This window comes from Eublepharis macularius, chromosome 1 (assembly GCF_028583425.1).
Source record: "Eublepharis macularius isolate TG4126 chromosome 1, MPM_Emac_v1.0, whole genome shotgun sequence".
Lineage (NCBI taxonomy): Eukaryota > Metazoa > Chordata > Lepidosauria > Squamata > Eublepharidae > Eublepharis > Eublepharis macularius.
This window is the reverse complement of record NC_072790.1, coordinates 239,419,211-239,562,403: the sequence shown is the minus strand read 5'-3', so window position 1 is coordinate 239,562,403 and position 143,193 is coordinate 239,419,211. Positions and strand designations below refer to the sequence as shown.

Sequence of the window (143,193 nt, the reverse complement as noted above, 5' to 3'; positions counted from 1 at the left end):
CCATTTCAGCATTAACTAGTAGTGTATATTTCCCTCCAGTGACTCTCGTTTCCGCTCTGCTGGCAACATGATTTAAATTTCCCCTGCTACAATAGTGCGATTGTCGCAATGGGTACAAATGAGTTCTCTGCTAGCAATGGTTCTGCCTACGGCAAAACAGGTATTTGTACCTATTAATAGGTACTGATGTCTGAACTGGCTGGGCTCAGGGCATGGTATGAAAACAGAGCAGAAAAAAATTCCCTTCTGCCTTTGAGCTGCTCTGAAATTGAGTCAGCAGGCCTGAAATGAACGCCAGGTGCTGTCCCCTCTTGAGAGATCCTACCACAGGAAAACCACAGTCATGTGAAGTTAGCACTGGCCGGGGTGGGATTTCCTGTTCCGGAGGATCTGGAGTGATGGGGGGGGGGGCGTGTTCACTTCACTGCACAGGTTTCAGGGACTGTCCCTCTTTCCAAGTCTCTGTCTCAGGTCGATCTCGCGACAGTTAAAATGCAACAAAATGTGAATTAATCATTAGCCTCTTCGTGGCAGGAAAAACAGTGGTCGCTCTAAAATGGACGCTGAAAATATGGGATCATCTAATAATGGAAAAGATTTCAGATCGTCTTCTCCAATCTGAAATTTATCCTAAAACAACTGGATTCATTGAGAAATGGCTCCTTTTTCTTGAGCACATTGCCAAAGAGGATAACCTACCCCAAAACTCAGTCGATCTGAAACTCTCATATCTATATAGTAAAGAGTCCAGTAGTACCTTTAAGACTAACCAACTTAGTTTTAACAAAAGCTTCAATAAAGTTGCTACAATAAAGTTGGTTAGTCTTAAAAGTGCTACTGGACTCTACTATTTTGCTACTACAGACTAACACGGCTAACTCCTCTGGATCTTATATCTATACAATTTAGCTATCTTAGCTGTAAAAGATATCTAAGTTTACTCTCTGTTGTGTGCAATGTTCAGCTGTAGAGTACATACTGACATCATTAATAGAATAGTAAAAGAGTCCAGTAGCACCTTAAAGACTAACCAACTTTATTGTAGCATAAGCTTTCGAGAATCACAGTTCTCTATGTTAGATTCATGCATCTGATGAAGAGAATTGTGATTCTCGAAAGCTTATGCTACAGTAAAGTTGGTTAGTCTTAAAGGTGCTACTGGACTCATTACTATTTTGCTACTACAGACTAACATGGCTAACTCCTGTGGATCATTAATAGAGTGGTACTGTTCATCTCTCTCTTATTTGCAACTTGCCGTGTTAGCTTAAACTTAGTATAATTGGCTCGGATAATATGACCTGTTATCTGTAATTCGTTCTCAGATATATTGTAATTCATATGAAAAATCATTATGATACATCGTAAATCTTAGAATCAACAACAAAATTTGGGAAAAAAATGCAACAAAACCTAGTAGTGCCTCAGAGATTAACAGATTGATAATGCCACAAACATGCCTGGACTAGATGCTGTGGACGGCATCTTAAATGCTAAGCAGGATCAAACTTGGTTAGTAATAGGATGGGAGACCTCCAACGAAGGGTTGCAGAGGCAAGCAATGGCAAACCACGTCTGTTAATCTTTTGCCATGAAAACCCCAACAAGGGCCGCCAAAAGTCAACTATGACTTGAGAGCAGGATTTCATTTTTTCAAGATGACACGTACAGCCAAGTACTGTGGGAATGAGGTGGTGGGATGGCCTGTCAAGATCAGGGCAGGGAGGCTCACATTTTAATACTTCCCAACATAAAAGATCCCCCCACAAGTAGAAAGCTAGCATGCAGAGCAGCAGCTAGGCTAGCACCTTTCTCCCTGACATGCTGCATCTTTCCTTGCAGGGAGTTTTACACAAGGGAGCACTAAAAATTATTTCCTTTATGTGCAGCTTCAAGTGGTATAGTCCTCCCTGTCCCTTCAAGATTCTGCCACCTCTTCCGTCTGCATGCCTGGTTCATAAAAACAGAAGAATGAGGCAGCAGAACATGGGGTGGATTCCAGCTTCAAATGCTCTTTCGCATTAAAAATAAAACTCCCTGCAAACAGAAAACCAGTGCAGCAGGGACAGACTATGCGTCACCCCCCTCACTTCACTTGTGGTGCGTTCCCCCCCCCCCTTCATTTTCAGGAAGTTTAAAAGATGGGCAAGTGTTTCGAAATGTGACCTTCCATCAGCTGTCTGAAGTGGCTCAGTCCAGTCTATCATTTTATTCTCCCACGCAGAAGAAGATAAGAGGTCTGCCAGAGTCCGTCTTCTTCAGCATCCTGTTTCACGCAGTGGGATAACCAGTCGCTCCCGAAGGCCAACAAACAGGGCATGGAGGCTGAGGCCTTCACCTGATATTGCTTCTTGACACTGGATGACTGCCTCTTTAGTCCCCATGGCTACTAGCCTTTGATGGAGCTCTTCTCCCTGAGGGCCAAACTACAAGTGACGCCTGACACTAGTTGGACACTTGTCGGCTTCCCTCAAGTTTTGGCGGGAAATGGAGGCAGCTTGGCGGAATGTTGGACAAGTGACAGTTGAAAAGTCAGTTGGGCAGCACTCGGAGAGCCAAGCTGCAAGACCAGGACGCCTACATTTCCCATCAAAACTTGAGGGAAGCTGACAAGTGTCCAAGTAGTGTCAGGCGTCACTTGTAGTTTGGCTCTGAGTCTGCGACCTTTTTACAACACTTGTGGCCATCGCTATGTCCGCTGGCAGTGAATTCCACAACTTAATTACTCTTCGAGTGAAGGGCTTCTTTTTGTCTGTCGTGAATTATGATGTGAACCAGGTGCTAGATTCACTGGTGTGAATTGCTCCCTCTGTTTTGCCTTTGAGGGACATGCTGGTGAGACCTTTACAAAATATTAGTAGGCACCTGAGTCCTTCAGGATGTAGCCCTTCCTCTGATTTAAGTTCTTAGAAGTTAATTCTCTGGATTGGAGAGGAATACATGGTGGCCGTGATATAAATATATACATATGAATGCAAAAAATCTGTTTTAGCATTTCTTCAGTTCTGTATTGGAATCTTGCTAATGCTGTTTCTTTGTAAACTTGCTTTTATTTAACCTATGGCATTGTTCACAGAAATGTCCTTGATATTGGCTGTACTAATCTCACACTGTCTAATCCGCCTTGAGTCTCGGTGAGAAAGGTGGGCTATAAATGACATAAATAAATAAAAATAAATAAAATGTCAAAGGGACAGCTTCCTTCCCAGTGCTATGAGATGGTGTCTGTTACATTTTTATCTCCCTGTTGTGTACTGGGCCGAGCAAGGCCTCTAAAGTATTTACTGTATTGATTGCAATGTACTATACTGTGTTGAGCTTAAGGTTCAGTCAAGGCTCCCAATGCCTGCATTCTCATTGGTCCTTAATCCCTGCAATATCACAGGTTACTTTTTCAAGGCAGCAGCCAATCGGTCCTCTATAATAAAGACCAATCAGTGGCCTGCCTACTTCAAACATTGTATATAGTTTATGCAAATGATGGCATTGTAAAGTATGTATTCTCATTGGATATCAGTTATTCTGGGGGTGGAGCTGCTGTATATATATATTGAGGGATTCTGTTCAATCTGTCGGAGTGTGTTGTGTTCCTGCTAAATAAAGAGCTGTTGGCTTACCTCAACTCTGAACCCACTATTTAACACTCCCCCTTCCCCCAAAGAGCTCGTGGTGGTGAACACCTTCCTTGTTTTATCCTCACACAACGGGGATCTGTGTTGACTGTCTGGTGTTAGGCAGAGACGTCATTAAGCCCTGGTTATTCATTCTCACGGGCCGTTTCCACACTACTTACTTTCATCCGGAATGCTGCAGAATGTCGCAGAAAAACGCAGAAGATAGCGTCGTCTTGTGCGAGTTTTGCGCGATGTCGTGCAAAACTCACGTGAGATGACGCTATCTTCCGTGGTTTTTTCGCGACATTCTGCGGCAATCCGGATGAAGGTAAGTAGTGTGGAAATGGCCACAGTCTTCCTCCTGCAAGACCAGAGCTCCTGATATCAACCTCACCCAGCACCAGGTTTGCCAACCTCCAGGTGGTAGCAGGAGATCCCCCAGAATTACAACAGATCTCCAAGGAACGTGTCAATTCGCCTGGAGAAAATAGCCTCTATGGCATTATACATTGCTGAGGTCCCTCCCCTCCTGAAACCCCACCCTTCCCAGGCTCCACCCTCAAAATCTCCAGGAATTTCCCAACCCTACCCAGCACCATCCTAAAGCTGCAGGACTCTCTAAACAGGAGCAGACAAGAAACCTCAAGATCATGGTGATACCATGGCTGAGCTCAGCTATAATAACAATTAATTGTATGTTGATAGACCTAATACAAGCAGTGATCTCTTGGTTATGTGTTTGCTATAAGCAATTCACAATTGCTCAGTTACTCTGACAGCCAAGCTACAAGTGGCGAATTACACTTGCCTGGCAAGTGAACAGACTCGCGTGTATTCCTCCCTGTTCACTTGCCATTCACTTGCGCTCCACTTGACCAAAGCTGTGTTTAGTTACATTGAGTGCTGAAAGCAAGAATTCCAAGTTCTGTCTCAGGGCCAAGCTACAAGTGACGAATGCCACAGGTTGGACACTTCTCAGCTTCCCTCAAGTTTTTTTTTTTAAAGAAATTTTTTATTGGATTAGAAATATTTTAATGTCCATTACAATCAATTTCCTTTAAATATTCCAATTCTAACCCCCTCCCTTTCCCCCCCTTTTGTTGACTTCCAACAGTTTTCCAACCCCTTATCTATTTTCCCCTACTCATTTCAAACTTATTTTACCTATTAAACATATACTTTCACTCTCTTCTAAGCTTATCTGTTATATCACAGTGCTGTCTCATTTCCCTTTCCATTTAACTTAACAACTAAATAATACATTTCTGGCATATATTCTTCAATAATCATTTTGGTAACCTGTGCTCTATCTTACTCGTTCTGATCTCCTCTATATCGAACAAACAATTTGTTCCTCATTATACATAACTTTAAGTACATTATAAACATTGCATACCTTCAATATAGGTCAATCAATTTAACCCATACTCCATATATTACTCTTTGCTTCATATATCTTATCTTCATACTATTTTAATTGTCTAGTTTCTCCATTATGCAACTCTGTCAGAAATAATCAATCACTTTAACTGTACTTTAAATATATACTTTAAGCATAAGTCAATCAATTTGACCCATATTCTGTATGTTACTGTATACTTTCCCCTTCTTTCTTATATTCATTCGTTTTGATTATATAAATTCTCCATTATACCATTATCTGCCAGCGATGAGATTAATCAGTTTCTATCCCTATAAATCTTATAATGACATCACTATTACTTCATACTATATATAATAGTCAAATAAAATAATTGCTTAGAAATTTTTCAATTAACTCTCCCCCCCCCCCCCCGGTATAGTCACTTCTCTCTTCTTTTGTTATATTTCAATAATTTTCAAACTGCCACAGTTCTCCTCCCACCTCCCATTTTTTCACCAAGTATTGTTTCAGCTTCTCCCAATCCGTGTTAAACTGTCCTGGATCAAGGTCTCTCAATCTTCTTGTCATTTTGTCCATCTCCGCCATGTACAGCAATTTATAAATCCAGTCCTCGATAGTTGGCACTTCTTGTACTTTCCACTTCTGCGCATACAAAAGTCTGGCCGCTGCTGTCATGTAAAATAACAATGTCCTGTATTGTGCTGGAATGTCCTCCATTCCCAAGTTCAGTAGCAGGAGTTCTGGGTTCTTATTAACTTGAAATTGTAAAATCTCACTTATTACTCTTATTATTTCCCCCCAGTACTGCCTAGCTACCTCACAAGTCCACCACATGTGATACAAAGATCCCTCATGTTTTTTACATTTCCAGCATTTATTAGACATATTCAAGTTCCCTAGCACAATTTTCTTTGGTGTCAAATACCAACGATAAATCATTTTATAGACATTCTCTTTAATATTGGTGCATGTCGTGATCTTCAACGTGTTTTTCCACAAGTATTCCCACGCCTCCATTGTTATTTCTTTATTAAAGTTTATAGCCCACTTCACCATTTGCGCTTTAACTGTCTCATCTACAGTGTACCATTTTAGCAACACCTTGTAGACCTTAGAGATTTCCTTTTTGTCTTCTTGTAAAATTACTTCCTCTAATTCTGAGTTCTCCATTCTTATCCCTCCCTTTGCACAGTCCGAGTTGTAAAGATCTCTAATCTGTCTGTATTGAAACCAGTCATAGTTTGAAGACAACTCTTCTTGCGTCTTTATTCTTAATTTTGAAAGGTCTGTTTGTGTTATTTCCTTGTATGTTGTTCATTGTCAACAGTTCTCGGGTCTATTACTTCGTAAGGAACCACCCAAGAGAGAGTTCCTTCTTGTAGGTAATTTCTGTACTTTTTCCAAATTGTGAAGAGGCTTTTGCGGATATAATGGTGCAAAAACATAGAGTCTGCTTTTACTTTTTCATACCACAAATATGCATGCCATCCAAATATTTTTTTATATCCCTCTAAGGCCAATAATTTACGATTCTTCAAAGTCATCCAGTCTTTCAACCACACCAAGCAGATTGCATCATAGTAAAGTCTTAGATTGGGCAGTTGCATTCCACCTCTCTCTTTTGCGTCCTGTAATACTTTCATTTTCACCCGAGGCTTCCTGCCTGCCCAGACAAAGTCCGATATTTTCCTCTGCCATTTTTCAAACTGTTTGGAGTCCCGGATAATTGATATTGTCTGTAACAAAAACATCACTCTTGGCAACACATTCATCTTAACTACTGCAATTCTTCCCAGCCATGACAAATTCAATCTATTCCATTTAATCAAATCTTGCTCTATTTGAGTCCACAATTTCTCATAATTATTCTTGAATAGATCTATATTTTTTGCAGTCAGTTCAATTCCCAAATATTTCACCTTGCTTGTTACTTCACAGTCTGTTATTTCCGTTAGTAACTGTTGTTTTTGTTTAGTCATGTTTTACATAGTATCTTTGATTTCTTTTTGTTTACATAAAAACCTGCCAGATCTCCAAATTCTTTAATTTTTTCTATTACCTTAGGCATGTTTTCAATTGGATCTTCCACAATTAACATTATATCATCTGCAAATGCTCTGACCTTATAGGAAAAGTCTTTTATTTTTATTCCATGGATCGCATTATCTTCTCGAATCTGTATCATCAGAATTTCCAAGACCAAAATAAACAACAGTGGAGACAACGGGCAACCTTGTCTTATACCTTTGCCAATAATCAGTTTCTTAGTCAGCTCGTCATTCACCACAATTGCTGCACTCTGGTCTCTGTAAATTTCTTTCACTGCTCTTATGAATCTTTCCCCCATTTGTAGCTGTTCCATAGTGGCAAACATAAAGTCCCAGTTCAAATTGTCAAATGCTTTTCCAGCATCCACAAAGAAGAAACCAACCTCCTTGTCATAATGCTTGTCATAATATTCAATAGCATTTATAACTGTCCTTAAATTGTCTCTGATTTTTCTATTCGGTAAAAAACCAGCTTGTTCTTCTCCAATAACTTCGGATAACCATCCCTTTACTCTTTCTGCCAAGATCTTTGCAAAGATCTTGTAGTCATTATTAAGTAAGGAAATTGGCCTGTAGTTTTTAACATTAGTCAAGTCTTGTCCTTCTTTGGGGATCAATGATATATTAGCTTCACTCCAAGTATCTGGAGTTCTTTGATCTCTCAAAACACCATTGATCACTTCTTTTAGGAATGGTGCCAGTTCATTGACCATTACCTTATAAAATTTAGCTGTAAGTCCATCAGGTCCTGGCGCCTTTCCCAGGTTTGTTGACTGTATTGCCTTTCTTATCTCCTCCTCTGTTACTTCACTATTCAGTTTGTCTCTCCAATCTTCCGAAATTGCTGGAAGCTTCATTTTCCCCAAATATGTCGCTATTGAATCTTTATTCACTTCTTTTTTGTCATACAGTTTAGCATAAAATTTGTAAAAAGCTCTACTAATAGCAGTCTGTTCCAAATGTACTTTATTGTCCTCACATATTTTATTTATTGTCTTCTTCTCCTTTCTCTTCTTCAGTTGCCATGCCAAGTACTTCCCAGGTTTGTTTGCACCTTCAAACGACTTTTGATTCATTCTCTTAAGATTCCATTCCAGTTCTTTATTATTCATTGCCATCAACTGCTCTTGAAGGATTTTAATATCCTGATAGATTTTCTTTTTCCCTGGTCTTTTCTTTAATTGTATTTCTTTGGCTTTTATTTTTTCCATAATCTCCTGTCTCTTCTCCTCTCTTTTCTTTCGAGCTCTTCCATTTAAGTCCATTAGTATACCTCTGATTACTGCTTTGTATGTATCCCATACCTTATTGGTTGGTACTTCTCGATTCATGTTATACTGTATGAAGAACTTAGTTTCCCTTCTCAACATCTCCATATTTTCTCCCTCTTGTAACAAGTCCTCATTTATTCTCCATCCTTTCCTCTTTGTTCTTTTCCCAAACTTCCACATGATTGGATTATGATCGGAGCCTACCATGGGCATTGTTTCTACATCCTTAGTCCAAAGCACTAAGTCCTTTGAGGCCCAGATCATATCAATTCATGATAGAGTGGAATGTCTTGCGGAGAAAAATGTATATTGTCTACCTGTGGGGTTCTGTATTCTCCATTCATCTTCCAAAGTTTCCTGTTGCATTAATGCGAAAAAAGTCTTTGGTAATAATCCTCTTTTCTTTTGTGCAGTTGCTGATTTTTTATCCTGCTCCAAATTTGTGACTCCATTGAAGTCTCCTGCAAGAATTATCTGGTCATAAGACAGTTCATCTAATTGCTTCCTCAAATCCTCAAAGAAGCTCTCTTTTGCTCCATTAGGTGCATAAATTCCAATCACCAACACTTTCTTTAAATTCCATGTACACTCCACTGCTAAAAATCTGGCTTCCACATCTCTAATCACTAGCTTTGGCTGTAGCTCCTCTCTTATATATAATGCCACTCCCCTTGTTTTCTTTTTTGAGGCCGCTACAAAATCATTGCCCAATTTATTCAATTTAAGATATTTTGCATCCTGTTTTCTAATATGAGTCTCTTGTAAACACACAATATCACATTTCTGTTTTAATAGCCAATGGAAAATACTTTTTCTCTTATTAGGTGAATTAAGTCCGTTTACATTCCAAGATAAAACTTTACATTCCATATTCATAGCCTTGTTGTTGGTAAGTCCTTTTCATTGTCCCTCAAAAACTTTTCCATTTCAAATTCAGATCTGATGCGCTTTTTCACTCCTCCAAACTCAAATGACAACCCTTCCGGCAATTCCGATCTGTACCTTATTTTCATGTCCTTCAAGTTTTGGACTAAAACTTTGTATTTTTTCCGGTCAAGCAACACCGATCTGGGTAGCTCCTTCATGATAATAATCGTCTTGCCATCAACCTCCAATGGGTCTTGAAATTGCTTACTCACAATCATTTCTCTCATGTTTCTGGTCGTAAATTGCACAATCACATCTCTTGGTAGTTTCCTCTGGGTCGCAAATCTTGAGTTTATACGATACACCACGTCTAGAATAGCCACAATTTCCGCCTCCTCCTTCCCCAGGTATTCAGCTAACACCTCAACAATTTGTTCTTGGGCTGTCTTTCCCTCTACCTCCAGCAAGCCACGAAACCTCAGCTGCTTCTCCATATACTTGCTCTCCGCAACAGCCATTCTTCCCCTCATCACCCTCATCTCCGTTCGTTGCGTATCTGAGAGATTCTCCACCGCCTTCTCCACTACATTGACTTTTTGTTGTGCTGCTTGCAAATCACTTTGTATTGTTTCCATTCCCTTCTTAACTTCTGCCAACTCATTTTTTACTGTCTCCTTAACCTCTTTCACCAACTCCTGTTGAACCTTTAACATTTCCAAAAATCTTTTATCCAAATTTTCTATAGCCGTTTGCCACTCTTTCTTCGACATCGTGGGGCTTGACTTGCCTCGCTCCCACGAGTCTGCTCGTTTCCTTAGCTCCGTGGCGCTTGGCTTAATGTCCTTTTAATTTAATTTAAATTTAAATGTCCCGGTTTCATGAAAAAAAAAGCGTTTAAAGTGTCCAAAATGTCGGGCGTCTTTTCTCTATGGTTTTTCTGTAGTTTTTGTAATCCAATATGGCATACTTCCTCTTCTGCTGAAGCCAGTACCCTTCCCTTTTCAAAAATGGCGATTCCCTTCTTCCTGTCTGCTGGTAAGGGCCGTCTCTCTCCAGCAGCTCTATCCCTATTACGCACTTCCTGTTTCCCAGCTCCCCTCAGCAGCTCTCTCGATGGTAGAAACTTTCTCACAGTCTGTTATCTCCTTGCAGCCACAGGTATGAAAAACAATTGTCCAATTTCTCTAATAACTTCGTTTTACTTAGTCCTTTTTCTAATCTGTTTCTTGCCGAGTCTTCCTCTACTTATAATCAATCTGTTGCAGTTTAAAAGTCCACTTTAATACTTCATTACTTTAAGTAATTCCTCCCATTTCAAGAGATAGTGATCTTTACCTTTTCAGACATCTTTCTGGGTTGTAATCACTGCTTCAATCTCAGGATCTCTTTCACCTTCTTTTCCCCCTGTTGAAGCTTGGGCATGTAGGTCTTATGCCAGCCACACTGGCTCCAGGACTGCCGCAGAGATTTAAGCCGACCTGTCTTAGGGTGGGACCTCAAGGGTCGAGAGAGAGTCCGTTGCGTAGGACCCCCCCTCGCCCGAGATCAACGCGCCCTGAGGTACTTGAGCGTTCTGTGCCTGTTCTCCGCCTGAGAACAGTTGGCCGCTGGCTTAATTGCCCCGCCGGCCGCTGAAACGGCAGCCCGGTCAGCTCTGCTCTTAGAGCTGCGTTAGACCTCCATGGATCCCAAACCGGAAGTCAGCTTCCCTCAAGTTTTGATGGGAAACATAGGCATCTTGGTCTTGCAGCTTGGCTCTCCGACTGCTGCCCAATGGACTTTTCAACTGTCACTTGTCCAACATTCCGCGACACTGCCTACATTTCCCATCAAAACTTGAGGGAAGCTGACAAGTGTCCAACCTGTGGCATTCGTCACTTGTAGTTTGGCCCTCAGAGACAACAGCACAAACTAGGGTTGTCAGGTCCCCTTATCCTCCTGGCAGGAGGCTGGAGATCTGCCACTTATCTGAGGTGCTCAACTCGCACATGCGATGAGGCTTGTAGTTGGCCTTGGAGTGCTCCTGTGCTCCACAGCGGCCCGATTTGGCCTGAATCTGGCCTGATTTGGTCCGAATCTAGTCTGATTTGGGCCCAAATGGGGCCACGGCAGCGTGTGGAAGAGCGCTGCATGTCCCGGGAGGAAACCCTGGGAGGCATGTTCCCTGACCCGCTGGCCAGGTAAGCAGGGGCAGGGAGTGGAGGGTGGAAGCAAGGGATCCCCCATCCCCAGCGGGGGACTGGCAACCCTAGCACAAGCTAGCATTGTGTGTGTGCCAGATACAGGCAGAAAGGAATACTTAAAGGTAACATACTGACAATAGCTTATTCTGTAGGGTCACAGATGTGCAATGTAACAGGAGCTGACTTTGCACTAAAGAAGGCGCCATGCACACTAAAATTTCTAACCGCAGCATAACTGTGAACCAATCATATTATAATTAATTACACTGATGTTCTGATGTCAGAGGCAACAGACCTCAGTCTACATATATAAAGACAAATATCCTGACTAAGACATCAATGCTCAGCCCAAACCTCTGGACCTAGAAACATGAAATTTGGGAAGAACATTCCTTTCATGATGTAAACACCCACTAAGAAGGGATTTTAAGAAACTTGCCCCCTAAGGGGGTAAAAAGGGGTCAAATGTGTTTTCCCAAAAGGATACAGCTTCCCTGTGTGGCTGGCAGGCTGCTGTCTGCTTGTGCCCCCGCCCACTGCCAGCTTGGCCACTCTTCCCTGATTGGCTCAGCCTTTCAAGGTCATTTGCATATGCAGGCTGATTGGGCCTCATAACATTCCACACCTCATCCCCCCCTCCGAGACAGTTGGAACACAGAGGTCATTTGCGTATGCAGCCTGATTAGTCCTCACGCCCCACATTTTAAACAGTCTGCAGTTGCTATTGGGAGTCATTGAATGGGGCCTGAGGTCAAATGCACCTCCCAGTCTTCCCCTAAAAGTTCACTAGGGTTGCCAATACCCATAAGTGTTATAACTGGATTTAGTTAAAAGTGAAGCCCAGGTATCAAGCTAGAGGGGTATAATGCCATAGAGTTCACCTTCCTAAACAGCTATTTCTCCAGGGAAACTGGTCTCTGTCACCTGGAGATCAGTTGTAATTCCAGGAGATAGAATTATAGAATCATAGAGTTGGAAGGGGCCATACAGACCTCCAACCCCCTGCCCAGTGCAGGATCAGCCTAAAGCATCTCTGACAAATATTCATCCAGCCTCTTCTTGAAAACTGTCAGTGAGGGGGAGCTCACCACCTCCCAAGGCAGCTGATTCCACTTTTGAACTACTCTGACCGTGAAAAAGTTCTTCCTAATATCCAGCCGGTACATTTCTGCATGTAATTTAAGCCCATTGTTTTGGGTCCTACCCTCTGCTGCCAACTGGAACAGCTCCCTGCCTTCCTCCAAATGACAGCCTTTCAAATACTTAAAGAGAGCAATCATGTCCCCCCTCAATTTCCCCTTCTCCAAACTAAACATTCCCAAGGCCCTCAGCCTTTCCTTGTAGGGCTCAGTCTCTAGACCCCTGATCATCCTCGTCGCTCTCCTCTGCACCCTCTCGATTTTGTCCACATCCTTTTTGAAGTGAGGCCTCCAGAACTGCACACAATACTCCAGGTGCGGCCTGACCAAGGCAGTATATAGAGGGGCTATGACCTCCTGCGATTTCGACGCTATGGCCCCTTGGATACAACCCAGGATTGACTTGGCCTTTTTTGCCACCGCACCACACTGACTGCTCATATTTAGTTTCCAGTCCACTCTTACCCCAAGATCCCTTTCACATAAACTACTGCCCAGAAGTGTATCCCCCGTCCAGTATTTGTGCTTCCCATTTTTGTGGCCCAGATGTAATACTGTGCACTTGTCTTTGTTGAATTGCATCCTATTCACAGATCTCCAGCTACTGCCTGGAGATCGGCAACACTATTGTGCCCAGGTGGAGCCATAATATGAGATTGCTTGTCATGGCTTCCAGGGCCGCTCTTTGACCCCACTGTCCCAGCAATTAAAAAAAAATTGTTCTGCTGCCTGTTTTCTTCCTACAAGTACCATGAGAAAGTGCACAGATCCACCTTCCTCTAAGGCAACTTGCTCTCGCTAACTTCTCCAAACCGGGCCATGTTGCAATGGGTTAGTTCCCTAAAACAGCTCCAATTATAGACCATCATCTCTGTTTTCGACTTAAAAAAAAAAAGCTGAGTAGCAGTGGCTCCTTATGCTGAAAAAACTCAGTATTCAAACCGATGAAGGGAAACGCATGCAAATTGGGGAGGTCTGGGTGGGGGAAAAAAAAAACGAGAAATGCGTTGGCTTGCAAGCTTGGCTGGAGGAAGTCTGCATTGGAGAAAAGGAAGTGATGCAACGGAGATGGGCTTTAGCTCTTTGGGGAAGGGAGTGGAAGGGATGTGATGGGGCAAAACGCTGGGTTAGAATCGAATGGAAGAACGAAAAAGTGGCAGCTTTTAGCCAGTTAACAGCCTGAACTGCAGTTTTTGAAGTCCTTCTGAGTAACTGGAGATGTTTTGACTTCTGCCTAAGGGAAGCAGCTTGGTGGTTTAAATTCATGCTTGCGTGCAGACGGCCCCATGTTCAGTCCCATTTCAAGCATTTTTGGCAGCAGAACTAGGGAAAGAGCTGCCAGAAACTGCCACGTGCAGTCAGAAATTAATAAAGAAGCTTCTGGGTTCAACAGAATTCTTCATCGTGCTGGATGTTAAAGGAAATTTAGAGAGGGGAGGGAAAGAAGTGGCTACCATTTGCAATACCCTTAAAAAGAAAAAGGAGATTTGATATAACACCACTACTCTGTTTTGTTTAACACCAGGCTGAAGAATGCTGTGAAACTCAAAAGCTTGCCATCATGTTTTTTTCTCCTTAGTTAGTCCTAAAAAGGTGTTACCCATCTGAGAGCCCCTTCCCTCCAGCATCTATGAAGGGGGGAAATAGAGGGAGAGTAAACTGTCTGGATCCAGTCCTGCTGAGAGTTCACTCCCTCCAACTTTTAACTACCATTAATAAGATCATGGGGTGTGTTGGGGAGAGGGGGGCACAGCCAAACTTGATGTCTGGGTCCAGCTCCAGCTAAGTGCCACCCTTTTCAGTTTCTGGCTGCAGAGCCTGCTGGAGAGATGGGAAGGCAGTTAACAGTTGGAAAACCTTGTCCTCAATTTTTCTTTTCATTGCTGAGCCATTTTGGATGAAACAGCCAGGCCAAATGGTAATAAAATTTTTGCTAAGATTGTTATTCAATTTTATTTCCTAAATGAATAAATTGGTAACCACGGGAGCCAGGGTGGCGTACTAGTTAGAGTGTTGGACTATGATCTGAGAGGTCAAGTTCGAACCCCTGCCCTGCCAGTCGCACACATAGGGTTGCCAGGTGTCCAGTTTTGGCCCAGACAGTCTGGTATTTTGGGGGACTATCTGGGGAGAAAATCTCCCAAATACCGGACACCTGGCCTGGCCCCACCCTGTCAGTTGCCCAGCCTGGCTGCCCAGCCTCCTGTGGGTGTGCAGTGTTGCTGCCGGGCCGGAAAAGTGGTCTGCCACTCCAGGTGTGTAGGCAGCCGCCTGCATCTCTGCAGTGCTGCCCAGAAGTCACGCCCAGAAATGGGACAGGGTCGGTGTGACATCACTTCCTACAGTGACATCATCATGCCGCTTGAGAGCATGCATGAGCTGTGCACATGCCAAAAAGGTAAGTTTCCCCCCTCTCCCCAGGGTCTGGTATGAGGCCAGACTCCATCTGGCAGCCCCACACACACACTCCACCTAACCTACCTTCTTTCAGATGCCGACCCATTTGTATCACGTGGGTTGTCGTCGTTTACTTTGGCAGCTAGGAAAATACAAACATCCGAAGGGGCTCATTTTTTAATACAAACATTTTTAGACTTGGTTATTTTAGTGGTGACGTTCATGATTTATGTTTCTTTCCTTTTAATTCCCTGTGCTTGTTTGGAATGGCCTTTGGCTACCCAATAAATACTTTTGTATCACACAGGGTGAGGATAAAATGGCGACGAGGAGAATGATTTGAGACGCTTTGGATTCCCATTGGGTGAGGAGAAAAGTGAGGTATAAATAAAGTAAGTAGGTAGGTAAGTCAATAAAACCATCTACTCTGTCTCTCTCAGCCTGTTCAGCCTTACAAGGTTGATGTGAGGATCACAGAATCACAGAGTTGGAAGGGGCCATACAGACCTTCTAGTCCAACCCCCCTGCCCAATGCAGGATGAGCCTAAAGCATCCCTGACAAATATTCATTCAGCCTCTTCTTGAAAACTGCCAGTGAAGGGGAGCTCCCCACCTCCCGAGGCAACTGATTCCACCTTTGAACTACTCTGACCGTGAAAAAGTTCTTCCTAATATCCAGCCAGTACCTTTCTGCATCTAATTTCAGCCCATTGCTTCGGGTCCTACCCTCTGCTGCCAACCGGAACAGCTCCTTGCCCTCCTCCAAATGACAGCCTTTCAAATATTGAAAGAGAGCAATCATATCCCCTCTCAATCTCCTGTTCACCAAACTAAACATTCCCAAGGCCCTCAGCCTTTCCTCATAGGGCTCGGTCTCTAGACCCCTGAACATCCTCGTTGTTCTCCTCTGCACCCTCTCGATTTTGTCCACATCCTTTTTGAAGTGAGGCCTCTAGAACTGCACACAATACTCCAGGTGTGGCCTGACCAAGGCAGTATCGAGAGGGACTATGACCTCCTGCAATTTCGATGCAATGGCCCATTTGATACCACCCAAGACTGAGTTTGCCTTTTTTTGCCACCGCACCACACTGACTGCTCATATTTAGTATACAGTCCACTCTTACCCCAAGATCTCTTTTGCATACACTATCCAGAAATGTATCCCCCATCTGTATTTATGCTTCATGTTTTTGTGGCCCAGATGTAATACTGTGCACTTATCTATGTTGAATTGTATCCTGTTCAGTTTGGTGTGGTGGTTAAGAGCACGGGACTCTATTCTGGAGAGCTGGGTTTGATTCCCCACTCCTCCGCTTGAAGCCAGCTGGGTGACCTTGGGTTAGTCACAGCTCTCTGGAGCTCTCTTAGCCCCATCCACCTCACAGAGTGTTTTGTTGTGGGGATAATAACGGCACACTTTGTAAACCGCTCTGAGTGGGCATTAAGTTGTCCTGAAGGGCAGTATATAAATTGAATGTTGTTGTTGTTGTTGTTATTCACAACTGCCCACTTCAGGTCTTCTTGAATTTTAACTGTATCTTCTTGGGTGTTTGCCACGCCTCCCAATTTGGTATCATCGGCAAATTTAATGAGTAACCCATTTACCCCTTCATCCAGTAACGGATAAGAATATTGAGTATTAAAAATCATTGATATAACAACACACATGCACACTACATAGGCAAACTTGAACTCTTTGGAAGAAGGACAAGATAAAAGGGATAACAGAACGCAGATGATAACCAGCCATTTTTACCCCCAATATGCCAGTCAGAGAAGATGACACTCAGGGGCTTAGTGGATCAAATGGGGTGGTGTAACAGCCCAGTCGCTTTCAACAGGCCAGGAACAGAGGAGAGCAAGGGAGCAGCACGCTAAGAGGTGGCCCGTGTCATCCTGGTGCCTGACACAGAAAATTCAAATTGCATCCCGTGGTCAAAATTCAGCAAAGTCAACAAATGTGTACCTCCAAATCTGGTACCTAAAGAAAATTCAAACTGCAACCTCAGTGGTAAAAATACACTTAGCCGAAATCAGTGCCACTCTGTGTTTTTTAAAAAAACCTGAACTTCCCACACTACTACTGGGTCTTGAACTTGTTTATCTCTAGCTCTGTTGTATCATTGCAACACAAAGCTGTACCATGTGACAGGATGCCAAAGGAAAACATTAGAAATGCCTTTTCCTTTTCACAGTGAGTAATACTTTGTTTATTAAATTGTGAGCACCTCAGTAAAGCTGCCCCATCCCAAAAGCATCGTCCCTGTGGTATTGCAACATGCGTAGCTTCCAGACTAGCTGTTTGGTCTAGAATTACTATGATGATTTTTAATAGAAATTGCAGACAATATTGTTGACAATCTGGTGCACTTCACCATTTTCTATGTTATTGTTCTGTTACTTTCAAAAGACTTGATTTATAGTGGGGGGGAAACACCCTTGAATACTGCTTTTTCCTTTGTAGCCAGCCCAAGCCTCTGCTTGTTATTTTTTAAAAATAATCTTTGCACCATCTGTATTAAAGTCAAAAAGAATAGATCCTTTTAAAAAGTGCTTGCTGCAAGTTTAAAAAAAAATAAAGCACCCTTCTAACAAATAATTTAACAACTGATACATGGATACCGTGAGGCATGAGGGAGAATGCTCAGGGGAAAAAAACAGAAACAGTAACTGGTCTGAAAACAAAGGAATAAAAAAATAAAATTGCAAGTAGATGTGGGATGGGACTTCCAAGCAGACATATACAGGATTTTGGCTCTGGGGATGGATTTTTATAGAATTTAGCACTTCATTAAATGCTACCAGGAACTCTGGTTGCAATTCTGGCAGTCGCTGAATGCGCAAGACTAATCCATGAGCGGCAAAAGGCCACATTCATGCGCACAATCCTGCATACACCTTGATTCGCACAATGAATTTGCTTGGCAAACAAACTGAAAAACTGGGGTGTAATTTGGACCATGATCCAAAGAACGGCAAGATTCAATGTGCACATTAAAGGAGTCTTTGAGATGGCGTTTTTTAATGAAAAAGGAACATCTGCTTGGAAACAAAAGCATTTTGTGATAACAGCATGAGGATCAACATTTTTTAAAAAAAGACAGAGAAGCAAAACCCCAGTGGACATATCAAAATTGCCCATTTAGGGAAGGTACAGTGGGTTCATTGGTAGAAGTCCAGGGGTCATTTTGAAGAAAAAGAGCTGCAGGAACTCATAAGCACAACTCATTAGCATATGCCACGCCCCTTGCCATCACCGGAAGTGTGTCATTGGCATAACCAGGGCTCATTTCGAGGGGGAACGCACAGGAACGCAGTTCTGGTAGTTCCCCCAAGAGGTCACATGTCAGGTGGCCCCACCCACCTGACTCTTGGCCATTTTGGGCCTGTTTCGGCCTGGATTGGGGCTGAAACGGCCCGGATTGGGCCTCTGACGGGTGGTGGATCACTCTCCCGCTCATCAGCAGCCTGATCCTGACCATTATGGGCCCCTTTGCAGCCATTTTCAGCCCCTTTTTGCCATTTTGGGCCCAATTTTGGCCCTGAACGGCCAGGATTAGGTCCAAAACAGCCAGAATAGGTGATGTCAGGGGGTATGGCATATGCAAATCAGTTATACTAATGACACACTTCCGGTGATGGCAAGAGGCGTGGCATATGTTAATGAGTTATGCTAATGAGTTCCTCCAGCTCTTTCTACGAAATGACCCCTGGTCATAACTGATTTGCATATGCCACACCCCCTGACCTCACCTATCCTGGCTGTTTTCCTGGCCATTCAGGGCCAAAATTGAGCCCAAAATGGCAAAAAGGGGCTGAAAATGGCTGAAAAGGGGCCCAAAATGGTCAGAATTGGGCCACTGCTGAGCGAGAGAGTGATCCACCACCTGTAAGAGGCCCGATCCTGGCCGTTTGGGGACCAATCCTGGCTGTTTTAGGCCCAATCCTGGCCATTTTGAGCCCAATCCAGGCCAAAAATGGCCCAAAAGCAGGTGGGCGGGGCCACCTGACGTGTGACCTCTTTGGAGAACTACCTGAATTGCGTTCCTGCACGTTCCCCCTCAAAATGAGCCCTGGGTAGAACATAAACCAGGGTGGTGTCCAGCGAGGTAAGAGTGTTGGATAAGGACTCTCCATTCATCCACAAAGCACATTGGGTGACTTGGGGCCAATCGACCACTCTCACCCTAACCTACCTCATAGGGAATAAAATGGCCTCCCTGATCTTGGAGAAAAGAAGGGATAAAAATAGACAGTAAAAGGCAGACAGCCCCAAGATTGATCCCCGAAATCCCTTGTTGAAGGATACCTCATGTTAGAGAAGTCCTGAAATCTTGCAATTGCTGCCCATCAGAGAGGGAGGGCTGACTCTCGGAAGCTCATACCTGGAACATCTTGTTGGTGCCACTGGACTCAAATCAGAGACGCTGTAAGCTAGAAGGGCCATCGGGGCTATATTGGGGTAGTTTCTCAGGCCCTTAATTTAAATCATTACAAACCTGCCTATGGTAGACAAGCTGTTTTTAAAACATCTGGTGGTATTCATGCCATACCGCTTGTTTGCTTCATATTTTCCCCTGCAGCCCACAGCACAGCCACATGGAGGCAGTCCGGCACTACTCTTGCCGTATCAGTCACACTGCGTTGTGAACTCCAGGTTCCCCAGTGCAGAGCAACAATGGTCGACCAACATCCAAGCAAGACGGCTCGCTCTACAATCTCCCCTCAAACACACAAACCCCAACTAATGCTTATTTTAGTAACTGCTGTGAGGCGACAGCAAAAGGGGACAACAGACCTTGTGCAAATCCGAGAACCTGTCCCAGACGGCTTCTATGGAGAAGCGTGTGAGCAGCAACATGTCCTGGCTACAGCAGGACTAGCAAACACTGTGGGATCAGTTCGAGGAACAGCCGCCTGACCCCCTCATCCCCTCTGCTTGCCCTTTCCCCACTCATCGATGCCAAGAATAAAGCCAGTCTATACAACTAGTTTTATTCTTGACATTGAAGATTGTACTTAGCAAGATTTTGCCTTTTCTTTTGTTGCTGATACTGCAATACTCTTTTTGGTTGTCTTTCCGTTAAGGGATTTTATGACCATTGACCCAAACAGTAAAGAGTCCAGTGGCACCTTTAAGACTAACCAACTTTATTGTAGCACAAGCTTTCGAGAACCACAGCTCTCGTCAGATGTACAATAAAGTTGGTTGTTGTGGGTTTTCCGGGCTGTATCTCTCAGTGTCACAGTATGGAAAAGTGACACTGAGAGATCTCTGTCTTTTGGTGCTACACCTTTGAAGATGCCAGCCACAGCTGCTGGTGAAACGTCAGGAACTACAATGCCAAGACCACGGCAGTACAGCCCGGAAAACCCACAACAACCATCATTCTCCGGTCGTGAAAGCCTTCGACAATACAATAAAGTTGTTAGTCTTAAAGGTGCTACTGGACTCTTTACTATTTTGCGACTACAGACTAACATGGCCAACTCCTCGGGATCTTTACCCAAATATGAGCTCTATTGAAGCAGACCTCTAACACAGAGGGCAGAATCTTTCATAATGGGAACGTTCTTTTCCTTAGACTGCAGGTCACATTGACTCTTTAGTAATAAGGGAATGTCAATAATTCTTTTGTTTTCCTTTTCTTGCAGTCAAGAATTAGCCTTGGAAAAGAGTCTCCCAGGAAGATTCTATACTCATTGCAACAAGTATGGCCCCAGACACTTGACATGTTTATTGTCCCGTCATTCAAACCCATCAGGTGCCATAAATCTCAGAGGCTGTAAATCCCAAAGAATGTATTTGTATAAACTTTGTGCTAACCTTTGATCTTTTATTCTGTAAACTATTCCGCTTTAAGGGTATAGAATAGTCTCCGATGTGATTATTCGGCATGCATGTGCCCTAATGAGGGCGTCTTCCTCTGGGTTTTATTATTAAATAAACGAATAAAGCTCATAGTTCTTTAAGGATCACTATTTGGTGTCTTGATTACTTGAGGGAGTTGGCGGTAAGGGAAATATAATTTGGAAATGGAGGGATTGAACAAAAAATCCCTAACGCTTTTCATGCCTATGCAAAGTACAGAACCCCCTTTTCCCTTCTCCAAGCTGTATCAAGGAAAGGCCCTTTCAAGGCAGAGATAAAGTACTTTACAAGGGGGGGGGGATCCCCACGCGGAAGCAGATCCAAAATCCTTTGTTACACCAAAGATGTGTATCATGTTTGGGAATTCCACAGCTGACAACTCCCCACAGAAAGACTTCCCCAAAAGTGGAAAGGTTCAAAGGCGCATCCTTAGGACGCAAAGTTGGATGCACTGGGAATAGGGTTGCCAGGTCCAGGTTGGGAAATTCCAGGAGACTTGGGAGGGGGGGGTGGAGCCTAGAAAGGGTGTGCTTTGAGGAGGGGAGGGGCCTCAGCGGGGCATAATGCCATAGAGTTCACCCTTCAGAGTAACCATTTTCTCATCTCTGTTGCCTGGAGATCAGTTCTAATTCTGGGAGATCTCCAGCTACCACCTGGAGGCTGGCAACCCTAGCTGGGCACCTATGGGAGCTTTTCCCACTTTGCTAATCCATTTCCCCAAGAATACACATCTTGCGGCTGGTGGATAGGGCAGCTGAATTCGTCCCTAGTTGGGAGTTTTGTGTCCCCGTGTTGAAGAGGAACGACCGCTGAGAAAGACAGAGTGGCTCTGGAGTTTGTTTTCTAAAAAAGGAAGCTGAGACAATTCTGGGGTTTGCCTTTCTTATACCCAGTTGCTTAGAAAAGAGGAAGAGTGACACAAAATTCAGCGGGAGGCAACCCCACGAATGAAGTTAACACACCGGACTCTAGCTTATGTGACAGGCTCCCTTCACACCTCCTTATTGTTCCTTTTGAAGAAAAAAAACACACGTGAGGGAACTTTTTTTGGCAGGCTCTCGGCCTACTGGCTTCCACCACACCAGAAAAAAAGCCAGCGCACTGTGGCCCAAAGTGGGAGGCCATTTTGATGCTGGAACAAGGTTCATGGGAGCATCGTGTCACATCACTACAGTCATGAAGTTTTATTAAAACGGCGTCAGAAAGCTATCAAGAAAATGGCACACATGCCTGACATTTCCATTCTGCTGAATATAAAAAATATCACACCTGACTGCTTCTGGCGTGTGGCAACTGTTGTTCCGTATCTACAGGAGGCCACAATTTTACCCACGTTCGGGTTCAGCTGAAATGCGCGATGATCAGTCAGGACAAGCTCGATTCAGTTTGTGTGCAGGCCAGTTTGACCACATTGGATATGGACCTGAATAGCAGTCTGAGCAAAGACTGCAGATAATTTTTGCAGGTTTTTTGCTCTAAATCAGGCAAATGGCCCTTGTTCGAGACACCCTTCCAGGGCAATTGCTTGCCAGAGAAAACTTGCACTTTTTCTCTTTCTTTGCAAAAAGAAGTTCTCAAGATGAATTCTCTGTTCTGCATCGTATTTTGCGCGTAGATGAAATTACAGAAAACACAACATTCTTGACTTCTGATACTATCTCCACAGAAGTTCTGGTGATTGCTGACAGTTAAATTTTATTGTAACAATCTTGTCTGCTCCAGTTCACTAAAGCGTAGAAAGCTGCCTTTTATCGAGGCAGGCCGTTGCTCTATCAAGGTTGGTACTGTGTACTCTGACTGGCACAGGATTTCCGGGCAGAGACCTTTCACATCACCTTCCACCAGATCCATTCAAGTGGAGATGCCGGGAATTGAACCTGGAACCTTCCACATGCTAAGCAAATGCTCTGCCACTGAGCCAGTCCCTCTCAGTTCCATATGCCTTGATTCCCAGAAGACCCTGCCTAGAAGCCATCTAGACTTGGAATACGCGGGACTCATTTTGAGGGGAACGTGCAAGAATGCAGTTCTGGCAATTCCTCAAAGAGGTCACATGACAGGTGGCCCCGCCCACCTGACTCTCAGCCATTTTGGGCCCGTTTCGGCCTGGATTGGGGCTGAAACAGCCCGGATCCGACCTCTGACGGGTGGTGGATTACTCTCCCGCTCAGCCGCAGCCCGATCCTGACCATTTTGGTCCCCTTTTCAGCCATTTTCAGTCCCTTTTTGCCATTTTGGGCCCAATTTCGGCCCTGAATGGCCAGGATTGGGTCCAAAACAGCCAGGATAGGTGATGTCAGGGGGTGTGGCATATGCAAATCAGTGATGCTAATGACACACTTCCGGTGATGGCAAGGGGTGTGGCATATGCTAATATGTTCCTCCAGCTCTTTTTCTACAAAATGACCCCTGAGAATACATCTATACTTCATCCTGGAACCATTTGTATACCTGTCATGGCTTCCCTGGGAATTGTTCTATAAAAACAGACTGACAATTCTCCCTCTAGTCCACAGCAGGCTCCACCACAGAGGACTGGCAGCCACAGATGTGCCCCACGACGTTTTTTTCTGACCATGCTTGTCTCCATTCTCAATACAATTGTTCTATCCTCTACTGATTCACGAGCAAGTCCTGGTCATAATGAAAAATAAGCGGTGTGTGTGTGTGTGTTACACTAACCATTCCAGGGCTCTGAGCATGTATGCATTCCCACCCTCAATGTCTTTCCGACTCCTGCCCTAGCTCTCCTGCCATCTTGTCAATTCTGGTTTCTCTCCTTCCCATTTTTCTCTTTGCCGCCTTACGAACCAGCTGGCCAAATCTGAGAATCTGCAGATTAGGGGTCACTCACACACACACACCCACCCACCCACACACCTCGAACACCTCCCAGAATGACAAATCCCGGGCTTTTAAAAATTTTATGGCAGGGAAATCTCACCACAGGGTGACATAGCAGAATCATTCATATCTGCTCCAGAAGTAGGGCGAAGAAAACAGATATATTGGAGATACGAGCTTCTTAAAATCATACTGCTGCCTAGAAATCTGAATGGCTGCTTGCTATGAGGCAAAATAGTAAAGAGTCCAGTAGCACCTTTAAGACTAACCAACTTTATCTTGGCATAAGCTTTCGAGAACCACAGCTCTCTTCGTCAGATGCATCTGATGAAGAGACCTGTGGTTCTCGACAGCTTATGCTACAATACAGGTGGTTCGTCTTAAAGGTGCTACTGGACTCTTTACTATTTTGCGACTACAGACTAACACGGCTAACTCGTCTGGTGCTATGGGGCATTCAGCCCCCCAAAGCTCTCCCCGAACTCTCATACTGAAGAGGGTTTTAAAAATTCCTGCTTCAAAGTCCTATTTAAAAACAAAATTCTACTGGAAAATCCCAAGGATGGAGAGATCTAATGGTACCCCCATAATTTTCCTTCGCTGGTTTCTCTGCCCTTGAAACCCATTATTGCATAACTTAATAAGCATCTCCAATGACCAAGCTTTACCCTGCCCTGTTTCACCCTGCCCCCTTCCATGTGCGTAACAGATTGGTCACAGGCAGTGTGACAAAAAGTGGCTTTTGTAGAAAATGATGTGCGCAGAATGGGCAGTAGACAGGGCCCCCTCCCATTTTAATCACCGTCAGAACAAGATTAACTAGAAGAGAAATGCACAAAACAGCAAGGTGGCAGCGATTCCCAGCTCTCGAGCAAGGAAGGGAAGAGGGCGGTGACAAGTTTGTATTTTGGGCGACGTGAGGAGGAAGACGGCCATGATCCGTGGTTGTTCTGTGGGTGGAACGTGAGCATCAAGGTACATCTGCCCTGCCATTTCTCCAACCAGTTCTAATGCGCAGGGCTAGTGGTTCTTGCCGGGGATTGGAACTGGGTGCCGCAAGGTCATGTGCTCAGCGCCTTTGAAAGGCAGTTTCTCGGTGGAATAGTAGCACACCACCTCGGGGACGCTGTCGAAAAGGCCGCCCGTCTGGTTGAGGGTATACTTGTGATCTTTCGTCTGGGCGACAATGATGTGAACGCAGCCCTGGCTTGTCCTGGGGAAGAGGAAAAGAACAAAGGTGAAGTATGCCGAGCCAGGGTCCTGGTTTGTCTAGCTTGGTGTTCTCCGGCTGGAAGGCGGTTGGGTGGGTGGAATCCGATGCTATGCAAAACCACGCTCGACTTTTAATTATGGTTAGCTTGCCAAACCAGGATTTGGCTTCCGGATGACCACTCAAATCCTCGTTTACCCTGGTTCCATCACCTTTGCCACACAGAGACTCGACGGTTAGCTCAGCCTGCTCCCTGGAGAGGTAGCGCCAGGGAATGAGCCAGAATTGCATTCTTTCTTTGTAGGTATTTCAGCAAAGAAAGTCCAGAGGCATCGTCCTGGAGAATTCCCTGGTCTGGACACGATTCTAAGACCTCTGGTACAGTCACTCTTTGGCTGGGTCTAAGATTGGGGGGGGGGGGCGTGTTTTTATTTTGAGGGCAGAGATATACAAACCCCAGTTCTGAATTCCAACTGCTTAGAATCACAGAGTTGGAAGGGATCTCCAGGGCTATCTAGTCCAACCCCCTGCACAAGGCAGGAAATCAAGAACTACTCCTCCAGGGACCTTTACTCCATGCCCAGAAGATGGCAAAATACCATCAAGATCCCTAGCCAAACTGGCCTGGGGAAAATTGCTTCCTGACCCCAAAGTGGCGATTGGCATTACCCTGGGCATGTAAGAAGGGGCCACGAGAACTAAGCACTGATGTAACCCTTCCTGCCCGCCCTCTCATGATCTGCCCAGGTTCACAGAATCAGCATGGCTGTCCAGTGGTCACCTAGCCTCTGCTTAAAAACCGCCAAAGGAGAGCCCACCACCTCCCGAGGAAGCCTGTTCCACTGAGGGACTGTGCTGTCTGGAAGTTCTTCCTATGTATTGTCGAAGGCTTTCACGGCCGGAGAACGAAGGCTGTTGTGGGTTTTCAGGGCTGTATTGCCGTGGTCTTGGCATTGTAGTTCCTGACGTTTCGCCAGCAGCTGTGGCTGGCACACTGAGAGATCTCTGTCTTTTGGTGCTACACCTCTGAAGATGCCAGCCACAGCTGCTGGTGAAACGTCAGGAACTACAATGCCAAGACCACGGCAATACAGCCCGGAAAACCCACAACAACCATAATTCTTCCTATGTTTAGCCGAAACCTCTTTTGATTTAATTTCAACACGTTGGTTTTGGTCTGACCTTCTGGGGCAATGAAAAACAACTCCATGCCATTCTTTATATGGCAGCCCTTCAAGTACTTGAAGATGGTTATCATATCACCTCTCAATCGTCTCCTCTCCAGGCTAAACATACCCAACTCCTTCAATCTTTCCTCATAGGACTTGGTCTCCAGACCCCTCACCATCTTCGTTGCCCTCCTCTGGACTCGTTCCAACTTATCTACATTCTTCTTAAGTTGCGGTGCCCAAAACTGAACACACTACTCTAGGTGAGGCCTAACCAGAGCAGAGTAGAGCGATACCATCACTTTGCCTGATCGGGACACTATACTTCTGTTGATACATCCCCAAATCACATTTACCTTTTTAAGCGACCACATCACACTGCTGACTCGTGTCCGGTGTCCCGTCCACTAAGACCCCTAGATCCTTTTTGCACTTACTACTGCCAAGACAAGTCTCCCTCTGTGCCTCTTATCTGAACGAGGACCTGTCAAAAACCAGCCAAGTGTGGCGTCATCCCGCCTTCCAGAAACCTGGCTGCAGGCTACCTACCAGCCAGCCCTTCCCCTGTACCAACTCAATGCCTCTCTTATATTTTTTTTAAAAATCCCTTCCTTTCTCTGCTCTGATTGTTTCAACGGCAGGGGCTCAGCATCCTGAGGAAGGAAGTGTGGGCCGCACCCCAGCCAGTGATCCTCCACTGGTGAGCCAGAGCTGGGTAGCAGGAATAGAAAGGCCAAAGGGTGTGGGAATGGGAGGGGGGGGGGGGAGAGGAGAATCTCCCTTTCTGACCACTCTTGTAGGTTTAGAGAAGAGAGCAGCCCCACTGAAAAGCTGCCGGGGGGGGGGGAGGGGGGCAGTACTGAACAGTGCCAGGGCTCAACCCTGCACGAGAGCCGTCCCACCCTGCTCAGGAAAGAAGCCCAGAATTCTAAGTGTACACGGATACAGCACCCTTGGTTGAGGGAGACAAAGCAAAAGCACCATGTACATGCTCAGAGGCACCTTCACTGCAAGGACCAAATGTGGCATAATGTCTCTGTGGGGCATGGTGCTAGTTTCACAGTGTCCACAAGAGGTTTAGATGCCACTAGGAGAGAATAGCACTCTGCACATGCTCAAGGGTGCTCTGTTTCTCCCTCTGCCAACCTGTTTCATAATTGATTACTGTCCTGCTTCTTGAGCTGCCCTCATCCCCAACTCCATTTTCTCTCCCCACTTCCTGCTTGTCTCACTTAAAAACCCTGACCGCAGGTCCCGTGCCATGTGCTGGCGTTTTGCTTACACTGCCTGGGGTTCAACTGGCACCACAAAAACAAACAAACAAAAAAACCCCTGCATGCTGGTACTAATTGAATTGAGGAATCAAATGTGTTTGCAAAAGATCTGCTCCTGGGTCCCCCAACATTTTCTTTAAAGAAATGCAACCATGAGGCGCAGGGGAGAGGGGCCTGCCAATCTGGCTGAGCACCACTTTCCAGACCCAAATCACCTCTCCCTAGCCCCGCCTTCCTGACCTGAACATCCCATCCTCTAGCCCCGCCTTCCTGACCCAAATCGCCTCTCCCTAGCCCCGCCTTCCTGACCCAAATCGCCTCTCCCTAGCCCCGCCTTCCTGACCTGAACATCCCATCCTCTAGCCCCGCCTTCCTGACCCAAATCACCTCTCCCTAGACCTGCCTTCCTGACCTGAACATCCCATCCTCTAGCCCCGCCTTCCTGACCCAAATCACCTCTCCCTAGACCTGCCTTCCTGACCTGAACATCCCATCCTCTAGCCCCGCCTTCCTGACCCAAATCGCCTCTCCCTAGACCTGCCTTCCTGACCTGCCCATCCCCTAGCCCTGCCTTCCTGACCCAAATCACCTCTCCCTAGCCCCGCCTTCCTGACTTGAACAGCCCACCCCTAGCCCCGCCTTCCTGACCCAAATCACCTCTCCCTAGCCCCGTCTTCCTGACCTGAACATCCCATCCTCTAGCCCCGCCTTCCTGACCCAAATTGCCTCTCCCTAGACCTGCCTTCCTGACCTGAACATCCCATCCTCTAGCCCCGCCTTCCTGACCCAAATCGCCTCTCCCTAGCCCCGCCTTCCTGACCTGCCCATCCCCTAGCCCCGCCTTCCTGACCTGAATAACCCATCCCCTAGCCCCGCCTTCCTCACCCCAATCTCCTCTTCCCTAGCCTCGCCTTCCTGTCCCATATCGCCCCTTCCCTAACACCCTGTGCAGTCTTGCTCTCCGTCATGCCCGATCGAACCGAAGCCCTTCTCGAACGTCCCCCAGCCTTCCCCACCCCCCTTACCAACACTCACTTCAGCGCAATGGAGTATTTGCTGGTGCCCGTCTCGCTGGTCCGCACCAAGTATCCTGCTTCCTTGCATGGCTGTAACCGGCTCTCAGCTTCCGCTCGTGTGATAGCACCGTGAAACCAACTGTGTGGGAAGGACAGAGCAAGCGTCTGAAGGAGGCTTTTAACGGGGAACTGCCCATCCCATCCTAGAACCATATTCTGAGGGAAGACACAGTCCTTTTACGCATTAGCCACTATTCAGAAGGCAAGAACAGCTTCCTTGGAGTAAAACCCATTCATCCAAGTGACCTGGCCCTGAACATTAGCTATCACGGCTAATAACTAGGAGATCCTGTCTTCTGAAATTTAAGGGCAGTTCTACACATGACATCTGAGAGGTCACTACGTTGAACTCTTAGGATTCACTTTTATTTATTCAGAGGGGAGGGTTCAGATTGCAGCCATGGGGGGCTTAAGCCTCCCCCACCCCGTCCTGTTTTCTCAATATGAAGCGACCCCCGAGGAATGCAGCGTCCAACCAAATGCCCCCGGGGGAACTCTAAAGGAGAGTCTAACGGAATCAACTCGGGCTTGAGATTTGCCACCAACATCTGGTTATCATCAGAGGTATTGTGCCTTTGAATATGGAGGTTCTATTTTTAGTTCGCACGCCTGAGAACTGTCGATAGACGCATTCGCCCTAAATCTGTCTAATCCCTTTATTATTTTTTTTCTCTTTCGAAAGCTACTTATCAGAGTGGCCATAGCAACATCCCATGGCAATTAATTCCATCGTTTCATTTAAGAGCTTCCCTTTGTGCGTCCTTGAACTTCCTGCCGGTGGGTTCATTCACCGAATGGCCCTGCGTTCCAGCCCTTGGAAAGAGAGCAATTCATTCTTAACGGTCTCTCTTTGCAGGCCGCATTCATAACTTTATAAACATTTTATGTCCACTTCTCTGGGACTTTTGAGTCTAGAAAAAAGACGGCTGACGGGATCGGATAGAAGTTTATAAAACTGTGCACGGGGAGGACAGAGAGGATAGAGAGAACTTTTTTTCCCTCTCCCATTTTTAATGGACAAGTTGATGGACAATAGGTACGGGACAGACAAAAGGAAATAGTTCTTTATTCAACGAGAAAGTCAACTGTGGAATTCCCTGCCAATGGTAGTAGTAATCTCCATAAGCATAGATAGCTTTAAAAGGGGGGCTACAAAGATTCATGGAGGATCAGGTCCAGCAGTAGCTACTAGCTACGGTAAGTAACCACAGCTCTACTTATGTTATGTACTCAATGTTTCATTCAAAGCAAAAGGGAAAAAGATCAACTATAGTCTACCTGGAAGATGGTACGATCCCCCCTCCTCAAATATATCTAGTTAATACTGAGCTGTATTTCTTCAGACAGCAGAAAGGGATCCACATAAAGGAGCCATGTGCACACACATAGAAACCTCATTTTTACGTACGTGCCAAGGAGAAAGATAAACTACACCCCTTCTCCCTGCTAAGCTAGTTTTCTAGGTGCAGGGACCTTTGGGGCTGCTCAGCTTTTAATCACGTGCGCCTCCAGCTATAGTCTGATGGTGCAAAGTGGGAGGAGCTACAAATGGATCCTCCTACCATTAAAAAAAATGGAAATACCAGCTGAGCGGGGAGCTCCATTTTGGATCAGGGCTGGCAGAGCGGTGGAGAAGATTTAACTCTCCTTCCTCCTGCCGTATCACTGATACTCAAAGAAGGGAACGGAGTTCTTCTGTTTTACAAGGCTCATTCGTGCATGTGTCTGATCTCAAAAATTCGTTTCAGAAAAGACCCAAAAGGCTTTAGGGATCCTATCGCCCCCCCCCAAAGTGTAAAATTAAATATATAGTAAAAATATTGTAAATTTTGTAATGCCAATTGGGGGGGGGGGTTTGCATCCATTTTGCAAAGCACAGCAGGGAAAAGCCCCTCCCACGTTAGCCTGCTTTGCTTTTTGCTAGTTTTCGATTTGCAAGGTTTTTAGAGAGCCAGCTGGTGTAGTGGTTAGTGCAAGACTAATCCTTGCCAAGGCTCTGTCTTTGTAAACTTGTATTCATTTACCCCGTGACATTGTTCATGGAAATGTCCTTGACACTGTATGGAAATGCCTGCCCTTGTCCTTGCCACTGATCGTACTGATCTCACACTCTGTAATCCGCCTTGAGTCTCACTGAGAAAGGTGGAATATAAATAAATAAATAACGAGGTTCACTTGCACATCCCTAGATACTTAGTAACATGTAGAGGCTCCTGCCACGAAAACCCCACCAGGGGTTGCTATAAGTCAGCTATGACTTGAGGGCACTCTCCACCAGCAGGTAGAAAACCAGCAGCTGTTCGTGTCTCTTTGCCAAGATCTGCAGTTCCTGCTCTCCGCCCCGGACAAAAGAAAGTGACTCACGGCTGTTTCTCCAGGGCTAGGGCAGGATCCACAAGCTCTGTGTCAGGGCCAAGCTCTGCGGCCACCGTGGGCTTCACCATCTTGGAGGGCCAGCTCCTCTGGCGGTGATGCTGTTGGCGCGGTGGGGCTTGTGCCTCTTCTTTGGACGCGGCGGGTCGTTCCGAGTTCTCAAACTGGACTGGAAGACAGAAGGAGACGGCATCAAGAGCAGGGTAACTCCTGTACCTCCAAGGGGCTCTGGAGTTGAAGGTTGGCCACAGTTTCTAAAAAGGGCTAGTTAAATTTGTAGGGGAAGGGAGGTTTTAGCCGTGGTTAGCCATGACAGATAAATGGAACCTCCACGTCTAAGGGCAGTATACCCCAAAACACAAGGGGCTGGAAACAAACAGTGTGTGTGTGGGGGGGGGGGGAAAGAGCCTTCGCACCTTGCACACAGGCTTCCTTGAAACACTGCTGGAACAAGGATGCTGGACCTTTGGATCTAGTGTGTAGGAACTTGCTGCTTCTCTGCTGATTTGAGACTCCGTTTGGCTGGGGCTGCACTGGGAGTCATCAAATATGCCAGCTGTACCCCACGGACGCATGTAAAAGAAGTATCTGCCCTCCACCAAAAGTTCATTAGAAGGGAGCAAAACCAGAGCATTGACTCATGCCGAGTTGCAACTGGCATCCTCCTTGGAGGGCAAGGCACTCTGTCCTGCCTCTGCAGCACAAATAATGGCAGAGATGGGGCGGAATCACCCACAACCCTAGAGGAAGGTGACTGGAAGAGAGCCAAACCAGAATAGTGAATCATAAAGACTAGCAACAAAGCCCGTTGTGGGGGAAAAATACAACGGTCTCTAGAAAACGGATTTGGCTACGCTCCGCAGTGTGCTGAATCGAGCCGCTGCAGAGACCAGGAGTGCTGTTGGGGGGGAGCGCAATGGGCCCTGGAGCGCTCCGGTGTTCCACAGCTGCCCGATCTGGCCCTGATTCAGGCTGGCTCGGGTGGCTGCGGGCCAGGGAGTGTGGAGCAAGAAGGGCAGTGGAGCACTCCTGCGCTCCACATCCACCCAATCCGGCCCCAATCTAGGCAGCTGTGGGCCGGGAGTGCTGCTGGGGGGGGGGGGGCGGAAAGGTGGTGGAGTGCTCCGTAGCTGCCCAATCTAGTCCTAATTCAGGGTGGATTGGGCGGCTGCGGGCCTGGGAGTGCTGGGGGGTGGTCCTGGAGTGGCCTACTGCAGCGCGCAGGAGCACACCACACCATCAGGGAGTGTGCCGTGAGGCAGTCCCCCACCTTTCCCCGTCGGCCAGGTAAGCAGGGGTGGGGGTGGAAGGTGGGAGAGGGGCAACCCTATCTGAGGTGGCCCAGAGGCCCAGTGTGGCCCTCACAAGGCCCTGCAGTGGCTACTCCACTGCACTGGTCCAGCGGCCTGCTGGGTCCTCCTCGGCAAGCCGTGTTGCCGAGGACTCACCTTTTATCTCTGCAGAGGGTCATGCAAGTGCGCCTGCGTGGGGATAAAAAACGTCGCCAGTATGGCTCGCCTTTTATATAGGATGTGGTAGGAAGCCTCTGTCCTGCTCGAATACCTTAAGTCCCCCAGAGCCCCAATTTATTTAAATATTTATTCATCATGGGGCAGGGATTGCAACTTGGAGTCTAGAATGTCAAATAATTTGGAACTTCGTTTGTTGTGGATTTTCCGGGCTGTATAGCCGTGGTCTTGGCATTGTAGTTCCTGACGTTTCGCCAGCAGCTGTGGCTGGCGTCTTCAGAGGTGCAGCACCAAAAGACAGAGATCTCTCAGTGTCACAGTGCAGAAAAGATGTTGGCAGGTAATTTATATCTACTCAGGAAGGTGGGTTTGGGCTGAGTCATCCTGTAAGAGTTTCCCAGGGTGTGGAATGCTAATGGCGGGAGGCTTCACTGTATCCTGAGGAGGATCTTTTGCATATGGATTGGTGCTTGATTTGGAACTTGTTTTGTATTTCCCCCACTCCTGCCAGGGAAGTGTCACGGCAAGGAGGAAGGAACAGATGAGCAAGGAGAGCTGTCCAACCGAGATTTTCTTATTTGCATGGTGTGATTCCCTTTGAGTCTCAGTAAGAAAGGTGGATTATAAATAACATAAATAAATAAGAAAATAAACTACTTGCACACTGAAATGAGCATGGAAGATATCAGATTCTAAGCCAAACCGAGGATGCATAGAAGGTTGCTTTGGCTTGGTTAATGGAGTTATATGCTAGGAAGAGCTGCTATACTGTCCCTCTGTCCCAGCCGGAAGTAACAGCAGACTATGCAGACCCTGTGGTTGTGTGAACCCATGGAGTGTGGGCTGCCCTCAACACAAAGGAGAACCATTCCTTGTATCATTCCAAAGTGGACAAATTCCAGTATGGGTGAAGTTGCAGGTCAACATTCAACAGGTGATGCTTTCTCCATCCCTGTTCATCCATTCTTGGAAATATTTTGGCCACCTACTGCTATTAAAGAGAAAGGAGCCCTACGAGGAAAAGATGCTGGCCAGCTTAGCCATGGGCTACAGCTTAGCCACGTCTTTGGGTGTCTAGAGCGGTACAGCACACACCAGCACCAGGGACGGCACCTGTTGTTTCTCCCGATCGCTTCCCCTATTGAATTCCTGCCTGTCACATAGTTAAAGGCACAGGAGCCCTACAAGAAAAAAGGTGGGGGGGGATGCTTGTTTCCTTATTCAACCCAGCTCTGCAAATAATTTCAAGAAAGTTCCTAGCACTCAAGTTTCTCTTCACCTGTCCTATTTATAAGAACAAACTAGCAAAACCTCCATAGTTGCCTGGAGGTGATTCTCAACTCGCCACAGGTGACCAAACAATTCAATATTTGTAATTCCGACACTCCCACCGACTATACCTGAAAGAGCTTTCACAATCTGGTCCTTCTTCCACTCCCAAGGCTGCTCGTACTCAGCTGGTGGCCGTTCATCGTTTTCTGGCAGCCGGGCTTCCGGCTTGGGGCCAGCTGCCTCCGCGGGCTCATAGGGGGTGTCGTATAGCTGTGGGGCTTTGGCCGCTTGGCGCTTGATGTTAGGATCTCCCTTGGGCCCCGGTTCTGTTGGCTCATCTAGGAGTAGGATGGCTTTGACCAGAGGATCCTTGGAGCCCCGCCTCCGGATTTCTGGAAGAGAAACAAAAAGGATGGTAAGAACATTGCACATTTGTGAGAGAGACAGTGTGGTGTAGTGGTTAGGGTGCTGGACTAGGATCCCAGAAAGCCAGGTTCGAATCTCCACTCTGCCATGGGAATCTTGTCTGGTGACTATGGGCCAGTCTCAGCCTAACCTACTTCACAGGATTGTTGTGAGAACAGAACAAAGGAGAACAACGAAAGCCACATTGGTCCCCATCGGGGGGAAAGGCAAGGTATAAATGAAATCAATCAATCAATCAATCAATCAATATCCATGTTAATGGTTTCGTTAGGAGAACAGACTGGCAGTGAAATCCTAAGCAGAGTGACTCCTGTCTAAGCCCACTAATTCCAATGGGTTCAGACTGGAGTCACTCTGCTTAGCATTTCACTGTGAGAGTGAGGAGACAAGGTTCAAACCCCCATTCTGTTATCAAAGTCAATGGGCATTTTAAAAACAGGAATAGTAAAAAATAGTATACATCTACGGATAAATACACAATACCCCTTTATTTACAAAACATGGGGGGCGGGGGGGGGGGGGAGACCAAATGTGTTTGGACAAAAAAATGGCAAAGAATGCTTAATAAACAAAGGGCAGGTCTGCTAAGCTCCAAGTGTAGGTTTGGCAAGAAATGTTGGTGGAGCCAGGACTGGATATCATGTACAGAAGCTTTATAGTTCTCCTCCTGCCATTGAGGCAATTTATTTTACAATATACAGCTTCCAAAATGAGGTTTTAATCTTTGGTGCAGACCAGCCATGGCTCTTGTTTATTATGCATTTTTTGTAATACTTTTATCTTTGTATATTGCATATTTATCTTTGTATACTGAAGACAACGGTCGAAATGCATTTTCCTTTTCCCCCTGTGTTTTGTAAAGAAAGGGTTATTGTGCATTTATCTGTAGATGTTTACTATTTTTACTATTTCTGCTTCTGAAATGTATATTAGTCTTCTATGGAGGAAAATTCTATTAGTTCAGGAATAGATTTTAAGGTTTTTACATTGTAGTTTTGGAGGTTTTTTTAGTCGTACAGGTATTGTTTTGTTGCAATTCTTTATCTTTTTGCTTTTATTTCTGTTGCAGTTGTTTCTCTTTTTTGCTTGTTCAAGCTCGATGGCCCAATTGCTGTCTTTCAGCCTAACCTACCTCGCAGGGTTGTCGCAAAGACAAAAGGAGGAGGGAAGAACCTTGTAAGCTGCCCTGAGCTTTCAGGAGGAGGGCAGGAATTTTTAAGAAACGAAATAATAAATTTTTAAAAAACAGCAACACAAACGGCAAAGTTTAAATGTTATGAACAACCAGGATTGAATTATTTAACTAGCTGGTTAGCATGATCATCTGAACACAGACTATTCCACTAACAACGGTTAGTTAGGTTCCATCCAGCCGGGATTTGCAACCAGAGTCTGAAGTTGGTTTATTAAACACAGTTGTCTTCGCTATGATTTCAAGTGCTGTATGAACACAGATGCCCCGATCTGGATAGCCCAGGTGAGCCTGATCTTCTCAGATCTCAGAAGCTAAGCAGGGTCAGCCTTGGTTAGTAATTGGATGGGAGACCTCCAACGAAGACCAGGATTGCAGAGGCAGGCAATGGCAAACCACCTGTTAGTCTCTTGCCATGAAAACCCCACCAGGGGTCGCCATAAGTCAGCTATGGCTTGATGGCACTCTCCACCACATGAACACAGATATCCCGAATATCCATGCTGGGAAATATTTCTAACCATTCCTGTTCTTCCACCCCTCACACACTCCCCAGAGGCTCCAGGTAAAATAACGAACTGATTGTTTCTTGAGAAAAACCTGGATCTGCAAGCTGAATTCTGGATTCACAAACAAACCATAATCCAAATAAACGGCTTTCATGTTATGTCTGAACCAGGGCATTTAAAAAAAAAAATCTGTCCTTTGGAATGGGGGAGTTTTATAGGCTGCCGAGGAAAACAAAAGTCCGCATCTCAGAGACAAAAGGCCTCCTTGCCAGAGATGTCCTTAATTCACGCAGAGAAGGCATATAGAGCAGGGCCCAATCCACACAAAGTGAATTTTGCACAGGGAAAAATTTTTTAAAAGATAAAGCTACAAGATTATAAACTGAGAACTTCAGGCTGCTGAATTCTGCCCCCAAACTAAACCCTGCACAGGGCAGTGGCAGGAACATGGATTATTTGCAGGGCACGGCTTGTGTCGCCAAGCCCTCTCTCTATCCAGGCAGGCTACGGGCACAGATCAGAAACAGGGCACTAGCGGATGGCACAGGAAACTTTTCCATACTGTGCCGAGTCCCACAATTAATGCCACCTCCACCAACAATGCTCCACTTCAGTTCCAGCTTCCAGCACTGCCATTTCCTGTTATTCTGTCCAGCTGTGACAGCTCCGGGCGGGGACGCCAGAGGCCCACAAGCTCACGACAAATGTCCGCTTGGTTGCTAGGTGGCCCGGTTGGGTGTGGGGTTTTTTTGTTTGTGCGAGTGTGCACGTTTGAAGCTGGTGCGAGGAAGGCATCGCACACTCTTCCGCGATGATTAAAAATCTTCCTTTGAGAGATGCCCCGTCGCAATTTGCAGCGTGACCTAGATTGCAGCAGCAAGCGTTCCCGGATGATTTGGACGGCTGAAATGAGCAACTATCTTAATGGCCGTTTAAGTAGCGAAACTCACAGCAGTGAGCAAAAGCAAGTAAATAAATAGAACAGAAAATCAAAACACTTATCAAGCACAAATGCCTGAAGAGGGACAGTGGTCTACGGCAGAACCCCCGTTCAATGCCAGCTAAGATCATCGATCACACGTCTCAGACAGAATCAGAGTATCAAAGAGAAAATTATAATGAAGCCTAACTAAGCATAACAATCAACGAACTAGCTATATGAGTACAAGTAATTTAATTTGGCTATCACAAAACAATCCTTTTTAAATCCTATGTCATATACCACATATAGACTGCATATTCTTAGTAACGATAGCAGAACAGGTTTTTTTTTTAACATCACTCTAGCCACCTCCCGAGAAATCTTTCTTAAAGTGCTTTTGCCAACAGTATAATCAACAGGTAAACGTAAGTATGGCACTAAGATGACAGCTCTTGATAGTAGAATGCCCGGCTATCCTACTATATAAAAGGCAAACTGTGTTCCCAACGACTCACTCCTTATCCCCGAGCGGGCGCAGTACACGGGGATAAGAAGTGAGTCGAGGGCAAAATGGTTTGCCTCCTCAGGGCCTCCAGAGGCCCGGAAATAGAGTGGCCAGGAGATGGGGCTCCCTGCCACCTCCACGGGGCCTTGGGAGGGCCACACACAAGCTAAGCGGTGGCCAAGGGGCCAGAGGAGGAGGGAACCTCCGATCTCTTCCCTGATCCCCTTCTCGACTGATGCCATGGGGGGAGGCACAGGGGGGGGGAAGTGCTGCTCGGGCCTGTTGCTTTTTCACAAATAACGGGCCTTATTGCTAGTTAAGTTATAATAAAGTGCACATGCTGAGTAATAAGTACGTTATAAATATTTTGTTGCAAGATTACATAGTTATTGCACAAATCCATATACATCCAAAATTTCTAGCATGGATGATGAAGGGACTAGGCCATCAATAATTCATTCAAAATGAGTGCATTCATAAATATTCCATACGTAAGTCACCTGGCTGGGTTGGAAAACCCAGAAGTTGGCCCATGGTGTTTTGTAACGAAAACCAAAGGTGAAGCTGTCATTTATTCTTTATGACGGGTCGTCGAGATCACGGGTACCGTTTCAAGTTTTTCTTTCTCAAAGAATCACAGATAATAACAGATCCAGAGGAGTTAGCCGTGTTAGTCTGTAGTAGCAAAATCAAAAAGAGTCCAGTAGCACCTTTAAGACTAACCAATTTTATTGTAGCATAAGCTTTCGAGAATCACAGTTCTCTTTGTCAGATGCATCTGACGAAGACAACTGTGATTCTCGAAAGCTTATGCTACAATAAAATTGGTTAGTCTTAAAGGTGCTACTGGACTCTTTTTGATTTTACAGATAATAACAACACTAACTTGTTCACTGCTCTGGGTGAGGCACTAATCTGTCTAGAAGAGTGGCATATAAGCGGAGTTTACTACTACTACTACTACTACTACTACTACTACTACTACTACTACTATTACTACTACGAACCAGTAAAATGGTAAAGAATCCAGTAGCACCTTTAGGATTAACCAACTTTATTGTAGCATAAGCTACAATCTGATTAAGAGAGCTGTGGTTCTCAAAAGCTTACGCTACAATAAAGTTGGTTAGTCTTAAGGGTGCTACTGGACTCTTTACTGTTTTGTGACTACAGACTAACATGGCTAACTCCTCTGGGTGTATTAGCCAGTAGAGAGCCAGTTTGGTATAGTAGTTAAGAGCAGCAGGACTCTAATCTGGACAACCGGGTTTGATTCCCCGTTCCTCCATCTGAAGCCAGCTGGGTGACCTTGGGTCAGTCACAGCTCCCTCAGAGCTCTCTCAGCTCCATCCACCTCACAGGGTGATTGTCGTGAGGATAATAATACTTCATAAATCACTCTGAGTGGGTGTTAAGTTGCCCTGAAGAACGGTATATAAATCAAATGTTGTTGTTGTTACAACAGTAACAACAACTACTACTACTACTACTACTACTACTACTACTACTACTACTACTACGATGACGATGTTCTGGAAAAATAGTAACTTCTTCATTCATTCAAGTTCAAGGCTGTGCTTGCTGTTATACTGAGTCAGGCCAGTGCTCTACCAAAGTCCATATTGCCTGCTCTTACTGGCAGCCACATCACCAGATCCTCTGAAACTGGAGGTGAAGTACCTCTGGCATGCCAAGCAGCTGCTCTGCCACTAAGCCACAGCTCCTCCTTGCGGATTCTGGATAGCAGGTACTGTGAAAGACCTTTCTGCGCCAGAGACCCTTCCCACAGGATCACCCCTGATACTGAACTAGATCGTTCAATGGTCTGATTCCGCATAAAGCAATATATTACAGGAGGGGAGCATCGCTCAGTGCTACGGCTTTGCAGCCAGTTTAAAAGATCTTGCATAGCCAGTGTTGGGAAGAGAACCGTCCATCAGAGATGCCAAAGGGCTGCTGCCAATTAGAACAGACAATATGGAGGAAGATCAGCACACGGCTGTTTTGTATGCCCTGATTAATATGTATCAAGCATTCTTTTTTTAAAAAATATGTTTTATTTTATTTTATCAAAGTTAAAAAACAGGGATACAAGAAGAAAGGGGGAGGGAAAAGTTAATAAGGTCAAAAAGATTTTGCGACTTATCGCTACAAGAGTTCTTAGAATACAGTGCACAAAAACGTAATCTTTTTCAATATTTATCCACATAGCAATAAAAATTGCAACTGTTAAGTCCCATTACTATATACTACACATACGTAGCACCTCCCACCTCCTTCTCCATACTTAGTAATAAAAAATTAATAATCAAAAAGGAAAAACTCCCCATTCCATTATTCCTACACTATTTCATCTTATCTCTTTAGGTAACTGATTAATATAGCAATCCTCTCTACTTATCCCTAGCTTTATCAATGTTTCCATATCTACAAACTATTTTAGCAATTATATATTTGATTATATATTCATACATTTCCCCCCGTTAGACTGTAACCTCTTATAAGTCAGTATGTGATCTTATTCCAATTTATAAAATGATCAGTATGTGATCTTATTCCAGTTTATAAAACTGCAACATCTTTTTTATTCTATTCTTTATAAGCAAAGTAATTCCCCCATTTCTCTTCAAATTCACTTGTTGGTCTTCTATTTATATAACTCGTCAATTTTGTATATATCTAAGCATTCTGATTACCGTTAAATCCATTTATTACGATACAACCATGCACAATACAGTCAATGAAATTATTTAGTGGCTGGATATCCTTCCTTTCTGCTCTCCGGAGTGGAAAATTTACTGAAACTGACTTTGTTCCTCCATAAAATATTTCAAAAGCGGAGCTTCCCTGTATGTCTGATATTGACAATCAACTCAACATCACTGAAACGGCGTGATCTTGATCATCATTTAAAAGATAAGCTGAGTATGTTTTGACCACAGACTTTCGTGGCAAGCAGTTTGGGAAAAGACAGTTTTAAGAACTGCAGAGTTAATTGCTCCTAAGGTGGTTTTAAGCTTTGTAACAATAAGAATAGCAGCTCCCTAAAAATCAGCAACAGAAAAACCTAAAAGAGCACACAAGCACATGGAAAAGAAGAGGAAACACACACATACACAAAAAATATAAACCGTTAATTAAAACCAGTCAACTAAAAACCTGGCCAAAAATATGAATCGGCCTAAAGCTGGGCAAGCCCAGTGCTGGACGGACAATGACAAGGATGGAGCTCCAGAGTCAAGGGGCCACTCCCAAAAAGGCTGTGGTTCTCTGAAGGCGGGGAAGGCAGAAGAAAATCTTAACCTGTGCTTGCTCTAGAACGGGCATCAGCCTACCCTGCAGGCTTGTTTGAAGGATGAAGGCAAAACAGTGCATGAGGCTGGAATACAAAAGGCCAACTATTCCTCCAGAGGGGCTCCTTTCTCCAACTGTGGCTGTAAATAAAGGGCAATTTCCCCCAACTCTTTGGAGGAAACAGGGATAATTATGGCGCAAGTCAGAAAGGTGTCTAATACAGAGACATGCCCACTTAGGTACCACAAGAACCTTCCTTATGAAACAAGTACTATAGTCTAAGGGGAAAAATACTTGGCTGTATAGTATGTCCTATACATTATCTCGGTAACTCTCACAACATCCCTGTAAGGTAGGCACTATTATTAATAATTTTACAACTGTACAGGCCCACACAAAATCCCTCTTGAAGGTGATAAGAACAGCATAAAGGCAATGGATGTTCTCTGATCAATTCCATCTACCTAAAGCATCCAGTGATATACTGCCTCTGCACATGGAGGTTCTATTTACATATCATGGCTGACAAGTTACTGACAGACAACTCTTCTTCAGTCCTTCTGTCATCTCTTTTATAAAAGCCGATTAACCCAGACCTAGACAGCCCAGGCAAGCCCGATCTTCTGGTCAAAAAGCAGGATATAAAATCTAAGCGACAATTGGATTTATATTTTCTTTCCACAACAGGAAGTTGGATGAGGTGATGATTCCTAAATAGCTCTGGCTTTTACCCCTCACCTCGCTTCCATCAACATCAGTAATCTAGAAGCCAATAAAGGTACTGGATTTACTTCCAACTAGCAATATCTGCTCCCTTATTCTAGAACACCTGTCCACTAAGGAAGGGTTGGTACAACTTTTTGTCAGAAAGAATTGCTCCGTGAGTTCTCCAGAGCCCAAATAAACAAGAGACTTGGCAGCGCCTCGAAGACGAACACGTTCATTTCGGGAGCTTTTTCACTGACAGTGGCCCTTTCTGGCGGGTGTTTATTGATATCTATGGCCCAGATAAAGTTTGCATTGAATAATAACAACATTCGATTCATACACCACCCTTCAGGACAACTTAACGCCCATTCAGAGCAGTTTACAAATTGTGTTGTTATTATCCCCACGACAACCACCCTGTGAGGTGGGTGGGGCTGAGAGAGCTCTGAGAGAGCTGTGACTGACCCAAGGTCGCCCAGCTGGCTTCAAGTGGAGGAGTGGGGAATCAAACCTGGCTCTCCAGATTAGAGTCCTGCCGCTCTTAACTGCTGTACCAAACTGGTTTGAACAAATGTTTGTGGACAAACGTTACCAGGTTTCAGCCACCCCCGGGTGCTCCTGAGAAAGCCCCTCTGACAGCTGGGGTAACTCAGCGGTTAGGCCTGGATTAAAACTCAGGAGGCTGAGATATAAATCCCCGCTGAACAAGATGCTCACTGACGAGAGCTGCTGTAGCACAGTAGTTAAGTAGTTTGGCTGTGAATCAGCACTCTACTGGTTCGAATCCCACTACTGCCATGAGCTCAGTAGGTGGCCTTGGGTCAGCCACTTCTCTCAGTCCCAGCTCCCCGGCTGTATTGTGGGGATAACAATAACACTAACTTGCCCACTGCTGTGGGTGGGGCACTAATCTGTCTAGAAGAGTGGTATATAAGCGCAGGTGTTATTGTTGTTATTGTTATTACTTTGGGTGATCTTGGACCACGTTGATGGAGTGGCTCCCCTACTTCACATGGTGGCTGTAAGGACAGAAGAGGAGTTTTACTTTAGCCACCCCAAGCTCCTAGGAGTGTGGGCTGGATAAAAAAGCTAGAGAGAGAGAAAGACAAGACAGACAGACTGCCAGGACGGGATTCTTGGTCAGAGGCAGGGACCCCACGGGGCACACAGCTGGAAATTCCTCCGACCATCTCTAGCAACTGTCTCAACCATGTTCCACCAACATTGTAACATTTCATCGCGTGAAACACTAAAACACTAAAAACCAGCGACTGTTTTTCATTTTTTTTTAAAAAAAAGTAGATTTGATTTGTAAGCTGCTTTGGGTGTTAAGCCAGCTAAAAAGTGGGGTATAAAGACACCGACGTTTGTTTTTACATCATTTTATTTATGTCATTTATAGTCCGCCTTTCTCACTGAGACTCAAGGCGGATTACACAATGTGAGATCAGTACAGTCAGTATCAAGAATATTTCCATAAACCATGCCACAGGACAAATAAATACAAGTTTACAAAGATATAGCATTAGCAAAAATCCAATACAGAGCTGAAGAAATACTGGATCAGAACATAATCAGTTCTAGGACGGACATTAGACCACATGAAGCACAAGTCGCTTATAGCAGCACATATTTAAGACAATGGATAGTACGTAAGGCAACATCGTGGTGAAGTCTACGGCCCTTAACCCACCCTGAGCAGAAATTGGAGAGGCAGAGGATGAATTTTTTAAAACAAGCGAATGGCTCCCTTTTATTATTTAAGATCGCAGCTCTCCATCCCACCCCCACTTCCCCGCAAGGTCAGGACCTACTGACCTGCTGCCAAATGGGTTCTTCGAAACCAGCTGTTCTTCTCCTCATTCCACAATAAACCAGCCCCAGCCTTATCTTTCCCAGCAGAGAGGCAGGAAATGGGAGGCGAGTTTCCTGACCCCCCCCCGGTGTCATTTTTCCCCATTGATGCCCTGCCTGCCCCCGCTGTGCCAAAATTTTGCGTTGGCCCTCAATGTCTGTGAGATTAAAAGCGGTAGTCTTGTTTCAACTACACTTGCGATGCAATCCCATGCATGTTTACCGTGAAAGAAGTCTCATGTTATTTATCCAGAGGAGTTAGCCGTGTTAAGTCTGTAGTAGCAAAATCAAAAAGAGTCCAGTAGCACCTTTAAGACTAACCAATTTTATTGTAGCATAAGCTTTCGAGAATCAAGAGAACTTGATTCTCGAAAGCTTATGCTACAATAAAATTGGTTAGTCTTAAAGGTGCTACTGGACTCTTTTTGATCATGTTATTTAGTGGACCTTACTCGCAAGAAATTGTTCTCAGAATTGCGGTGTGTGATCTTACGATGATCTGAAGTTACTGTACCCAAGCAGACATCTCTTCAAAACAGCAGTGTTCTAGTCCTTACTGTAATTTACTATCTCTATTTTATAGTTATCTTCAGTATTGTTGTACTGTTATTGTTGAAATGAATAAAATAAAATAAAAATAAAAAACAGCAGTGTTCCGTCACACCTCCTGCAATAGGTATGCCAATTTTGGGTTCGGAAATTCCTGGAGATTTGGGGGTGGAGCCTGAAAAGTGACCTCAGCAGGGTCTAACACCATAGACTCCACCCCCCCAAAAACAGCCATTTTCTCCAGGGAATCTGATCTCTGTTGTCTGGAGAACAGTCCAGACCCCTCCTGGAGACCCGCTACCCTCCCCACAAAGCAAACAACTTAGCCACGGAGCCCTCCCCAAAAGCTTCTTCTTTCCAGCTGTTCGTTTATATTTTTAAAATTTCTATCCTGAAGATGCTCATTCTGTAGAAGATCATTAACTAATGACCCCCTTTTTAAAAAAGCTCGAGTGGCCCAGCAGGGAAAAGTTTGGTGTGGCGGTTAAGAGCGGCAGGACTCTAATCTGGAGAGCCAGGTTTGATTCCCCATTCCTCCACTTGAAGCCAGCTGGGTGACCTTGGGTCAGTCACAGCTCTCTCAGAGCTCTCTCAGAGCAGAACCACAAGTGACAAAAGGCACAGATTGGACACTTGTCTGCTTCCCTCAAGTTTTGATGGGAAATGTAGGCATCCTGGTCTCGCAGCTTCGCTCTCTGACTGCTGCCCAATGGCCTTTTCAACTGTCACTTGTCCAACATTCCGCCAAGCTGCCTACATTTCCCATCAAAACTTGAGGGAAGCTGGCAAGTGTCCAATCTGTGCCTTTTGTCACTTGTGGTTCTGCTCTCAGCCTGACCCACCTCACAGGGTGATTGTCGTGGAGAGAACAACATACTTTGCAAACCGCTCTGAGTGGACGTTAAGTTGTCCTGAAGGGCGGTATATAAATCGAATATTATTATGTTATTATTAAAGCTCTCGGGTGGCCCAGCAGAGAAAATACCAGTCGTGAAGGGCTCATAAAACTTTGAAAAATGTGCACCAGATAGCGCGATCATGTGCTTTGAATGCGCTCAAGAGTACAGCAATGCGAGCTTGTGAAACAGTTTCAAAGAACACCATCTTTTGTTGGTGTGCATTTCGCTGCTGGGGTATTGCTTTAACAGGGAGCGAAACAGGAAACAGTAAAGATTATTCTTCCGTCGAACAATGAGCGCCAGCTTTTGTTTACTAAATGCCAAGCTCTCTCTCCCACTTCCTTTGCTATCTCGAGAAGGCCTACGTGTGGAGTTTTGGGTACTATGCACACTTTCTCCCTTTGACCTTTGCCCGAGGATATACACACAGGCTTGGGAAGTGCCAGGGAAGGATTTGAACTCTATTTTCCCAACCTGATGAAGGCTGGAACAGTGAATGCAGTCCACCTCCCTACAAAAGGTGGGAAAAATCAATGCCTTGTTCGTTTGGAAAATAGTCAAGAGTCCAGGAGCACCTTTAAGACTAACCAACTTTATTGTAGCACAAGGTTCCAAGAGCCACAGCTCTGTCAGTGCATAAGCTTTTGAGAGCCACAGCTCTCTTCGTCAGTGCATCTGATGAAGAGAGCTGTGGCTCTCGAAAGCTTATGCTACAATAAAGTTGGTTAGTCTTAAAGGTGCTACTGGACTCTTTACTATTTTGCTACTACAGACTAACACGGCTAACTCCTCTGGATCAATTGTTCGTTTGGGATAAGCACACCAGTAAACTGAGCAGTGAAATAATGTCAGTAAACTGACTATTGTCTGGCCATGGTCAAATATCAAATATCCCCCAAATCCAAGAAAATCTGTGTGTAGATGGCAGCTTCCCTTTTTAAATCTCACGATGGTATCATTTGTTAGTAAGACACCTGCCCCAAAATCTTGCTGCAAATCCAGGGCAACTCTCTCGGGCAATCCAACAGCGTAGCAACGTTTTTCAACCTTCCCTATGCCACCGCTACAGATACATCCAAGTAGGAATAATTGGCCCGAAAGCTTTCACATTTATAGTAAAAAAATTCATTTGGGTTTTATTCCACGGAATTGTTTTGCTAGTAGCGGCGCCTTCTACTGGCACAGGGAGTCTTCCTCTGTCAAATTAGTCAATCGTCATTGCAAAATGTTTAGGTTGGATGCTACAAACCTGTCCTGTTAATGGTGCCATCCACCAGCACAAAGAAGAATTGCATTAGTGGAACAGATACAAAGCATCGGGGCTTTTTTTCAGCAGGAACGCAGTGGAACGGAGTTCCGGCACCTCTCGCGTCCGGTGCCCCCCCCCCCCGATCTCCAGATAGAGATCCGTTCCCCTGGAGGAAATGGCTGTTTTGTAAGGGGGGCCCATGTGTTTCTCCCTCATTTCCATCTTGAGAGTTCCACCACCTCTTTTCCCAGAAAGAAAGCCCTGCAGAGCATCCACCTGAAATTTCACTGCAATGAGTATCAAATTTGTTGATTAAAATAACTTTCTTTTCCCCCTAAGGATAGTGTTTTAAAATGTCAACTGGCTGAGTAACCAAATCTTTGTTGGCTGTTTTAATGGTCCATCAGTGGCCTCCCAGGTCAGCAATGGCAAAGCTGTCTTTCCCCCAACCCAACAAACGCGTGCGCACCTACCGGTGATCATCTGTTGGGCATCATAAGGTTCCATGTAGCCGTCATTTTCCCCCAGTCTCTCAGCCTCTCGTTGCCCTTTGGTGCGTTTGGCATCATAAGGGTCGGCATAATCTTCCAAGATGATAACCTTGGTTGGGGGCAGGAGGAGGAAAGAAAGGCAATATTTTAAAATCTAGGGAGAACGGGGGGATACGGCTCCTCTGAGGGTCCCAACGAAGCAGCCTCGTTTCCCACATTTTCAATAGTCGAGGCACTCTTAATTTGAGAATTAAAACTGGGGATGGGTCAACCTCGCGTCGGAAAATATTTGCTTTTATAGGGCAAGAGTACCTGCTCCCAAAGTCACCCTTAGGTTCCTGCATGAGGCCCTGAAATGCATGTACCACCTGAATGGAAAGGGAGATGGTCAGGGCACCAAATCATACAGAGTTGTAACAGGCAGAGCTCACCTGAGGATTGGAAATTCCGCTACAGTACTTGCTTGATTTTAAAAAGGTGCTGTGGAATTACCTTCCTGAAGCAGAGGCAGATGAGGAAAGCACAACAAATCACTCAGGGATGCAACAGGCAACCTCCCTCGAAGGCAGTTAATTTTACTAGGAATTAGGAGGGAGAGAATGCAGTGGCATGGCTCTTGACCGGGATGCCATTCCAGGCCCATAGGACACCTATCTTGCGCCAGCTGGCTCCCAGTGGAGTTCCGGATCAGGTTCAAGGTGCTGGTCTTGTCCTTTAAGGCCCTTAGCGGACTGGGTTCAGCATACTTTCAGGACCGCCTCTCACCCTAAATACCCTGGAGGGCACTTCACGCAGAAGGGAAACATCTGAAGATACCAGGCCCCAAGGAGATCCATCTTGCCTTGAACAGGGCCAAGGCCTTCTCGGCCCTGGCCCCAACGTGGCGGAACTCTCGGTTTGAGACAACTTGGGCCCTGCGGGATCTTTTCGCATTCCACCGGGGCTGTAAAACAGAGATGTTTCACCAGGCTTTTGGTGGTCAAGGCGGGCGGGCCTCTTCTCGGCCTCCTACCAAGGGTGGGGGGAGGACCCCCCTCCTGGTTTTTAGCTCATTGACGTATATTAGCCTCCGCAGACCCAGTCATCTTGCAGGACTGTGAAATCTGCTGTCTGTTTAAATTTTGCTGCCAGTTTTAAATTGCTTTTAGCTATATGTTATTTATTGTATATCGTATTGTGTTTTAATCAGGTTGTGATCCATTCTGAGCCTGTGATCTATAAGTAATAATAATAATAATAACAAGAACATTTGATTTATATACCGCCCTTCAGGACAACTTAATGCCCGCTCAGAGTGGTTTATGAAGTATGTCATTATTATCCCCACAACAAAACACCCTGTGAGGTGGGTGGGGCTGAGAGAGCTCCAGAGAGCTGTGACTAGCCCAAGGTCACCCAGAGGGCTTCAAGTGGAGGAGCGGGGAATCAAACCCGGCTCTCCAGATTAGAGAGTCCTGCGCTCTTAACCACTACACCAAACTGAACAGGATGCAATTCAACATAGGTAAGTGCACCGTATTACATCTGGGCCACAAAAACGTGAAGCACAAATACAGGATGGGGGATACATTTCTGGATAGTGTATGCAAAAGAGATCTTGGGGTAGGAGTGGACTGTATACTAAATATGAGAGAGGGCTGAGAGAGCTCCAGAGAACTGTGACTAGCCCAAGGTCACCCAGCTGGCTTCAAGTGGAGGAGTGAGGAATCAAACCCGGCTCTCCAGATTAGAGTCCCACGCTCTTAACCACTACTCCAAACTGGATCTCTGTAAGCAAGAAAGCAAGCAAGCGAATGGTCCAACTGCACACGGTGCAGAAATGTAGCAAAATAGCAACCAGACTCAAGCTAAGGAGCAAGAGAAATCCTGGTACCAAAGTTTTTCTTAAGGATTCTATTGTATTTCCATACATTTGCACCCAAAGCCCCGTAGGCTGCCCCAGCCCCAGACTCAAGGACACCCTCCTCTCCAGCCTTCCTCTGTTCAAACTAATCCCTGCCCCTCACTTTTTCTCTTGTTGCAGCTCCGGGTAATAAGAGACTTACGATGCGGCCTGCAAAAGAGAGGCAGTTAACGGTAGGATCAAGGAGATCAGAAAGGAGCAAATGCTCATGTTCTTTTGTGAGAGATTAACTTCTTTTTTGGATGGGGTACATAGGAATTAGAGGCGAGAGAACTAAAGGGAACGAAAGACACAAGGCAGAGGGTGTCACAGTAAGGTTAATTGGATACCGCCACCAAAGGCAGAGCGGGCGCCAAGTTATGTCAGCAAAGAGCTGTCACCAAGTCATAAAATTCTACAGCTGGGGTGGAGTGGGGGGAGAAGAAGGGAGAGTCCGGCCTACTCCTAAGTGAGGCAAATATACATAGGCGCCCTCAAAAGGACGTGGCCCAAGAGAGGCCCTTACCGTATCCTGTTTGGCCTTCTCTGGTTCAGGTACGGGTGCAGGAGTGGGGCTTGGAGCACGGCCGGGATAGTTTTTCCCATTCTTGTCGTGGGCGTCCACTTTGATGAGTCGACCGATGTAGGTCCCGCAGGTGGCATTGCCCTTGGGTGCCCCCCGTCCCAGCTCTTCTGCGGGTGCCCCGTCCACTCGCGAATTCTTGCGCATCTTTCCTGCGGCGGCTTGCAGAAGGCCTTGGAGGTTGTCTCGCGACAGCCTGCCACCTCCGCCATCTTTCCCCGGTGCAAGCAGCGTCCGGGCAGTGCCCAGTTCGGTGGCAGAGTTTTTGTGGTTCTTCCCGGGCAGCGAAGCCGTGCCCGGTTCGGCCAGAGCCAGGCTCTTGCGGGAGGCGCCGCTTAGTTTGCCCATGTTGGTGCTGCCGGGTTTGGTGCGTTCTGAAACAGTTTTCAGGTTGGAGGGGAATTCTTTAAACCATTTGGCCGCCATGGTGGCAAAGGGCACCAGGCGGTAACAGGATCACAGCCCAAGATCAAGGCACCGTAGGAGGCGGCTTTGGTGCCTTCCCCAAGACTGGCAAAGGCTGGCTTTGGAAGCCAAGATACACGCCAACTTAGAAGAGAGGGAGTACGTCCCACAAGCCACCCACGAAACTCAAAGATGGGCAGAGAAAGAGCGGGCAGAGGCCAGCGACGGGAGTGTAGGAAAGGCATTCCCTGAGCGACGAGGGTCGGAGCTGGCCAGGACCGGGGCCAAACTGGGCACCCCCCTCCTCCCAAGCTTCTTTTCACCAGAAATCTGACCTCTTCAGGCTTCCTTATAAAAGGCCGAAAGGGGAATTTATCAGTGGGGATCGGGGCTAACAAAGCAGGGGCCCGATTTGGAAATCGGCAGAGGGAATGCGGGCAATTTTCCTGAGGCAGTATCCTTGGATGGGGGGGTCACGAGTGCAGCCCTGGCTTTTGGCAGCCCCCCCACCCCAACCGGTGGGTAGACCAGCAGTGCAATCCTAAGCAGGTCTACTCAGTGACTGCACTTCAAGTTTTGGGATCTCTCTAATAAGCGTAGGGTTGGACCTTGGAGAGAGCCCAGAGGTGTCAAGAAAGGTCCTCAATGGGGGGGGGGGAGATCTTTCTAATCTTTCAGACAAACCTACCCAATTGGGGGGGGGGGCTCTAGGGCGTTCCTAGAGGAGGGGGATGCAGAAAAGCCTCCCTAAACTTTCAGAGGAGGAAAAATGTAGGGATGGAGGGAGGTGGGGGTGGGTTTCTGCTCCTTGGGGCAGAACTGGAGCGTGTTTGATCGTAACTCCGGGGGGGGGGCTCTCAATTTACTGCTGGGGAGCAGAAACAATGGGGGGGGGGCTACCAAGTTTCTTACCTACCGGGGTTCTGGCCAGTTTAGGTGGGACGATGGTGGGGAGGGTCCTAACTCTCTTACCCCCGGATGGGGGGCAAACGAGGCTCCTCCATGGCCCTGCGCCGGATCTACGGGGCCTCTCCAAAGTGCCCTCCGCCTTCCTCGCTCCAGCTCCCCTCTCTTTCCAAGGTGCCTCTCCGGCCGCGGGCAGGGAAGGAGAGAGGCCGGCCGGCTCCGCGCCAGCCTCCCCGCCCAGATCCGGAGGGGGCGGCCTGCCCTCCAGCTCCGCGATCGGCGTCGGGGGGGGGGCGCAAACGCGCGGCCCTTGCGCGCAGTTTGCGCGCCGGCAGAACGGAGAGGGCGATCCCAAGCAGGCAGCCTCCGATTGCTGTTTAGGTCTATTCAGTTTGTTTTACTCCCAGGAAAGCGTTATGAGGATTGCACTGTGAGTGGCTTTAACGACGCAATCCTAAACGGAGTTGCTGTAGTCTAAGCCCATTAAAATCAATGGGCGTTGACTGGAGCAACTCTGTTTAGGATTGCATTGTGGGGAAAAGCGTTCACGGATGTTTTAAAATATGCAATTTATTAAAGTATATTAAAGAATAAGCTCTGCAAGTCCATCGATTCTCCCGCCACTGCCCAAGTCTCTACCCACCCTTTCCTATCCGTTCCTTCTCTTTGCTACTCGTAAATAAAGCCAGCGACAGCGGTCGATTCCTCCATTAAATACTCGTGGTTGCATTATGCTTATTTTTTTTTATTGACCGCACCGGAAAGAACCTTTTTGCAAGGGAAAAAAAAACAGCGGAAAATCCTCCTAAATGTCCCTGGGCAAAAGAACCACAAAGACTTCTCTATTTGAATAAACAAACCACAAATTCAGACATAAATCCTGGGCGACGTGGTTAGTTAGCACTGAAGAGCACGGCCGGTTTGTCGCGTTTCCCCTCCATTTCACAAACTGCGCGGACAGGCAGAAATCCAACAGGTGACGCTGCCAGCCGAGCCAGTAAACAGCGCCGGCCGAGTTTCTGCCTGGTTCTGGCTTGCGGCCTGAATCTTTGTAAGGGGTGAGGGAGGGCAACAACCCGCTTGTCTTTCAACCGATTAACCCGTTCAGGGCAAAATTAAATTAACTCCTGCATATGTAGGGTTGCCAGCTCCAAGTTGGGAAATTCCTGGAGATCTGGGGGGAGAAACCTGGAGAAAGTGGGTTTTGGGGAGGGAAAGGACCTTGGCGTGGCATAATTCCATAGAGTCCACCCCCCCCCCCCCAACGTAGCCATTTCCTCCAGGTGAACTGATCTGTGGCCTGGAAATCAGCTGTAATTCCGGGAAATCTCCAGCCATTACCTGGAGGCTGGCTACCCTACGCATATGCAATCCCAAACGCGCTTTCCGGAGAGTAAGTCCCACCGAGCACAGCGTGCCTTGCTCCCGAGTAAACGGGCTGCGCATGTGCTCTGCCCTTCAGTCGCCAAATAAACGTGCATAGACGAAGAGCACTTCGATCCTATCTACAGCCCGGAAAACCCACAACAACCATCGAAGCGCACTTGCTTCGGAAGTCTCTCGGAAGCGTGCAATTTTATTTCGGAATAAAGTCTCGGGTGTCTGTTTGCAACGAAGGCTATTAAGCCGAGAGCTTGCAAAAGGAATCCAATTTCCTTCTTTAAGCGCGTATGTATCCTTACTAAGAAGTAGAAATGGATTGCAGTTAGGGCTGCCAGCCTCCAGGTAGTGGCTGGAGATCTTCCGGAATTACAACTAGTCTCCAGGCCAGAGAGATCAGTTCATCTGGAGAAAATAGCTACTTTGGGGGGTGGACTCTGTGGAATTATGCCATGCCAAGGTCATTTCCCGCCCCGAAACCCACTTTCTCCAGGTTTCACCCCCCAGATCTCCAGGAATGTCCCACCTTGGAGCTGGCAACCCTAATTCCAATGGATAAAATCACCGTTGCATGCATTTCCTCCCGCCCTAGTTTAAAATTTTTTTTCCCCAAAAAGATCGCTTTTTATATGCTCGCGGGGCTTCAAATCAAACGTTCCCACAGCATCACCGGTCCGGGAAGGAAGAAAAAGAAAATGATAATTATTTATCTAGCGCTTCTCGCTTGGACTTTGCGGACAGCGTTAATTCATTGCAATGGGCAATGGACAGTCCCGGCGCGTTTGCAGGGAAAGGATTACCCCCCCCGCCCCAATTTCTAATTAAACAGAATAAATTGGCATTTTAAGACCTCTTCCAGAAAGCGTAAGCATGATCCGCTTTTTCATTTCTTTCTTTCATCGGGATTATTTTCGGTGCAAAGGGTATTTTCTTCGCAGGCACGCTTGGGGACATACCGCAGGGAGCAGATCTTGCAAATCCCTCTGCTGCTGCACTTTATTATTGCACGTATCAAATATTCCGGCCTTCGTTTTTGCATTTGCAAAATCGGCTCAATCCGAGCCACCCCCTCGCTCCAGTTTATGCAATGGACGGCTGCATTATATATATCCCGTGCTTTACGAAAGCCCAAAGGAGGATTTAGTCGGAAGGCCCGCCGAATTCAATAAAACTGGTGCCTAAGGGTGGCCACTTGTTCGACTTCCTCCCGGATAAAAGGCGCACTCGGGATTCGAACTGTGCAGTCCGATCCTATGCACATTTAATCGGAGGGAGCTTCAGTTGGGGTAGAATAAATGCAGGCGGCCTGAAGTTTGCAACCCCATCTCACTTTACGCAAGCAAACTCAACTGGATGCCAAGGGTTGCCAGCTCCAGGTTGGGATATTCCGGGAGATTTAGGAGGCAGCGCCTGGAGAGGGTAGGCTTTGGGAAGAGAAGGGACCTCAGCATAAGGCCATAGACTCCACCCTGTAAAGCGGCCATTTTCCCCAGGGGAACTGAACTCTTCAGTCAAGTTGAAATTCCAGGAAATCTCCAGCCGCCACCTGGAGGCTGGCAACCCTCCTAAGGGGCTTACTCTCAAATAAGCCCGCGCGGGATTGCTACCCTGCAGCCCCGGCTTGGAAGGCGCAACGACTGAAAAGCAAACCCTGCTGCGCCCAGAGAGCTTGCCCGGCGGGCACGTTGCTTGCACAGGAGCGCAACCCCCAACCCCGAGCCTCCTTTGCACCACGTCGAACTCTTGCAGCACTCAAAAAAGGCCAGGGATGGGGGGGGCGCATGCGTAAAAATAGCGCGTCGCGTGTCTTGCCGAACGCCCCCGCCCTTTATTTTAACGCCTGCGTGTTTCGAAGGCGAGGACTGGAGAAGAGTCCTCCTTCCATGTGCCAGAAGGGAGGCAGCAATTCCTCTAAGAAGCAACTTGGACTGTAGGTTGTTCCCTTTTTAATTCTCTGTATAAATGCACGTGGTTAATGTCAGTGTAGCTATGTCTTTTTTTACACGCACATTGAATAACGCGCTTTCGATGCGCACGGTGTAGTTGCTTGGTGCGTTGAAAGAGGAATGGAAATGCGTTGCTCGGCATGTGTGAAAGCAGCTCTTGTGTCTGTATGGGTGTTCTGTGGGGCTAAATGCAGAACTAGCGAAACAAATGAATTGAAAGCAGAAGTTTTTTTCATGCTGAACCCTCTACAGGAATCAAGAAATACAGCTAAATGCATTAACAGCATAACAACAGACAGAAATCTGAGAAGAGAAATAAATGATTGGTTGCGATTAGCATCTTCTTCAATCCACCAAAGTAGTGGAATCTTTTGATTCAAGAGCCAGTTTGATAAAGTGGTTAAGAGCGGCGGGACTCTAATGTGGAGAACCAGGTTTGATTCCCCGCTCCTCCGCCTGAAGCCAGCTGGGTGACCTTGGGCTAGTCACAGCTCTCTCAGAGCTCTCTCAGCCCCACCCACCTCACAAGGTAATTGTGGGGATAATGATAACATACTTTGTAAACTGCTGTGTTGGTGTAAAGTCATCCTGAAGGGTGGTGTATAAATCAAATGATGTTGTTATCCTTGCAAATTCAGTACGAGCAATTCTTAGCATGGCCAAATCTTAGTAATAAAAAGGGATGTCAGGTCCCTCGGTGGGGGCAGGGGACACCATCCTCTGCCTCCCCCCCCCCCCGCCACCAACACTCACCTGGCCGGCGGAGGGAAGGGCTGAAAAACAGGCCTCTCTGCCGCACTCTTGGGAGTGACATCATCGCACCGCCTTTGGTATGCTCCCGGGTGAGCGTAAGGGCACCCAGCAATACTGTAACAAAACGATTGAGAAAGTCGTATTGGTTAAGTAATAGGGGCTGTGGACTATACTGCTGCGTATTAGTATGTGCTGTCTTGTAGTATGTTCCTGTTACGTAATGTCAGTGTTTTGTTATCAGGCTCGTTTGCTCTCGTTTTAGATTTCTGGTTGGCTTCCAATTTCTACAGTCCGAATCCTATTGCACTGTTTATCGGATGCCTTATCCTGTTAATTGTAATAAATCCTCCTTGAGTCTCAGTGAGAAAGGTGGACCATAAGTAACATAAATAATACTAAATCTGAGGTTGCTTAAATCTGGAGATTGGGACCATGAAGAGACAAGCTCCCCACGCCTGAAAAAAGGCCCAGGTTTGCAGAAAAATCTGAAATTTAAAAATAAAAAAGGAGGCAGGGCAGTGAAAAGCCTAAAATAATAAAAGGATGCCCATACCTTTTAAAAAACGGATGCCCTCAGTGGCTGGTGCTAGGCAACCACAACAGTTTTGCCAGTCAAGCTTGGGTTTCTGTCAGTAAAAGGCAGCGGAAGGGACAGGGTGGGCTGTTTTGGCCATTGAGGGAGGATTCGTTGAGGCCAGGCCTGCCGGCACCCACTGAGTGACTTGCCTGACTCACCTGTTCAACAGCAGCCATCTCACAAAAGCCAGTGGGGTGTCGTGGTTAGAGTTTCTGACTAGTATCTCGAATCCCCATCCCGCCGTGGAAATTCACTGGGTGAACTGTGGCCAGCTACACATTCCCAGCCTAACGTACCTCACAGGCAAGGGTGGATGGGCCGCTAAGTGCTCTGGGACGCCTACTGGTAGGCCGATGGCTGAGCCAGCCCTGTGACAGAAGGGCTAGGCCAAGTTTGGCCTACCCAAGCCTTGCCTAAGGTAGGGAAGGTAGTGCCCAACATGTGCTGGGTGAGGTGGGGCCTGGCCTGCACAAATACCACATGAGGTGAGGCCGGAGTGCCCGAATTCTGTGTGAGCCGAACTCCTGGCTCGGCCTGCCCAACCCTACAAGAGGCAAGAGAGGCAGTGCCTGGCTCAGTCCCCATGAGGGGCAAGAGAGGTGGCGGTGCCTGGCTCGGCCTTCCCAATCCCCATATGAGGTGAAGGAGACTGTTCCTGGCTCGGCCTACCCAAGCCTTATAGGTGAGGGAAGCAGCTCCTAGCCCAGCCCGCCTGAAATGAGGGAGACAATGTGCCTGGCTCAGCCCACCTAAGCCCCATGTGAGGCAGTGCCCGGCTTGTGCAACCTGAGGCAAATGGCGCCTGGCCCAGCCACATGAGGCGATGAAAGCATGGCCCAGCCAAGTGTCTAGGCAAGCTGCCTCTTCCTTCCTCCTTCCCTCCCCTTTTTGAGAGGACAGGGGCAGACGCTGCCTCTCCTTTTTTGCAAAGTAGGGTGGGGAGCTTTTCAAGTGTTTTTCACTCCCAGTTCATCCCTACTCACAGGGTTGTTGTGAGGATAACAGGAGAGGGGAGGAGAATGATGTAAGCAGCTCTGGGTCCCCATTGGGGTGATATAAATAATAAACACAGCTGAAGATAGGGGGCAGGTAAAAGGTTGGCTGGTGGGTGGGAAGGAGAGAAGGAAGCAGGGAAAGGGAAGGATATGGGGGTTGATAGGAAGAGGGAAAGAGAAAATGGGGTGTGAAAGGGGATACAGGGCGTTTGTAGGTTTCCCACTGCACAACTGGGCTGGGCCCATCGTGCAACTGAACCACAGTTTTCTCAGGGTGAAGGAAGGGAGATAGACTGAAGATGGGAGGAGGGTAAAGTTAGGTTGGCTGATGTTTGGAAAGGCGAGAAGGAGGCAGGAAAAGGAGAGGGTAGGGGGCTTTCAGGGAAGGGAAAAGACAAGATGCTCTCCATTGGTGCGTTTGGGTTCCCGCTTGTAGTCTCTCATAACAGTATGATTACAACAGTAGTACCAGTGATACTAAATTTAATTCTGCTCCTGTACTAACTCATTTCTTAAGCACATCATTTCCCAATTGCCATGTGTTAGGTGGCAAAAGCCTGGGATATTTTATCCATCTCCCTAGCCAACAGCTGCTCCTGCTTGGCCAAACCACGCAGTTCCTGGATTGTTACAATGGCTCAGTAGAACCTCTTCATTCAGAGGCCGTCTACCTTTGAATGCCTGATGCTGGGGGGACAGAACAAGGGGGAGCTATTCCCTCATGCCCTCTTTGAGTGCTTGGTTCTGTGTAGTCAGAAACATACTGGGCTAAATGAACTTGATCTCATCTGGCGGGAGCACTTACATACCATCTGTGAGTGGCTGCCACCGGTTGTCGTTGCAGATAGAGCCTCTGTGTTCAGACGCAGCCTATCTCAGTCTTGAGAAGTTAGGTGCAAACGATTGTAGAAGTCTGTTGCGTTCACTCTCCTTTTATGGGCTTCTTGGAGGCGTCTGGCTGGGCTGTGTTGGAAAGCGAATGCTGGGCTAGGCTAGACCTCGGAGGTTCCATTTCAGGATCGTAGTTAATGTAGATAACAGCAGTTGATAAACATCCTATTGAAGACCGGTGTCAGAGTGTGGCGCTCTGCTCCATCTCTTGGCCCCTGGCCTACGGGGTCCTGCAGTGTTCTGTCCTGTCCTCTTGCCTTTTAACGTCTACATGAAACTACTGGGTGAGGTCATCTGGAGATTTGGGCTGACTGCTACCCATATATGAGTGACAATCAGCTCTTCTGAGTGATTCCGCACACGTTGGATAATGCACTTTCAATGCACTTTATCAATCGTTTGAGGTGGATTTTTTGTTCCGCACGCAAAAAAATCCATTCCAAATGATCTATAAAGAGGATTGGAAGTGCATTAACCAACGTGTGCGGAATCACTCTCTGTCTCCCACTTCCACCAGATCCCAGGGAAGCTGTTGAAACTGTGAACAGGGGCCTGGAAGCAGTTTTGGGAGGGACGCGGGCTAACAAGGTGAAACTTTTGTGTGTGATGTGCCGTCAGGTCGCTTCCAACTTGTGACGACTCTATGAATGAAAGATCTGCAAAAATGACCTCTCATTAACAGACTTGCTCAGATCTTGCAAACTGGAGGATGTGGCTTCTTTCTTTAAATCAAGCCATCTCATCTTGAACCTTCCTCTTCTCCTACTGCCTTCAACTTTCCCTAGCATTGACTTTTCCAGGGAGTCTTTCTCATGATGGGACCAAAGTATTAATCCCGGCAAAATGGAGATGTTGCTGGTAGAGGTTTGATCCAGGAATAGGGGATATCTCCTGTTCTGGATGGGGTTGCATTCCCCTTGAAGGAGCAGGTGCTTAGCTTGGGAGTGCTCCTGAACCCAGGCCTCCTGTTGGATAAACAGGTGGATACAGTAGCCTGGGGTGCCTTTTATCAGTTCCTTCTGGTGAGCCAGCTGCTGGCCTTCCTAGGCAAGAAAAATCTTGCCACTGTAGTGCATGACCTCGTAACATCTAAACTAGATTACTGTAATGTGCTGTACGTGGGGCTGCCCTGGAAGACTATCTGGAGACTGCTGTTGGTGCAGAATACTGTGGTTAGAGTATTGACTACATTTTAGGGACCATCTCACTCCACTCTTGTTCTATTTACGCTGGCTCAATTCAAGATGCTAGGATTGACTTGTAAAGTCCTGTACGTCTTGGAGCCAGCGTACCTTCCATATGCACCTGCCTGTCCACTCCAGTTATCTTTAGTGGCCTTGCTTTGGGTGCCTCCCCCCTCGTGGCTACATGGGTAGCAACTCAAGAAAGAGCCTTCTTGGTTGTGGTGCCAAAACTTTGGAACTCCTTCCCCATTTGTTTCCTTCTGTGTCTTTGTCTTTTGCCAGTGGCAAAAAACGTTTTTGTGTTGTTTAGCATATTCCCCCCATAACTGTTACTAGCCTCCTCCCTGGTTTTGGTGCCAGGTGTGTTGTGTTCATATGGCAGGATTGGAGTCCAGTGGCACCTTAGAGATCAACAAGATTTACGAAGTGTAAGCTTTTGAGAGGCAGAGCTCCCCTTCTTCAGTGCATTCATAGGTTTTTATTATATGATTTCATATATTTTAAAGTTTAGTATTTATATATTTAATATGTATATATTTTAATGTTGAAAGGTTTTAATGTTTTTTGATGTGCACTGCCTTGGGGATCCTCTTGCAGTAGAAAGGTGGCACAGAAATTTTTAAAATAAATAAATCTTTCTCCTATATGGTAGCAGCCACGAGGACTGCATTTCTGAATCTTGAGTGACTGATCATGAGAAAGGGATTGGGGGGGACAGGAAGGTGGCTCTCCATTCATTACTGGTTATACCAAATTCCCCTCTGTGCTTGTCTTTTACATATGGGAGGGGAGCTTCTCTAAGCAGGAGCAGGGCTTTTTTCAGGGGGAATGCAGTGGAACGGAGTTCCGGCACCTCTTGAGAATACTCGGCAATAGTGCTTGAAAATAATATGATTTCAAAGAATCCCATGCGTTTCTTCCTCATTTCCCTCTTGAGAGTTCCGCCACCTCTTTTTCCAGAAAAAAAACCCTGAGCAGGAGTTGGCAGGGGGCATCTGTCTAATTCTGGACTTCTGTTTAATTTTGATGCAACAGATTGCACATGGCTATCCCTCTAGTTTAAAATAATGTCCTTATGATTGTTTAATTTTGATGCAGCAGTTTAAAATAATGTCCTTGGTTTAACGTCCAGGTTAAAATAATGTCCTTTTGATTGTTTAATTTTGATGCAGCAGTTTAAAATAATGTCCTTGGTTTAACGTCCAGGTTAAAATAATGTCCTTTTGATAGTTTAATTTTGATGCAGCAGTTTAAAATAATGTCCTTGGTTTAACTTCCAGGTGTCGAGTTCCTGAAATCCCTTGAAACATGTGAGTATCAGGAGTGGAGGGTGTCAACAGAAGTGTGTATGGGGGCAAGATAACTTTTCTGAAGCCCAACCAGCGCGTCATGATGCAGTGGGCAAAGTTTCAAGTTCATTGGCTGCTCTGGAGAGAGAAGCACTTCTGTCTGAGCTCGGCGTGTGCGTATATGATTCTTGTTTCCTCCATGCTACAGAAAGCTGTCTGCTGCAGAGTCCAACCACTAGGCTAGCAAGGTCAGGATTATCTACACAGACTGGGAGTAGCTCTCTGGGGTCTCAGGCAGAGGACTTTCAGATCGCCCGCTGTCCAAGATATTTAAAATCGGAGTTACTGGGGATTGAACCGAAGACCTTTTGGGTGCAAAGCAGATGCTCTGTAGCTGAGCCGTGGCCCCTCACTCGCTGTATTTAAATGGATCAGCAGATAATAGCTTGGCTAATTTGCCAGTCTCTGACCCCCACTAACAAGCCATTATATACGTAAAGAAATAGTTGTGCTGCCTGTTGATGTTTCCCCGTGGATTCTTTACAAAGAGAAGGCAGCTGCTTTTCATAAATCCATCAGAAAAGAGCAAGAGTCCAGTCGCACCTATAAGACTAACAAATTTTGCTACTGGACTCTTGCTGTTTTCTACTGCTACAGACAGACTAACACAGCTGGCCATCTTGAGAAATCCATCAGAATGTCACAAATTCTGTTTCTAGAGATGATACATTTGCTTTAAGTGCAGGCCATTTTTAATAGGGAATTTTTTTTTTATTATAACTACAACTTGAAATGAAACTTGTTCTTTTAAGAAAACATTTTGTTTTACAAAATCCCCAGTCTATTATAAATCTTACTGGGTGACCCAGGGCCGATGGGTGGCTACAGTAAGGGCAGGGCTTTTTTTCAGCAGGAATGTGGTGGAACGGAGTTCTGGCACCTCTTGAAAATGGTCACATGGCCAGTGGCCCCGCCCCCTGATCTCCAGACAGAGGAGAGTTTAGATTGCCCTCCACGCAGCCACCAGCCATGTGACCATTTTCGCCAAGGCCAATTTAAACTTTAAAAAACTCCCCCCTTGTTCCATCTGACCCAAAGTGACGTCATTGTGCAGTCCTGAGTTCCATCACCTCTTTTCCCAGAAAACAAGCCCTGAGTAAGGGTAACCAGCCAGGAGTAATTTGTATTTTGGTAACTCCGTTTCTGGGCAAGAGATTTGGACAGAACAGCAAACTCTGGTTAGCGGGGTTGTGAAAGTCTTCGATTCCTGAGCGACAGGGATTTAAAAAAAAAATTAATGCAGCCACAGTTGATCTAGCCTACATCACAGGGTTGTTGTGAAGATGAAGTAGAGGAGTGAAAACTGAGCTCCTTGGAAGGGTGGGATGACAGTGAGACAGAGAGGTGGATATCCAGCTTGAAGTGGACTTCTAGTGAACATGGAAGCGTGTTCTTTGCTGTGATGTCTTTGTTGGGTCTAGTGAAAGCATTAAGCTGCTATTGCTTTAGGATTCTTTTCAAAGGAACCAACACTGCTACGCATAATTTCTCCCTGGAGTACAGGATACAAAGTGGAGGGGTGTGTGTGTGGGAAGGGGAGGTGATGGGGCAGACGGAGGTGGGAAAGGCGGGAACGCCTGTGTGTCCTGAATGAATGAATTCCTGCCCTCAAGTTGTAGTTGACATGGCAACCCCTTGGTGGGGTTTTCATGGCAAGAGACCATCAGCAGTGGTTTGCCATTGCCTGCCTCTGCAACCCTGGCCTTCGCTGGACGTCTCCCATCCAATTACTAACCAAGGCTGGTCCTGCTTAGCTTCTGAGATCTGACGAGATCAGGCTCTCCTGGGCTATCCAGGTGCTAGCTATACCAAAATGTCCATCAGGTTCTCTGACGTTCCTGTCTCATTTTTTAAAAAAGTCTGTAGCCCATTTCATTGAGAGAGATGCTTTTCCTTATATATATATCCTCAAGAAAGGGGACTAGAGGCTTAACTTGTTTTTTAAAATGAAAGGTGGGGAGGCAAAGAACCTGATGCATATTTTGGTATAGCGGTATATCGCTGTAACGCTATTGAATTGCTGAGAGGAAACGGCTGCTGTGGGACGAGGAAAATCTGAACTTTTCTACCCACACAGAAGTCACCCAGAGCCAGTTTGGTGCAGGGGTTAAGAGCAGCAGGACTCTAATCTGGAGAGCCAGGTTTGATTCCCCACTCTGCTACTAGAAGCCAGCTGGGTGACCTTGGGTCAATCACAGCTCTCTCAGAGCTCTCTCACCCCACCCACCTCACAGGGTGATTGTCGTGAGGATGATGATAATATTCTTTGTAAACCGCTCTGAGTGGGTGTTAACTTGTCCTGAAGGGTGGTATATAAATCGAATGTTGTTGTTATTATTTGCTATGCTCTTTCATTTCATTTCATTTATTAAACTTCCAGCCCGCCCTCCCCACAAGCAGGCTCAGGGCAGGTTATGACAATTTTCCATACACTTTAAAATCACAGCAAAGCAACAGAAACAACATCAGTTTCCATAAAAAATATCATTCCAGCAGAGTTCATTGTGGCTCACCAGGGCCAGCAGTGCACTGGGAGAGGGGAGAAGGGAGCTGTCCTTCTTCCCCCAGGACAATTTGTGCAAGGGGCCAAGGTAACCATACCTCCTCCCCTCCCCAACAGGAAACCGGTAGGGAGGCTCCAAGATGGATACAGGACTGGCCTCAACCATATGCCTGGCAGAACAACTCAGTCTTGCAGGCACTCCAAAAGGATAAAAGATCTTGGCGGGCCCGCGTATCTACCGATAGAGCATTCCACCAGGTTGGAGCCAGGACTGAAGAGGCCCTGGTTCTGGTCGAGGCCAGTCTAGCCTCTTTCCCAAACTTCGGAGCAATGCAGGTTTAAGAAAGATTGGAGACAAGCTGGGAAACCCCTGGAGGTGCATGAACGCATTACAATGCTGTGGGGAAGCAAGAAATAAATCTACTTTCAAACAACATCAAACTTGAGGCAAATAACCTGTCCAGAAACTACCATGGTAGGAGCTCAGAAAAGATCTTTTTGAGTTGCCCATCAACATGTTAAAAAACCTTACAAACAGAAATCTTTGAAGAGAGATTGTAGAATGAGAATAATACATCCCTGAAACAGAGTTCTTTAAGAATATGAGCTCTGTATGAGTTGCTGTTTTATCAAAATGAGTTTTTTGTGCTCAAGTGTGAACACTGAGACGATTGATTTGATTAAATGTAATTATATAATATTGGATCACCTTTCTTGGTATTTGGAACATGGTTTTAAAACTGCGGCTATTAATAATCTCTTGGGTTTATTTTTAAAAATTGTCAAATCGGAGAAAGCCGTTAAATCCATCTTACTTCAGAGTAGTTACTCCATTTTACCTTAGAGTAATTCTGGTATTAAGAAACGAGACGGGGCTGGTTCCAACTAAGAGGTGGGTGGGCCCACATGGATTTCTTTTCCATCTCCCCCCCCCCCCATCAAAGGGCCTTTTCTAAGGCAGCTCCCTGAAACCAATATTAAAAATACTGTTTTGTTCCAATGCAAATGTCATCAACACCTCCATTTACAGGTGATACATCCACGTGAACAGTATTTCTTTAACCCATTCACAGTGTAATAAAAATGAGTTGATTGCAGCGAGTCTGTCTTAACTCTCCCAATAAATTGGCAGGTCCCTCCACAATGGCGATAAGAATCATTTCAAGCCAGGCAAGAAGGGTCTTAAATCTGATCTGTTCAAACCTCCTGGTAAGTGAACGCAGCTTAATTTCTCAGCCGTCTCTGCCGAAGGAGCCTTGGGCCTGCCTGGGATCCGACACACCGCTTGTGTACTGTTTTTACTTTTCTCTTGTGTAATTATTTTTAATCGTTTTAATGTATTGTTTAAAAACACACACACAATTCAGTTATAGTGTGTGTTTTCTCTTGATTAGTTAATTAAAAGATTTATACCTCTGCCTTGCAGTCTAGCGATCCTCAAGGCTAGCAAGCTGTTTTGCTTAGAGCCAAGCTACAAGTGATGCCTTACGCAGGTTGGACACTTGTCAGCTTACCTCAAGTTTTGATGGGAAATGTAGGCGTCCTGGTTTTATAGCTTGGCTCTCAATTACAGCTGCAAGACCAGGCTGCCTACATTTCCCATCAAAACTTGAGGGAAGCTGACAAGTGTCCAACCTGTGTCAGGCGTCACTTGTAGCTTGGCTCTTAGTTGCTGATCGTTAACTAGTTTAACTGTAGAGTTGCTTTGGAAGAGGCATGAAGAACGTTGTGGGAGGCCCCTGTTCCCTGTAACTGGTGACTTTTTAGGGTTGCCAGATCTCTATATCCTCCTGGTGGGAGGTGGGGAACCTGGCGCTTATCTTGTGCCTCCAGTGTGGTTCTTTACCGGGAAGTGATGTAGTTGTGCCAGCCACAGGCATGTTCCCGGATGGGGCCAGCGCAACTACGTCACTTCAGGAAGTGATGTCATCATGCCTCAGTCGGAGCGCGCCTGGTGTGCAGTTACTTGGATTGCTTGCTGATGGCGGGCAGTCTCTAGGGGGCTTGCCATTTCCTGCAGATTGCCAGTGATTGGCGGGCAAGGGGGCAAACCTCTGGGAGATTGCCCACCACTGGCAGGCACCTGGGAAACCTATGGCTTTATAAATGTGTGCATCTAGGGAATATAAAATACAATGTGTGAACATTTTCTTCTGGAACTAGAGGAATGGGTATCTGGATGGATTAAGAGCCCCGTGGCGCAGAGTGGTAAGATGCGGTACTGCAGCCCAAGCTCTGCTCACGACCTGAGTTCAATCCTGGTGGAAGCCGGGTTCAGGTAGCCAGCTCAAGGTTAATCAGCCTTCCATCCTTCCGAGGTTGGTAAAATGAGTACCCAGTTTCCTGGGGGTAAAGTGTAGATGACTGGGGAAGGCCATGGCAAACCACCCTGCAAAAAGTCTGCCAAGAAAACGTTGTGATGCAATGACCCCCCCCCATGGGTCAGTAATGACTCGGTGCTTGCAAAGGGGACTACCTTTACCTTTTTTAAGGGCCAGCCAGTGGTCCTATTAAGTTCTAGCGAATCCTATCACTGTTTGTTGTTAGCTTAATTTATAGTTTGCCTTTCTCACTGGGACTCAAGGCAGATTACAAATAAACTAGCCTGTCAATCAGCAATCAAGTTATAAAGCATTAAAAAATTTCAATCTAACAGCAAAGATTCCTGGAAAAAAACAGGAAAAAACGATCAACGTAGAAAAAGCCGTTCCCATGCGGAAATCGCCTCCTGGGCTTATCCTGTGCAGAAGTTGTTTCTTCAGCTGATCCCTTATATTGTAGTTCTGCTCTTTTTTGAAGAATGCCCTCCTCATCTATTCAGTTTTGTTAGCCATTTCCTTGGAGTCTTTTATTGAGTTGGTCTTTTCCAGCCCCAACCTTAAAGGACATTTTTGGTGTTAGGTCTGACGTCAGCTGAAAGCGTCAGTAATTGTTCCCCTGTCGTGCCTCATACATTTTGCCTGCCCTCCATTTTTTCCCCATTCCCCTGTCCTCCTTGCCAAGCACGTTGCCAGTTACCCAGAAGATCTGAACAGGATAGATTTTTTAAAAAAACAGATAAAATATTTCCCCCCTGCAAATTTGCACTCCTGGTGCCTTGTTTATTGAATTTCCCGGCTGTTGATCATATTGTCTTATCCTCTGTAATCCACCTTGAGTCCCAATGAGAAAGGCAGACTATAAATAACATAAACAAATAATTTTTTTTTAAATCACCCAAAGCCATAAGATCTGCTTTCTTGTGCTTAAAGGAAAACCGTCAGGGTGTGATGGATTAAGAGTGTCAGACTAGGATTTGGGAGGCTTGGGTTCAAATTTCCATTCCTCCAAGGAAGTTGGTTGGCTTCCTTTGGGCCAGTTGCATTTCTCTCACCCAAGCCTGCTGCATCCGAGTGTTACATCATTTAATTCCTGTGCCTGCCCTCTGAGGGCTCTTGGGGTTATAGCCATTGATTGATCTATTTGTGCGTTCAGATTAGTTTCAGCAAATAAAGTCGATGACGGGTGGAATAATGTTATAAGCACCTTTGGAGGCCCCCCCCTACATTGGGGAGAAAAGCAGGGTATACGCGCCCAAATATATGCCCAGGACCCCAGTCTCCATCATCTATAGTGGCTAGCTGACCTTGGCTGTGGGATAGGAAATATAGTTTACACGCTGTTTCCAATATCTCCAGTTGACCAATCTAGCGGATCAGCTGATAGAAAGACCCCTTCTCTGCCGGGCGTAGAGAGCTGCTAACCTTCCTACATTCCCCTGCTGAGTCTGCCATTCAATTTATTTTTATTTATTTTATTTATGTTATTTATATTCCTTTCCTGTTTATTCCCCAGAGTAGCAGTTTGTGGACCAGACGAAGTAGGGATGCAAGTCCCCCGTCGGGTGGTGGGAGATCCTCCACCCCCCGCCGTCGCTTACCTGGCCGGTGCTGGGGGGACGGGGACGCATCTCCTGGGGCATGCTCCTGGGCAGCCTGTCGCACTCCTGGGCAGTGGGGCACCCTCCTGGGTGCTGCAGCGGCCCAATCCTGCCTGAATCGGGCTGCTGTGGGGCGTGGGAGTGCTCTTGCACTCCACAACAGTTGGATTCGGCCTGAATCGGGCACAAATCGGTCTGAATCGGGCCACTGCGTAGTGCGGGAGCACTGCCGCACGCTGTAGCAGCTTGATCCAGGCCAAATCGGGCTCAATTTGGGCCCCCTGGGAAGTACAGGACGTCATCATGCAAGCTGGGAGCAAAAAGGAAAACCAGATTCATTTCATTCATTTGTCACTAGCAGAGTATCCCTGTTTGCCTTCGCTGCAAAAAAGATTAGGGCCAAGATTGTTTCCTCAGAAACCTAACTTTTTCATTACTATCTGGTATTTATTAAGGTTCCATTTTAATTGTATTTTATTTTTATTATTTTAATAACTGTATTTTATGCTTGTAAGATAGATTTCTATTTTTACTGTTCTTAACTTTGTATTGTGACAGCCTTTGGCCATATACAATTAAACCTAGTACTAGAAAACCAGAAGGTATGAGCCAGGCTCCAGATCTCCCGCTTGGGGGGGTGGGTCGGGGGTCCTGGCAACCCTAAGACAAAGTCCTTTGTGTTTCTAGTAGCCAGTCCCTCACTTTCTGTCCCGTTTCTCGATCCTTCTGTGTTATCTCCTGAAAGTGGATAGAGAGAGTCTCCCCCTTCTTCTCCGGTAACACTTGAACTCAGGTCTCCCCATGGGCAGGAGATTCAGGAAGTCCGCTGTTTCATATGGTGCGGAATGAACTTGTGGATTTCCTGGCTGTAATATGTGGAAATGACCACTTGCCTGGGTGACATTGGAAGGGGGAATACACTGATTACTCGTGACGTGGAACCTCCATGTTCAGAGGCAGTATACCTCTGAATGCCAGTTGCTGGAGGGAGCAACAGCAGAAATGGGCAATTTGGGCTTTCACGTAAGCCTTTGGAGGGGGAGGAGGGGGGATCAGGTTGGCCATTGTGGAAAAGAAAATTCTGGGTTAAGCAGCTTACTTCTGCTCCTGTTAAGCAGGACCTGTCTTATTTTTGTGTGCAAGTATTGTAAGTGGAGTATGGGTGGTTGCATTTGGCACCCGGTCCAGGAAAATCAGAATTATAACAATCTCTTCTTTCTCCACCCCGTTGTTGGGAATTTTACACAATGTGATTGCAAAGGCCACAATCCGTCGTGGCCAGCTCTTTTTCCTCTCTCCGGGGTCAGAAGTCAGCAAGCCATTGTCTGATTATTTATAGCCGCGTCCTGTCTGGGAATGGTCTTTCCTTGGTTCAGGCAGACAAGAGCCCCAGATTGGAAAACAAGTTTGCTGTTGGGGTGTTTGATTTTTTTTTTAAAGCAGGATTTAAGTTTTTGAAACCGGAGAAAAGGATTTGAGCTTGGAAATTTATTTTCTACGTAAGGACAGGGAAGCCTATTAGCAGAAGCCAAGTGCTCCGAGTTTAGAAGGAGGGGTATCGTGGGGAGGGAAACCGTAACTTCTTTGTAGAGTGCATTTCTGCCACACATTCAGGCTTTGTCCTCTCTGCAGTGGTGTTTCTGTAGCCGACATTATAGGCTGGCTGGGATAAGAGAGAACTGATGTTGTTCAGTCCCAGATTTAATCCTCATAATGCTTAACTAGATGCTCTTGGAAACTTCCAAGGAGGGCATGGAGACGTGAGTCCTCAACTGTTATTAAGAGGAATACTGCTTCTGAATACGGAGGTTCCATTTGTCTACCATGTCAAGCAATTGTTCACAGACACCCCCCACCCCAACCTTCACATAAGCTCCTCAAGATCACTGAACATGGATAAGTTATGTATTAAATTATCCAGAAGTATGCTTTCTTGCTTTGCTAATTTCAAATATACTAGTAGATTATGAGGGATTTTTCTGAAGGAAAAAAGAGGCAAATCACACAACATTGAAGTTAGCCTGCCCTTGCTTTATAAGACTGTGGGTGGAGCTAGCTATTTTTTAAAAAATAATAATAATAAATGTTAAATTTGATTGTGGCCAAAGTCAGACCATATTTTCAGACCCATCTTTGCCTTTCTGTTTCAGGGTTCTTCAAGAAAAAGGGAACGGAAATTTTTGTTGGAAACCTCCCCCCAAATATCACAGAGGTGGTGTCTTTTCGCATTCGGTTTTGTTTTTGTGTGTCGTGAACAGCGCAACGACGTTTGCTTCTGGGCTTGACTATAAAATGCCTTTGGGGGGGATAGGTGGGAACGAAACATGGCCGAGAGCGAAGTAAAATAGGGATGTATAAAGAAAAACAAAATCAACATGGGTTACTTTGGGGCTGAGCAGGATCCTGAATCCCAAAGAGGATTGCAGCGAACTGGCCGGACTGGAGCACAAAATAAAGTCCTTCGAAGGAAGCGTTGAGGAAGAAGTATCCAACGGCCCGGTGTGATGTTTTGGTGGGTGGAGAAGGGGGCTGATAACCTGTGTGACAAATCCTCCCTGCTAGTGATTTGGGGTGAGTCTTCTCTTGAATTTCTGTTGCAGGAGGAGATTGTGCTGTTGTTCAAGGACTTTGGTCTGAAGGCAGTCAGGAAAAAGCAGACCTCTGCTTTTAAAAGGTACCTGTGTTTTTTCTGTCCATCTGGGCTTGCCTTCTACCTGGAAATTATCTTGGTTGAGGGCAAACGAAGACTAGCAAAGGCTCTCACTGGAGGCTCCTGCTTTGCCCTTTATTAAGTTTGATGTGTTGTTGTGGATTTTCCGGGCTGTATAGCCGTGGTGTTGGCGTTGTAGTTCCTGACGTTTCGCCAGCAGCTGTGGCTGGCATCTTCAGAGGTGTAGCACCAAAAGACAGAGATCTCTCAGTGTCACAGCGTGGAAAAGATGTTGGCAGGTCATTTATATCTACTCAGGAGGGGTGGGGTTGGGCTGAGTCATCCTGTAAGAGTTTCCCAGGATGTGGAATGCTAATGGCGGGAGGCTTCACTGTATCCTGAGGAGGTTCTTTTGCATATGGATTGGTGCTTGATGTGCTAATCTTCTCTGCAGGGCTATTGTCGGGTATAGAGTGTTTTGTTAGCCTGGTGTTTTTCAGAACTGGAAACCATGCTCTATTCATTCTTAAAGTCTCTTCTTTCCTGTTGAAATTGTGCTTATGCTTATGAATTTCAATGGCTTCCCTGTGCAGTCTGACAAAGTAGTTGGAAGTGTTGTCCAGTATTTTGGTGTCCTGGAATAGGATACTGTGTCCTGTTTGAGTTAGGCTTCGACAATATATTAAGTTTGATGTGATTTCACATTTAGGCAAATGACAGGAGGTGGGGGAGCCATGATCCTCTTTCCCCCCCTCCTCCTCTGAAGTAAAATTACTCTCCTTTGTTACTTAAACCACCTCATTTGTTTGCTCTGTGGGGACATTAAGCTCATCTGGGCAGCCCTAGTAGAGTTGACAGTTCCTTGGGATCTGCTTGGATGGAATTGGGCCCAGGCTATCCGAAGTTACTGCTGCTGACCAGGTGGGAACTGAGCCGAGGTTTGGTATAGGGTGTCCTGGCCCTCCAGGGCATCAACCCACTGGGCTCTTTTTTCTGTAGGTGAAAAGGCCAGCTGGTATACCTCTGGTGTAAAAATTATTTATTTATTGAAAACATTTCTACTCCCAACTTTCCCTGTGGCTCAAGCATCTGTCACGCCTCAGGTGGGGTGAGCCACCTTACGCTGCCACCACTCTGGGATTTAGGTTCCCTTGGGAAGGCCGAGAGTACCCTCCCAACCCTTCTGACCTCCATAGCTTGGCCAATGAACAGGCGTGAGGACCCAGCAGAGTAACAACAAACAAAAGGATTTATTTACAAGGAGGTCAGTTAATATCAAACAACAAACAAACAAGGTGCATTAGCAACAATAGATGGGTGAAAGGAAAATAAATAAAAGGCCCTAGTGCGACTGAACTCACTGTCCCTTTGTCTTCCAGGCCTGTCTTCTCACCCTACCTGGATAAGGGCCTCTCCCCCTAGCAGAAACGTCCTCTGGCCTGCTCCCTGTAGGGTTACCAGCCTCCAGGTAGTGGCTGGAGATCTCCCGGAATTACAACTGGTCTCCAGGCCACAGAGATGAGTTCACCTGGAGAAAATGGCTACTTTGGGGAGTGGACTCTATGGAATTATGCCATGCCAAGGTATTTTCCCTCCCTGAACCCCACTTTCTCCAGGTTTCACTCCCCAGATCTCCAGGAATTTCCCAACTTGGAGCTGGCAACCCTAGCTCCCTGGGAGAAAGAACATAGGCTTTTTTCCTCCCAGACTTATATAGCACTAGCCCCCTGTGCTCTGATTGGCCAAAAAGGGTGCCAAAATGGCCCAGGGGCTCCTGGGAATTGTAGGCAGGCTCCCACTACTAACAGGCTTCTGAGGCCTTGCTAGGCCTTCCTGGCACAGCCAGATCATGACAGCACCATACAACAATAACTTCCCGACCCACCTGTTACCTGGATGGGACTCCTTGCAAGTAGGGGGAATTAGCAGCAAAGAGTAAGGCTATGCGAGAGGGGTAACTGCGGGATAACTCCACCAATTTTTACAGGGTCCCGTCCCCAAGGTAGCAGACGAGGCCGGTGATCTTAAGCAAAGGAGTATTTTTATTAGCAGAAGAAAATTCACATACACAAGAAGCGATGCACAAGCACACAGACTCTTAAGAAAAGCAGTGATGAAAGTACAATAGAGCTGAGGGATTTCAGGGTGATAATGACCTATCCACGGAGAGGGAGTGAGGCAGTCTGCAGAGGAAGAAGGCTTCACACGCCCAGCGTTCTCGACCAGGAGAGAGAGTCTTGGGGAAGTGGCCCTAAGGGAGCAGTGCTTGGATCCAAGAAAGCGTGCACTGTTTGAATGGGGCAAATGGTTCTTATAGGGTTAAATATATTCACAGGCTAGCCGTTGGAACAAAGACCATGAAGGCCATATCTGGGTGATAACTTTGATTACTTGCTGCCGGGGTGTGTGGAAGGAAATACAAAGTCTCTCCTGCCGCCTCACAAAGGGGCAACTTGCGAATAGAGCTCCCCGGAGCTGAGTTGATTAATTTAGATATGAAAATGCATGTTCCCAGAGACAAATTCAGTTGATCAGTGCTGATTGATTGCTCCTCGATTGCAGGGTGGGGATCTAATCACAGAAAGAGGGTATCAGAATGTGCTAAGAGGGGAGACTCAGCGAGGCCCTTTCTTGTCACGATCTCACAACAGTAAATTAAGTCACCATTAGTCTCGGCATTAGCATGAGCCAATCTATTCTTGACTTAATCTCCCAGGCGGGTCTCAGCAGGGCTGTACCCAGCCGGCTTGGAATTCCCCCTGATGCAGATCAAGCCGCATTAATTCTGGGGACCTGTGTTTTTTTTTATCACAGCCCTATATCAAATGTGGTGGAAGCCGGGGCTGACTACTTACACACCCTAATAAAACTGAAGAACGTGCAATAAAATGCCTGGAGTCCACAGTCTGTTAAAAGCTGTGATGAAGGAAAACAGCCTTACAGAGCTTTCTTAGTGTTTCCAAGGACATTATGCTGAAAATACAAAGGGTTACCTGCCCTAAGAGGAGGTAACCTTTGTCTCTGTTTGAGTCTCTGTTCTGGATATGCCTCCTCTGAGAGCCACTGCTGGTCAATGTGGAGAACATCGAGTCAGACCGTCTGCAGTGGTAAACTATAGCGTCCTTTATTCACATGACATGTTTTTTGTTTATCTTTTAAAAAAAAGATTTTACTGAAATTTTAAACAAATTAATTAAAAGAAACATATAAAAGAAAACAGGACATAGTTCTAAAAATTAAGTAAAAAAGAGCCAAAAAAGAGAAATATATATAAAAATAGGAATACTTGCCAATTTTCTCTTTGAAGAAGTATGCTAATACTATATTTTATGCTCTAGAATCACCATAAATTAATACTTCTCCTGTCTAAACATTCTTCTCCCTAATCTTCAAAAGCACAAATCATTAATTCATTTCTTAGTTTCTTGCAAAAAGTCTATAAAGGGCTTCCAGGTAATCACATATTTGTCTAGTGTCTTTTCCTTGATCCACATTACATGGTTTTGAGGTTGTGACATTAGAAGAGGTTTCACCTGCAGTGATTCAGATGTTGATTTTGGAAGTAAAGTCCCTCATATGATCCAGGACCCAAATATCTTGAGGAATGCTATCTCTTAGTTTTTGTACAAGCGCCCCCCCCCCCCCGGTTAAATCCACTAGTGAGATGCTATGTGGCGTCCTTTCCTTTCTGGATTGTAAAGTTTCTACTTAAAAGAAGCAGATCCTTTTCTGTGGTGGCTCCACAGCTGCTGAAGGGGCCGTTAAAAAGGACCAAGCAGGAGGTGATGTGAAAGACACTGGACAGCCACTGCTGGTCTGAGTCGACAATGCTGACTTTGATAGACCAATGGTCTGATTCAACATAAGGCAGCTTCATGCGGAGGGTAATCTTGTGAGCATGAACGTTGCCACAGATGGAGCTTATGCTCGTTTCCCCTGAGGACCAGTCTGTAAATGTGCTGTGGAAAATGTGCTATGGAAAGAATGGAGTAAAAGGGTTTGCAGAAGTGAACCGTGTCGTCTTCTGCTCCCGCTTCAGTTTCGCATTTCTCGATGTGGCTTCCCCTGAGGTGGTACAGCTTGCTGTGCAGACGATGAATGGAAATGTGGTGAACGGGCAGCGGATAGTTGTGTCTGTTTCCGAAGAGAGGAGAAGCCCCGAATTCAAGAAGAACCACATGGAGATGCCGGTAAAGATAGGAGCTTAAGAGCAGCCCAAAAGTCCCTCCAATATCCTCAACTGTTTCTTGCAGTGGTTGACCTGATGCCCCCAGAAAGGCTGTAATGAGGGCACGGAAGCCAAATTCTCTTATTGTCTGCCCCCATCCAGCTCTGCAGCTGGTACTCAGAGGTACACTGCCTCTGGGCAGGGATGTTCCATTTTGCTGCCACAGCTAATAACTGTCAAGGGACCTTTCCTCCATGAATTTGTATAAATCCCGTTTAAAAGCACCTATGGCAGTAGCTGATCCTGTAGCGGGGAGTTCTCTAAGTCAAGTATGTACAATGAGAAGTAGTACTTTGTTTTGTTTCTCCCACATCTACTATCTGTCAACTTTACAAGGAGTTCTCCAAATTTTAGTATTATGGGATGAGGAGAAAAGTTAATCCTGTTCTTCATAATACACAATAAACCTCTGTAGCCCAGGAGAGCCTGATCTCGTCAGATCTCAGGAGCTAAGCAGGGTCGGTCTTGGTTAGTGATTGGATGGGAGACCTCCGGCGAAGACCCGGGTTGCAGAGGCAGGCAGTGGCAAACCACCTCTGTTCGTCTCTTGCCATGAAAACCCCACCAGGGGTCGCTAGTACTTGAGAGCAGGATTTCATTTTCATGTCCGTTTTTAGGCATTGAAGTGATAAAGCCCCCAGTCCTTTTAGCCTTTACGTAGTGGAAGATGTCCTAACGTCCCATGATCTTTTTTGCTCTTTTCTTCACTCTGTCGCAAAGCGTTTTCCCCCTTATGTGCAAAATAGCAAGTCACCCCACTAGCGTGGTGGGGCTCTGCACCATGGCCGTTGGGGCCAATATCCCCTCTTTCCATCTATGCAAGATCATTTTGTGGTTATTGCTAAAATCATTATCCGCAGATATTTGAGGCCATTCTCTTGGAGTTCTGTTACGCGAAAGTGTTTTGTCGTTAACTCATCGACGTAACCTGTTGGGGTTTGCTTTTATCTTTCTCATTTAACTGGTTTCTGCTCAAGCATATTCAGAACTTGTCCTCTGCACTTAGTAGGCGGGACAGAAGCACTTAGAAAAAAAAATCAGGTATTCTCAAGTTTCTAATAAGTCACTGATACTGGTTAAAAATGTTTTGGTCTAGTATTTTTAAAGTGTGGACTCTCTTTTAAAAGACAAAAGGGAGAATGTCTGGTCCCACACAATTTAATATCTAAACTGGTCACAAGAATGAAATATGTAACTTTGGATGAAACAATGAAAGTTGCTTTTCAAAAGCTGTAATTAATTACTATAACATTTAATAAGACAGTTGTGGTGGATCATTTTTCTATACATTTTTGTCTCTTGGCTGATGGGATACCAAACTTCGTTTTGTTCCCCTGTAGGATTTGGAGCCAGTACCTAATGGATTGCCTGTGGGAAACGGTAGTACATTACAATCTCTCAAAAGTTCCCCCCCCCCTTGCTCTGGTTAAATACCTGTGTTTATATATTTAATTAATTTATTTATTTATATCATTTATAGTCCGCCTTTCTCACTGAGACTCAAGGCGGATTACACAGTGTTAGATTAGTACAATCGGTAGCAAGGACAAGGGTAGGCATTTCCATACAGTGTCAAGAACATTTCCATAAACGATGCTACAGGATAAATAAATACAAGTTTATAAAGACAGCATTAGCAAGGATCCAATACAAAGTTGAAGAATTGCTGAAACACAACATAATCAGTTCTAGAGCTAACATTAGACAACATGAAGCACAGGTAGTACAGAGGAGTACAGATTTGATGGAGTGTGAAATCTCAGTTTCCTTAGAGAAATGATCTGGTATTGCCATGCCTTCAGACTTTGTCTGGGGACCCCTGGGGGTCTGCAATGCTACTCTGCAGCAAGGTCCTACCATATCCGTTTGGATCACGTGAAAATGGAGCCCACACTATCAGCTTTCTAGGAATGGGAGAAGGGATAGAATCATCTTCCCCTTCTTTCTAAGGGTAGAAGCTCTCTTGCAGTTGCAGTTGCGCATTACTGGGAGCCAAACTACAAGTGACGCCTGACACAGGTTGGACACTTGTCAGCTTCCCTCAAGTTTTGATGGGAAATGTAGGCGTCCTGGTCTTGCAGCTTGGTTCTCCGACTGCTGTCCAATGGACTTTTCAACTGTCACTTGTCCAACATTCCGCCAAGCTGCCTACATTTCCCATCAAGACTTGAGGGAAGCTGACAAGTGTCCAACCTGTGTTATTCATCACTTGTAGTTTGGCTCTAAGTACCTAGGGAAGCTCAAGTGTACCTCATTTCACGTGTCCCCTCTCCAACTTCCCATGCACTTGCTAGCACAGTCACACTTCCATTTGCTCTGTGTGAGTATGTTCACAGATCTGATATCTTTTCTTTGCTTTCTTTGCTACCCTGTAGTTAATCTTTGACAAGGATCTTCTCTGTTTACAATTGCCAAATCCCCAGTTCCCCCCACTTCCCACCTCCATTGAAATGCAGATCTTGACACTTTCTCCCTCCTTAAAGATATGCAAATAGAGAAGTCCTGCAATCACACAAAGGGAGCTCGGGTGAAAGTGGCACGCATGTGTGCCAAGCAAGAGGCAACCTGCACATGAATTGAGGAGCGCACATAAAATCCGGCCCTTGAGTGTCCCCAGGTACTTAGTATCGTGTATTTCCACTCTCTGCTTCCAGATCACCTCAGGGCGCTTGCAAGAAATCACACTGCACAGGTTGCTAGGAACCAATTGCTTCACCCTAAGAACCCTAACTTACTGATGTCCAGTCCAAATGCAGTTCTCATAGTTTCTTTGGGTATAAAACGGAAGCGGCTTTCACTCTGTTTTCTGATGCAAAGTATTTCAGCAGAGAGAGCAAGAGACGTCCTTCTGTCTCTAAAGACCGCAGCCGTTTCCACACGACTTACCAGCCTCCGGAATATTGCGCAAAACACGCAAAAGATAGTGTCTTCTCTCGCGAAATCGTGCCAGGAAGACGCTATCATCCGGGAGTTTTGTACGACATCGTGTCTTCCTGGCACGATTTCGCACGAGAAGACGCTGTCTTTTGCGTGTTTTGTGCAACATTCCGGAGGCCGGTAAGTCGTGTGGAAACGGCCCATAATAGCCAGTGGCACCTTCCAGTTGAATACAAGCCATTCAGGTTGGGATGCCGTTGGCCCTTTTCTCTATCTATGAGCAGTTCTGAAAGCTTTTCCAGACCCGTTTCTACTTCTTTTTTTAAAAATTTTTTTAATGAATCTTCATTGAGTTTAAACAATTACAATATACAAACTTATACATATATAACAAACTCGTTTCTACTTCTGTTCAGCTGGCTTCCATCTAGAAGTTACTAACTTTTCCCCAGAGCCGGATAACAACTTGTTGATTCAAAAGTGTGCTAGCTTACCCCACAAGGCAATTCCTTTGCCTCAAGGCATCTAAACATCAACTATGGTGAATTTCCTACCGGCGCAAAGAAACTTCCTCTGATGAAGGTTCATTGCACCGGGGGAGAGCAACACCATAAAGGGGAATGGATCTCCAAGAGCTAACCCACTGTTCAATCACCGTAGTAGACATTCAGATTCTTTGAGGTGGAGGAATTGCCTGCCTGGCTCAGAGGAGAAGTGCTCGTAGTACCCAGGAACAACCCTCCGTTCATTACAAAAATAAATGCTCATCAATAAATATTCATAAATAAATTACCCTCATTAATAAATTACAATAAGTAACATTCTTACTATACAGAAAAAGTTAATGGCCGCATCAATTATATGGTCCCCTGGCTGCTCATTCCTTACAGTATTTCAAACAGGACAATATCCTTTTAAATTTCTTTCGTAGGCGCCGGGGAAAGAAGCTCCAAGGAAGACAAGACTGGTAAGTAATTATTCCAATTTAATTGTAATCTTAAATGTTATTTCTTTCTCTTTTTCTCTTCTCTGATGGATCTGTAGATGAATGTTATTTATTGTAATTGATTTATGAGTGTAATTCATTTATGAGCGATATTTATGAATGAATATTTATTTTTGTGATAAATAGAGGATTGTTCCTGGGTGCTAAGAGCATTTTTCGATACGCACAAATGCACTAAGTCACTTTAAAAGAATAGTGAGCCTTTACATAGAGTTTATTATTATTGTTTTTCTCCTGATTGGTGTGTATCCATTTGGGGAGGAAGTATATATCGCAGGAGTGCCTTCTGTTTTTCACTGGCTCAGAGGGGAGGGAGGCAAGATGCCCCAGTGGAACTGAGTGAGCCGAGCAAGATGGATAGCTGTCAGTAACATCGGATGTCAGATATCGCTGTGCCCAGACATGGAGTTTCTTTTTTAAGCTGCCATTCCCAATCGCAATTGAATCTAAGGGCCAAGCTAGACATGCAGGTTTTTAAAGACTTGGGTCTGGACCCAACTAAGGTTTTCGCAGCCATACAGCAGTTAAAAAGCAAATGGGGGTTAAAACATAAACGAGCCCAAATGGCCTCAGAATGCCCGGGGGGGGCTCTTCCCTCCCCCTTCAAGCCATTTCCCATGTCACAATAGCACAGGAGGATTCCCCCTCCTCCCCTGTTTTTACTGCTCCACGCGCACAGAATACGCCACGTGGAGCAGAAAAACTCCCTCCCCTGCTATTTAGGGTCTCTTTCTGAGAGAAAGTTTGGTGTACTGGTTAAGAGCGCGGGACTCTAATCTGGAGAGCTGGGTTTGATTCCCCGCTCCTCCACTTGAAGCCAGCTGGGTGACCTTGGGTCAGTCACAGCTCTCTCAGAGCTCTCTCAGCCACACCCACCTCACAGGGTGTTTTGTTGTGGGGATAATAATGGCATACTTTGTAAACTGCTCTAAGTGGTCACTAAGTTGTCCTGAAGGGCAGTATATAAATGGAATGTTATTATTATTATCATGGGTCATTTCGTAGAAAAAGAGCTGGAGAAACTCGTTAGCACAACTCATTAGCATATGCCATGCCCCTTGCCATCACCGGAAGTGTGTCACTGGCATAACTGATTTGCATATGCCACACCCCCTGACATCACCTATCCTGTCTGTTTTGGACCCAATCCTGGCCATTCAGGGCTGAAATCGGGCCCAAAATGGCAAAAAGGGGCTGAAAATGGCCAAAAGGGGCCCAAAATGGTCAGGATCAGGCCGCTGCTGAGCGGGAGAGTGATCCACCACCCATCAGAGGCCAGATCTGGACCGTTTCAGCCCCAATCCAGGCCAAAACAAGCCCAAAGTGGCTGAGAGTCGGGCCACCTATCATGTGACCTCTTTGAGGAACTGCCGGAACTGTGTTCCGGTGCGTTCCCCCTCAAAATGAGCCCTGATTATTATTATTATTATTATTATTATTATTATTATTATTATTATTATTATTATTAAGCTCCTCCCCAAAGCTGCTCCCCAAAGAACTCAAGTTGTGTCTGGGGATCCCAGACCTAACTCTAAAAACTTGCATGTTGAGCTTGACTCTTAGAGAGTCCTAAATGAGCGTAACTATTAAGAATAACAGTTCTTGCTGATTCTGAACCAAGGCCTGTCTTGTGTTCGTTGACCAGTCAGATGCCTCTGGGAGGTTTACAGGCAGGATCTGATAGAGAGAGGCATTCTTGTATTGTCCTGTTTTGTCTTGGTGTCTGCCCCTCTGGACAGAAAGATTAAATTTTGGGCATTTGTGACTAATAGCCATCAATCGCTCTATCTGCTGGATCAGATTGGTTTAAGCAAACCTTGTCTTAGCCCTGCTGTGTTTCTTTAGACCTCATTCCAAAAACTGGCATCCAGACTGCACCACCTTTAAAGAAGAACAACCTTTATGCGATTCCCATTGAAATGAGGTAAGCAAGAGACATAGCACAGGACGGTCACAACAGTAACATTCAGATATCACAAAAAAGGCTATAATTTGTTACAGATGTGTGTGTGAATGAGTTTCTTTCTACCCAAGACAGCTTACACGGGGATGCTCAAGTGTCTTACTTTCTGTGTGGTCTTCTTAAGTGTACTCTGTCTCCCTAGCAATGCACATGTATTCACAATGGGAGAACGAGTGTAAGATCTTTCATTTGCACATCCCCGTGTAAGATGTCTTGTATAGAGAGACTCCGAGTCTCAAATCCTTGGGCATTTGCGCTCTGTCCTGTGCTGCTTTAGAAAGTCTTTGAATTCAAGTTTATTGGGATCTCTGAATTTGGGCACTGTAACAAATTGGGGCCCTAACCTGGAGAGCCCAGGCAAGCCTGATCTTATCAGATCTCAGAAGCTAAGCAGGGTTGGCCTTGGTTAGTAATTGGATGGGAGACCTCCAGCGAAGATGAGGTTTGCAGAGGCAAGCAATGGCAAACCACCTCTGTTCATCCATGAAAATCGCACTAGGGGTTGCCATAAGTCAGCTATGACTTGACGGCGCTTTTCACTCTCGCCAATGAATTGGGGGCTTGCTTTGCTCCATGTTGCTGGGATTCTTAACCAGGATTTGGATATGGATTAGAATTCCGGTGCCAGTCTCCTCTCTCCCTCAAAGAAGGAGGAATACAGGGCCCCCGCAGGGAGGCAGAGGTGGGGAAGAGCTGGTAGTTCATCTCTCCATTGAGATTGCAAGAAAACAATTTCAAAGTTCCTCTCCCCCATCGATCTTGCATGGTTCTGTCTTTGAAAACTGTATTTGAAAAGTTTTCCGCCCCCCCCTGCGCGCGCTAGGGACATAATTCTGGTTTCAGCTACAGTTCCCAGGTAACATTGATTCCCCGACACCTTAAAAAATATGCGTCTGAGGTCACTTGTAGCTTAGCTCTTAGTGGGCTGGGTCTGCATGATCCAGTCTGTGACACTTCTGTGCAAGATAACCATCATGGACCGTTTATAACACTGGAAATCAGTAACTTTGCTGTGCCGATTTGAATCCTGCAGGGAAGTGAGGGGCCTTGTTTGCATTCGGGTCCTAAGCAAATAGAATCCAGCCTGCTTATCAAGAGGCTCGTGGTTAGGGATGGGCACGAACCAGAAGAACGGCGGCTGGTTGCGGTTCGTGGTTTGTCATGTTTCACGAACCACGAACTGGCATGAAATTGCCCGGTTCATGAACCAGTTTGTTTGGTTGGTGAATACGTTACTTCCAGGGCAGCAGAAGGTTTGCAGAAAGCCCTCCCCCCTGTTGTCTAGGAAACTGATTGATCAGCGCCAGGCTGTCTGCAGTGACGAACCAAAAAACAAACCAAACGAACCAACTTAAAAATCATGGGTCATCAGAAATGCCTTCCAACAAACCACCTGTTTGCAAACCAAAAAAACGGCCCCGTTCATGACGAACTTTGGTTTATATTTTGGTTCGTGCCCACCTCTACTCGTGGTTCTTAAAAGAATACTGGTTTTATTGTGGGCCGGGTCCAAATGCTGTGAAATGCAAGCAGTGCGGCCTGTATCACCTCCATGCCAGGCCCCGTTTTATGCAGGCACAGCCATCAGTGACCGCATGGTTGTTCTTCACGTTGTTTGTGCCACTTTCTAGAAGTTCCTTCTTGGTGCTGATGCTGAAGGACTGCTTTAAGGACCTGGGTTGGCTGATCACCATTTGCAGAATCTCTGGAGAAGCGGGACTCCTGGTGACTGATACGGTGCCCCAGACTCCGTTCTTCTGGGCTATCCACCTCACAGAGGTTGGTGATGGGGCTGGGAATGTGATTTGAGTCCCCTCGTTTTTTGTTCATCTGCTTGGTTTCCCTGTTCCTACTAGGATTTAGGTTCCTTCATGGCACGGAATGGCAAAGCCCGACAGTCCAACAGTTTTATCTTAACAGTCGGTGGTCATTGTATGACCAAAAGCAGAGCCGTTTTTCTTGCTCGTTTGAAATATGAAGCAGTTTAGTTGCTTGGCCTTGAGCGTGTAACTCCCGAGTGCAGAGTAGAGCTTAGAGTGAAGAACACGTGTCGGGAGATGTGGTGGTAGCTGAGAAGGGTAGTTTAAAAAGACAGAGCCGGCAGCAGGGCAGAGGCTTTGCTGTACACTGGAGCTGCGTGACGGGGCTGTGAAATGCCAGAAGGGAAACTTCAGCCCATTATAACCTCTCCAGGTCTGAGCCTGGCTCTGAAAGGCAGCTCCAGCCCATTTCCATTCCTTGCCGCCCTCTAGTTGTGATCCCACACAGTTTTAGACTGGGGAGGTGAAACTGACAGAGCCTTCCAAGAGGAGAAGATGAAATTAACAAACCTCTGAGGAGTGATCTCCGCCAGCTCGATCTTTTTAAATTACACTTCCCAGCTAACATTGCATCTCCCTACACTTGATGAACGCGTGCTGAGGCGTCTCATATAGAAACATGCACCATGGCGTCTTGTGTAGACAGACCCTTAGACAACAAGACAGGAGAAACTGGTAAACAAAGACTGTTGAAACTAGATAAGGAAGAAGAGAAAGTTTCACTTAGAGCTGCAAGGAGAGGGTGGGCTTTGTCTCAGAATAGAGGCTTTGTCTCAGAAAGGTATAAAAGATCCCCCCTTCCACGTTTCTCGGGGGGGGGGGGGCTCAGAGTGTTTTTACTTGCTTGAAACTCTGTCCCCTTATTTCATGAAATAAAAGCTTTTCCTCTTCAAAGTTCCCCAATCTTGGTGTAATTATTGGGCAATAATTACCCGAACCAGGCATTTTTGCAACAATTGCAATCCCCTTTGCGGGCAGATGCTCATATACAGAAGGTCAAAATTGAAGAGAATGTGTACTGCAGTGGTCTTCAAACCACAGGCTGCAGAGGCACACTTGCTGGTCTCTGTACAGCTGCTAGGTTTTATTTATTTATTTATTGAGCGAAAAAAAATTATGCCTCCTCTCCAGGAACCTGCTCGAGGCGGTTTACAAAATAAAAGCAATAAAAAACAAAACATTAAAAGGCGTTCGTTAAAATCTAGCATTAAGAACCCAGCCCAGTGTAAAAACCTAGACCATAAAAATAGACCACCGACGGCTTAAAAGAAAGTTTCCAGAGTAAAATAGTGTTAAAAGACCCTTGATTCAAAGTCCGAGTGCACTGAAAGATTTTGACCAGGGGCCTAAAAGAGAGTAATGTAAGTGCCAGGTGAGCCTAAAGGGGGGGGGGGCATTCCATAAGCGAGGTGCCACTACTGAGAAGGCCCTGTCTGTGGAGACGGTCCTTCAAGTACCTGGCCCCAAGCCAATTTGGGCTTTGAAGGTGAGAACCAGCACTTTCAGTTGTCTTGCGGAAACCATTTTCTGGGCTGCTTTATGAAAGAACCTGCCCCTCCGGGGCATCTGTAGGGCGCAAGGCTGCCCTGCCACTTAGACCCTCTTTCCGTGCTGACGCTGCAGTGAGGCTGTTCAGTGTAGGATGGTTCTGTGGCTCTGCCCGTTGGCTTATTCTCCATTTCTTTGCACCCTCTGGTGCGCAGCTTATGTTCCCTGGCCTTGACTTTCTTGATCTGCTGCCCACAGTTCTAACCTTGACACGGCTGTGCCCAAGTTGCAGAGAATATGCTTGACACGAGGAAGGTCTCAGGTTCAGTCCTGGGCAAACCCCCCCTACCTGACACCATGGAACACTGCTGCCCATCTGAGAGTCTCTCTATACGAGACAAATTATACGACACTCAAGTGAAAGGAGACACAGTGTTAGTTGGGTGTTATGCCAATATAGATTAAAATCGTATGCCAATAATCAATACTGAACAATACTAGGCCTAGCTTCTGTATTCTCTAGATGAACTTTTAAACTTTGCATGAACTTTCAGTGTATTTTTTCTATGTGTAAGGTAATTCAGCAGGTGTGCTTTCATCCTTTGACAATTAATTAAAATAGTGGACTCTACCAAGACTGATGTTCCTCTATCAGAGATTCAACCAGTGGTGATCGCTCAACTTAACTTTTTCTGACACTTCTCAGAGATTAATGGTTTTCTTTTGCAGTACTGACTATGACATAATTTTTTTAACTAATTGGAAGGCTGTACTATGAAATTATGAATATTCAGTGAAGTGTCAGAAAAGGTTAAGTTGGGCAATCACCATTGGTTGAATCTCTGATAGAGGAACATCAATCTCGGTAGAGTCCACTATTTTAATTAATTGTCAAAGGATGAAAGCACACCTGTTGAATTACCTTACACAGAAAAAATACACTGAAAGTTCATGCAAAGTTTAAAAGTTCATCTAGAGAATACAGAAGCTAGGCCTAGTATTGTTCAGTATTGATTATTGGCATATGATTTTAATCTATATTGGCATAACATGGGAAGCCCAGTTTTAAAGACGGATCTGTCAGTTTCACCTCACTAAAGTTCCCCTTGGAGGTGAAGAGGAAATAAACAAACCCACAAACCCTCTGAGGAGCTACTTTGGCCACTTTAGAGAGGTGAAACTGACAGAGCCTTCCGATCTAAAACTCGGCTTCCCAGCTAACATTGCGTCTCCCTTCACTTGAGCGTCTTTGTATCATTCATCTTGTGTAGAGAGACTCTTGAGTAGATAAGACTGGTGGAATATGGGGTACTAGTCGAGACAGTGGGAGATCCCTAAAAACTAATAGATGAGGTAGATGGGTTTTTTTCCAGAATAGTCCAGAAAGTCTCTTTGATCTAATCTGGAGCCCTGGCTGGTAGGGGTTTCCCGGGAAATATCGGCCTCAGAAGGTTGGATAAGACGGGTGGCTGCCAGTAGAACTAGAAATGGTTTTGGATTCTTACAAGGTAGGGGCGCACAAGCTCATGTTAAGAGATCCTCTTCAGAAGTCTCAGTTTCTGAGGATTTGGCCTTAAAGACAGGGTCATACTGAAACCACAGTTTGATTCCTTAACCACAGCTAGTCTTAACTGTGGTTTCATGTGATGCGTGAATGCAGAGATGCTGGCCTTTCTGCGTTCATGCTGGCCACAGAGATGCCTGCGTTGAAGAAGAAGAAAGCAGGCAGAAAGCCAACCGTGCGATAAGAGAGCAGGAATTAATCCCTACCTGTATTGCCTGAGCTTTGTCTGGGTGTCTAGTAGAATTCCATGAGATCCCCTGGCAAAGCAAAAGCGAAATGTGTAGGGATTATTAATTCAGTAAATATCTCCTCTCTTTTATTGCACTGTTAGCTTTCTGTCTGCGTTTTACCTAGGTGCCTGGCCAGGTGACCGCAAACCAAATCCTAGTTTTATAAACCAAGTATAGTAAAATAAGCTATGGTTTTTGTGTTACGGCTCAACCAAGCCTTGTACTCCATTTAAGCGACATATGCAGCAAAACGGATTTCATTTCTAATCCTAAATTATTTTTTTATATGTAGTCAGCAATCTTATCCCAGAAAGCATTGAAAGGTAGACTATTACCATTCCAGTGCCAGATCTATTAGTTTTATGCATTGTGTTCAACTTCTAATTATCTATCGACAAACGCTTTTTCAATTGTGTTGCCTATAAATTTAAGCATAAAGATTGTCACTCCAGTACCTGGAAGGTTGGTTGAATTGGTTTGGGGTAGGAAGAGTGTGAAAGGGTTAATGATGCGATTCAGCGGCTGCTGCACATACGTGAAAACCCAAAGGACCTCTTTAAATGGAATGTGAGTTGCATGAGGGATGGGCACTTGACTTTTGCCGGTTTTGTGCCCGTATGGTGTTTAAATTTCAGTTGAAGCTGAAATGACTCGCGTTGCTGTTTTAGGAAAACCATCAAAACATGCATAAGCTGTTCAGCTCTTTGGCAGAAGTGGAATCCCAGTTGCCTTTCTTGGCAAAACAGGACATCCAGCGAGGGACGCGATGTATGGCAGAATGCATTCTGGGGGAAGAAGGTGGAGCTTGGAACAGGTGAAGGAAATGACAAGCGGATACACTTTGGGCAGGGGGGGCGGAGTTGACCAAGAAATGCTGAGATGGGAGATGGTATGAATGTGGAATTGTCTTCGTGGTGTAGGAGGAGTTTCACAGGATCAAACCCGCAGTCCATCCATTCCAGTCCGTAGTTTCCTAAAGAGGCCAAGCAGCTATCCCAGGATACCCTTGGGCTACCCCTTCCCCCAAGCCACTGATATTCAGAAGTACACAACATTGTGGTTGTGTTTGGCTTTGATGGTTAAGCCACGAAAGGCTCTATCCTCCAGTAGTGTGTCAACTTCCCTTTTAAAAATTTTTATTTGAAAAGAAAAAGACAATAATGCATAAAGAAACATAAACAGAATATATAACAGCACATTTAAGCTACAGAATATTACTCCCCTCCATCTTCTTACTTATACTCAACATTTTATACTCAGCATTTTATCTTCAACATTTTAAAATACTAATTTTCTAATTGGTCGGCTTCCATAGTCTTAGTTTTTTAATTTCCAGTGACATCATCAAAAAAGTCTTTCCATTTTTCTTGAAATTCTATGATTAATCTAATATGCTTATAGTAAGTTAATTTAGTTGTAGATAGAGAACGTGATTCTCGAAAGCTTATGCTACAATAAAATTGGTTAGTCTTAAAGGTGCTACTGGACTCTTTTTTATTTTGCTACTACAGACTAACTCGGCTAACTCCTCTGGATCTATATTGATACCGTTTATTCATCCATTCAATCACATCTGGACAAGGTTCTGCCTTCCATTTTGTTGTTTGCATATAGTAGCTGCCGTCACCATATGTTTAAAAAGTTTGCTGTGTACTTTCATAATGTGACTGGGTAAAATATTTAATAACATATTTTTAAGATTCAGCACATGATGAAATTTTAGAGTGTCAACTTTCAAAAGGAATTAGTATAAACTAGTAGCCATTGGGGGTTTTAACTATTGGGGGAAAGAGTGTTTCCTCTCCACTTTCTCCACCCATCGCGTAATTTTATAAACATTGATCATACTCTCCCTTTTCTCTCCCTCTCCCCCCCCCAATTTAAAAGCCTCAAACTTTTTAGCCTGCCTTCGTAGATAAGGCGCTCCGCACATTGATTGCTTTGTCATGAATCATACTTAAAATATTTGTAGTAGGGTATGAGTTTTCGTGAGTCACAGGTCACTTCTTCAGATACTTGAAGAAGTGAGCTGTGACTCATGAAAGCTCATACCGTACCACAAATGTTGTTAGTCTTATAGGTGCTACTGGACTCTTGCTCTTTTCTGCTGCTGCTACAGACTAACACGTCTACCCATCATGAACTATACTATGTATTGTCGAAGGCTTTCACGGCCGGAGAACGATGGTTGTTGTGGGTTTTCCGGGCTGTATTGCCGTGGTCTTGGCATTGTAGTTCCTGACGTTTCGCCAGCAGCTGTGGCTGGCATCTTCAGAGGTGTAGCACCAAAAGACAGATCTCTCAGTGTCACAGTGTGGAGAAGATGTTGGCAGGTAATTTATATCTACTCAAGAAGGTGGGTTTGGGCTAAGTCATCCTGTAAGAGGATGACACCGTGACACAGAGATCTGTGTCTTTCGGTGCTACACCTCTGAAGATGCCAGTCACAGCTGCTGGCGAAACGTTAGGAACTACAATGCCAAGACCACGGCAATACAGCCCGGAAAACCCACAACAACCAATGAACTATACTATTACTTAAAAAAAACACCCTGCCCTTCTTCCACGCAACTCTGAGCTCCTTGGTGTCTGAAGAAGGGGCTTGGACTGTTGAAAGCTCATACCCTGAAAATCGTGTTAGTCTCTGAGGTGCCACTGAACTCAAATTCTGCTGGGTGGTGTATGCAACCCTCCCCTCCTACATTTCAGTGATACCTAAACCGAGCCTCCATGTTCCAAAGCACTATGCCTCTGAGTTCCAGATGCTGTGGGAAACACTGGGCCTTGGCCGCTTCCCTCAGGCTCTCTCTGTGAATCTCCCAGAAGCATCTGCCTGATGCCGGGCCAACAGGCTACTCTTTTGGCCTCTTCCTCTCTTTCAGGTGCTGGGTTTTGGACAAGGTGGGAAATATGGTCGTGGTGTTCTTCATGGATTTTGGTCGCTCTGCCACCGTTCCTCTGAATTCTTTGCGGAGGCTGGACAAGGATGACTTCTGGACGATCCCGCCTCTGGCTCAGCCGTTCATGCTTCACGAGGGTAGGTGGCTGGTATACCCAGCTGGGCAGGAAAGAAACCGGCCGTTCCAGTAGCATGAGCCAGACAGTGTCAGAGAGCCCGTGTGGTGTAGTGGCTAGAATGATGGACTAGGATCTGGGACACCTAGGTTCAGTTCTCTGTTCTACCATGGAAGCTGGCTGGGTGACTTTGGGCCAGTCATGCTCTTAGCCCCAGGCCCCACAGGAATTGTTAGCTTTCCACCAGGCCTGTAATACAGAGATGTTCCACCAGTCATATGGCGGTTGACACAGGTGGGCCGAGAAACCAGCCTCCTGCCATAGGTTGAGGTTTACCCCCTGCTCTGTTAACATCTAGCAGCTGGCCACCCAGCCCCACAGAGTCCTGTTATTGTTGGGTTATGCAGTATGTGTGCCGCTGTCTTTTAGAAATTGTACCATTGTATTGATTGACTTTTTATCTGGTTTTAAATTAATAGTAATAATAATAACATTCCATTTATATACCACCCTTCAGGACAACTTAATGCCCACTCAGAGCCGTTTACAAAGTATGCCAGTATTATCCCCACGACAAAACACCCTGTGAGGTGGGTGGGGCTGAGAGAGCTCTGAGAGAGCTGTGACTAGCCCAAGGTCACCCAGCTGGCTTCAAGCGGAGGAGTGGGGAATCAAACCCGGCTCTCCAGATCAGAGAGCCAAACTGGCTCTCAGTTTAACATGTTTATGTGTCTTACATATGTTGTATTCCGTTCTGAGCCCGTTCGCAGGGAGAATGGATTAGAAATATAATCAATAATAATAATAACCTACCTCACAAGGTTGTTGTGAGGGGGGAAATGGAGGGGCCGCTTTGGGGTCCCCACTGGGGAGAAAGGCGAGGTATAAATGAAGTAAAATATATAATAAATGCAGCCAGTTGCTATCTCTACTCCCAGTCCCTGTGTAGATAGTAAATTCCAGTCAGAATGATGGCGGGACCAGAGTTTGCCGATCTGTGGAAACTGCCTAGTTAGGAAAACCTGACTTGCTTCCTCTGGTCTCTCTTTGGGGCAGCCACTTCCCCCAAAGAGAAGTGGGGCCTGTTGTTGGGATGCTGATCAGCAATCTTGCTTGGGCCACGGGAATGGGGTCCGAACTCTGGAGAGGCCTTGGGCATCGTCCTGGCTGCTGTAACGGCCCCTCAGATGCCGGAATATCAACGTCAAATTGTGGTGGAGAACATCGGCAGAGATTGGAAGGGTGGTTGGGCGTTGGGGATGATGCTTTTTTTTTTTTTTTGAGGAGGGGGAAGCTGATGGGGTGTGTGGCTGTCTGGCAGGAGGCTATAAAAAACCTTTTCATACTATCCCACCAGGCAGGGGTGGGATGGTATGAGGGGAGGGATAGAGTGGTGAAGAGAGGGGTTGGGGTACACAGTTGGAGGAGGGAAAGGAGGGAGGAGGGGGAATGGGGGCTTGGTGGCAAGTAGGGTTGCCAGGTCCAGGTTGGGAAATTCCTGGAGATTTGAGGAGTGGAGAATGGAGAGGGCAGGATTCGGGGAAGGGAGGGGCCTCAGTGGGATATAATTCCATAGAGTTCACCCTCCAAAGCAGCCATTTTCTCCAGGAGAACTGATCTCTGTGGCCTGGAGATCAGTTGTAATTCCAGGAGATCTCCAGGCTCCACCTGGAGGCTGGCAACCCTAGTGGGCAAACGGGGTGAGGGAGTGAAGAATGAGCTGTGCTGGCAGTTGAGGGGTGACAGGACGCCTGAAAGAGGGGAATGAAACTAGAATAGGGCGAGGAAAGATGCGGGGCTGTGAGGGGGAATTCCACCCTATCCCTTTGTCATTCCTCCTTCCCCACTTTGTGACTGAAAATCCAGCCTGGGGGGAGAGTGTTGTGTAGCCGCAAAGCTGGCTGGCTTCTCTGAGGCTTCGGGCCTTTCGTTGTCCTGGTGGAAACCTTGATTACTCTTCGGTGCCACTTGCAGGCAAGGCAGGGCATTGCACTGTGAAATGCGGATGAGCTGGAAAGTTTGGTCTTGAATGTTTTGGGCAGAAAAGGTCATGGGTTGGGAGTGGGTGGTTGGGAGGGGATATTCCCCCCACAACACTTGCCCCTTACTCTGTATGTTGGTATCCTAATTCTGTTCCTCCAAACAGTGATGTTGTCAAAGCGCCAGTAAAGTTTGGCTGTGTGCTTGTGCCATCGAGGGGGCAAGTGATGACAGGGCTGAATATGTCCTTCGTTTTTTTTTTTTTTTGAAAAATTTTTTATTGGGTTAGAACATTTTTATTTTTACATTACAATCAATTTTCCCCTAATTTTTCGTTTCTAACCCCCTCCCTTTCCCCCCCTTTTGTTGACTTCCAACAGCTTTCCCACCCTCTGTCCCTTTTCCCTTACTTCTATTAAATTCCTCTGTCTAAAACAGATATACATTCTCCATTATATTAAGCAGTGCATCATTAACTCCTTTAATTATTATACACCCAAACTATACGTCTTTAGATAAACAATTTATCCCATTTTCCAGTTTTGAATAATTCTATATAAACCTATATATCATAAACCATAAAAATTTCCCACATTTAAATCAAACAATTTGATTTGTTCTCTATATATTACTCATTTCAACTTTTTATGGTAATTCTATATAACTCCTCAGATACTCAATCAATTTAACTCTTCTATACATTCAGTTTGGTGCATATAAATCTTGTCAAAGAAAGAAAATATTGTTAGTTAGTCAATCCTCATGTTTAAACCTTATCATTAATTATTCTCTATCAGTTGACCTATACATATCTATATATATCTCAATCAATTAATCTAACTGCTTATAAATTCACATTTCTCTTCCTCCCCCGGTAAAGTCACCCCTCTCTTTTATACTTTTATTATATTTCAGTAGTTCTCAAACTGCCACAGTTTTCCTCCCACCTCCCATTTCTTCTCCAGGTATTGTTTCAGCTTCTCCCAGTCTGTGTTGAACTGCCCTGAGTCCAGATCTCTCAGTTTTCTTGTCATCTTGTCCATTTCAGCCATATACAGCAATTTGTAGATCCAATCTTCAATAGTTGGTACTTCTTGTACTTTCCATTTCTGCGCATACAAAAGTCTAGCTGCTGCAGTCATATAAAAAATCAACGTCCTATGATGGGCTGGAATTCCCTCCATTCCCAAGTTTAGCAGCAGGAGTTCTGGGTTCTTATTTATTTGAAACTGTAAAATTTCACTCATTTCTCTTATTATTTCCCCCCAGAACTGCCTAGCTACCTCACACGACCACCACATATGATAGAGGGAGCCCTCATGTTTCTTACATTTCCAGCATTTATTAGAAGTATTCAAATTCCCTAGCGCAATCTTCTTTGGTGTCATGTACCAACGATAGATCATTTTGAAAATGTTCTCTTTAATATTAATACATATCGTTGTCTTCATTGTAGTTTTCCACAAGTATTCCCATGCCTCCATTGTTATTTCTTTATTGAAATTTATAGCCCATTTCACCATCTGTGTTTTAACTATCTCATCCTCAGTATACCATTTCAGCAATACTTGGTATACCTTGGATATTCTTTTCTTGTCTTCTTTAAGAAGGGTCTGCTCTAGTTCCGAGTTCTCTGTTCGTATGCCCCCTTTTGCAAAGTCTGAGTTGTATAAGTCTCTAATCTGTCTATACTGAAACCAATCATAGTTAGGTGATAGTTCCTCTTGCGTCTTTATTCTAAGTTTAGATACTTCAATCTTAGTTATTTCTTTATACGTTAAACATTGTTGTTCATTATCCACAGCTCTCGGATCTATCACCTCATATGGAACCACCCACAAGGGGGTTCCTTCTTGTAAGTAAGTTCTATACTTCTTCCAGATTGTAAATAGACTTCTCCTTACAAAATGATGCAGGAACATCGAGTTGACCTTTACTTTGTCATGCCATAGGTATGCGTGCCATCCAAAAATTTTTTTATATCCCTCTAGGGCTAATAGTTTCTTATTCTTTAATGTCATCCACTCTTTTAGCCAAACTAGGCAGATTGCATCATGGTAAAGTCTCAGATTGGGCAGTTGCATTCCGCCTCTCTCCTTTGCATCTTGTAAAACTTTTACTTTCACTCGAGGCTTCTTGCCTGCCCAAACAAAATCTGATATTTTCCTCTGCCATTTTTCAAATTGTTTAGAGTCTCTGATGATTGGTATTGTCTGTAACAAAAACATTACTCTTGGTAACACATTCATCTTAACTGCTGCAATCCTGCCCAACCATGACAGGTTTAATCTATTCCATTTGATCAAGTCTCTCTCTATCTGAGTCCATAATTTTTCATAATTATTCTTGAACAAATCTATATTTTTTGCAGTCAGCTCAACTCCCAAGTATTTCACCTTACTAGTTACTTCACAATCCGTTGTTTCCATTAACAATTGTTGTTTCTGCTTAGTCATGTTTTTGCATAATATCTTTGACTTCTTTTTGTTAATGAAGAAACCTGCCAAATCTCCAAACTCCTTGATCTTGCCTATCACTTTTGGCATGTTCTCCAGTGGGTCTTCTACAATTAACATTATGTCGTCTGCAAATGCTCTGACCTTATATGAGTAGTCCTTTATTTTTATTCCTCGTATTTCCTCATCTTGTCGAATTTGTATCATCAGAATCTCCAATACTAAAATGAACAACAATGGAGATAACGGGCAACCTTGTCTTGTTCCTTTACTAATCGTCAATTTTTTGGTCAATTCATCATTCACTACAATTGCTGCAGTCTGGTCTCTATAGATTTCCTTGATTGCTCTGACGAATCTTTCTCCCAGTTGTAGCTTTTCCATAGTGGCAAACATAAAATCCCAGTTTAAATTGTCAAACGCTTTTTCAGCGTCTACAAAGAAGAAACCAACCTCTTTGTCACAACGCTTGTCGTAGTATTCAATAGCATTGATCACTGTCCTTAAGTTGTCTCTTATTTGTCTGTCTGGCAAAAAGCCTGCTTGTTCCTCCTCTATGACTTCCGAGAGCCACCCCTTCAATCTCTCCGCCAATATCTTCGCAAAAATTTTATAGTCATTATTGAGTAGTGATATAGGCCTATAATTTTTCACGCTAGTCAGATCTTGGCCCTCTTTTGGGATCAATGATATATTCGCTTCGCTCCAAGTGTCTGGAATTCTTTGATCCCTAAAAACTCCGTTCATCACCTCTTTTAGGAATGGTGCCAGTTCATTGGCCATTGTCTTATAAAATTTAGCCGTAAGTCCATCTGGCCCTGGCGCCTTTCCTAGATTTGCGGATTGTATTGCCATATTTATTTCCTCATCAGTTACTTCACTGTTCAACTTATTTCTCCAAGCTTCCGAGATCTCTGGAAGTTTGGTTTTCTCCAAATATGATGCTATTGATTCTTTGTTTACTTCTTTTTTATTATACAGCTTAGCGTAAAATTTATAAAAGGCTCTGCTAATGGTAGTCTGCTCCAAATACGTTTTGTTTTCTTCACAAATTTTATTTATTATTTTCTTTTCCCTTTTCTTCTTTAATTGCCATGCCAAATATTTCCCAGGTTTATTAGCACCCTCAAAAGCTTTTTGATTCAGTCTTTTAAGGTTCCACTCCAATTCTTTGTTACTCATTGCTGTTAACTGTTCTTGAAGAATTTTGATTTCCTGATGTATTTTCTTTTTCCCTGGTCTCTTTTTTAACTGTACTTCTTTGGCCTTTATTTTCTCCTCAATCTCTTGTCTTTTCTCCTCTTTCTTTTTCCTTGCTCTACCATTTAAGTCCATTAGTATGCCCCTTACAACCGCCTTGTACGCGTCCCAAACTTTACTGGTTGGTACTTCTTTATTCACGTTGTATTGTATAAAAAACTTAGTCTCTCTTCTCAGTGTTTCCATATTCTCACTTTCCTGTAACAGGTCCTCATTTATTCTCCAGGCTTTCCTTTTTCTCCTTTTTCCAAATTTCCACATAATTGGGTTGTGATCTGAGCCTACCATCGGCATTATTTCTACCTCCTTAGTCCATAGCGCTAAGTCCTTTGAGGCCCAGATCATATCAATTCTTGATAATGTAAGATGCCTTGCAGAATAAAAAGTAAACTGTTTGGTTTTAGGATATTCTCTCCTCCATACGTCTTCGAGAGTCTCTTGTTGAATCAACTCAAAAAAAAGCTTTGGCAATAGTCCTCTTTTCTTTTGTGCTTTTGTAGTCTTTTTGTCTAATTCCAAATCTGTCACTCCATTGAAATCTCCAGCAAGAATTATCTGGTCATATACAAGATCGTCTAGGTGCTTCCTTAAGTCCTCAAAGAAGCTTTCCTTTGCACCGTTAGGTGCATAAAGTCCGACTACCAACACTCTCTTTAAGTTCCAATTACATTCCACTGCTACAAATCTAGCTTCCACATCTCTCATAACAAATTTTGGCTGCAGCTCCTCTTTTATATACAACACCACTCCTCTTTTTTTCTTGTTGGAAGCCGCTACAAATTCTTTGCCCAATTTTCCAGATTTTAAATATTTTACATCCTGTTTTCTAATGTGGGTCTCCTGCAAACAAACAATATCACATTTTTGTTTTAGTAGCCAATGAAAAATATTTTTTCTCTTATTCGGTGAGTTTAGTCCATTTATATTCCAAGATAATACTTTACACTCCATATTCATGGTTTTGTTGGTAAGTCTTTTTCATTGTCCTTGATAAATCTCTCCATCTCCCGCTCAGATCTGATACGTTTTTTTGCCCCTCCAAACTCAAAGGACACTCCTTCCGGTAACTCCCATCTGTATCTGATATTCATGTCCTTCAAAGTCTGAATTAGCACTCTATATTTTTTCCTGTCCAATAACACTGATCTGGGCAGTTCCTTCATTATAATAATCGTCTTGCCATCAATCTCCAATGGATCTTGAAATTGTTTGGTCACAATCCTCTCTTTCATATTTCTAGTTGTAAACTGCACAATCACATCCCTTGGTAGTTTCCTCTGGGTTGCAATTCTCGAGTTCACACGATACGCCACATCTAGGATAGCCACAATTTCCTCCTCCTCCTTCCCCAGGTAATCAGCCAACACCTCAGTCATCTGTTCTTGCGCTGACTTCCCTTCCACTTCTGGCAGACCACGAAAACGAAGCTGCTTCTCCATGTGTTTAGTTTCTGCAACTGACATCCTCCCCTTCACCAGCCTCATCTCTGTTTGTTGCGTGTCTATTAAATTCTCCATCGCGTCTTCTACTGTTTTAACTCTCTGCTGCGTTCCTTGTAATTCACTGCTAATCGTTTCCACACCTTTTTTCACTTCTGACAGCTCCGACTTTACTGTCTGTGTAACTTCCTTGACCTCTTTAATAAGCTCCAATTTCGTGTCCTTAAGTTCTTTCATCATGTCTATAAGTTTTTTGTCCAAGTTTTCTATTGCCGATTGCCACTCTTTTTTCGACATCGTGGGGCTTGCTTTAGCTCGCTCCCACGAATCTGCTCTCTTCCTCAGCTCCGTGGCGTATAATTAAACGTTTTCCTTTTTTTTTAAATGTCCCAATCTTTGCCAAAATTAATTTTTTATATCCAAAATGTCGGGCGTCTTTTCTCTATGGTTTCTCTATGTTATTATAATCCAAGATGGCCTACTTCCTCTTCCGCTGAAGCCACGACCCTTCCACTTTCAAAGATGGCGATTCCCCACTTCCTGTCCTTTGGCAAGGGCCGCTTCCCTCCAGCCACTCTATTGTTGTTACGCACTTCCTGTCTCCCGTCTTCCCACAGCAGGTCTCGCGATGGTGTCTTTTTCCCACAGCTCCAAAACCACAGGTATTCAAAACAATAGTCCGATTTTTGTAATAACTTCTTTAAACTTAGTCTCTTTTAAAATACAACTCCTGCCGAGTCTTCACCTCCTTTTCGCTAGTCTGTTGCAGTTTAAAAGTCTACTTTCTTTCCTCTCTGTTTTTGTCAATCTGTCCCGTTTCAAGAGATAGCGATCTTTACCTTCTCTCCAGCTTTCTCGGGTTGTAATCGCTGTTTCGATCTTAAATTCTCCTCTCGACTTCCCTCCCCGATCGAAGCTTGGGTATGTAGGTCTTATGCCAGCCGAATTGGCCCCAAAATTGCCGCAGAGATTATAGCCGACCCGTCGCAAGGTGGGACCTCAAGGATCGGGGGGGAGACTCCTTGTGTAGAGCCCCCCCTCGTCCGAGATCTAACTCACCCTAGGGTCTTGAGCGTTCTTTGCCTGCTCCCCGCCTGAGAGCAGTCGGCCGCGGGTTATTTTCACCCCTCCGGCCGGTTAAAACGGCAATCCGGTCAGCTCCACAAATGGAGCTGCGTTAGACCTCCATGAATCCCAAACCGGAAGCCTGAATATGTCCTTCGTGACATCAGTTGCCCTCACTGACACTGGAGTTCAGAGGAGCAGAAGGAAACGACTACTTAAAAAGAAAATGCAGCAGTTGGTCGGTTTGGCAAAAAAAAAAAAAAAAAAAAAAAAAAAAAGTGCTTTTTCTTTTCTGTGAGCGCTGCAGCCAGCAAAGAGGGTGGGGTTGGGTCTTTGCTCTGATGGCACAGTGGGAGTGATGTTTTTTTTCTTTCAAGGACGGGAAAACTAATATTGGGGGATGCGGCTGCCTGGCAGGAGAGTATAAAAACATTCCCCCTTCCTCCAAATAATAGCTTCTAAAATGAATCACTAAGAAGTGTGATGGAAACACTGTCAATCACTGGCACTTTGAGTTGGGGTAAGAGATGACTTCAGGGTAGAAAAAACTCTATCACATTCTTGCAAAGAGTCCAGTAGCACCTTTAAGACTAACCAACTTTATTGTAGCATAAGCTTTTGAGAGCCGCAGCTCTCTTCGTCAGCTGTGGTTCTCGAAAGCTTATGCTACAATAAAGTTGATTTGATTTAAAGGCACTACTGGACTCTTTGCTATTTTGCTACTGCAGACACTTTTGAGCTGTCAATCTTCGCATCACCCGAAACAACAACTTTGATTCCCCAGAACAAACACACACACCAAGGGCTAGAGAATTTATGGCCGGCCCAATTTTTGAATTGTTGGACAATCGACCGGCATGTGGGTATCAGCAGATGCATTTTTTGCAAGACTTGTCCATTATTGCCGAACTCATGGTGTGTCCCTGGGTTCAAAAATTAGAAGTTCATGAGCTAGAAGCAGCCTGCAAAGTGATTTTATTTGGCCCTACATGTCCCTCCAAGTTTAAATCACGTGGTTTAACATGATGAGAATTGGGCCACTGGGGAAAAGACCTCTTTGGTGGTAGCACCTTGCTTGTGGAAATTCTAGTTATCTGTTCAACTGGTTTGGAATCTTGTAGCTTGTCCGCACCAGGTCAGGACTTTGCTGTTTCCCTGGGCTTTTAGGTGAATGTGAATATGAGGCTAGCATCGATTTCCCCTTTATTTATTACTTCATTGCATTTTCATTGCATTATCTATAGCATCCTTTTAGAAAAGTAATGACTGCTGAGGAATTACACAGTTTTAAAGTTGACAATGAGGAAGTTGAAGTTGTTCAAGATTTTCTATTCCTTGGCTCAATCACCAACCAAAAGGGAGACTGCAATGAAGAAATCAGAAGAAACTTGAGACTTGGAAGAGTGGCCAGGAGAGAAGTAGAAAAGATCCTTTAAGATACGGATCTGCGAACCAAAATCAAGATAATCCACACTATGGTATTCCCCAATACTATGTTTGGATGTGAAAGTTGGAGAGTGAAGAAAGCTGACAGGAAGAAACTTGATTCATTTGAAATGTGGTGCTGGGGGAGAGTTTTGCAGATACCATGGATGGCCAAAAAGACAAATAAGTGGGCACTAGATCAAATCAAGTCTGAATTCTCCCTATGACAAGACTTTGGTTACTTCAGTTGTACTTTGGTCACATTATGAGAAGACAAGATTCTCTGGGAAAGTCAATAATGCTAAGAAAAGTGGAAGGCAGTAGGAAAAGAGGAAGAAAAGAAGGAGGCAGTAGGAAGAGAGGAGGAAGGCAGTAGGAAAAGAGGCAGACTTAAAACTAGACGGCTTGACTCAATAAAAGAAGCCACTTCCTCCAGTTTGCAGGATCTGAGCAAGTCTGTTAATGATACGACATTTTGGAGGTCTTTCCTTCATAGGGCTGCCATAGGTCAGAAGCGACTTGATGGCACATAACACAACTTACAGTGTAAGCAACAGATGAAATGCAGAAGGCCTACATTTTAAAAAAATAAACTATGCTTTTTCCTCCAAGACAAAGTGAAGTCAAGGTCAGAATCCTCTCTGTCCCACTGATTATTCTTTTTTCTCCGTCTCTTGCAGATGTTCTTCCTCCGCAGCTTATGGTTCGCCAAATCTTGGAAGGGAGGGTGATAGCACAGTCGCACGTGGAGGTAAGAAGGTTGCTTCACGAGTCGACTATCACAATATTCTGTGGGTATTTGGTATGGAGGGAGGTGTGGAGAGAAGGCTGTTATATAGCAGAGTTTTTTCCCCTCACCTTTTGAAAAACTGGCGCAGTTTTCCTGAATCTCTAGTTTAATTAAAACATGAAAGAACAGGTTTGCTTCCCTGTAACCACTGTTCTTCAAGCGGTTATCGTTTTAGCTACACAGATAGGATTCAATGATATGCAGAGCCTGTTTGGAGAAACTGTGAGAGCTGAGCTTAAAATGGTTTTTTTTTTCCGGTGGTGGTCCCACCCTCTTGGAGTACCCCGCAATGGCAGACATGCTCAGAGCCAAGCTGCAAGTGACGAATGACACTTGCACAGCAAGTGAACAGACTCACGTGTATTCCTCCCTGTTCACTTGCCATTCACAAGTGCTAGTGAAGGCATCTTGGATTTAAGATGATGTGACCGGCAGAGGCTGTGGTGTCTGAGATGCTGCTCAATGGCAGCCCTGAAAAGACTGCAGAAGGGAGTATTTAAAGAACGGGCTTATTTGCTCTAAGGTGACGAAGGGGGCTCCTCCCGAGAAGCAAGGGCTTGGTCCCATGAAAGATCGGCGGAATGGGATCTGTCGGGCGTGACGGTCGCAGAAGGGTCCGATGGATGATTCTCGAGGGTGTGTATCTCCCTTCAAGATGTGTAAGTGAGAGGAAGAAGGCCGGTATGAATAGTAGGTGGAGAGACAATTGAAGGGGATATCATGACAACCAGTAGTGGTCCTCCCAAGGCATACAGGATCAAGGAGCTGTCAGTCAGTATTGGAGAAACCAGTGCTATGAACATGACTTCCAGCAATCTCGGGGTGGATCTGTGAAGGTGGATCTATGAAGTCTTGTATGAAGGTGGATAATACTGTCGAGTCCCTGCCGTGGTAGCAGCTGAGCCTAACAAGCAAAATACAATTACCCACGCCCTAGCTGCAGAGGTGGTCGAGGACTGAAAGTCTTGATCAAGAGTGACCGTATGGGGGCATCCCGATAAAGAGGCTCCCAGTTGCCTCTTGGGCTGGCATTGGATCTTGCCTTCCTCGCTTGGAGCTAGGGTGGCCCCAGCAAGCGATGGTCCTTCCAGGCCACTGACCTTAAAGTCCAATCTGCCCTGGAGCAGTCTCCAGATCAAGAATTGCAGTAAGAACGATCTCTAAAGACCTCTCTTGAAGGCTGCTTATGTGGAGAACAGGAAGGGTCCACGGAATTGGCCCTCAAGGACAGTCTGCATCTTAAGAGATTCCCAGACAGAAGGCTGCGGTGCCGTGGGAGCTAAAAGATTTACTTTGACAGCTGCGAGATAAGTCACCTCACCTCCTAGACCAGCACGCCTGTTTTAGTATGAATTGCCTGTTCTGGGTGGGCACCCCATAGGAAGGAGGCAAGCATGGAACAGTGACTCAAACAGAGATGCAACAGTCATCTATGAAGGTGGATAATACTGTCGAGTCCATGCAGGGGGAGCAGCTGAGCCTAACAAGCAAAATACAATTACCCACGCCCTAGCAGCAGAGGCGGTGGTGACGGCAAGGCCAGAGCAGTGACTCACACAGCGATACAGCCACCAGCCTCGTTGGGATTTTAGGCCCCCGGGAGTGATCTTTTCTGCCCCAAATTCCAGCAGGTCTTGTTGCACGATGTTTGCAAAAACACTGGTTTACAAGGTGCAAAAATGTAGCCTTTTCTGGTTGCATAGTCCAAGGAGAGTAGGAGCTCTGGCTGGGAAGATGTGCCTCAGTGGCAGAGCATGTGATTGGCAGGCAGGCTCCAGGTACAGTCTCTAGAGCGGAACTACAAGTGACGCCTGACTCAGGTTGGACACTTGTCAGCTTCCCTCAAGTTTTGATGGGAAATGTAGGCAGCTTGGTGGAATGTTGGACAAGTGACAGTTGAAAAAGTCCGTTGGACAGCAGTCAGAGAGTCAAGCTGCAAGACCAGGACGCCCACATTTCCCATCAAAACTTGAGGGAAGCTGACAAGTGTCCAACCTGTGCCTTTTGTCACTTGTGGTTCCGCTGTAAGTCTAGTTAAAAGGCCAGCAGCCGGCACAGAACGGGAGAGCCGCTGCCAATCAGAGGAGTTGCCCCTGGACAAGATGAACCGATGACTGGTATACAGCAGCATCTTACATTCAAACTTAAGGCTATGCTGTCTTTTGAATCCTTTGCTAAAGCCTGCATACATCGGGAAATGAGGCAATATAGGATTTTGTGTACTTGGTGCAATTTAATTCCTTCTTCTGCAGGTAACGAAAGGCCATTCAGCATTCTGCAAGCCCTTAACCTTTGGAAATCTTGCTTCAGCTTCTGGGACTTCAGCAAGCATTCCAACCTCTAAGGACTAGCACCTTTCTCACTTAAAAAACAACATTATCAGCCTACTGTTTAATGCTTACAGCTCTTAACAATAAATACACTATTTCCCCCACTATATTCTATAAAATAGAAGTGGGTGAAGGGGGGGGCACACCTACAAATGGATAAAAGTTCACTTTTCCTCTTAATTCACTTTTCCTCTTGATTCCTTCACAGACCCACATCTTGAGATTCATCACCAAGACAAACTAGGAAAAAAGTCTTCAAAGAAGTCTCACCCAAGATCTCGACAAGGGATACAATCGCTGTTGCAAATGTTTTTCTTCAAAAGTTTCTTATCTCCTCCCCAGTTCTTGAGAAGGGGGCGTCTCTTTACTTCATGGATTTACTTCTGTAGCTGTTTAGCATCCAGCCCAATATGTTTGTTCTTGAAGGTAGTTTAGAATGCTTAACTTTTGACTGTCTCTGACACGCGCACCCCTCCCGTCCGTGAGTTGTCTGCTAGAAAGTATACAGGACAGAGATTTATTTTAAAAGAATACGTTCTGGTTTAATTTTTAGGAGGTAGTGGGAGAGTGGTTCATTGTTTTTGTTTCTGGGTCGCATTAATAAAATTTTGTACCCAGACTGTGTTGATTTGCTTTAAAGCGGTGGGGGGGGGGGAGGTATACGAAACAGCATAAGCAGCTTTCAGATGGCCCTTGCCCAATCCTACCATCTGCTGCTCTTAAGTGCCGGGAGTGTGCTGTTAATCTTTCACTTAGAAAGACCCGTAAGGAAAGCTGCCTGAAAATGGCTGTTAAGTTTCAAACAAAAAAGCGGCAGCCCCGCGACACCACTGCTTTCTGGCATGCCACTTAAGCACTTTGTGGGGGAAGATGGTTCGTAGGAAGGGACCTGTTGAAGCCTGCCAATTTTAAACAAGGCAGTTTTAAAAAGCAGATGCTAATGGGAACACTGGAAACGGAAGCGCTCCGCTTGCGTAGATGTCTTCCGGGATGGGACAAGTAGATGTACTTTTAGCTTGCCTAAAGAAAGGTTTACAAGAGGGTCACAGTGCTTAAAGCCCTTATCAGTGTGTGCAGGCTACGTTTTACGTTTTTGTACATCCGGAGTAAATCCTGGGTGGCAGTGCCCATTAGAACAGGGTCCAGCCCAAGGATTTAGAAGAAAACCCGTCCAGGGCTCTCCAAAGCCTAGAAACATTTGACAAACAAAACGAGACCTGATTAGGCATAGCAAATGCAGAACCACCCTGTGCTTCAGACATAAATCAAGAGGCTGCAGCAGCCTGAAAAACCTTTGCTTTCCTTAAAGAGCAAGCTCCCAGTCCTCATTACTCTGGGGAGAGGTGTAGCCAGAGGAGTCTCAGCAAGATAAGGAAGGGAGCTTCATGAAGCCATACAGGTTTTCTTCCATGACTAACAAGACCTGATTTGTATAATGGGTCAGGGCTATATATTTGCCCAGTCTGGCTGACCCAGACTAGCCTTATCTCATCAGATCTCAGATGCGAACCAGTCAGCCCTGGTTAAGATTTGAACCGGAGGATGTCCAAGGAAGTCAATGGTTGCTGCATAGAGGCAGGCTACGGCAAACCAGCTTTGTTCATTTCCTGCCTCGAAAACACCAGCAGGGGTCCACACAAGTTGGCAGTGAATTTGTTAACCTGTGCAGTTTTACCTTTATATGTTTCAGGCTATAATTGCTCCTCCCCACCCACCACCCACCCCGAAAGAGATCTTTGAATCTTGTGTGGGAAATCATGCATCTAGTTCCTCTCTTCAGGAAGCGTTATTTCCCACACAAGATTCAAAGATCTCTTAGAATCATAGGACTGGTAGGTACCTCCAGGGTCATCTAGTCAAACCTGCACAGTGCAGGAAATTCACAATTACACCCCCTCCACACACACACCCAGTAACCCCTCCATGCCCAGATGGCAAAATGCCATCAGGATCCCTAGCCAAACTGGCCTGGGGAAAATTGCTACCTGACCCTGTTTTCCAGGCTAAACATACCAAGCTCCTTCAACCTTTCCTCATAGGACTTGGTCTCCAGACCCCTCACCATCTTCGTTGCCCTCCTCTGGACACGTTCCAGCTTGTCTGTATCATTCAGAAATTGTGGTGTCCAAAAACGACACGCAGTACTTTAGGTGAGGTCTAACCAGAGCAGAGTAGAGAGAGACCATCACTTTGCATGATCTAGACACTATACTTCTGTTGACACAGCCCAAAATCGCATTTGCCTTTTTGAGCTACCACATCACTCTGCTGACTCATGTTCAGCACATGGTCTACTAAGACCCCTTGATCTTTTTCGCACATGCTACTACCAAGACAAGTCTCCCGTCCTATAATTATGCATTGATTTTCCTACCTAAATGCAGAACTTTGCATTTATCTCCCTTGATGGCACTTTACACACACATCCTATTCGGCTGTTCCCCGTTTGAGTCACCATGGGCTAAAGGTTGGGGGACAACAGGTCAGCAACTAGGGGCCCCTTTGTTTAAATCTGCCCTTTGGCAAATCTTTACCCAGGCCCACTGCCAACTTCACTCTTCCCTTTTCCCAATACCAGAGTACATAAAGGGGAAGAGAGGAAGGTATACGTACAGCTGAAGCATGTGGGACAGATTTCCCCGCACGTCTTGTTCCCACCTGCTTGTGATCACCTGTGGACATGTAGGTAAGACCAGTTCCCCTTCAAATTAACAAATGTAATTGTTTTCCAAAGATACATTTTCCCATACACATCCATCATACACTGTAACCAAAAAAAAAAAAGCAGTGTACATGAAAATAAGAAAATAAATTAAATCCGTAGCAGAGGGAGAGAGGCGTAGGTGCCCTGGGCTGCAGCGGAGCCAGAAGCTGCCAGCAATAACGAGAGAATTGAGTCTTTTTTTGTGTGTGGGTGGGGTGTGGTTTGTTTTTAATAAGAGTGACTGCCGGTTGCCTGCTAGCGCGGGTCCAGGTCGAGCCGCTGAGCCCTCGGCCCAGCGGCTCATGACAGTTTGATTCCGTAAAAGTTTGTAAGAGCCGCTCCACAATGTCTTGCTAAACGGGCGGTGCGGTCCTGTCCTGGGAGGGAGAGGAGGCGTCTTACGATCCGAGCGCAGCGTTCAGCAGGGATGTCGGATTGGTCCAGGCGGCCCCCTCCAGCCCATGCTATCCGTCTTCCTTGGGGGGCGTGTACCAGCCTGCAAATGAGAGAGAGGTTAGGGGAGAGATGACAGAGCAGGAATGGGGCTAGCTTTCATACACAAACCAGTGCTAGTTAGACATGGTGGACCATTATTAGAAACTAAAGCTCTAATGCAACTAATTTTACTAGGGCAGGTAGTAAATTTCAGGTAGGTATCCATGTTGGTCTGCAGCAGAACAGCAGAATATTAGTCCTGTGGCACCTTTGAGACCAACAAAAAATTTGAAATAGATCCCAAAGAGTTAGCCATGTTAAGTTTGTAATAACAAAATAGTAAAGAGTCCAGTAGCACCTTTAAGACTAACCAACTTTATTGTAGCATAAGCTTTCGAGAACCGCAGCTCCCTTTGTCAGATGCAGCGGCTCTCGAAAGTTTATGCTGCAATAAAGTTGGTTAGACTTAAAAGTGCTGCTGGACTCTTTAAGAATTTTGAAAATCATTAAGGTGCCTTTATGAAAATCATGTTGGTCTCTAAGTTGCCACTGAACTCAAATCCTGCTGTTCTCAGACAAACGAAACCGCCGAAGTGTGAGCAAAAGCAGAGCCATTTTTCTTGCTAGCTTGAAATACAAAGCAGTTTAGTTGCTTGAGAGTATAACTGCGCACAGAACAGCAGAAGAAAAAGTTTCACTTAGAGCTGCGAGAAGATGGTGGGCTCTCGGAATAGAGGCTTGGACTTCGAAGGGTATAAAAGATTTTTTTCCCCCTCCCGCCTTTCTCAGGTGGGCTCAAGAGTGTTTTTATTTGCTTGAAACTCTTTCCCCTTATTTCATAAAATAAAAGCTTTTCAAAGTTCTCCAAGTTTGGTACAATTATTGGGCCAAAGGCACCAGGTCAAAACAAACAGGCACTTTTGCAAAAAAAAACAACAACAACAACAAGCAGCTGTCCGGATTTCCCGTTAATATCCAAAGTGAAGCGGAACTCAAAAGCGTGACAGTTTGGTTGGGGTCGAGAAAAGGGATTTTTAGCCCAATTTTACTGTCAGGTGATACTAGTGTAGGAGAGCATAGTACGTTCCTGGCCCCGAAAGATGAGTCAGCCCAACAGCTCTTGCATGTGGCAACACTGAGGGGTAGGGGGCTGAGAGTGTTGGACTGAGAGATGCCCTCCGCCCCATCTTAGTCCAACCAAAGCTGACAGGTGAACATGTGCATAAAGAACCTGGGGGTACCCATGTATATCTATTCACAGGACTCTTCACGTCTAACCTAGGGGTGGGCGAGGGCTATTATTTCAGACAAAATGGAATACGTGGGTTATTGCAGAACGTTCCCTTCTGCACAACGTTCCCTTGCTCGTAACATTTTTTCTCAGCCTGCTCCTCTTGGACCTCAAAGCTGGGAGAAGAGTGTTTCCGAACAGAGCACAGCACGGGGACGGGAAGAGAGACAAGGTCTGCCTTCCCTTGCTTGCTCCATGTTCTAATAAAATGAGTACGCTGTTTTATATGTGGTCAGCCAGGAATAGGAATAAACATGGATGCCTAATCTGTCTGGCATATATTTATCCTGCACTTCTTCCATGGATCTCGGAGTGGTGTATATGAACCCACTTGACTGCTACAATCATCTTCAGAGGCCATACTTTGGATGCCCTGCTACCTGAGCTTCGAAGGACAGCAACCTGAGAATTGGCTTTCTTGGATGTGGCCCCAAAATTATGGAACTGCCTCCCCAAGGAGGTTTGCCCCTTCTATTGTCTTTTACCAATCAGTAAAGATTTTTGTTTTGTCTAGCATTCCCTCACTGATTTTAACTGACCCTTCTATTCATGTGTTTCGTTTTGATTGTTTTTTACATATTCGTATGTGCTTTTAATCTTTTATTGTTCACAACCTCGGGCAACCAAACTTGGGTCGAAAGGTAGCTTTAGAAACATTTCAAATAAATAATAAAACAAAACACATGGTTCTCTTTTCCTCATTTTATCCCTACAGTTACCCTGGGAGGTAAATTAAGAGAGAGTGGCTGCTCTGAGAGTACCTTGCCATCTTCACAGCGAGTGGGGATTTGAACCCAGCTCTCCTGAATTCTAGACAGACACTCTTAACCACTACACCACACTGCCTTTCAGCTTTGGTCCTCAGTAGGGGCAATCTGAATTTATTTAAACACTTAAATGCTGCCTCTCTGCATTCCCGTCCAAGGCAATTCACAACACAGGTCAAAGTTCATAAAGCCAAGATTCAGATGTATCCATTTCAATGTTTTTATTCGACTGTATTATTGGTTTTTAATGTTTGCATTTATATTATTCTGATAGTGTTTTTATATGTATGCTGTAAACCACCTCGAGCACTACATTTTGACAGTCAAAAGTAGGATCATGCACACACATCCTTGTTAAAACACTCGGCCCTTACAGACGGTCAACAAAGAGCTAAGCTACAAGAGACGAATTACACGAGGACGAACATGTGAAGGGAGTCGAAATGTTAGCTGGGAAGCTGAGTTTTGAAAGAGATGGGAAGGCTTTGCCAATTTCCCCTCTCTACAGAGCCAGGGAGATGGCTGCTCAGAGGGTTTATTTCCTCTTTGCCTCTTAGAAGGGGAGGTGAAACTGACAGAGCCTTCCCCAGGCAAAGAGGAAATTAACAAACCCTCTGAGCAACTGTCTCCCTGGCTCTGAATAGAGGGGAAATGGACAAAGCCTTCAGATCTCTCTTAAAACTCAGCTTCCCGGCTAACATTGCGACTCCCTTCACGTGCTCCTCCCCGTGTGATTCGTCTCTTGTAACTTGGCTCAAAGAAACTGGGGAAAGGTATTCCAAAGGCAGGGCATCACTGCTGAGAAGGCCCTGTATTTCAGGGCCACCTGCTTCCTCCCAAAGTCCTGAGAGGAAGGAACTCAATGTCCAGGCAGGAACATATGGGAGTTCCGACAAAACCCAACCGCGAAATTCCTTCCTGCTTTGCTGTTTATTAAGAACCCTGACCCATGCTACCCAGGAGGCCTCCCTGACTTCTCCAAGGGCTCGCTAAGGCTTGAGTTCTGTGGCCCGTACCCCCAAGTTCCTACTCCTTACCATTCTTCTCGTGGATCTGGACCAGGGACTTGTATGACTGTTGCGCTCTCGTCAGGCTGTACTGGTTCTGCAGGGAAGATTGGCAGAGTGGATAAAAAAATAAAAAGATTTTTTTTATTTAAATCAGATTTTTTTAATAAAATGTTTTTTGAGGAAAATATCTAAATCCACAACAACCGTTCTATCTAAAGATAGTTTTCTATTTAAGATACATTATACTATCATCATGAAATAAGGATTAGTTTTTAATTATGTCGCATGATGCTGTACATATTCATGCAATGTTTAAATTTTTTGGTAAACGGATCCCATTAATCTATTCACAATGCCATGCCCTTCCAGAGGTTTCTGTAAGATTATTGGGCAGTTTTTCTATCTAGAAGATATTATCACAGATGCTTGGTTTTACAGTTCTCAAAACTGAATTTGTGTCTGCAGAGATCACATCTCTTCTTCACAGTAAAAAAGTTATAAAATAAACATACACAGTTGAGAAAAAGTCCTTAATCCCACTGTTCCTTTGCAAATCTTTGTACCAACCCCTTACCTCTTTTAAGTGCTAAATTTCAAAAACATCTATGAATAGAAGATTGTTGGGAGTAGAATAGATCTGCACAAGAAACTAAGCGTGAGGCATCTTTATGTAGAAAACCATGATTTAAATCTAGTCTTACTGACTAGTGATTTAAATCGGGATTTAAATCATGATTTAAATCGATTCGATTTAAATGAAATCTACTCTGAAGACTGGGTCAGCTTTTGATGCACAGGAAAGCTCAGACCCCCACCCTGGCCCCTGAGAATGTCACAGTGGGCTACATGTCAGGGGTGAAGGCTCTCGTCTCCTGGTCCAAAGGGGAAAAGGCCCTTTTAAATAAACCCCCCCACACACACACACTCCTGAAGAAAGAGCTCCACTGGAGACAGGAGGTAACCCCCAGAAGCCCCTCCAACTCTGAAGTTACACCATAATGTTTAGTGTGTTTTTCTATCTCAGGCTTAAAGGAAGGGCCTGGGTGCTGAGTATCAGAGGAACAGCTATTTCACAAAAACATAGGACAGAAATGCTGGCAAAGTCTGCAGCCCTCCCAACATCAAGTGTGACGCAGCCAACAAAAAATACTGTCTACTCCAACGTGTGGCAAGAAATGCTAGTAACACCAGCAGGGATGTATACCGAAGGTCTCCAGACCCCACAATCAGGCACAGGAGGCTGCCTGCTGTGTCTCTGAATAGCTCCAGCACTACCATTTTTCCAGTCAGGAAGCAAAGGTGCAAGTGATTCTTCCAACGAGGAGAACTGCAGGCCCCCACCCCGGGTGCTGTGGCACAGCGTCACTGCCTGTTGTGTCTCTGCATGAGTCTGATCAGGGTGGAGCCTGCCTAATTGCAGGGGAGTGTGAGCAAAATGAGCCAGGGAGAAGCCATACTGCCAGCATGCAATCTGAAATAGCTTAGCTGGCCTGGCCTTGAATGTGTAACGGTGCAGAGAATACCTTAGCCAGCAAGACCAGAATTGGTAAACAACTGCTGGTTGAAACCAGCCAAATAAGGAACTAGGGAAAGTTTCACTTCGAGTTGCTTGCCTCAGCAAGAAGGTGGGCTTTGTCTCAGAAAGGCCAGGTATAAAAGATCCTCCCCACCGTTTTAGGGTGGGCTCAGAGTGTTTTAATTTGCTCGGAACTTTGTACCCCTTTTATTCCTGGAATAAAATCTTCTCCTCTTTCAAAGTTCTCCAATCTTGCTGTAATCATTGGGCAAAAGCACCAGGTCAAAATGAACTAGCATTTTTGCAACAAGGGGGGGGGGACGTCTTTCCGAAGGCAGGTAACCCTTATCCATAAGCCCTAAGGCTTTTCAAGTGTGCACCTGAAGTGTACGACCAATTTTAATTTAGAGGAAAACCCCTAGCTGTGGTTGTCTGAAATATGGGAACCACTTATCTTTAAATATGTAGGTTCTCTTCTGTTCCAGAATCAATACTGTCTATCTAGAGATGGGGACAAGAGGGCAGGAACCCCCCACCCCACCCCAAAGCAATAACAAAGTATAAAGAAAAGAAGGGGGGCAACATGCCCATTTTACTTGTTTTACAATTATGCTTGTTGCCAATTAGACTCTTTCGCCATTTGGATACATATGACCCTTGTATATTACATTTAATGGTTTTCTAGTGCTGAGTTTGCATTTGAACTTTATAACGGGTGTGCAATAACATATACATTTAATAGCACTTTAGCACTAGCACTTTATGTAGGGTATTTATGGAATGTTTCAGGGTCTGTCGTCTTCTAGCACTTGTAGGAATTATCACTCCACTTGTACCACTGAGTACCTAAAAGACAATTTTTGCATACTGAAAAGTTCTACTGTGAACTTAAAATGTTTTGTGAATTGTGATTAAAATACTCTCTATATATGTACTTTAATTGATATAATAGGCTGATTAGTAAGTTTACGCGGGATATTTTTTTTATCTTTGGGGTTCCTTACCACGTTACTCTCTTGGCTTAGATGTTGCCAATTTACTGGCTTCAGCCTTGGGAGACCTTCATGACGAAGGAGCTCCTCTCCTTATGCAGATCCACCCACCTGACTGCAACCACTGCTTGCCCTGACAATTTTTGTTGAAGGCATCTTCCTATGAGGAGGTGCGATGATTCTCTGTGAAATTTACGGCCTTCATCTCATCCCAGGGCACCAACCCTCTCTCCTTCACACTTGCCAACTGTATAAAGCAACACTGTTTCAGCAAGCTTTTCCTGCCCAAGTCCCAAAGAAGACCTGGTGCACTTTTGTAAGGGCTGGAAGTCTCCGCTGTTTGTCTGAACTGATTTTTATATATTTTCATTTTTCCGGAGTCTCAGAGAGAAAGATGGACTATAAATGTAAACTATAAATTAAGTAAATAAAAAATAAACAGCATAATCTTACTTTGTTGGCGCCAAACTGAACCCGGGCTTTGCCTTTCACCAACGTCGCGCTGATCTGCATGATCACAGATTCCACTGAATAGGCGCTGCTCCAGCCCTGGAAAAACACCAGCAGGATCAGCTTCCGAGGAAGGGAATGGAAGGAACCCAAATCCAGCCCTCCACCTTTCTCAAGGAGGACTCACAACTAGGGGCGTGCACCCCAAAAAGATTCGGGTAAACTAGAACCGGGGGGGGGGGAATTCAAGAAAAACCGAATCCCGAAGCGGTTCGGGTATTTAAACCGCTTCGGGATTATTAGGGAAGATTCATCCATTGTTTACAATGGGAAACACCACTCCCAGCTATCTGGGGGCATTTTCTTCTCTAATAATCCCAAATTTCCAGGAGAACCTCTACTAACCCTCCTCTCACGACCACCCAAGTTTCAGAAAGATTGGACTTCAGGGGGCCATGTTATGGCCCCCCAAAGAATGTGTCCCTATCCACTGCCAAACTCCATTATTCCCTATGGGGAAAATGGGGGGAGGGGTTCCCTATGTGGCTGGGAGTGGCATTTTGCAAGCAAAATGCACCAAATTTGCTGGGGATCTACTGCTACCTGTCCTCTCAAACCCCACCAAGTTCAGGGAGATTGGACTTTGGGGGGGCATGTGCTTCGGTAAACTTTGCTTCGGCATTCTTGAATTGCTTCAGCAATGCTGAGGCTGATTCGGGAATGCCAAACCATCCAGAATCAGGCATGATCCGGGTTAAAAACCCAGCTCTGGAACCTGAAGCGTACATTCCTACTCACAACATTCAACTACCCATTCCCTGCCTTTCAACCGAATGCCAAAATGTCAGCAACCGCACAGGAGACAGTGAAAACCAATCCGAGTTTGCAGGAATGAACTGGCAAAATATACAGAAAACCTAAGCAAGTACTAACGAAGTTGAAGTCAAGGGCTCTCTGGAAGAGCACAGCTTGGATCAGGCTGCTGAAAGGTTCTGAAAGGGCAAGGCCCAGCTTGATGGAGGAGACAAAGGACTGGCTGTGAGCCACTCACCTGCTTCGTCAGAAGCTCCATGCAAATAGCTCCTCCACCCAGGACATACCTTAGAGAGAATGCAGAGAAAAGAAGCTTAAGTTGACTGCAAAGGCCAGAAGAAGAATCCTTCTGAAAGGCCAGCCGCTTATCTGGTTCCTTCCTAATCCCACCTCTCCCACCCGCATAGCAGTCCAATGGGCAGATTCTTTGGAATAAGAAGAAAGCGCACCACCACCGCTCCAGGTACCTGCTCCAAGGAGTGGAAGGGAGCCACCCTGACTCACCTCTGCATCAGAGGTCACTTAAGATTGGTGCATGCCAATCACCCATAGGGTTAAAACTCATCTTGTCCAGCTCTCTCTACATTCCTGCCCATGAGTGCCCCCCCCTTCTCCAAAATAAGTCTGGTGGATGTCTCACTTCCCTTCTCATCCTTTTGTCCTCCTCGCCTCCTACCAGGTAACAGTAAGAAAGATGACCTTCACCTGGGGAGACCCAGGTTCAAATAAGCCCCTGCTCAGATATAATGCCCAATGGATAGCCTTGGACCAATCATTTTCTCCCAGCCTAACCGACCGCACCAGGTTATTGTGAAGATGATAAAGAACTACAAAAACTACTCTGATTTCCTCTGAGGAAGAACAGTATAAAAATACGATAGACTGCACTTGGTATGCCCTACACATGGAATTCCCTCCCCGGGCATACATCTGGTGCCATCTCTCTCCGCTCCACCCAAGCCCATCTTTCCTACATGGCCGCTGGTATATCCTTTTATATCCTCTTTCTCAACTGCAACGGGAATGATGAATGTTTTGCTTCCTTCCCAACCACCTTTTCTCCCCCACTATAGTTTCCCCTATTCTCTTGTTTCAGAGTGTGGCCTGCTTCAGGGCAAATATCTTTCTTTGTGGTTTATGTAAGTCTTTAAGGGGTCGGGTACACTGAAGTTGCTATAAAAACAATAAAAGTATGTCTTTGAATGTCTATACTGTATCGTGCTTTTGGCAGTGAAGCCTTAGATCGGCTTAGCTGGCATGGAAAATTCATTGATCAGCATAGCAGCTGGAATGTTTGCAGTTCAGCTTTTGCAAGGGATGGGAAATCCGTCAGTTTAGATGGGAGTAAACTCTCACATGGGCCCAAGGCAGAGGCGGCTTTGTAGAGTACACTGAGGAGTAAAGAAGAGGTCATACAAAGTGGGAAAGCTGAGGGATAGGAAGCCCAGAATCTGAAGCAGGCAGCAGCAGAAGTAAAATTTGAATCTTCACATCTTAATTTGCATCAGCCAACTAATTATTTGGTTGAAGACTTCTAGTGTAAAACACTAAAGGATGCCTCTGAGCCTGCACAGAGTATCTTTGCATCACTATTAGGTGGCACCGCCACCCCTATTCATCTACAATTAAGGAGAAAAGCTTCCAGGCTTGCTTAAGCCTCAGCACCTCTACTTTTAGGAAGTTAAATGCTGTATCCAAGCCAAAAGAGGCTATAGCAGGAACCGGGATCGCAGAAGTCCAAGTTCAAATAGGCACTTACCCTCCCGAGAGCACAGGAGACACGACTCTTACGAAGGGCGGGTCGAAGGGAAAGTTATCCTGAAAGGAGAAAAAAAAGAAGCTGGGCAGGCAGTGTCACTCGGCAATTCCTTTCCCTTCCTGCCTCCCCCATTGATGCCACCTTTCCCGCCCCCCCGCCCCCAGCTGACCTTAAAGGTGAAGTTAAGGAGAATGAAATCTGTCCCCTCTTTTTCTTTGAGGATCTGCAAATCACTGTGCAAAGCGCTGTCTTCGTCCACCCTGAGAAGAGACAGGGAAAAAGGAGGTGACTGCAAGCACAGAAAGAAGCAGTCGGAGGCTGTGCGGACGGAGCTCGGCATGGGGTACAGCTGATGCGGGACTATTGCACTTCAGGCAGGGGGGACAGCAAAGGATTTGGCATTCATTGTGTGTGCGTGGGCAGGGGGGAGTATATGAATCTACTTCATGGTGATCCAGCTGTGCAACGTGGTCTACTCTGACATGCACTGGGTCACCGCGGCCTCGGGCAGGAAGCCTTGAGCGCTACTCAAGGGCATGTTAACGGCAGATTGAACTTCTAAGGCTTCCCGCAAGCAAAAGAGGTGCTTTGCCAGTAGGCTATGGACACACAGCATCAGGGCGTACACAGATACCAAGTCATACCATTAGGTAATCCAGCCCCGCACTGTTTGCTCTGATGGGCTGCAACTCTCTCGGTTCTCAGCCAAAGACTCTACTATTGAGATCCTTCTAGCTGGAGATGCTGGGGGATTGAACCAGTGTCCTTTACTCACTCCCCACAAGCTACAATTCCTCCTTGCAAAAAGAACACAGATGCCTGGGGAAAGGATTCCACTTTGGTCATCTCCCTGACATCGTGAGCTTTTAGCCATAAGTAGGGATGTGCGCTTTGGGTTTATGATTCGGGTTTTTAACCTGAATTGGGCCCAATTAGGAAAGATTCGGGATTCCCGAATTGGCCCCAGCATTGCTGCTTATTCGGGAATCCCGAAGCAAAGCTTTCTGAAGCGATTTGTACTGCTTCCAAGCAGCAAGAAAAGTGTTGCTGCTTTCAAATGCTCCATCACCTTTTTTACCCGATGGGAGGGGGAGGAGCTTGAAAGCAACACTTTTCTTGCCATTTGCAAATGGCAAGAAAAGTGCTGCTTTGAGCTTCAGTGTGCTCCGTAAAGATTCCTGAATCTTTACAGAGCATACCAAAGCAGTTTAAACCCCAAATTGTTTTTGAGTGCACACCTCTAGCCATAACCATGAGGACTAGAACCACTGTATGCAATTTTACAATTTGCTACTTTTTAAATTGGAAAGGGCCTATAGGACAAAAATAATATGTTTCATTTGTCCTTGATTCAGCCACAGGGGCAGAAAATAAGTGCTCTGCCAATCTAGCTAAGCCCAGGGGGGCACCATATGAGGAAAAAGCTATCCAGCAGGGCTCTAAGACACGGCCTGATCCTAAGGACTCTCCATTCACCTTGGATGAGGCATACCTCGCTGGAAGCGCAAACTCCAGCAGCTCTTGCTTGGCAGCACATTTTTAACAGATAGCACATTCTGAAGTGGTGGCTCTAATCACCAACTCACTCTCAGGTGTGCAAAAGTGCAGGCGAAGGACTCTTTAATATCAGAGCAAGGGGGAAATATCCCATCAGAGGCTACAATATTGAAGTTGTATAAATACTATATAAATAAAGCAATAAATAACTGTACATACACAACAGACATAGAAAATTTTAAAATATTTTTACTTATTAAAGTGTGCGTGTATATATATAAAATGAAGTGCTAAGTGCTCACAGTGCTATATACCCTTATTAATAACCATTAAGAAACTTCCATAATAAATATACTAGAGACAACATACAGTACTAAATTGACATAGTCCATGATGGCTGAGTAAGACCTCTTAAAGGGGCCGTTCAATAAGATCTTCACAAGACTGAACAGTTGATGTGCAGATATGGGAAGCAATGTGAATCTGCTTTATCCTTCTTATTTTATAGGCACAACAGGAGCATGCCAGCGAACCGAACTTCCCCCGTGGCCCTGCCCAACGACTCCCATGCCAGCAAAGACTATCGTTTTGCATACTGCTTCATCAAGAGCTATCAATGTTATAGAGATTCTTCCATCTTTTACCTCCTCAGGTGCATATGCAGACCTTCCTACGGCCATATCTCTGCTAAGAAGCTTCTGCATAGGAACATGTATGAAGGGTAAAATCGTGCAAAAGCCTCTAGGGGAGAAGGGGTGAAAGAGCCCTTTGCCCATGTCTCAGTTTGGGAGAAAGTGGTTGAGAAGCAGAGATGTGCGCTTCGGGTTTTCGATTCGGGTAAAATACCCGAATCAGACCTGATCCGTAAAGATTCGGGATATCCGAATCGGGGCCAGCATGCCGATTTGGAAATCCCAAACCAAAGCTTTCCAAAGCATTCGTAATGCTTCGGGGCTGAGTTTATAGGGCCCCACCGCTGCTTGCAACCAGCAGCGGGGCCCTTTAAACATCAACCCACCCCCAGCATACCCCTACTGAGCTTATTGTTGAGAGAGTCTTTGAGAACAGGGCCTACGCAGACCGAAACCCCCTGCAGGCAGGATGTACGCTTCCCACTCCAGGCATCTTCCTGCCTATCCCCAGCCTAGACGCCTCGTCACTTTTCCCTTTATAGCCTGCTCCATGGTTCACAATGTGGCACAGTCGCAAAGCCGTAGCCAGAGACTTACTTCAGGAGTTTGACATTCCAGTCGTACAAGCTGTCGTTCACTAGTTCAACTGCATAGTTTCCTGCGGACGATCAAAACAGCAGATTGGCATTGTGGGGGGCAGCAAAGAAGTGTTTACAACGACCCTGAAAGACAGCATTCCACAACCCCCTATCTGCTGTGACCTTACCCAAGCCTCTCACCAGCAGAACTAAGGCTTGGCTTCTAGCCATCCCCATCACCCCAAACGGGGCCTTTCCACTGGGATCCCCTGCCTGATACTTACCGCCCTTGAAACTTGCCGATCGGTAAATATCCCTGAGCTCCTTCATTAGCCGGTCGGTGGCCTGCACGGACCCAGACACTGCCCCCTGTGAGGGAACAGAGAGCGATCTCGTTGTTACATCAGTCTCGCAAAACAGCCCCGCTACCAGATCTCTGCAAAAAACCAAGCCTGCCCTCTCATCTGATCTGCCCAAGGGACACAATTTCCACGGGATGGGCGTGCAGGTGGTATAACCCCCACCCCAACAGAATTGGGAAAAGGGGGGAACGTTTCATTTAAGAGCATCTCCAAATTTCCCTTCATGCAAAAAGCTAGCCCATGCAAGAAGCTTTCCCCTTTTTTTCACATGCCTGTCAATATGGAAGTCAGGGTCTTTCCAAACGAGCGACCCATCCCCCATCCCCAAGTGCACTCAGAAATGGTATAGTCTAGCAAGAGGACTGCACCAGATCTGCACATATGGAGAGGCTCGAACCATCTCCTGTGGATACTTATTTACTAAAATATTTTACCCCATCTTTCCTCTTGCCTCATGGTAATAATTAAAACAGGAGTTAAAACCAAAATACCCAGCCCCTTGGTGAAAGATGGCTGCTATTCCTAGCCCATCAAAAGCCCTGACAAACAAACAGGAGGGGAGGCCCAAAACTGTTGTCGTTCACTTGCCATGACGAGGACCCACAGATCCATTCCCACAATGGAGACGCTCTCCCCCCTGCGCATCCCATAATACAAGAACAGGGGGCAGTTCCTTGCATGAAGGGAAATGACAACTAAAAGCTGCATGGATTTGTGGGTTCCAACCCTGTGCATTTATGGCACAATTTAAAAGAAAATAAAAACTCCTGCAGATTTAAACAGAACGGCAGTCTATTTCTATCAGAAATTTATACTTTTCCTAGATACGCAACTAATATGTGTGTGTGTGTGTATACACACACAATCTCTACTGTTAGCAAAAGATAACACAACTGCAAAGAGCAATGTGTGTGTCTCTGCAACAGAGCCCTCAAGTCAAAGGCCTTTGTTCTGGGTGTGTGACAGCTAGTTTTAATGATCGGCCATTGCATATATCCTCACAATCTAGCAAGGCTAAACCCTGTAAAGACCAGAAATCTAAAGAGTGGGACAATCCCACCTGGGAATCACAACGATTAATCATACACTTATTAATTCTACTTACAATAAAGTGTCCAGTGCTCATACAGTTAATCAAAACTTCTTGTACATGTCGTAACAACCATGTCGTATCATCACAAACATATACTCAGTTCATAAGGTTCAATTCATGTAATACAGTCCTTCTAGTCATATCGCTCCCCCAGTGCGAGACAAACCAGGGGAGCGATATCATTAGAAGAACTGTATTACATGAATTGAACCTTATCAATTGAGTATACGTTTGTGATGATACGACATGGTTGTTACGACATGTACAAGAAGTTTTGATTCATTGTATGATCATTGCCTATATCCTGGCACTCTGTCCCCTGCATGTCAACAACTGCGCTCTTCTTGTGACGTGCAGCCTGAACAAGTAACTTCTACTCACTCGCAAGGAATACAATTAAGAGTTCAGTGAAGGAATACTTTTCTATTCTTCATCAAACTCACGGATCAACACTCAGCTTTAGGGGAAAAAATTCTATACGCTTTCTCCAAAACTGTGCACAGGTGTTTATAAACCTCCACTGCATCCCTTCCGACAGAGAGGAAAGCTTTGATGTTTTAGTCGCAGCTCCCCCCCTACCAGCCCACCGATCCCCTTTTCCCCACCGGACCCTCCCGCCAGGCGACACGTACATTTAAGTAATCTTGCCTCTGGTTCTTTTTTATTTTCTCAAGGATGGCCAGGTTCTCCTTGCCGATGCCGTCGTCCTCCGCCTTCTTCCCTTCCGCCGGCTCCTCCTCCTTCATCTCGTAATGATCCAGTTCTTCCGTGTCCTTGTGAACAAGGAAAGAGAGAGTGAGCTTATAAGGGTTCTGCTCTCAGAGGGGAGACGTTCTGACCGTGGAGCTTCTGAAAAGCAGGGGCGGGGGGAATCGATGGGGCTCGGTGGTCGTAAGCTAGGCGACTGAGAATCAGTCTTGTGAGTCTTTTTAAAAGGCACAAAGACACACACACACACCCCGCCGTACCTCTGGCATCTCCTCATCTTCTTCTTCAGAGGACACTTCTTCCTGTGTGCTCTGTGGGACAACAGAAGATGGAAAGATATCAAGGCCAGAGCTTCCTGAAGAGACGACTTCGGGTTGCCAGGCACTTACCCGGAGACGATGCCTGTCTCTTTAAGAACTCAAAAACGTCAAGAGAGACACATGCAGCAAATGGCCCCTCCTGTTCTGCTGCTTCCTCAACCTACCCTTTTCCAACATCATCCATGCCTACAGGGCAAGATCTGTCAACCAAGCCCACTAGCGGGACATTGGAGGATACCATAATGTCGATGGGTGTGTGTTTGTGGTGCCCTCAAGTCATAGCTGACTTATGGCGACCCCTGGTGGGGTTTTCATGGCAAGAGACTATCAGAGGTGGTTTGCCATTGCCTGCCTCTGCAAGCCTGGTCTTCGATGGAGGTCTCCCATCCAATTGCTAACCAAAGTCGACCCTCCTTAGCTTCTGAGATCTGATGAAATCAGGCTCACCTGGGCTAGCTAGGTCAGGGTACCATAATGTCAACAGCATGACATAATTTCCAATTTGAACCTGGAAGTGAGGTTGAGTGGCTGAATCTAGAATTCAGCAGAAACTCTATGGTAGAGAGTCTTGTCTAAAATGTTCCTGCTACCCTACCCTACAGCATCTGTTTCCCTGAATGTCCTAACTGTTGTTCATTATTGAACTTTGCTCAGTGAATTTTCTAGCTGTTGATTATATTGTATCTTCACTTGCACTGCGTAATCCGCCTTGTATATCAGTGAGAAAGGTGGAATAATAATAATAATAATAAACTTGAATCAGCTTAGCAAGGCCAATCAATAATAACATGCGATCTCCACTTATTGTTGATTGTGTTTTGGATAATAGTAGTAGGAGTAGTAGTAGTAGTAGTAGTAGTAGTAGTAGTAGTAGTAGTAGTAGTATGTCATCACTTTGGGGTTTCCCCTAGAAATGATGGCCTGCTGCCAATTCAACAGCAATTTTCTCGTAATTTTTTCCCCACCAGCCTATCGATCAATGGTAGGGATCTGCCAGTGGGAGGTCTCCCGACCTAGCGGATCACCTGGCAATCCTGCTGCCTAAGCAACCATACAAGTCCGGGAATACATATATTTTAGAAGCAATAAATAAGTATCAAAATTTTTATATATATTTGGGCAAAATACAAAGTGCAAGTGAATATTCAATAAATATGAAAGTTATAAATACAAACAATTAAATAAATCTATTCATCTAAAGTCTGTCCGAGTCCTGTATTCATTTCTCATCAGTTCATGTCTCAATGAGTTCCACAGGCATGGGAATGGAGAACATTAAGGTGACTTCCAGTCCAAAGGTGGATAAAAGTGGGCGTGCCGACGGGCTTATGCGTGCATATTAAACATTCCCGTTTCGTACTTCATCCTGTACTTGTACTTCATCCAGGGCACGAATTACTTGGAAAATCACCAAGGACACAGTTCTCTTATGTCCTTCCACAAGCCATATACAGTGGAGTTTTCAGACGAACCAATTCAGACATAATTCCCAACAAAGAGCAACAGCAGCAGCACAAAGGGAAATATATGTATTCCCGGACTTGTATGGTTGCTTAGCTTGACTATCCGGGGTTTCCCTTTGTGCTGCTGCTAATCCTGCTGCCTACACAAGTGTAAGAAGAAAGGTCTTTCCCAGCAGCCTTGCCACACAAGATTCTCTAACCAATCAAGGAGGAACCGGGAACCTCTTGCATGCAAAGAGGCGCCCTGCTGTTCTGCTGCACTTGTAACTCCAGCCTGGTTAGGTCCTTGGCACTTCCCGTTAAATCGATCCAGAGTAAACAGCATCCCTGAGGCCAGGGCGAAAGCCACGAATGGACGATAATTCACACTTCGTTCTCTAAGCATCTCTTTAAGCAGGTCTGCAAATCAATACCAGCCTGAGGAAGGTGAGACGTCCCCCTCAAGCCAGTTCTGCTGGGTGGGTGAAGAGCTGTGCCTTCTCCGTATCACCCTTTACCTGATAGGGAGTCAACTCTGAACTGCCTCCCCCCCCAAAAGGTTTTGCCACGCTCGGAATAACGGATCTGTGGAACTCACTGCCCAGGGTGTGGCAAAGGCCACTCGCTCAGATGGCTTCAAAAGGCATTAGACAGATTCACAGGGGAGGCAATGGCAGAGGCCATGGGGGCAGAACGGAGCCTCCATGTTCAGGGGTGGAATACGATTTTCTACGCTACGTTGACATTTTATCTTGCTCAATCAGGAAAAGAAGTTCAGGTTTGATAGAAAAGTATTACATATATTTCGATTTCCACCCATATTTTTGTGGGTTTTCCCCCTGAGGGAAAAAAGGAATTTTTTTCCACGGCCGCAACATTTCCAGAAATTTTACATTTCTATATACAAAGAAAACATGCAAACAAAAGGCACGATCCAGTCAAAGTTAAGGGCTCTGAAGTCCAAGTGATTTCAATGGAAGAGAATGGGGTACATCGTAATCAGTGCTATCCTAAGAACACTTTCATGGGGATTGTTTCCGAGTAGACCTGCTGTGGATAGCTCCCCAAACCTCTTGGCTAGAAACCAATGGTTTCAAAGAGTTTACTGCTTTCCAAATCACACTCCAAGTTAGTTAACTGTTGGTATCAAATGCACAATAAAATTCTAGCCCGTTACAATCAATTATTACATAGAACCCAACCTGGTGCATCAATACATTATTTAAAACATCTATAGAACTCCCCCCAACTTTTAAAACATGCAGGAGCTAAGGGGTAATGGAGTATAAAAAAGCAAGAGGCCAGTACCGTCTATAAAAATAACAAAATTTGTGGTCAGGTATGAGCTTTTGTGAGTCACAGCTCACTTCTTCAGATACAGTTAGAATGTGAGTTCATCTGCCCTTATATTTTACAGAGTGGAGTGATTTCAGATTCCAAATGACAATGGCAGGTAAATGACAATAGCAGGCGTGATTGGATTAGGTGGAATATGCAGAGGTGTAGTAGGTGTGGAGAAATCAGCACTGGTAACAAGACAGGAAGCCTAGGTCTTGATTCAATCCAGGTGGCTGCACTGTCTTGAGCTTCGTTACCAGTTGCAATCCAACAGTTCTGAACTGACGCACGAAAGCTCATACCCGACCACAAATTTTGTTAGTCTTATAGGTGCTACTGGACTCTTGCTTTTTTCCACAACTACAAACAGGGTAATGGAGGTGATGCAGCTTCCAAGAAGCGACCTTGAGGCATCTACACGGGGATCTGCCTTGGGGATCTACCTTGGGAATCTACACGGAGTCCCAACATCTGTTGAAACCCACACAAGGATCTCTCTGACCTGCCTTTACCATCACCTACGATGCAGTTAAGAAGGCAAGCTTTCAATGTGCGTACTATTCTTAGCTCAAACAACATTTGGGAGCTGATGCAATAAGGTAGTAGACTTCGGAAGACCTCTGACATATTTCTGGCAGACCAACTAGTGGGTGCAGAGATGAAAGAATGGACCTCAGTGTTATCTAGCAAGGCCCTTTCCTACATTCTTTAGCCACAGTTGCACCCTCTGGATCCATCCATCCATTTATATATCCTGTCCTTCCACCAAGGACGGAGCAAAAGATTCTTTCCTTCCTCAGTCTGATTCTCACACACAACCCTGCGAGGTAGGTTAGGCCAAGCTCCAGGCCAATCAAGAAGCTTCACAACTGAGTGGAGGCTTGAACTGGGTTTCCTTAGTTCTACTCCAACACATCAGGCTAGTTCTCTGGTTTCCTGAACACAGACGAGGTATGTCTCAATCAATGATGAGATCCTGAACGCACAGTCTTCCTTGGTAAACTTAAGACTCGAGTAAACTATGGGGATCTTAAGCAAAACCATAAATTGTGCAAGACTGAAGTCAGCCCAGCCCCAGCATAAAATAATGAAGTTGGACCAGGCTGACTTTTAGACCTTGGCCCAGTCACTCACAGCTGCTTCACAGATCTTTAATTGCATGGTCCCAAGTTCCTTGGACTGAGGGAAGAATGTAAATGTCATCAAGAATAACGTCTTTTCCAATTTTTTTTTAAAGCAGGCAACTAATAATTCACCAGCCAATTTACTGGGATCATCAACGCTGTCCATAGACGCCAAAGCCCCAAAAAGGAATAGCTTGTGTTACCTTCTGGATCTGAGAGCAAGCCTGTTAATGATAGGACGTTTTCGAGGTCTTTCATTCATAGGGTCGCCATAGGTCAGAGGTGACTTGACAGCACATAACACAAACACACCTTTGCTTAGGACAGTTAGCATGGGTCTGCAGTGTCCCCCCACCATCTTTGACCTTACTGAGGGTCATTTTAATTGTCAATCACAAAGGTGTATTGTTAGCTGATCACCAATGGCGAGAATTACGACCAAGCATAGAAGCCTCTGCAAAGAGGCACGTACAGGCAGGTGGACTAGTTAACTATGCTTGTGGGTGAGTTTCTCTTAACTGCAAGACTGTAGTTAGGGTACATGCGGAGATCAACTGCTAGACTGTGTGAGGTATCTTGTGATGGACTGATAAAAAGAAGATACCACGCCAGGGCAAAGGGTGTGTGTGTGTGTGTGTGTGTGTGTGTGTGTGCGGCTGGCGAGCCAACACTGTAAAGCAGCTTGAATGAGACTGGAATTTAGAAGACCTGGATGCAGAATCCCTGCTCTGCCCTGAAGCTGTCTGGGTGACCTTGAGCCAGTCACCGTCTCTCAGATTAAACTACGCCACAAGGTTGTTGTGAGGATAAAATGGCGGAGAAATGCACATGCTACTCTGATAGCCTAATAATAATATTCGAACCAGCAGAGTGCTGATTCACAACCCAACCACTTAACTACTACAGCAATTCTTACAGGAAGGTAGGCAGATTCGTAGCTCCCTCTCGGTTCTGCAACTATGTCAAACTTCCTCGTTGGTGCACAAAACATGCTGAGATGATCATACAGCTTTCCCAATCATTTTGACAAGGCCCCTGTACGCTAGCTCCGCCCCAGGCCAAAGAACCAGCGGCTTCATTATCAGAATTGCCTAGAGCACATCGCCTTCACAGCATAGCTGCAGGCCCAAGTGCTCCAGTACAGGCATTCACAACCGCGGGGCTCAACTCGGTGTAAAAAGGGGTAACAGGAGCCCTTGGGTGGCTTACCTGCTCTGCAGGCAGAGGCTGGTCCAGCATCTCAACATCTGGATGCTGCGGAAGGTTGTAGAGCTTGCAGAGGTCTGAAATGATCCGCTTCAGGTGCTGCAACAGCTTCTCAGGGAGGAGAAAAGGAAAAATGTTAGGGGGGCGCAACTGGCCGTGCTTCCTGCTGCCTAAGCAACCCTCTCCCTCTGCAACGAGATCCTTTTTCCAGGACTCACCAACGTGTTTCCTTTCTTCACGTCGGCTAGCCTCTCCAGGATGGCCGCTAAGTTGGGATCGTCCGATTCCACCGACCATATTGGAGGGACAGCCGGATAAGACTCCTAGAAAAGGGGAAGGTCAAGAGGTGATGTCTCAAGTTGGGACACAGCAAAGCTGTCGTTCCCCCTGCCCAGGATCCACCAACAGGGCTCTTCCTACGTTCTTCAGGCCCCCACTAAGAGCCCCCAGTGAGAATCCAGACCTTGCATCTCTCCCGCCTGCCAGATCCTCTATCGCTTCACTTTTGTTATCTGTATATTGCATGACGGAACAGCACCTGTGGTTCTCTTCTGCTTCCTATTCACAAGAAGTCTGTCTGGGAGGTTTGGCTGAGCGTCTCTGACTGGCCCAAGGTCATCCAGGGAGGGCCAGGGCTGTGTAGGATTTGAACCTGGGTCTCTCTCTGTCTCCCTCCCACCCAATCTGTTCAGTCTCGATTTGAACCTGAAATTTCCAACCTATGCCTGAGGGTCCACTAAGGTTACTAGGTCTGGGTTGGGAAAGTCCTGGAGATTTGAGGGTGGACCTTGGGGAGGGTGGGGAGCTCAGCAGAGATGGGAGGCCACCGAGCCCACCCTCCAAAGCAGCCATTTTCTCCAGGGGAACTGCTCTCCCTCGCCTGAGGACCAGATGTCATTCCAGGAGATCTCCAGGCCCCACCTGGAGGTTGGCAAGCCTGTCCTCCATTATCTCTTCCCCACTACTGAGATGAATGAAAACATTTGGCAAGGCAGTAGCCCCGCCCTCCTCCGAGCCCCGCCCCGCCAGTGTCTCCGCCTCCTGTCCTAATGCCCCGCCCCTGGCCCCGCCCACGCGCTCAGGCCCCGCCCCTCGTCCCTCGCTCCTCCCCGCAGGCCCCCTCCCCCCCTCGCGCCGCTCACCGTGATGTTGCCATGGATACGGACGGGCCCGCCGCCGGCCGGGCCGGGCAGGAACTCGCAGCCCAGCTCGTCCGGGCAGGCGCGGGCGATGCGGAAGCGCTCGTGCCCGCGGTGGAAGATGGACTCGAGCAGCCGCAGCTCCCGCCTCAGCAGCGCGCGCCCCGGCCCCGCCCCCAGCACGGCGCCAGGCCCCGCCCCGCCCGGCCCCGCGCGCTGCATCTTCCCATCGAGCGGCCCCGCGGCCCACGGGCCCCCCGCGTCCCCCCACACCGCACCAAGATGGCGGCCGGGAAGGGCCCGCAGCCGGAAGTGACGCCGCGCCGCTCCCCGCCCGCCTTTTCGGGTGGAAGAATCGCGCAAGGGGCCGCCTACCCCGCGGGAAGTGACGTTTACTCTGTCCCGTCTACGGGGCGGGAGGAGCCAGTTAAGACTGGAAGGCATTAATGAAGAGTAAGAAGGCGCATGCGCACTGATGCTGGAAATGACGTTGTGAAACGGGCTGGGAGAGCGGAGCTTTTCCCAGCCCTGAAGTAGGAGGGGGCAACCGAAAGCTTGAGCCAGTCTCATTGGCTGTCGTCTTTCGTGACATCAGAACACGGATAGCCAATGATATGGCCAGCATGTCGCTTCACCTCCGGCCCTTTCCTGGCCAATCTCCTTCCTGCGGTCGTGCCTTTAAACCAATGAGCTCTGCCGGTGGTGGGGATGAAGGAATTGGGGCGGTTATGGAATCGGTAGCCCCACCCCAGGACCAGTGACGTCACGGAGAGGCGGGGATACCCTCGGAGCGCCAGAAAATCCTTTTTGCTGCGTCACGCCGCAGACGGGGAGACGCAGGTAGACTGCCTCTGGACAGGGAGGGTCCGTTGCGTGGCAACAGCTGCTGCTGCTCACGCTGAGAAAGGAAAATGAAAACGCAAGATGCTGAAATGACTTTATTTGCAAGTTTGGAAAAATGGACATCCAGACTTAATAGGGACATTGGGTTCTTCTCTCACTACAGATGCTGCTTTTCTGCTTTTCACACTCCAACTCTCTCAGGCTAATTACAGCATTATTCCACCTCACACCCTTACTTTAAATATCCCTCCCACCATCCGTCCAGCTAAAGGGATTTACCAACCTGGAGCTGGCAGCCCTGCCGTTCCGGGCTTGGTATAAACCCCAAACTGGCCAGAAAACAAGGCTCTTGCTGGGTGGGTTTCACCTTCAAACCCCACCAGATCCAGAGGAGTTAGCCGTGTTAGTCTGTAGTCGCAAAATAGTTTAAAAAACCCAGTAGCGCCTTTAACCAACTTTATTGCAGCATAAGCTTTTGAGAACCACAGCTCTCTTCGTCAGATGCATCATTCCCTCCACGCATCTGACGAAGAGAGCTGTGGTTCTCAAAGCTTATGCTGCAATAAAGTTGTTTGGTCTTAAAGGTGCTACTAAACCCCACAAGGAGTAGTGGTGGTTGAAGCCAGCAGCTGCGTGTTCAAATTCTCCTTGTTTGTCTCTTTCCACTCGAGTGGAAAGCTTCATGGGAACCTCTAGAAGGACCTTGCAGGAGAAACTGAATACAGAGCTGAGTAAACAAACTTAAACCCCATCTGAGGACTTATGGCCATTTATCAAAGAATTAAAGCCTTTCCTAGGGTGCTTATCATTCTTCCTGTGGTTGAGCAATAAGAGCTGAGTTTGAATCCTGTGTGTGAATTAAACTAGACGAGCTTTTGTACCAATCGTACACGGTGCATCCTTTTATCTCTTCTGAGAGGTAAGGAGTTGTGGTCATGGCCAGAGGTTGCAACTTCCACCCTTTTCAACCAGCATGGTGTTTTGTATAGATTGTCAGTCTAGGATCTAGGAGAACCAAGTTTGAATCCCATGGAAGCTTGCTGGGTGATCTTGGGACGGGCACCCACTCTCAGCCTAACCTCCCTCACTGGGTTGTTATAGGGATAAAATGGAGGAGAGGAGAATGATGTAAGCCACCTGGGGTCCCCACTACGAAGAAAGATGGCGCATAAGTAAATAAATTTGTTCAGACAGGCTACTTGGAATTAGCACCTTTCCTCTGAGGTCTGAGAAGGACTTCCCCGTGGAGGGTATAGCACAGTGGCGGGAAGAGCTTAGCTGTGGAGCCCTCTGGGATAAGCTCGAGTCCCTGCTGTGTGTCCTGGGAGAGGGGCCAGGTAGAGTTTGCATGACAGTCTCATGTACATAAGATGCTGCTTTGTACTAAATCAGACCATCAATAAGGTCAGTGTGCCGGGGTCTCAGGCAGAGATCATTTTAACTGGGAGGTCCTTTTAACTGGGAAGCCGGGGATTGAACCTGGGACCTTCCGCATGCTAAGCAGATGCTCTGCGGCTGAGCCATAGCCCCTCCCCATTCAGTGGCTGGTGAAGATCTGTGCCCTCCTCGCCGTCCAGCCTTTGGCTGCAAGAAAAACAAGAGCTGCTCCAAGGCCAAAGCATTTCAACCCAGGTCAGGGCTTTGAACTCTCGGGCAACCCCTGCTTCCTCCTGAGCCATGCACCCCATTGGAAAAGCATTACTGTCGAGACTTCGAATGGCCTTTCTGTGTGGAAGGACTGACCGCTGCCCATTTGGACTACAGCCTGTAACGCCACAGTACTCAAGCACCTGTTTCCAACAGCAGCTGTTGAGAGAGTTTCTCTGGCTGCAGGCTGCAACTCCACCGGGTCGTTCCAGAGGGGAAGGAGTTTACCCAGGCAGTAGATTTTTGAACGCACAACCCTAGGCTCTGCAAGCAACTCATTTTCCAACCAGTCTCTATCAGTCACTGGAATGCCGTTTGGGGACACTATTCTTCCAAGCTCTCTTTCCGTTGTTGTGTGTCGGTTAAAGCAGGGGTGCACAGAAGGTAATTCAGGAGTGATCAGTCACTCGTCATGCAGCTGAAATTAGCTCTCCACCTCTCCTCAGGGAATCACTTTCTTGGTCTTTCCTTTAAAGCTATTGCAGAAGTATCTCTCCTCTTCTGTCTGGAGAAGAAGGAGGTGCGCAGATGCACAGATACACATATCCTTGCTCTGTAGGGGAAAGGAGCATGCCGTTGACTCTTCCCCTTGCAGCAAAACTGCTGGTTGCTTCTTCCAGGGGAAACCTCAAAGTAATTGCATATTTTCCCCTGCAGGGCAAGTTACCATTTGGGGGGTGGGGGGAAGTGGTTTTCTTTGGGAAAACAGCACAGGAAAGGTTTCTTTACCTGAACTCTTCAAACTTGCTCCAAAAAGCTGCAATATTAATACAAGCTGCCATTTTTGTGACTGGCTGCACCCACCAAGCCACCATTTTGCGACTAACTCTACTGATGACTGACTCCACTCACGGAGCTGCCATTTTGTGACTGGCTCCACCCACCAAGCCGCCATTTTGTGACTAACTCTACTGGGGAATGACTCCACTCACGGAGCTGCCATTTTGTGACTGGCTCCACCCACCAAGCCACCATTTTGTGACTAACTACTGGTGAATGACTCCACTCATGGAGCTGCCATTTTGTGACTGGCTCCATCCACCAAGCCACCGTTTTGTGACTAACTACTGGTGACTGACTCCACTCATGGAGCTGCCATTTTGTGACTGGCTCCACCCACCAAGCCACCATTTTGTGACTAACTCTACTGATGACTGACTCCACTCACAGAGCTGCCATTTTGTGACTGACTTTTGTGACTGAGCTCCCATTTTTGTGACTGACTGCACCCCATGAGCCACCATTTCTGTGACTAACTCTACCCACTGAGAGACCATTTTGTGACTAGTAGCTTCCAAGTGTCTTAAAATGAAGTAGCTCCCAGAAACATAAAGTCTGCTCCTGCTGGGTTAGAGTACTGAATTAGTGTCTGGGAGACCCAGGTTCAAATTCCCACTCTGCCATGGAAGCTCACTGGGTGACCTCAGGCCAATCTCATACTCTCAGCCTACCCTACCTTGCAGGGTACTTGTGAGAATAAAATGGAGGCAGAACAATGTATGCTCCTTGAAGGAAGGAGCAGGATAAAAATAAACTAAATAAATGGATTTCTGAGCAAAAATTGGACGTTCAGGACCGGAAGTTGCATCTTTACAATGCCTTTTCAGGTGGATTTCTACAGCTATGAAGCGAACTCCTTGGTCCATGAGCCAGAGGAGTTAGCCGTGTTAGTCTAGTAGCAAAATAGTGAAGAGTCCAGTAGCACCTTTAAGACTAACCAACTTTATTGTAGCATAAGCTTTCGAGAATCACAGCTCTCTTCATCAGATGCAGGATGCATCTGACGAAGAGAGCTGTGGCTCTCGAAAGCTTCGTCAGATGCAGAATGCATCTGACAAAGAGCTGTGGCTACAATAAAGTTGGTTAGTCTTAAAGGTGCTACTGGACTCCAGTATTTTACCCCTTGGGCCAAGGTCATTATGAGGTAGTGGTGCAATGCAACCTTTTCCCGTTTGAAGCACAAGGTGAGATGCGGTTGAAAATTGCCCTTCCCGTGCTTATGACGGCGTTCGGGAAGGGCGTTTGGGAGGCTCCAATTTCTAAGACAAAACAGAAATGAAAGCTAACAGCAAAATTGAATTTGCGGTGGTTGACTCTAGCGCGAGTGCTCTTTACTCTTGAGGAGCTGGCTCGGAAGGTCATGCGACGGGCACTGCCGCTGCCAAGACGGAGATGAATCAAACACACTCCAGGGATTTTCGCCAGTTCGACAACCCTGTGATTAAAATCCTACCTCAAGTCTTTAGGTACCCTGATTCTAGCCAGCCATTCCAGAATAAAAACACACATGGAGGATTTAAACACAGAGACCTTTGTACCCCACCGGCAGAGAAACCCCTGACTCTTGGGCATTTTCTGTTTTGCAAAAGTTTCTGTAGATTGTTCTAGAGCTGAGGTGAACAAATTTTCCATAGAGGGTCAGATCTGGGTCTCCACCTGCTTTTTGCAGCCTCAAACCCCGGCTCTTTCTGGTTCCGCTGTGGCCACCATGTGCTGGCTTGGATTTGGCCTGATCCGGCACAGCTGCTCTTTTGGTCTTCCAGTTTTTAATTGCTGTCAACTGCTCTGGGAGCCGATTTTTGGCCGAAAGGCAGAAAATAATGAACTCCACAGAGGGTCCGCAGGCTAATGTCAGGCGGAACAAAGGGGAAATTAAAGCCTGAGGCCTACAAAAGCAGCCATTCAGTGACCAGCAGTGATCACAAACCTATTTTTGTTGGTTGTACAAAGTCAGAAGTTACTTCCCCTGCCCCCCTACCCCCTTCCTTATTTATTTTCTTTATTTATACCCTGCCTTTCCCCCCAGTCAGGATTCAAAGCAGTTTATACCGTTATCCTCTTCTCCATTTTATCCTCCCAACAACCTTCCTCTCCCATAATATATTTTTATTTTGAAAAACAAAATAATAGAGGGGCATACAGAAAGAAAAAAGGGGCTTGTATAACATAGTTGTGTAAATCAGAGATAGTTATGTATGACAAAATATATAAAACACAAAAATATTTATCCCCGCCATCCCCTTCATTAAATTTCTTAAGACACTTTCTATGAGATACAATATTCAGATACATTTATATTCAACATTTTAATTACAAATTTGATAACTAATCTGTTTTAATTATTGTTCCTCACAACAACCGTCACCCAGCAAGCTTCCATGGCCCCATATTTATTAATTTATTTGCTTCATTTCTACCCTATCTTTCCCTCCCAACAGGGACCCAAAGCGTCTGACATAATTCTCCTCGCCATTTTATCCTCACAACAACCTTGTGAGGTAGGTCAGGCTGAGAGTGTGGGACTGGCCCAAGGTCCCCCCAGCAGGCTTCCATGGCAATCTAGGGATTCGAACCCGCATCTTCCAGATCCTAATCTGACACCTTGATCACTACACCACACTGGCTTCTTTAGCTCTCCATGCATTAGAGAAATAGAAACATAGGATATAACTCTAATTCATGATTATAAAATATGCCAAGCGTCCCCATCCCGTGTAAATTTACACAGAAGCAAATCCCCTTGAGTTTAATAGGCCTCACTTGCTGCCAAGTATGTTTAGGATTGAAGTTACAGCCTTTCGGAGTTCAGGAGGCAGATGTGAAAAATGTACAAGCCTTCATAGATCTGCCCATGTTTCTTTTACTCCCCCCTTTATAGAAAGTAGAGTAAAGGTTAGAGGGGCAGCTCATTAAATTGGAGCCCACTCAATAGGTCAGGCCTCAAAAGCAGGCTTTTGCAAGACCTTAGCTGCTGCACAGATAAATGCTGCTAAACCTGCTTTGCTAAGCAACCCCTGATCTAAAGCACACTCTTTCTCCTTGCCAAATATAGAGCGATTGGGCTGTGAGATGCAGCCTCAGGACTGGTCTGCTACTTTCAGTAAGGATTTGCATCACCAAGGACCAACCTCCAGGAGGGGTCTGGAGATCTCCTGGAATTACAACTGATCCCCAGATGACAGAGATCAGTTTCCCTGGAGAAAATGGCTGCTTAGGAAGGTGGACTCTGGCATTATGCCCCATTGAGCTCCTCCGCTCCCCAAACCCCACCCACTCCAGACTCCACCCCATAACCTCCAGGAATTTCCCAGTCTGGAGTTGGCAACCCAAGCACAATGTGCGGATTACTCCTATCTGGGGCATTCAGTTCCCCCACCCCTCGCTGGAGGAGTTCCAGCATTTCTTGCCCGCCTGAGGTGCCCGAGGCGGGAGGTGGGCTGAGGTGTCTGCTCCAGCTGTTTTTCTCTGCTCACAGAGGAAGCCTGCGAGGCCTGCGTGGGTGTGCGGGCCTGTTGAAATATGCATGCCACGGTTAGCTAGGGGGTTCTCCTTGGACCGTTGCCATGGATACCCTCGTCCTGGTCATTTCTCAGTCACTTTTTATTGCTTGAAAAAGGAAGCCCGGCTCTCACTGAGATTGGCAACCTACATCTGTGTCAGCTTGCTTGTGAGTGTGTGTGTGGAATTGCCAGAGAGTCCATGACTGTTAAAAATAAAACCCTGCACACAGAAAACAAGCATGCCAGAGACCAGGGCCTTCTTGACACACTAGATTTCTGCATGTAGGGTTTTAAGCCCGTGTATGGAACATTCAGTTTTGTGAGATCTTCCATCTAAAGGGACAAAATATTCATACAATGAGAAATAGGCCAGAGAGAGAGAGAGAGAGAAGAAGCAAGGAAGCGGTACCTTGGAGAGTTGGGGGACAGAGCATTTTGTGCAAGAAGTCCCCAAAACCTGGGGCTGGCCCTGAAGGAGGGTGTCAGGTCTGTTGCCCACAATCCCTCCATCTTCCTGAATTATTGCAATCATCTCCTGTGTGTGTGTCTATTTTTCACATAAACTGTCCAGCTCCTTGGAAGGCTGTGCTCTTATCTGAGATGGCTCACCACTGCGGCCTTGGGACAGCTCCATCCTACTCTCCCACTGTCTGCACCCAGCTGGTTCGGCACCGAGGGTGGGGGGCTTACGTAGAGGGACTGAAACCTTGTAGCAAGCACTCCATATGTCATTCTCAACAAGAGACCTGTGTACAGCCAGACGCTTTTACATGCCTCTGTATAACCTATGGACATATATATGCTGAAGCTATGATATCTCATTAAAGAACCTTGACTCAAGAGAGCTTGGATTTCTTGTTGCAAGGGGTGGGAGTCAACTTCAACGTATCCTGTTCTCCATAGACTGACAGAAGGAACTCAAGTCACCAGTTTTTCAACCGGCCTCTTCCGTCGTGCTTTAAAAGGCAGCCTGATCGGTGGGAATTAGCAGGCAAACCTTTCCATAGCATGGGGACCAGCATCATTTCCAGGGAACTGCTGACAGGAAATGTGATTTTAAAAGGCTGAAGACCTGGTTGAAAAGTCAGAAGCCGTATAGAGAGTGGCCTGAGGGAGCTTGTGACCAACGGAAAAGAAGGCGAGGGCTTGGCCTGCGGTCTCCATTGCCTCTACCCAGGGCTTTTTTTCTGGGAAAAGAGGTGGTGGAACTCAGTGGGTTGCCCTCAGAGAAAATGGCCACCAGCCATGTGACCATTTTCAAGAGGTTCCGGAACTCCGTTCCCCCGCGTTCCCCCTGAAAAAAAGCCCTGCCTCTACCAAAAGGCCTCCTGGCAGCCCCCAGCTCGGTCACACTACTGGCAGCAGAGGCTGCCTGCCACATCTCTGTATGCTCTGAACTTGCCTCCTTTCAGTCAGTGTTCCCTGGGAGAGAGGCCGTTCTGCCACATCATTGCTTTGAGTGCAGTTGGTCCCATCACTATGATGCAGAGACACAACACAATATGCCCGTTGTCAAAGCAGGGTATCCGTTGCCTTTCTACGTGAGCCTCTGCTTTAGGCTCCCTTCCTTTCCAGTCAGGAGACGTGACCAGATCGCTGCCTCACACCAAAGCACAGGGGGATGGGCTCTTTCTGAGAGCTGGTAAGCTTTGAGGCACCCCAAAGTTTTGGGCGCGAGAGGGAAGTCTGTCTCCAGTTTTAGCTGAGGAGGAAACGTTTGTTTGCCTGCGCTGCCCGATGAGGGAGGAAGCCAGGCATTCCAGAATGGAGCCGGAGGAAGTGCCCGTCTTCCATCATCCGTCAGACTGTCTGTGGCAGAGGAAATGCGACAGGGTGGAAGAAAGCCACATCTTTGTGTCTTGTAGCAAGCCAAATCCCTAGCCCCTCAGCCTCCTCTCCCAGCCAGCTCCAACCGCCCCTCCTAAACATTCATTCTGGGCCCAGCTGTAAATTATTAAAGTAGGAAATGCTGATTCATCGAAGCTTGGTTGGTGAGAAAAGCAAATATATATAGCAACTGTATTCCCTACAGCGTCAGTGAAGCAAGAGGTCTAAGGACTGGACAAAACTTGGGGCACATTCCCCACTTCCCGACTGCCCAAGAATATAAAATGGGGATCTAGGGAGAACCAACATGTTGTAGTAAACTAGCCTCTGGGAGACACAGGTTCAAATCTCCACTCTGCCACAGAAGCTCACTGGGTGACCTTGGGCCAGTCCCACACTCTCAGCCTGACCTACCTCACAAGGTTGTTGTGAGAATAGAATGGAGAGAACTATGTCAGACACTTTGGGTCCCTTGGGGGGCAGGGAAGGTAGAGTAGAAATGAAGCAAATAATTAATATGGGGTAAATATATATATATTGATTATTGATTATTTCAATGTTAACAAAAACAATAAAGGCAGCAATGAAGCCAAAAATAGAAAAGAGAGAGCAGAAAACACTTTGAGGCACGCTGTCTCACAGAGCATCAAGAATCGGCTTTGAAGCATCGGCAAGCAAGTCAGATCAAATTCACACAGCAAAAGAAAAAAAGAAAGAAGGAAGGAATTGCTTTGCACTGTACAGAAAGGACGCTCACAGATACGATTCATTAAAGATTCATTCAGATTCATTAAAAATACAGACAACCATCCATCAGGTTGGGTCACCCCCTAAATGATCAGCTCATTGCTCAAAATTAAAAATGGAATTTTTAGATGCCTCACTGCATATGGCCTATTGCATTTTTGTCTTGCATTTTTCCCAGGGAGCTCTCATTCATTTTACCTTCACAACCACCCTGTGAGGTAGGCTAATCTGAGAAGAAATGGCTGGCACTCAGTCACCCAGTAACCTTCATTGCTGCTTGGGGATTTGAACACGACTTTCCCTAGTCTGTTGAGCCAGTGTGGTGTAGGATCTGGGAGTCCTGGGTTCGAATCCCCACTCTGCCATCGTTTATTGAGTGACCTTGGTTCAGTCACACACTTTCAGCATATCCTACTCACAGGGTTGTTGTAAGCTGCTTTGGAGAAAGGTGAAGTGTACATGAAGTAAATAAATTATCGGTATACCACTTGACTGTCGAGAAGAATGTGATTTTAAAAGTTATGAGCTTGAGGCATCAGCCAGCCAAAAAGCCACTTTACATTTTGCCACCCATCTCGTATATTAGCTCCCTCCACCATATTGCCTCTTTCATTAAACCAACACAATTTATATTGTGAAAAAGCACCAAGGAAAGGAGTCTTCATTCAGCTCATAAACAATAAACAAATGCCATTTCTCAGGGAAATAAGTGGGTTTCATTGAGTCCTTGAGTCAATTTCCAATGAGATGTTAGATTACCAAGGACTAGAATCTTCAAGCCTTGTTGAGATTTGCGGTTACATTCCAGTTTTGTCAACCAGCACAGAATAGAAACAAGTCTTATAAGCACATAGATCCAGAGGAGTTAGCTGTGTTAGTCTGTAGTTGCAAAATAGTAAAGAGCCCAGTAGCACCTTTAAGACTAACCCACATTATTGTAGCATAAGCTTTCGAGAACCACAGCTCTCTTCATCAGATGTAGCACATAAACAGATTTCTTACAGCATGTCTTTTTGTATGGGCCAGAGCCCACTTCATCCAATACATGAAATACGAATTCAGTTGAACTAATCAAAAGGTCTTGAAAAGCAAGAAGTCAAGCGTCTGACATTTAACAATACCCATAACAACAACAATAATAACTGTGGTTGTTGTGGGTTTTCCGGGCTGTATTGCCGTGGTCTTGGCATTGTAGAGGAACTACAATGCCAAGACTACGGCAATACAGCCCGGAAAACCCACAACAACCATCATTCTCCGGCCGTGAAAGCCTCCGACAATACAATAATAACTGTGCTTACATACTGCTCTTCTAGACAGATTAGGGGCCCGGTCAGAGCCGTGAACAAGGTTGGGGCTGAGAGGAGTGGCTTCCCCAAGGCCACCTGCAGAGCTCATGACAGTAGTGGGATTCGAACCGACAGAGTGCTGATTCACAGCCCAACCAGTAATTCCAAAAGGAGCTGTGAGAGCCACATGACATAACTGCAGCAATAGACTTGGGAAGGAACCGACTCTCCTGAGGCCTCACGTGGTAGAGTCCAGTTCCTTCATGAATTCTCAGGCAGCCCACAGTTATCTTCTTTCAGGTTTCTTTTCTTGACTACATCACTTGTGACCCACCAAGCTGAATTCAGCCCTCCCCACAGATCTTGTAACCTGTTGGGCTACCTTTTGTTTTTTTGAGTCCAAGGGCCTCGACCCAGCAACAGTCAGTTGCGGCTATTGAACCCAGCAGTGTAAGCCAGCCGCAACTAACCCACAGAAGTCGGATTGCTTTCAAAGAGATTCCGCGGTAACTAACTTTAGCAGGTGTACCAAACCTATGCAAGTTAATCCCCTCTGTTTCTTTGGGATTTACCTATTTTACTTCCAAGAAAGGATCAAACGACCTGTTTGGGTTTTCATCAAGTTGGATGTGGGTTCCTCTGAATAAAATATAAATGACATAAATGACATGAATAAATAAACTTGGGTTCCCCACAGATTCACAGCACGCTACGGGGAACGGCATGCTGTTGGCCCTAAGTGCAGGCAAGATTGCAGGCAAGCAGCAGAAATAGGTGGTATATGACAGGGCACCCCACCTGGTCACTTAGAGCCAAGCTACAAGTGAGGAATGACACTTGCCTGGCAAGCGAACAGATTCAAGCGTATTCCTCCCTGTTCACTTGCCATTCACTTGCTCTCCATTTGATCAAGTGGAGCGCAAGTGGAGCGCAAGTGGACAGGGAGGAATACACGTGAGACTGTTCACTTGCCAGGCAAGTGTAATTCATCACTTGTAGCTTGGCTCTTAGGTAGGCCACAGAGAATTGGCCCAGTGTGATGTAGTGGTTGGTACATTGGACTAAAACTAGAGAGACCCAGGTTCGAATCTTAATCAGTGTGTGACCTTGAGCCAGTCCTTCTCAGCCTAATTTACATCGCAAGGTTGTTGTGAGGATAAAATGGATGCAGCAGGGGGACATGCATCATTATTAAATCAATGAGAATAAACCACGGTTTGGCACAATTTTTATACTTCGAGACCAGTCGCAAAAGAAGCAAAGAGTTGGTTGCAAAATCTGTTTTGCTTCTGCTGCCTGCCTGCCTTTGTGGACTCGTACATAATTTGTAAGCTGTTATCACTTCTTTCCAAACTCTAGCACACCAGTCATCTTTTGGACTATGTCCTTTCCCCCAATAACGGTGCTAGGCTCCTGCAGATAAACATCAGGCAATAAATTCCAGTGGAGTCTACAGTCCTTTCGAGGAAACTCTGCACAGTGCGAGCCACTGAGACTTCACGTTCTTGATGCACAGCTTTAATAACTGGTGCAAAATGCTGCAGCTCGGCTGTTAGCAGGAGCGAGCAGGAGCATGAACGCCACTCCCGTCCTGCAGTCACTCCATTGGCTACCCATCAGTTACTGTGCTCAGTTCAAGGTACGGGTTAATACCTGCAAAGCTCTTCACGGCCTTGGCCCAACATACCTACGGGACCGCCTCCCTCCCGATGTTCCTCCAGGGCAGCTTCACTCATCTGAGCTGGGTCTTTTGCAGGTGCCAGCCTGCACATGGGCAAAATCAACAGCAGCCCATACACGGGCCTTCTCTGTGGTGGCCCCTACCCTGTGGAACAGCCTGCCTGAGGAGGTCAGGAGAGCCCCCACGTTCCTGGCTTTCTGCAAACAATGCAAAACTGAATTATTCAAAAAGGCTTTTTTACTCATATAGGATGGCAGTATTGTAGGGAGGGGGTCCCAGATGCTTTGCTAATGAGTTAGGGACCATAGACTTCACCACTATGTTGCCTTATATATTTTCTGTTGCTTAAAATACGTACTTCTATATACTACTTGTGCTTCATGTTGTCTAATGTCAGTCCTAGAATTAATTATGTTCTGTTTCAACAATTCTCAACTTCCTATTGGATCCTTGCTAATGCTATGTCTTTGTAAGCTTGTATCTATTTACCCTATGACATTGTTTATGGAAATGTCCTTGATGCTGTATGGAAATGTCCTTGCTACTGATTGTGCTAATCTCACACTACGTAATCCGCCTTGAGTCTCAGTGAGAAAGGCGGACTACAAATGACATAGATAGATAGATAGATAGATAGATAGATAGATAGATAGATAGATAGATAGATAGATAGATAGATAGATAGATAGATAGATAGATAGATAGATAGATAGATAGATAGATAGATAGATAGATAGATAGATAGATAGATAGATAGATACCTTGCAAAATTGTGTCTAAGTAAGCCTGAATCACACAATGCCGTTCCACGACATCTGAGACAATAGACGCATCCTATCCTATAATACTAGCAATTGGTGGTGGGGCGTGTAACTAAAATGTATGGGCAATTCGAGTGTCAGATTAGGATCTGAGAGGCCTGGGTTTGAATCCGCACTCTGCCGTGGAGGCTTGCTGGGTGACCTTGGAAGCATCACATACTCTCTGCATAAAATAGATTCAGGGGGGTAGACGTGTTGGTCTGCAGTCGAAGCACAAGATCCTGGTCCAACTAGACACTCAAAAGCTCGTACCTTGGAAATTTAGTTGGTCTTTAAGGTGCTGTTGGACTCATATCTTGCTGTTCTATCTTGCAGGGTTGTTGTGAGTAAAATGGAAGACAGAAGGTTGAGATAAGTTGCTTTGGGTCTCGATTGAAGAGAAAGGTGGAGTAAAAATGATATGAATTCAATGAATTCTCACAGTATAGAATTAATTTACGGAACTTGCTGCTGCAAGATTTAATGATGGTTTTGGGCAGATTCAGAGAACAGAGAGGTCTGTACAGGACCATTAACCATGTTGGCTAAATGGAACCTCCATGTTCCGAAGCACTGTATCTCCAAATACCAGAAGCTGAGGGTGCAAACAGCAGAGAAGGGCTTTTGCCTTAAAGCCTTTGCTTGCGGGCTTCCCGAAAGCATCCCAGCCACTGTTAGAAACAGGATGTGGGACAGGCTGGGTTTCTTGATCAGAGCCAGGAGAATTCTAATAAGGAATTAGATCAATTTACAGTGGGTGGTCCGATCATTAACTATTAACTGTGGTGGCTAAATGGAGCCTCCATGTTTAGAGGCAGTCTACCTCCGCCAGATGCTGAGGACACTCAACAGGAGACTGCAGTTCCCCCTTTAGAACTACAGGGACTGCCTCAAGAATGCGTTTGCTACAATATTGTTATAGGAGTGGCAAACAGAGCCTCCATGTTCGGATGCAGCCTACCTCGGAATGCCAGTTGCTGGGTGATAGGTGAAAGCTCTCGGCTCCATGCCTTGCCTGTTAGTTTCCTGGAAGAATCTGGTTGTCTTCTGTGGGGGAAAGGCACCGTTGTTGTGCTCCAGGAGGACTCGTTAAGCAAGCAGAGATCCATCACACAACTACATCAAGAGCTGTTAACCCGTAACAACTCAGTGGAACCTCCAGCTTCGCACGCAGTTTACCTCGGAATACTAGATGCAGGGGGAGAAACCAAGGAGGGGAGTCGGCTGTCTTCAGGCCCTGTTTGTGGACTTCCTAGAATATCTGCATTCTGCACAGCTACTGATGGGGACCGAACCCTAGACTAGGTGCCCCCTGGGTCTCATCCAATTGGTCTGTCCTTAGCAGAGAGGTCTCTTTCACTCGCACCCCTCCTTTTCAGACAGAAAGGTCAACTTCCCTTTCCCCCAAGGTGAGTTCTCTCTGCTCCCTCCTTCCTTCCCCAGACTTCCCTCCCCCCTTTTGAAGTCTCCAGGCCGGAGAGAGAGGTGGGTGCAAGGACAGCTGTGCAGATGTCTCACATCCGCTCGGCTGTTCCATCCAGGCGTGATGCTCCAGGCAAGCATGCCTAGTGATGCGTGAACAGAAGACTTGTGGAGCAGTGGCTGGGAAGGAGCTGGCATGCGGGGGGAGGGTTTTGCAGAAAGCGCTTCGGATTCACCGGGCTGTGGGCTTTGTCTTCATCCAGGCCCAAGGATTCAGCACCAAAGAGCGGAGGAGTACAAAAGCCAGAAGGATCAATGCCTCTGTGCGCGCACATACACATAGCTATGAAGCCACAGCCTGATTCATTGCAAGATGTTATCCTTAAAATCTACGCTGTCCTTCGACCCACTTTGGCACTTGACCTTTGCAATGTATTGGATTTTGGATCCCAAAGAATGTAGGGGTTTGTATAACATTTCAGGACAACTGTAGGCATTGCCCTTTTTAAAAAACTTCTGCAGCTAACTAGCCTGAGAGGAGAGGGCTACAGTGTCCTATGCCATCCCCATAAGCATATCAACCCTGCTGGGTCAGACCGCAGCCCCTTTGACATCTTTCCAACTGCGGCCAACCACACACCTATGAGAAATACTCTCAAGTGAGGCATAAAGGCAAGATTTCTTCCCTGCTGTCTTCCCCAGTCCTGCAACTTGTATCCCCAGATACACTGCTTCTGAATGTGGAGGTTCCATTTAGCCATCACAGCTCATAGCTGTCGATTGAATTCTTCTCTGTCAAAAATGTGTCTAACTCCCTTTTAAACTAGTGGCTGTCAGCTCATCTTGGCAGTGAAGTCTATGCATAGGATTCCACTGTAAAAAGAAAGGAAAAAAACCTTGTGGGACTATTTCTTCTCTTGGCTTTTTGGAAGCCAGTCAAGACTAACAGCAGTGAAGAAAATTACTCTTCCTACTTGGGATGTCCAAAGAGGGGTGGTAAGTTCAAGATGGACAAGCTTTGTTTTGTTTATTTATTCATATATTTGCTTCTCCTCAAAGTAGCTTACAGCAGTCTCCCCTTTTATCCTCACAACAACCCTGCAGGGTAGGTTTGGGTGTGAGCCTGTGACTGGCCCCGGGTCACCCAATGAGCTTCCATGGCTATTTGTAATATGTACTCACCTAATAAAAAACTTTTTAAAAAACAAAAAAGCTTCCATGGCAGAGTGGGGATTCGAACCTGGGTCTCCCAGATCATCGTCCGACACTAAGCGCTACACTATGCTGTCCCTCTCTTGAAGCGGAAGAAGATCGAGGGGGGGCGGGGCATGTTTCTACTCTGCATGGCCGTCTCGGGAAGTGAGTGAGGAGTTGCTCTCTACTGCAGAGAGCCAGGCTAGATCTCATGGGCTGCAGTTACAGGGAAGTACATTTGAGGTGGACATTAGGAGAAACTTTGAGAGAGTAGTTCAGCGATGGAAACAGTAAACTTGGGGGGCAAGGAGGGTTCTCCCTTACCGAGGGTCTTCAAGAAAAGGACAGACATCAAGAAGAGTCTCGATCTGGATTTCTTGCAATGAGCAGGACTAGATGGCCTCTAGTGACTTTCTCACCATGATTCTATGGAAAGGAAGCACTTCAGAAGAGAAGGAAGGAAGGAAACCTGGAGGGGGAAAAGGAAGGAAGGAAATGTTGGATGTTTAAAGGCTGCCTAGTTTCATTTGACTGGCTTTGTGGCTGATGGATGCAACTAGCCCTGACCCAACCTCCAGCTCTCAGACCTCGTTTGTGGGTTAAGTCCTGACTGACTTACAAGAAATACTCACATTCAGCTTGCCCCAAGTCTCTTTCTGGCCGAACCCTGCATGGTTTTTGCTGCAGTCGATGCTCTCCAGTTGCCACTCCCGTGATCACAGGGCCTGAGTTTTCCTTACTAAACAGCAGGGGTCATTTCGTAGAAAAAGCTGGAGAAACTCATTAACATGACTCATTAGCATAACTCATTAGCATATGCCACCCCTCTTGCTATCACTAGAAGTGTGTATAACTGATTTGCATATACCACACCCCATGACATCACCTATTCTGGCTGGTTTGGACCCAACCCTGGCCATTCAGGGACAAAATTGGGCCCAAAATGGAAAAAGGGGGCTGAAAATGGCTGAAAAGGGGGCCAAAATGGTCAGGATCAGGCCGCTGCTGAGTGGGAGAGTGATCCACCACCCGTCAGAGGCCCGATCCGGGCCATTTCGGCCCCAATCCAGGCCGAAACGGGCCCAAAATGGCCGAGAGTCAGGTGGGCGAGATCACCTGACATGTGACCTCTTTGGGGAACTGCCGGAACTGCGTTCCTGTGCGTTCCCCCTCAAAATGAGCCCTGCTAAACAGGAAAGAACTGTGCGCTTGTGGTGTGTGTGCACATGTGTGGAAGAACATGGGGAAGGCACATAGAGAAAATGAATGTGCTGCCTTGATATGTTTATACACAGGGATGTATATATGAGAGAGAGGAGGAACTGAAGTATCTTGCCAGTTTTTCCAGGGGATCTGAGCACGGCTACACAAATCTAAACATATGAAACTTCCTCGTATCGCATTAGGAGGGAAGACTGCATGAAATAGCCTGATCTCATCAGATCTCAGAAGCTAAGGAGCACCAGGACTTGGTTGGGTGACCCCCAAGGAAAACTCTGCAGAGGAAGGCTGTGCAAACCATCGCTTGCCTTGACAGGCCATATTGGAGTCACCATAAGTTAATTGCAACTTGACAGCACGCACATGCACATCACTTTAGTTCATTGGTCCATCTGTGCAATGAATTTATTGGCAACAACTTCCCCAAGGCCTCCATTCATTGCCAGCAAAAGGTCCTATTTGTCAGCATATCTGCCATGCATCAGGTGTATTGTGATATACTATTGTGCTGCAGTGCCTCTGAGTACGTGCAGAGTAGAACCAGCATTCCGTTGCTTTGTTGCTAACTGCTTATCTTCCAGGCAAGGTGTTTTGGTTATGAGTTCCTGCCAAAGCCTGAGAACCTGACCTTGGACTTCACAGAGACTGAGCTGAGCTCCTTTCTCACCGCCTCCCTTCTTCCCAGGCAATGCGTGCCAAAACCTCCAACGGCCCTCCTTCCCACTGTCGGGGAGGTAGAGACACTGACCTATAATTGATCCTGCTTTACTACCTTTAGGCATTCCAGTCAATCTCATTGTTACAGCTTGATGCTGGTATCTTTCCTTAATAAAAACAATTTTAACTCATACACCAGAGTGATGCAGTGAAGTGTTTGGAGAAGTACCTGGCAAGACCTGACACTATTTAAATGGAGATTAAACTTAGGACTTTGTACCTGCTGTGTCATGGAGTTATGAATCTCTTCTGAATATAATTCCCCCTTTCCACAAGGGACATCTATCCACTGGGTATAAATGGTGGTGGTGCAGTGTGTAATCAAGTCATAGCTAACTCATGGCAACCCCTAGTAGGGCTTTCATGGCAAGAGACCAGCAGAGGTGGTTTGCCATTGCCTGCCTCTGCAACCCTGGTCATCTTTGGGGGCTGAACATAAGAAAGCAAATTCCAAATCAGACCGGCAGTAAGAAATCAACGAAGGACCACTGAGAGAGTGGAAAGAGGTATAGATTCTATTGAGCTAACTTGAATTATGAAATTCATTTCAAATGTCTGCAGGACACAGTATTTGGGGTCACCAGTATTTTTCAACATATGCATAAGTAGGAGTTTGGAGTCTTCAGAGTTTCACCGGACTCTTGTCAGGCAAAGGCACAGCTTGAGTGAGGTGTGATGGGATATTCTGAGGATCTCTAAAGCTTGCAGCCCGCATCTGTGTATTTTGTGGAAATATTAGTTTTGTACGATCACAGCAAGCATCACAAATATGCACAAATAGACATAATTTGTCAGAAGCACACACATTTAGAGAGAGAGAGAAATACACACAGCCAAAAACTCACAGCTACATGGCCACACAGGCGAATAGATAACCAGACACACATGCTTAGCTAATTCCATACAAAAGGGGGACACACACACGCAATCAGATCCAGTGTGTTGTAAATAGAATGTTGGACTAGGATTTGAGAGGACCAGGTTCGAAACCCCAATCTGTTATGGAAACTTAGTGGGTGACCTTGAGCCAGTCACACACACTCAGCTTAACCTACCTCACAGGGATGTTGTGAGGATAAAATAGAGGAGAGGGAAATGATGTAAGCTGCTTTGGATCCCCAACGGGGTAAAAAGACAGCGCATAAATGAAATAAATAATATCCACATGTGGATTAAAATCCAAGCATACCATCACGCGATACAGTGAGGGGCTGAGGATTCAAACCACAGACCCACAGGCTGTTTGCACACCTATGGAAGAACATCACACAGGACCCCCCCCCCAAAACACACACACACACACACACAGAGCATACTATCACTATGCAGTCAGACACATATGCTCCAGGCAGCCTTATGCAAAGCTTCACATTTAATGCAATGCCTCCCATACACACACAAATCAACATTTATGTGCATTACAGAGCACAATAGGATAATCTTTCTTGTACACCCACCACTGCAGTATTCCCCACAAAGCATAGAAATGCTCCTCTCCTTTGTCCTCCTTTTTGTGCATGTTCTCTCTCTCTCTCTCTCTCTCTCTCTCTCTCTCTCTCTCTCTCTCTCTCTCTCTCTCTCTCTCTCTCTCAGAGTATGAGCACACCTGAATATTCCGCCTTCCCAGTGCTTTCCCCTCTCTCCCATACCTTACACAAGAACACACACTAACGCAGGTAATGAAATCTCTCTCTTCTCCCTCCCCCACTTACGTAAACACACACACTTTCCTCTCCTCGCCCACAAGGGGGACATCTACCCCTCCCCTTTTAAATGTACACACACATTATGGTTGTGCCAACACCGAGTCTCTCCCTCCGTCACACCGAATTCGGCTCCCCCGCACATTGCTGTCCCTCTGCCCCACGTGCTCTCACCCCCCCCCCTTTCCCCGCACATCGGATGTCTGCCCTGTAACGAGAGCGCAGTATGCTGCGCGCTGGAACAATCCTCTCCTTTTCTCCGGGCATCCCCTTCCTTCAGCGCGCAGGCTGTGCGCTCCTACTCTCCCTTACAGGCAGGGGGAAGGCACTTCCTTCCTTTGCAGCCACCATGCGCTTTGGCGGACTCCAGAGGGGTCCCTGTGGATCTGATCTGGTCCGTGGTCCGAGGATGCGGAGCCGGCCCGTGGGCTCCTAAGGGGTGGTCTCTGCGTCAAGGGGAGGAGGTGATGCCTAGGCAGCGAGCTCGGAGCCTCTCCTCTCCTTTCCCGGGGCTGCCTGCGTGTGCCATCTTGCCTCAGCCCCCTAACCCTTTGCAAGCAGGCCGGGGCGGGAGTGGGCGTGCGTGCATGCGTTTGGGGAGGGGGTCCCCAGCTTCGCGCATGGCTCGCCGGCAGCGCTGAGGCATTCCAGCACCAGGGACAGCGCAAGAGAGGCGGGCGAAGGCGGCGGGCTGGATTTCAGCACCACGGACAGCAGCCGAGGGAAGCCTGCCGTTGCTGCGCCTGTCTCGGATAAGCCTCTTTCCTGCAGCCTCCACTGAAACCTGGACGCCTAGATCGGGACCCCCCCACACTCTGAAGTGGGGCGGAGGGAAGAGGATGAGTCTCTGTCTCGAGTAGGAAATGAACCGACCCCCTGCCTCCATGGCTCTTCTCATCTGCGTCTGTCTCTTCGGGATCCTGCGAAGTAAGTGCCCCCTCCCCAATATCTGTTCACCGGCATGCGCACCCTAACTATCCTTTCCCACCCCAAAGGAAAGCCAGGGCTTTGTTTCAGATAGGCGAAGTGCCCCTTTCCTCTCCGCTCCTTAATATATGCGCTGGCAGCGCTGGCAGCTTGCTGGCCACGGCTGTTGCTATTTTTATTGCATATTTAAATTCTAGTCTTTAAATACGTCAATCACTCCACATTGTCTCAGCTGAGTAGAGAGTCACAGGCCTCTGCCGGCTTAGCGGTGAAGCGGGTGTGTGTTGTGTGTGTGTGTTGCCTTCTACCTTCTCAGGGCTTTGGGTAGCTGTAGCTGAGCCGTCTCGTGCCAAAGTTTCCCCCTCCAGGTCCTCACAAAAAAGGGGGGAAGGGATCCAAGCAGGGAGCTGGTGCAGCTCCCAAACTATTCCCAGTCTGCCCCTCTTGACACACCGGAGGGGCTGGGCTGGGATTAGTCATTCTGTAGGAAGAACTGTTCATGTCTGAAGGGTTGCTCCAACCACATGCACGGCCCAGGGTAAAAACTGCCCCACTGAGCCAGTGCACCGGTCTTTGTACACAGAGGGATTGTGCAATAAGAAAGCCGCGATGTTTTATGGAAGTGTTTTAACGATTACGCTGCCTGTTTTATATGCCTGCTGTGAGCTGCTCTGAGCCTGGTTTCCAAGGAGAGTGGAATACAACTGTAATAAAATAAATAAAATAAAACTAGCCCATAAGCTCACCTTTCTGTCTTCCAAGGGTGGTCAGCCTAGGCAAAGTTTACATGAAGGCTA

General features: G+C 46.1%; 3 protein-coding genes and 1 long non-coding RNA gene across 4 annotated transcripts; 2 read left to right on the top strand and 2 right to left on the bottom strand.

The window, feature by feature from the left end:
* The first annotated feature begins 10,274 nt into the window (after window positions 1–10,274).
* LOC129334365 (uncharacterized) lies at window positions 10,275–20,882 on the top strand. Its single transcript, XR_008597510.1, has 3 exons — window positions 10,275–10,342; window positions 15,211–15,295; window positions 19,490–20,882. It is a non-coding gene; the product is annotated as an uncharacterized LOC129334365 (long non-coding RNA).
* Window positions 20,883–24,397: 3,515 nt separating this feature from the next.
* SHE (Src homology 2 domain containing E) lies at window positions 24,398–49,565 on the bottom strand. Its single transcript, XM_054986829.1, has 6 exons — window positions 48,472–49,565; window positions 46,046–46,172; window positions 33,594–33,857; window positions 30,716–30,893; window positions 28,311–28,430; window positions 24,398–24,835 (listed from the first exon to the last, which is right to left on the bottom strand). The coding sequence occupies exons 1-6, from the start codon at window positions 48,952–48,954 to the stop codon at window positions 24,643–24,645; spliced, it is 1,365 nt and encodes a 454-aa protein (XP_054842804.1). The 5' UTR covers window positions 48,955–49,565; the 3' UTR covers window positions 24,398–24,642.
* TDRD10 (tudor domain containing 10) lies at window positions 48,953–99,214 on the top strand. The gene is made up of 13 exons (XM_054973294.1): window positions 48,953–48,975; window positions 62,550–62,626; window positions 67,487–67,548; window positions 67,937–68,010; window positions 72,026–72,176; window positions 73,555–73,594; window positions 76,023–76,058; window positions 77,943–78,021; window positions 79,692–79,839; window positions 83,831–83,976; window positions 86,045–86,199; window positions 96,483–96,553; window positions 99,131–99,214. The coding sequence occupies exons 1-13, from the start codon at window positions 48,953–48,955 to the stop codon at window positions 99,164–99,166; spliced, it is 1,098 nt and encodes a 365-aa protein (XP_054829269.1). The 3' UTR covers window positions 99,167–99,214.
* A 2,410-nt stretch (window positions 99,215–101,624) lies between these two features.
* Window positions 101,625–122,408, bottom strand: UBE2Q1 (ubiquitin conjugating enzyme E2 Q1). The gene is made up of 13 exons (XM_054998484.1): window positions 122,102–122,408; window positions 121,178–121,282; window positions 120,963–121,067; window positions 115,790–115,840; window positions 115,454–115,594; window positions 113,651–113,735; window positions 113,386–113,446; window positions 110,829–110,919; window positions 110,660–110,718; window positions 109,139–109,187; window positions 108,091–108,186; window positions 105,157–105,223; window positions 101,625–102,122 (listed from the first exon to the last, which is right to left on the bottom strand). The coding sequence occupies exons 1-13, from the start codon at window positions 122,318–122,320 to the stop codon at window positions 102,091–102,093; spliced, it is 1,161 nt and encodes a 386-aa protein (XP_054854459.1). The 5' UTR covers window positions 122,321–122,408; the 3' UTR covers window positions 101,625–102,090.
* Between the last annotated feature and the right edge of the window lie 20,785 nt (window positions 122,409–143,193).

Bases quoted from the DNA above. Each gene is read 5' to 3' on its own strand.
- UBE2Q1 (XM_054998484.1), bottom strand. From the start codon at position 122,320: ATGCAGCGCGCGGGGCCGGGCGGGGCGGGGCCTGGCGCCGTGCTGGGG. The intron at 115,841-120,962 runs GTAAGCCACCCA...GTTGTCCCACAG, and splicing joins AGCCTCTGCCTGCAGAGCAG to AGCACACAGGAAGAAGTGTC. The intron at 108,187-109,138 runs GTGAGTGGCTCA...GTGTTTTTCCAG, and splicing joins TGGAGCTTCTGACGAAGCAG to GGCTGGAGCAGCGCCTATTC.
- TDRD10 (XM_054973294.1), top strand. From the start codon at position 48,953: ATGGTGGCAAAGGGCACCAGGCG. The intron at 83,977-86,044 runs GTGAAGGAAATG...CCTCTCTTTCAG, and splicing joins GAAGGTGGAGCTTGGAACAG to GTGCTGGGTTTTGGACAAGG. The intron at 86,200-96,482 runs GTAGGTGGCTGG...CGTCTCTTGCAG, and splicing joins GCCGTTCATGCTTCACGAGG to ATGTTCTTCCTCCGCAGCTT.
- SHE (XM_054986829.1), bottom strand. From the start codon at position 48,954: ATGGCGGCCAAATGGTTTAAAGAATTCCCCTCCAACCTGAAAACTGTT. The intron at 30,894-33,593 runs GTATAGTCGGTG...TCTGTCTTCCAG, and splicing joins GATTGTGAAAGCTCTTTCAG to TCCAGTTTGAGAACTCGGAA. The intron at 28,431-30,715 runs GTGAGTCACTTT...CTTCCCACACAG, and splicing joins CTAGCCCTGGAGAAACAGCC to TTGGTTTCACGGTGCTATCA.